The sequence below is a fragment of the Carex rostrata genome, chromosome 15, assembly GCF_964058835.1.
Source record: "Carex rostrata chromosome 15, lpCarRost1.2, whole genome shotgun sequence".
In the NCBI taxonomy this organism is placed as follows: domain Eukaryota; kingdom Viridiplantae; phylum Streptophyta; class Magnoliopsida; order Poales; family Cyperaceae; genus Carex; species Carex rostrata.
Genome location: NC_135932.1, coordinates 7,435,588 through 7,569,506, shown reverse-complemented (window position 1 = coordinate 7,569,506; position 133,919 = coordinate 7,435,588). Strand labels below are relative to the sequence as shown.

Below are 133,919 nucleotides of genomic sequence, written 5' to 3'. Positions count from 1 at the left end.
GGGAAAAATGAAAATAAACCTAGCTATGAAATTTTTCGAGTCGGACGGACGAAGGCTTAAGTGAAATGAAATCACCTGCCCCAGGAATTTCCTATCACTGTTTTGTAGCACCAGTCACTTTTTATTTTTGAACGGGGTCCACGGACAATGACTCTCGAAACAGAGAATTCGGTTCCAACTTAAGTGGAAACAGGCCACAAACCACAGTATTGTTAAATATAGAGTTCATTAACAATCAAGGCAGCACATCACTTATGACTTATCTGATAAATATGTAAAATATAGTGTTTAATATATACTTGATCATATTACAAGCATATAATCATATTGAATAGTATAAACGAGTGTCGATTTGCAAGAAATAAGATTTAAGATCTTGAGCAATTAAATCACAATTCTTCAAAAGGTCAGACAAAATCTGAAATCAAAGAGTTGTTGTTGAACCAAAGATCAAATTTTTACTTGACGAAAATTAAAAGTAAATAAAATAGATAAATTGGAGATGTAAATTCCTAGGATTTTGACACACTGTTGTTACTTCAATCCACTTTGATTCTTACTTTATTTGATATTGATTTTTAGTTATTGCATGAGGGCTTCTAATCCAAACATAGTGACTATTGACTACTGACTACTGCTAGCATTGCACAGCCACGCTACTAACCAAGACTTCCTATTAGGGCTTGACTCGATTAGTGCAAGGATCTGTCTGCGAATGTCGAGACTTCCATGTATACTCTTATTGATCCAATTAATGGTATCTCTGGCTAAGGTCTCCACCACTAATATAGTATTTTTATTCTCTCTTATCCCGATCTGATTAGCCTAATAGTGACTAACTTCTATGTGTAGCCATCACAGTGGCAATCTAGACTAATAAACAAAATCAAGTAAGATCGAACATAAAGCGCAAAAGCAATCGAACAACAAAAGACTAAAAAATGATCAAATAAAATTATAAAATATATATCAAAGCATGGTTCCTGCACTAAAACACAATCTTGGGGCAATAGTAACATGTTTCATTAATTAATTAAACATAAAGTTGAGAAAACGAGGTAAAACCTAAGTCAAAATCCTACATAATTTACTAACAAAATTAACTTGAGGCAATACCCTGGCCGTTCGACGAGCGAATACCGTTATTTACAACACTGCTTGTAATTAATATGATCGATTTCCCTTCCGATTTAAGGTGTAACGAATAGAAAAAAAATTGTTGTAATTATTTTAAAAAAAAATTGTTGTAATTATTTTAAAAAAAAATGACACAGATACTCTATCCTAGATCTTGTATAAAAGCGTGCCACTGTGTAAAAAATAAAATTGATTAGTCAAATAGGCACTATTGTTGGTTGTATGCAATCTTTTAATACTCTGTTTGACTAAATTTGCAAAACATACATTAATTGAATTTAACTATTTATATGAGTGAGTGAGTGTGCAGGTTCAAAGATCTAATTACAAGATCTATAATGAAGAATCAAAGATAGGTTCACGACTTTAATTACAAGATTTATAATGAATAACTAAGGTTCATAAAATGCTGAATTACAAGATTCAGTCGAAAAACCTAGAAGTCAACAAGACTTTACGAAGCTATAGAGTTGTAATAATCTAGTAGTTAAGTAAAGTATATTTGAGATATATTGATTTCTGAAGCATTCGTTTTGAATGGACTAAATTGTATGGAACAATTAAACTGAAACAAGTCAGAGAATTCCAGTTTGGTTTCGTCCAAAACGGATGACATCTAAATGGAACGCTTATCAAATTTTGTGAGATAATTTGTACTCACCATCTTGAACAGACATAAACGTTCAAAACAGTTAATATCAATTTAAATTAAATTGCGAAAACTTTAATTTCAATATTCGCACGCTCTGTTTCATTGAATTATTTATCTTTTTATTTCATTGAATTATGATGGCTGTCATCACTAAATCTTGTCCTGCCAAACAATATGTGTAATGCTTGATACTCTACTTAATATGACACGTCAAAAATAAAAATAAAAATATATTAGGCATATAAAATTTAGAGTGTTTTGAATATCAATTTACAATTCACTATTACAAATTTAAACGATTTAGCTTTATCACATTTGGATTTATACATGTTAATGAATTATAAATAGGTGTCAAATTTGACATAAAGAATTCTAAATAGCGTTTCTCACGTCATAGCGGGAAGCCTACAAAAGAAGCTATAGCCGAAATTTTTAAATATACCATCATGCCAAAAAAGATAAACCCAAACACCCCGGTTTTGAAAATTTTCGAATTTTGACATGACCGCATCGCCTAGATGCGGCCACTTTTCTGCGGGCCGCATCTAGGGGCAGCGGCCCATTGTTTTTTTTTTTTTTTTTTTTTTGCTTTTTTTTCATGTGACTTTGAACTGAAAACAGGGTGGCCGCATCGCCTAGAAGCGGTCCGAAATAAGGTGGCCGCTCCCTCGGGATGCGGCCGTGTCAAAATTCGAAATTTTTCAAAAAAATGGTGTTTGGGTTTATCTTTTTTTGAACCATGGTATATTTAAAAATTTCGGAAGCTATAGCGAATAGCGTTACTATAACGAAAGCTATGCCACATAACGTTTTTTTTTATTTTTATAAAAATTATATCATATATTTGTACTAAATATCAACATTATCTAAGTCTCATAGAACAATAAATAACATCAAATTGAGTAAAAAAATATTATATTTATATTGAACCAATACAAAGTCCAAATTACGACTCAAAATATCCATAGTAATACTAATATCATAAACTATCGGTCTTTTTCTATTCAAAATATATTTAGCATCATGACATAATCTATATTTTTTCTATTTAAATTTCAAAATAACCTAGACATTATGGCATAATTAACTATCTTAATCTATTCAAAATATTCAAATTACCATATAGTAATTATCATTTTGTTACTTCAAGAAATATCTTAATATATTCAATATGAGTCTTTATTTAAAGTCCATATAAATTGAAAAAAAAAACAGCTCATGTTGCATAGCGCATTGTAGCTTCTTTATTTGATTTTGTTTGATGGATCTCTCATTTAATAATTAATAGTTTAATATAAAGCTTAGTACGTCAATTGCAAAAAAAGAAAATCACGGTTAAAATCCAATCTGAGCCTTTATTTAAAGCCCATATAAATTGAAAAAAAAAAACTCATGTTGCATAGCGGGATCTATTTGCGCTACACGCTATACGCTATAGCGGACCGCTATTACCGCTATAGCGTATGTAGCTCAAATAACGTGTTTTGATGCCATAGCTTAGCGTTTAGGGCCCAAAAACGCTATAGCGCCGCTATAGTGTGCTATTTAGAACACCGTAAAGAACTATACAAGCAATATGCACTACATCTATAATTTATTTACAACTTTCACGAATTTATATATTGATTGTCACTGAATCTTGTCATTCTCAACAAAATAAATATTGCAATGGATTATAATTGGAGTGAATTATCCCTTCCAATAAAATGTTTTCAAAAATTAGACACTAAGCCGATTCCGGTCGCTGATAACCCGGTCGCTGAAAGCCTTGTCGCAGATACTCAACAGATGACGTCACCGGTCGCTGAATGATGTCATCCGGTCGCTGATTCTTTTTCTGCGACCAATTTGTTTTGTCGCTGTTGTTTTTTGCTGACGTCATGAAAATGTATCAGAGACCAAAATTTTCGGTCGCTGATACTTAAAACCGGTCGCTAATACCCTCTTGTCAGGTTTTTGGGATATTTTTTATTATTTAAATTTGCACCATTTAATAATTGATACTACACGTACCAAACATTCACATCGATCAAACAATAATATCAAATAATAGCTCGATTCGAATATAATATCAAATAATCATAATATACATAATAGCTCGATTCGAATTTAATATCAAATATCATACAACAATTCAATATTGACATACAACATGATATCATATAACATAAATAAAAAGTCATCGCATATATATACACATTGATATTTTTTTACAAAGTTACAAGCTTACAAACTGTAATGAGAGCAGACCTCATGATCCATGAGCATATCCATCAAAACAGTGATACCACGGGGTATTGAAAGAATGGCTTCTTGCAATCTATAGTTATTACCGGGAGGAAGATAAACAGAAAGAAAAAAAAAAAACATATGAGGTGCCTAAATTAAATTAAATAATGGAGATAAGAATCAAAAAGTCATATATTACCTTTTGGGTGAATTTGTAATAAGAGCAGTTAGAAGCTGAAGTGTATAATACCCGACATAGAAATCATCTTCTGACTGCACAATTATGCAACTTGTACGAATTAACAAAGCGTAACTAAACAGTAGAAATTAAATAAAATCAAGCAAATAAATTAAGTAAAATTGCACTTTGCAGGTACATTATTGGTAAGACAGTCCTTTACATAATAGTAAAAGAAACGGTCCTTTTAGGTGATAGTCCAAGAAAGGTGAAATTGAGAAGGCACCAGATTTTCTATGTGAAATGATGTCTAAAGGGCATGAGCCTCATACCAGTGAGCGAAGAACTCGACGATGGCATAGGAAGTGGGGGAGCTCTTGATTTAGAGCACAATTCAAATTCACACCAGAAATGGATTTAGAGCACAAAAAGACAACATATACACCTCTAAATAAACTGCTTCACTATTAGTTTGCTTGAAATTTGGGGTTCTGGCGCGAGCTAGGTATCTCTAAACTTGCTAGATACAAGTATATCTAAACTTAAGCTTAACTAAAATTTGTACAGTACCCAGTGTACCAGTAACCAGAATGCAGTGTACCAGTAACCAGTGTACCGGTAACCAGAATCCAGTGTACCAGTAACCAGAATGCACTGGTAGCTGCCAGCACTAGTGTCAGAACAGCAAATTGGTACAAGCAACAGAAAAAGGGGTTCAATTAAACAGTTCAAGCATCAATTCATTGTTCAATTCAACAGTGCAACCATCAATTTGGTTCACAGTCAAGAGAAAAAGGGGGTTCAATTCATTGTTAAATTTCACAAGGACGTCTCAAATTGGTACAAGCGATCAGCGTTCGCTTACAATAGATCAAGCAATTCACAGCGTATAAGAAAGAGTGGCTCAACCCACATACAACAACAAGCTCAACACAGAGCAAAGGAAACAAAAATTCCAGATTAGCTTTGGCTTACCCGGAAGAGCTCCAATGGGTCGCTGGATTAGGGCCAGCTGTCGGGCAGGTCAGAGATCGTCGCGGACTTGAGAGAAGAGGGAAGATGGCGGGTAAGAGAAGAGAGAAGAGGGATTAGGTTTGGTCGGAGAGAGTGGAGTTGAGAGCGGCGAGATGGTCTGGGCAGAGTTGAGGGCGGACGGGAAGCAGCTGCGCGCATAGAAGGAGGCTAGGGTTATTGTTCTGGCGCGGAGAGACGGCGCGCGTTATTATTTTTTTTTTAACAAAACTTTCAGCGACCGGCTACATCGCCGGTCGCTGATACGGTCGCTGAAAGTGCTGGTCGCCGCTGATTTTTCTTTTTTCCTTTTGTTTGAAAAAAAAATGACTATCAGAGACCGGCGTCAGCACCGGTCGCTAAAAAACTATTTTTCTTTAGTGAAATCATAAACATGTTATCTATATCTCAAATATATATTTAATCATGTATCAAGTTTTGTGTAATTTCAAAATCAGTCGGAGCTCAATCAAGTAATATGAAAAATTTGATGGTTCAGCCTTATCAATCAAATGATATTATATGCTTTTACTATGAAAAATAATTTTTCGGTTTTTGTACAGACATATGTCTATACAAAATACAATTTGATTTTTTTTTAATATATTTTATATTTATACTTATAATTTAGTAAATAAATCTGTAAAACATATTGTTTATTAAGTTGAGATAACTTTTAATTAAATTACAAAGTTATAACATATTTTAATTTTATAATTTTATCAAAAATATAACAAGAAAAATCATACGGTACCTAATAATTAGTATTTAACTTTTCAAAATCCTAATTGTCAATCCGAACCGTTCATCTTATTCTCCATATTAATATGTGTTTGGAGACCAAATTTTACATTTTTTGGAAATTTTTTACTATTTTTTTTAGATTTATTGAATATCGCTGTTTTTTATGGTTCAGATTTGTCTGAAAAACAACAATTTTCAATAAATCTAAAAAAATAGTAAAAAATTTCCAAAAAATGTAAAATTTGATCTCCAAACACATATTAATATGGAGAACAAGATGAACAGTTCGGATCGACCGTTTTGATTTTGAAAAGTCGAATATTGAGCCGTAGCACGGGAGGCCTCTATGCAACCCATAGCACCGTAGCCAAGTCCTTATTATAATATACCTTATTTATGGAAACACGATGTACTATAGAATTTTCGAACAAAAGATAGTAAATTTTTGAAATACTCATAAAAAAGTAAAATACTTCTTCTAAATGAAAAAAATTATATTGTATAAATTGGATTTAGAACATGGTGCTGGCACAACATTGATAAAGAGAGAATAATCAAATTAAGTGAATAGAAAATATGAAACTAATAATAGAATAAATGAAACATATCAAATTTTTCCTAATTTCAATAAATTTTAAATTTTTAGTTTTAATTAATAAATCTGTAAAATACTGTGTTATTAAGTTGAGGTTTTTTTTTATTTATTTAAAAAAAGTTGAAGACGGAGCCTTTATCTTTGTCATAAAAGTTTGTGCATAGTTACCAAATTATTTTTTTAAATAAAGATGAAAAACAAATTCCTTACCTAGTTACCTTTAAATATCTACAAAAAAACCCTCATCTCAATTTTGATTACCAAATTATTTTTTAAACAAAAATGAAAAACAAACTCCTTACCTTTAAATATCTACAAAAAAAAAAACCCTCATCTCAATTTTGAACCTACAACATTCCATACATAAACATTGTCTTTAATTACTACATCAAATGCTACTAGTTCTCATATTAAGCTGAAACTATTCCTTATTTATGTACAGTGATATAACTTTCGTTAATTCTCCATGAATTCAAGAAATAGAACTATAACAAATTTAATGATTGTGTCAAAATAACGCGAGAGTTCATATCTAATAATTAGTATTGTTCTACACTTCTACTAGATATACCTGAAGGTTATGGAAACAAGTACTATGAGACCCTTGAAATAAAGATAATTAACTTTCTAAAATATTTTTCTTGAAAAAAAGTAAATTTATTCCTCCTATATGGGAAAATTCATATTCTAGAAATAAGATCTACAATACAGCGTGACATGCTTTCTCTAACACAACATTTATAAAGAGAGAATAATCAAATTAAGTTTGAAAAAATCGAACTAATAATATAAAAATGAAACATGACAAAATTTTCCTTATTTACCAGTAAAAGAGAAAAAAAAAATATACAAAAAAGAGATAAGCAAAACAACATGAGAATTTCGATCAATGATAGAACAATTGAACAATGACCTAATTATATCTTGTTATCAAGATTCACACTACCATAATACTGTCACATCTAAATAAACAACAAATTTTGTATATTATCTCATAATCCCGAGTCATCTTACATAGTTTCATGACCAGATGCACTTTTCGATCATCCACCTCTATTAAGCTCAAACATTGGAATGCCCATACTGAAACATTGGAAATAACCTGACAAAAATTAAAAGATGTTAATAAACCAGTTTCTAACTTAGATTTGTCTTTAAAAAGCATTGAAACAATGTTATATCTTCTCTACATAGTGGTTGCGATAACAAAAGCAATTACTACTGCAATAAAAATGGAAGTAACTACTACTGCCAATTATCAACAAAAGAACCGTAGTTAAAATTCTCCTCTAGCGCCATATCAATCAAAAGAGAACGGGTAAGTTAAGTGAAGAGAAAAATGAAATTAAAAGTAGCAAAGAAGAATCACAGTTCAACATAGAAGAATTTCCCTCACCAGTATACAAGGGCATATCAGTCAATTTTCCTTACCAGTAAACATAGCAGAATTTCATAGTAGAATGATAGTTAAGAATTGATCTATTCATGGTTTAATAAGCTTGACTATGGCTTTTCAGATACCAGATTACATAGGGCCAGTATGGTTGTGTGAAAGTGTGAAAATTAGATGTATAGATGATCATTTGGATGTCAGAAAAAGAAAGGACAAGGAATGACATCTATTCTTCCTGATACAACCACAGTACAAGTGTCAGCATTAGTGAGAAACACCAAAAACATTGATAAAACAAAACAAATAGGGGAGAAACTTGATAATTTAGATTGATGTGGCATTACACTATCAGAAGGTACCGACAAGGGTTTGCTCTCTGTGTTGGGAGGTCTGCTGGTAGATAGGTGTTACTATTGTGCCATTCAGGCATTACTGATGTGGCATTACATCGTTGAAGGGTGCTCATGAGGGTGAATCATTTGTGTTGGGAGGTTTACTAGTTGGACTATATATATAGTTGGGCTATGATGCATTGCAATGTATATAGTCTTTTTTGTACATTGGATTATAAATTACTAGATTCAAAGTTCAAATAACCGATTCAAACTATTCATCTTATTCTTCATATTAATATGTGTTTGTTCACCAAATTTTACATTTTTTGGAAATTTTTTACTATTTTTTTAGATTTATTGAAAGTCGTTGTTTTCAGACAAATCTGGACCATAAAAAAATAGCGATTTTCAATAAATCTAAAAAAATAGTAAAAAATTTCCAAAAAATGTAAAATTTGGTCTCCAAATACATATTAATATGAAGAACAAGATTAACGATTTGGATCGGTTATTTGGACTTTAAATCCGGTGATTTATAGTCAAATGTACAAAAGAGGTTATACATTGCAATGCACCATAGCCCATCTCTCTCTCTCTCTCTCTCTCTCTCTCTATATATATATATATATATATAGAGTTAGGCTGGGGTGTTATGGATAGCATAGTGGCCTCTATGCTACGGCTCAATATTCGAGTTTTCAAAATCCAAACGGTCGATCCGAACCGTTCATCTTATTCTCCATATTAATATCTGCTTAGAGACCAAATTTTACATTTTTCTGAATTTTTTTACTATTTATTAAGTATTTTACAAAATTGTTGATCCAACGGTGGCTGCACAAAACAGTAAAACCGTTGGATTAGCGATTTTCAAAGTGGCTTAATAAATAGTAAAAAAATTCATAAAATTATAAAATTTGGTCTCCAAACAGATATTAATATGGAGAATAAGATGAACGGTTCCGATCGACCGTTTGGATTTTGAAAACTCAAATATTGAGCCGTAGCATAGAGACCACTATGCTATCCATAGCACCCCAGCCTAACTCATATATATATATATATATATATATATATATATATATATATATATATATATATATATGAGTACGGCTATCATGCTTTGCAAATTAAAGTGGGTATTTTAATTTGCGCTCATATCTCTAGTTTCAGAGTTCAAAATGTCGATCAAAACCGTTCAAGTTGATATCCATATTAAATTGTGCTTGGAGACCAAATTTTATATTTTTTGGAATTTTTTTTACAAAAATAGAATTTTTTTAAAATCACTGTTTTTGATGGTCCAAAATTTTCTGAAAAAACACTGATTTTGAAATTTTTTTCAAAAAATAGTAAACATTTTAAAAAAAATATAAAATTTGATCTCCAAGCACAATTTAATATGGATATCAACTTGAACGGTTCGGATCGACGTTTTGAACTTTGAAACTAGAGATATGAGCGCAAATTAAAACATCCACTTTAATTTACAAAGAATGGTAGCCTTATTTATATAATATATATATATATATAGAGTTAGGCTGGGGTGCTATGGATAGCATAGTGGCCTCCCGTGCTACGGCTCAATATTCAAGTTTTCAAAATCCAAACGGTCGATCCGAACCGTTCATCTTATTCTCCATATTAATATCTGCTTGGAGACCAAATTTTATAATTTTCTGAATTTTTTTACTATTTATTAAGCCACTTTGAAAATCGCTAATCCAACGGTTTTACTGTTTTGTGCAGCCACCGTTGGATCAACAATTTTGTAAAATACTTAATAAATAGTAAAAAAATTCAGAAAAATGTAAAATTTGGTCTCCAAGCAGATATTAATATGGAGAATAAGATGAACGGTTCGGATCGACCGTTTGGATTTTGAAAGATCGAATATTGAGCCGTAGCATAGAGGCCTCTATGCTATCCATAGCACCCCAGCCTAACTCTATATATATATATATATATATATAGAGTTAGGCTGGGGTGCTATGGATAGCATAGTGGCCTCTATGCTACGGCTCAATATTCGATATATATATATATATATATATATAGAGTTAGGCTGGGGTGCTATGGATAGCATAGAGGCCTCTATGCTACGGCTCAATATTCGATCTTTCAAAATCCAAACGGTCGATCCGAACCGTTCATCTTATTCTCCATATTAATATCTGCTTGGAGACCAAATTTTACATTTTTCTGAATTTTTTTACTATTTATTAAGTATTTTACAAAATTGTTGATCCAACGGTGGCTGCACAAAACAGTATAACCGTTGGATTAGCGATTTTCAAAGTGGCTTAATAAATAGTAAAAAAATTCAGAAAATTATAAAATTTGGTCTCCAAGCAGATATTAATATGGAGAATAAGATGAACGGTTCGGATCGACCGTTTGGATTTTAAAAACTCGAATATTGAGCCGTAGCATAGAGGCCATTATGCTATCCATAGCACCCCAGCCCAACTCTCTCTATATATATATATATATATGAGGAGGGTTCAAATGCCTCCATTTTTGTGCCTCCATCATGCCTCTATTTTTTAAAACTTTAATAACTCAAAATTTAAATCTTAATAGTCAAAATAAAACTGTTACATGTGATCTATGTTATTTTCTCTATGTGCTCATAAAAAATTATCACATTTTAATTTTGTTTTTATGTGAATCAATAAGTTCAAAAATCAACGTCTAGAAATCATCCATATTAATGCATTTTTTACAAGCTCTTGATAACAATCAAAATAAAATTGAAATGTCATAATTTTTTACACGTGCATAAATAAAATGACGTAGATCATATCCAACGGTTTTATTTTGACTTTTAAGTTTTAAATTTTGAGTTATTAAAGTTTTAAAAAATGGAGGCATGGTGGAGGCACAAAAAATGGAGGCATTTGAACCCTCCTATATATATATATATATATATAGTAAAGCTAGGGCGTGATGTGCTCACCAAGAGAGTTTGGTGAGCACAACTCCAAAGTTCATCGGATCGACTTCAAATGTCAAATCTAAATCGTTGAAATCCATATGCTTCATGAGTCATGCATGTGCATGCAAAATTTTGAAAGTTTTGAGTTTATTTGCTACACGGTCAAGCGGTCAAAGAAATAATAAAAATTGACTATATAAAACAACTAATAAATTAACTTAATAAAATGTTCACTTCTTTGACCGCTTAACTGTGTAGCAAATGAACTCGAAACTTTCAAAATTTTGCATGCACATGCATCACTCATGAAGCACATGGATTTCAACAGTTTGGATTCGACGTTTGAAGTCGATCCGATGAACTTTTGGAGTTGTGCTCACCAAACTCTCTTGATGAGCACATCACACCCTAGCTTTACTCATATATATATATATATATATATATATATATGAGGAGGGTTCAAATGCACCCAAATTTTTGTGCACCCAAATGCACCCTATTCTTTTTCTCCGTTTTTAAAGTCCGAATAGTTAATCCGAACCGTTAGATGCGATTTATATATTAAGATGTGGTTGGACACCAAATTTTATATTTTTTGGAATTTTTTACTATTTATTAAGCCACTTTGAAAATCGCTGATCCAATGGTCAAGAAAATGTAAAATCAACGATTTTCAAAATGGCTTAATAAATAGTAAAAAAATTCCAAAAAATATAAAATTTGGTCTCCAACCACATTTTAATATATAGATCGCATCTAACGGTTCAGATTGACTATTCGGACTTTCAAAACGGAGAAAAAGAATTTGAAAGATAGGGTGCATTTGGGTGCACAAAAAGTTGGGTGCATTTGAACCCTCCTCTATATATATATATATATATATATATATATATATATATATGCTGTGGCTAATTTGCTGCCGGCAGCATTTTAGCCGGAAGTGCTGTCGGGTTTTTTTTATTTTGTGATGTCCAAACAACAAATCCAAACCGTTAGATGTTTAATCTATACTATAATCTACTTGGAGACCAAATTTTACATTTTTTGGAATTTTTTTACTATTTATTAAGCTGGTTTGAAAACCGCTGATTTCAATGCTGCAGAAATTTACTGAAAACATCGGTTTTCAAACTAGCTTAATAAATAGTAAAAAAATTCCAAAAAATGTAAAATTTGGTCTCCAAGTAGATTATAATATAGATTAAACATATAACGGTTTGGATTTGTTGTTTGGACATCACAAAATAAAAAAAAACCCGGCAGCACCTCCGGCTAAAATGCTGCCGGCAGCAAATTAGCCGGACCCTATATATATATATATATATATATATGGGTAAGGCTAAGGTGCTATGGGTTGCATAAAGACCTACGGTGCTACGGCTCAATATTCAAGTTTTCAAAATTCAAACGGTCGATCCGAACCGTTCATCTTGTTCTCCATATTAATATGTGTTTGGAGACCAAATTTTACATTTTTTTGGAAATTTTTTACTATTTTTTTAAATAGGTAGAATATCAAATATTTGAATGGTGCATAATATTTTAGATCAAGTGATTTTCTACCTATCTAAAAAAATAGTAAAAAAATTAAAAAAATATAAATTTTGGTCTCCAAATACATATTAACATGGAGAACAAGATGAACGGTTCGAATCAACCGTTTGGATTTTGAAAACTCAAATATTAAGCCGTAGCACCGTAGGTCTCTATGCAACCAATAGCACTATAGCCACGTGGTGGACAGTGACTATTATTATATATATATATAATAAACGAGTGGTAATCGACTGCCACGTGGCGGACAGTGGCTCTTTGTAGAGATATGGGTTTGAAAAATAGTCATGATATTTATTTTGTTGACCATTTGACTCATGTGTAGGTGACTAGGGTGTTAGTACTTCGAGTCCGGATGTTTTGCGGCGTCCTTATGTGTGTCGCTTCAAAATGTCTATGTTAAACAAAAAGCCGTTGTTCATGTCTTCATGTGAGGTCTACCCTTTGATAATATATAGAAGGATGAGATGTTTAGACTAAACAGTTTAGTTACATATTAAACAAAGAGGCATAATTACAGATAGGTATGAGAGACAGGTGGTAGATCCTTTCGGGAGGTAATAGAAGAGCTACCTCATTTTGTTTCTTTGTAAATGAATATTAAAAAAAATATAAACAAATATTATTGGACAATGAAGTCGGCAGATGCAACACGTACTCAAATTGTAGACGGACGGAGTGAATGAACTAAGCTAGGCTTGCTCATGTGAATAGCATGTACCACATTATCACCTTTAATTCTTTAAAGCAGCTCATGCTATAGTTAATTACCCCAGTAGCACCAACAGCCAAACTTTAACCGATTTAAATTCAAATAATTCGTGAATTTTACAAAAAAAATTTCAAATTTTCAAATTTTTCCCAAAACATTTTTTTTTGCTCTCTTGTTAGACTGAGATATCTGATCTGAATAATTTCTAATCATTCCCAAATTATACCCGAATTATTCTCGAATCACGAACTTTCAACCTCGCCGAACCGAACTTGAATAATTTATTTGTCACTATAATACCGAGTACCGACATTCGTATATCAATACAAATTGAATTCAGAATGATAATGTCCTAACACATGTGCTAAATGTTTACGCCGAGCTTACGGGGTTGCAGATTAATCGAAGTAAAAGCACATTCGTCCCGATTGCGATACCAGCAGGCATGATACACGTATTACAGTCCATCATTGCATCTGAGCCGTCACAGCTACCGATTAGGAACTTAGGATTACCCCTATCGGTAAGGAAACCGAGGAAAATTGACTACCAACCAATGCTACAGACAGTACAACGGAGAATAGAGGGATGGACATCCAACTTTCTATCCTACAATGGCAGAATCACGCTAGTCAAAGCAGTATTATCAGCTATGTCGCTACACTACATGCAGGCATTGAAAATTCCTGTAGGGGTAATTAGAGACGGAGACAAAATGAGGATGAATTTTGTATGAAAAGTGAATGACACGTGTAGAGGGGTTAATTGCCTTGTTAAGTGGGAATGAGTATGTGCCTTAAAGGTCAACGGAGGCCTGGGTATCATCGATTTGAGATGTCAGAATGATGCCCTGAAATGTGGATATTTATCTATTAAAAGTATATTAATTTGCAAATTTCTTGGTGCGGTTGTTATCTAGGGGACCCTCATCCAAATTTTTCTAAGCAAATAATTAATTGTTAACACTTAACATCAATCAAGGCTCACAATAAACAAAATCAATACATGATCTGATGACTTTGCTCAGGGCAATTTTGTAACGTTACCCTCCACCCCCTCCAAAATTCTCAGCCTATATAAACCCTTGGCATATTGCATCATTTCCCACAGCAACTAATCTACTCATCATCTCCTATATATAACAGCATTCAGTTAATCAAGTAGCAGTTAATCACAGATTTAGATATCAATGGCCCAAGAGGAGCAGAAACACCACCACTTGTTCCACCACAAGGAAGATGAGGGTCCCGTTGATTATGAAAAGGAGGAGAAGCAGCACAAGCACAAGGAGGAGATCGGCGGGCTCACTACCGTTGCTCCTGGTGCATATGCCCTGGTATATTTAGCTACATATACAGCATGCTATTATCTTGAGTAGTTAATTAACTTTGTTGGTAAATTACTATATATAGATAAATTGATCAATAACTAGATGATTAACGGGAAATATATTAAGTACATACCTCTTAGGCATAGTACTGTTGTGGAAAAATGTATCATAATATTATAATATCAGTACAGTTTACAACCTAAATTATTGTTCTTTGATCATTTGTACAAATTTGTTTCATTAATTTTGCATATTTTTAGTTAATGATAGACACTGTCCTCAAATTTATGTTGCATTTTATTATTTTTTTATTCATATAGCGCTTCATTCAGACGTCTAAATGACCCCGCAAAAAAAGCTTATCCTAATTTAATATTTTTTTTTTTATGTGAGAAAATTATCCTCAATTATTAAGTGAATTATCTTGTTGAACTAATTAACCTCAAATTAATTGTGTTGACCAGCATGAGAAGCAACAGGCCAAGAAGGACCCAGAGAACGCACACAGCCACAAGACCAAGGAGGAGATTGCAGCTGTTGGGGCACTCGGCGGTGCGGGATTTGCATTCCACGAGCACGACGAGAAGAAGGATGCCAAGCACCACCAGTGATTGACATCATATATACTTAATCAAGCATGAGACTCGTGCATCTGTCTTCAATTATTTTTCATTGTGTACTTGATTTCCCTTTGATGTTTAAAATAAGTGTATTGTGTCGCACTGTCTATGCTGGTTAATTTGGTAAGGGTTTAGTATTTGATTTATGCAGTTCTGCCCTTTTCATGTACTCTTTGCTGAGAATATTGCTTTGTAACTGGCCCTTTTATATATCCGAGTCAAATCAATGTTATTTATTGTGTGCTGTTGTGTTACTTTTCACAATGTTCAAGCTTCAAAAAGATATATATTTGTAGTCGTACGCATCAGCGGGTGACAAATTGTAGATTTTAAGGATGGATATGTTTAGATTTTCACAACACAAACTTTGATGCGGTACGAAACCATTCAAATTCAAGCTAGAGATTCATCTTTATCGTAACATGTAAATTTATGTTCCTGTATCTGTAGCTGGTCATTGATCAGAAGTTCAGAACACTTGAACAGCATGAAAATTTTATAAGAAAAGAAAGAAAGAAAGAAAAAAAGAAAAAAAAAACATCCTGTGGAAATTTATTCTATTAAATAATAAATTGATCCCAGTGCAAACAATACGAGGCTAACATAAGGCCCATTTTTCTGTTCAACGCTTTCAGCAAAGCCCATAGCTCAATCTAAATAAATCTAAGTCTGCTTCAAGCCAATCTACACAAGATCATGAGATAATTAGAAGTTACATACCCTCTCTTTCTCCTTTGAAAAATCCAAGAGCACCTTGCAAATCATTAAAGCCAATGAATGCATAAATTCACCTCTATAATAATCACCATATATAGAACCTAATTAAGTTTAAAAGAAAGGGCAGATAATATTTATATACTTTATCTAGACAGCTGAATTGACAAAACTCCACAATCATACCAAATTAAATTTCTGGTCCTTGGCCAAATAAATTGATAGAAGAACCGGTCCCTGAACCACCTTGCGATACCCGGCCACCATTGTTTGTCGCTGCCGCCTCCTTGTTGTACCCATCCGGCTAACCATGCACTGGCAACCAGCCATGTCACTCTCCACCTCCTCTCCTCCACATACCTGTCATTATATATAATACACATCTCTCTCATTACTAAGAAACAAATTTTCTAAGAAAAAAAAGGAATAAAAACAAAATAGACTTTCTACTGCTAGTTATTAGACTATGAATACTTTTTGTTATTGTAGTGATAGTTTTTTAGTGCATTTTTTGCAACCATTAAATTGCGTGCCATTCAAAGGAAAACAAGAAAATAAAAACAATGGATAAATTAATTAATAGAAGGAAATTGAACAATTTAATATATTTTGAAATTGTAAGAGTTGCATGATACGATAAATGCAACTAGTTGCCAAAATTCAGTAACAATTCAATCATTCTTGGAGATATAATGCCAGAATGATAGACAAAAAAGAATACAATCTACTACAAATGCAACTAGTTGCCAAAATTCAGTAACAGAAGCACTATTATTTTAATGTTTAAAATTAAAATGAAATGGTACCATTGAACCAAAACGGTATGTCGTCAAAGCATCAAATCCGCAAGGATCTGAATCTACCACGCCATACACAGGCAAATGCAGATGCTCACCAAGATGCCGCAAAAACCTATGGTATTGGCAACATTAAATTACGCAAATATCTATTATATTGCAAAGAAATCGAACTTATCTTAATTGAAATATCCATTATATTGGGGTAAATTGCATCGGAGGTCACTAAACTTTGCTTTTTGTTACGAATTGGTCACTCAAGTTTAATTTGTTCCTCAGTAGCCACTGAACTTTGTATTAGTTTCAATTAAATCACTTTGTCATATTTTCCATCTAAAAAATTGATGTGGCATCCACCTCATCACGAATGATAACTTGTGTAATTTCTTTTGGAGACATGAAATATTTCCAAAAAATTACTTCTCTTGTCTCCCTTCCTTTCTTTTTTCTTTCTGCCTCTACGTCTCTTCTCCCCTCTCCTGGACTCCAGGTCAAAAAAAAAAAAAAATCACGCTCTTCTCTTTCTCCCAGCAACCCTTTCTTCTCTCACACCAAGAGACAAAAAATTATCATAACTATGATTTTGGATCAAACCCTTTTCATATCCAGGCTGACAAACACAAGTTCCAGTAACACAGATATTTAATGGCCTTTGTAATAAGTGAGGCTATGACACTTTGCAATGCACAACTTTCTGAAATTTTAGTCTTTTGATCTTTTGTGCATATATTAGTCTTTTGGTCCTTCATCTTTTCAATTTTCAAGAAACGAAAAGGAGAGGGTAGGTAGATAATCTACTATTATTTTTTTAATTTTATCTTTTGGTGCTCTTTTTAGTTTTGAATAAAGAGAAGAAAGAGACAGAGTTGCTGGGAGAAAGAGAAAAAGAAAAAAACGTGAAATTTTTTTTTTGACTTGGAGTCCGCGTAGAGAAAGAGGGGAGAAGAGAAGTAGAGTCACACGGAAAAAAAGAAGGGAAAGAAGGGAGGTAAGTGGAGGGAATGTTTCATGTCTCCAAAAGAAATTACATAAGTTATCATTCATGATGAGGTGGACGCCACGTCAATTTTTTTGATGAAAAATGTGATAAAGTGACTTAATCGAAACTAATACAAAATTCAGTGGCTACTGAGAAACAAATCAAACTTGAGTGACCAATTCGTAACAAAGAGCAAAGTTTAGTGACCTCCGATGCAATTTACCCATTATATTGCATAAAACATCCAAAGTGCATATATTAAAAGCACCTTAGGCTGTTGAATCTTGCCACAACGGTTGGGTTTCATTATGATGGTTATCCAACAGCATGTATTGAGACATAATTGCCATGATCTGATCTGAATCCACAATGCAAAGAAAACAAGAAAAAGAGAGGGATCAATGCACTATCTTTTGTCTTTCTTCTTTTAAGAAATTTTTTATTGTGAAAGATCCAATATATCCTTGTCCCTGCAAAAGGGGAAACTAAAACCATGAAAAATTAACCATACCTGAAACGCAGAAACATTTGATTTGCAAATGGACTGAAAAATAGCACTAACAGTACATAAATCACCTATCCAGTGATATGGATGGAATTACTGAAATGATGTTATTATCTTCTCTAAATGGTGATTGCGATAATAAAATCAACTACTAATGCAATTAAAATGGAAGTAATTACTACTGCCAATTACCAGTAGAAGAATCATGGTTAAAGAGAGAAGGGGAAATAACTTTGAAAAAAGGTAAATTTACCAGATAGTTTTCAACTTCGGCTCAGCGTGGTACCAAGAGGGAATTGATCGTTCTCCTCCACCTTGCTTCTGAGCTTGGTACCAAGAGGGAATTGAGCGTGGTCTCCGAGCTTCGCAAGCACAGCCGAAGGACCCAATGAAGCCCCAACCGGGTTTGCGTAATTAACAGGGAAAAAGAGGGAGGGCGATGCAAAATCGCACCAGGAAGAGAGAGTGAGAGGGAAGGGAGACACCGATCTAGGTTACGCGGTTTCGATTTGGATTGGGGGCGACGGGGTCGATTTGGATTTGGGTGCCGGTTTCGATTTGAGTCTAGGCTTGGCGAGTGAGAGAGAGGAAGAAAGGGGGGCGTGAAATGAAAACTTTGGAGGGAAAAATGAAAATAAACCTAGGTATGAAATTTTTCGAGTCGGACGGACGAAGGCTTAAGTGGAATGAAATCACCTGCCGGTGCAGGAATTTCCTACCCCTCAGTCTCTGCTGTGTAGTGCCAGTCACTTTTAATTTTTGAACTGGGGGTCCACTGACAATGACTCTGGGGACAGAGGATTCGATTCCGGCTTAAGTGGAAACAGGCCACAAACCACAGTATTGTTAAATATAGAATTCATTAACAATCAAGGCAGCACATCACTTATGACTTATCTGATAAATATGTAAAATATAGTGTTTAATATATGCTTGATCATATTACAAGCGTATAATAATATTGAATAGTATAAACGAGTGTCGATTTGCAAGAAATAAGATTTAAGATCTTGAGCAATTAAATCACAATTCTTCAAAAGGCCAGACAAAATCTGAAATCAAAGAGTTGTTGTTGAACCAGAGATCGAATTTTTACTTGACGAAAATTAAAAGTAAATAGAATAGATAAATTGGAGATGTAAAATCCTAGGGTTTTGACACACTGTTGTTACTTCAATCCACTTCGACTCTTATTTTATTTGATGTTGGTTTTTAGTTATTGTATGAGGGCTTCTAATCCAAACATAGTGACTACTGCTAGCATTGCACAGCCACGCTACTAACCAAGACTTCCTGTTAGGACTTGACTTGATTAGTGCAAGGATCTGTCTGCGAATGTCGAGACTTTCATGTATACTCTTGTTGATCCAATTAATGGTATCTCTGGCTAAGGTCTCCACCACTAATATAGTATTTTTATTCTCCCTTATCTTGATCTGATTAGCCTAATAGTGACTAACTTCCATGTGTAGCCCTCACAGTGGCAGTCTAGACTAATAAACAAAATCAAGTAAGATCGAACATAAAGCGCAAAAGCAATCGAACAACAAAAGACTAAACAATGATCAAATAAAATATATATCAAAGCATGGTTCCTGCACTAAAACACAATCTTGGGGCAATAGTAACATGTTTCATTAATTAATTAAAAATAAAGTTGAGAAAACGAGGTAAAACCTAAGTCAAAATCCTATGTAATTTACTAACAAAATTAACTTGAGGCAGTACCCTGTCCGTTCGACGAGCGAATACCGTTATTTACAACACTGCTTGTAATTAATAGGATCGATTTCCCTTCCGATTTAAGGTGTAACGGATAGAAAAAAAATTGTTGTAAATATTTTAAAAAAAATGACACAGATACTCTATCCTAGATCTTGTATAAAAGCGTGCCACTGTGTAAAAAATAAAATTGATTAGTCAAATAGGCACTATTGTTGGTTGTATGCAATCTTCTAATACTTTGTTTGACTAAATTTACAAAACATACATTAATTGAATTTAACTATTTATATGAGTGAGTAAGTGTGCAGGTTCAAAGTTCTAATTACAAGATCTATAATGAAGAACCAAAGATAGGTTCAGGACTTTAATTACAAGATTTATAATGAATAACTAAGGTTCATGAAATGCTGAATTACAAGATTCATTCGAAAAACCTAAAAGTCAACAAGACTTTACGAAGCTATAGAGTTGTAATAATCTAATAGTTAAGTAAAGTATATTTTTGAGATATGTTGATTTCTGGAGCATCCGTTTTGAATGGACTAAATTGTATGGAACAATTAAACTGAAACAAGTCAGAGAATTCCAGTTTGGTTTCGTCCAAAACGGATGACATCTAAATGGAACGCTTATCAAATTTTGTGAGATAATTTGTACTTACCATCTTGAACAGACATAAACGTTCAGAACAGTTAATATCAATTTAAATTAAATTGCGAAAACTTTAATTTCAATATTCGCAAGCTCTGTTTCATTGAATTATTTATCTTTTTATTTCATTGAATTATGATGGCTGTCATCACTAAATCTTGTCCTGCCAAACAATATGTTTAATGCCTGATATTCTACTTAATATGACACGTCAAAAATAAAAATAAAAATATATTAGGCATATAAATTTTAGAGTGTTTTGAATATCAATTTACAATTCACTATTAAAAATTTAAACGATTTAGCTTTATCACGTTTGGATTTATACAGTGATTAGTAAAAAAACTACTTGAGCTGTAACAGTGATGACAATGAACCATGTACAGGGCATATACCATTTTTTTCTTAGATAATTAACATATTGGTCTCAATTACATCAATTAATTATTGACATCCTATACAAATTTGAAAACCTGTCTTCACAATTCATACAGATAACCCCTACGATATGTTGGTAGCGATATATAAGGCTAAGAAAAATGCTAACCTCATAAGGGGAAACCACCTGCTCTGGCCCATGCACACGAATTCCACTCTTGGATATGGATGGATGAGTCAATAGCAATCTCAAGTAAAGGGGAACATCATCGCCAGAGGAAGAGGAGAATTGGTCAAAATCGACTTCCTCAATATGGAGGTTCTCCATTTTTATCGAACTAAAGGACCAATTAAATTATTACCTTCTGGTAGTTGCAAAAGTCCTTAAATATCATGTAGACTATTAGTCCAAACCATATTCCAATAAAACCCCCATATGAACAAAGAAATATTAGGCAAGGGATGCTGGCAATAAATAACTGGAAGAAAAAAAATATATATATAATTTATCCCATAAGTGAGGAACTTATAATTTCAAATGGAGTTATTCTCAAAAGAGTCACCATAGAATATGCATACTATCAGTAATCATACGCCACAAAATTGATTCCATCAAATACAAAAGCCAAGGAGTTATCATTTGCATATATCCGCAACAAACTGAGACACATGAGAGACGTTCAACTATTTTCTTAATTAAGAAAGAAAATGACATTTTTTTAGTTGAAACAAGTCTTCAAAAATACCAGAATGCCCTTGTGGATCACACTTAGGAAGCTTTTATTTTTTGTGAAAATTACTGACCCAAGCTCCATTGCAATCCCAAGAACACTGTTAGTATCATTCCCAGTATGATACTTAGTTGCACGTTGAATTTCAATTAGATATCAATTTGATATTATCCCAAATCTGACCAACAACGAAAAAAAAAAATCCAATTCTGATGGTTACCAGTACTAAGAAAAATAACCAATTTTCATAAAATTAGTATGTACTAAACTGATTGAATGAGAACAAAGAGAGCTACTTTGCTAACTTGCTTCATCAATTAGACGTAACAATAGTCAATCACGTCAAATATGTGGTGCGCAACACATCTCTATATACACCGTATACTAAAATTGGACGACGATAATGGGGAATAAGAAGAGAGTACCTGGTTACTTGCGTGAACAACCGCACCGGCTGGATTGGAAGCTCGCTTCGGTCATATCGTCGGACCCCTTCCACCTTCCTTTTTCCTCTTCATAGCTATGATTGGAAGTGTGGAAGTGGCGAGTCGGAACACAGAAAAGGAGGATGAAGGGCTGTCGCTGGACATAAATTGGCCCCGCCTTTACCAAATAAACTCCTGCTGAATCTCACCGATTTCACGATGCTTGAGGCAACGAGCAATCGCGAGCGCAACGAGAGGCGGAGTGGTAACGTCACTGATTGGTTGTATCTCACAGGGGACGGTTGGAAGAAAGGGTTAACGGAGAGCATATAAATACGTATTTTACCCTTCCGAAAAAATTTCCGTTAAATTTTAACGACAAGTTTTGGTCTTACAAAATATCTGAATATCATGACTAGATAGGGAAGAGGGGGCTGTCCGATGGCCATCGGATCACTTTTGTGTTCGATGGGTTCTCTCACCGTCAGATCTACTTTAGAATTTGTATACGGATTTTAAAGCAGACGCGAAATTGAGAGCGCGAATTCTAAAGTAGATCCGACAGTGAAGAGAATCCATCGAACACAAAAGTGGTCCGATGGGCGTCGGACACCCCCCTCTCCCACTAGATAGACGGTCCAAATTTTTTTTGGTTCATTCCAGAATTTATACGAGTAAGCCTACCATATTTTACAAATTAATGTAAGTGTTTTAATTTGTGTTCATATCTCTAGTTTCAAAGTTCAAAACGTCAACCCGAATCGTTCAAGTTGATATCTATATTAAATTGTACTTGGAGACTAAATTTTATATTTTTTTAAATTATTTACGTTTTTTTTTTTTAAATTTCAAAATCATTGTTTTTAAAAAAATTCTGGACCATCAAAAACCGTTGTTCATGTGAGGTCAACCTTTGATAATATATAAAAGGATGAGATGTCTAGTTACATATTAAACAAAGAGACATAATTACAGATAGGTATGGGAGACAGGTGGTAGATCCTTTTGGGAGGTAATAGAAGAGCTACCTCATTTTGAGACAGGTGGTATGAGAGACCGGTGGTAAATGAATATAAAATATAAACAAATTAATATGGATTGGACAATGAAGTCGGCAGATGCAACACATACTCAAATGGTAGACGGACGGAGTGAATGAACTAAGCTAGGCTTTAGGGGTGTCAATGGCACCCTTTTACCCGTTTATATGATCCGTATCGTATCCGAAAATATGAGTAAAGGTAAGATTTTTTTCCCGTTAGCTAATCGGGTACGGGTAAGGGTAAGGGTAATGATTTTTTTTTCCATTATCTTATCCGTTTTCATATAAGATAATTTTTAAAAATAAAATTATATATATAGATATATATTTGTACGAAGATAATACATGATATAATAAAATTTTGTATTTTATTAAATTTTCATAATACAAATTAGTTGTATTCATTATTTTTTTTCTTACTTTGAAAAATATTTTATTGAAATCACAAATTGAAATGTTAATGACACTTTTTTATCCGTTTATCTGATCCATATCGTATTCGAAAAGACAGGTAAGGATAAAGATTTTTTTTCGTTATCATAACGGATATAGATATGAAAATATCTCCACCCGACCCTATCGTACCCGTTGACACCCCTACTAGGCTTGCTGATGTGAATATGTTGTACCACATTATCACCTTTAATTCTTTAAAGCAGCTCACGCTAGTTAATTACCCCAGTAGCACCAACATTTCTCAAATCGTATGATATATGTGCTTATAGTGATAAGATTCGCCAATTATATTCAAATTATACTCGAATAATTTTTTTTTAATTATTCAGTTAGCCAAACTTTGACCGAATTAAACCTGAATAATTCATGAATTTTAAGATTTTTTTTCGAATTTTCCGAATATTTTCCAGAACATTTTTTTTGCTCTCTTGCTGGACTAAGATCTCTGATTTGGATAATTTCTAATAATTTCCAAATTATACTCGAATTATTCCCGAATCACAAACTTTCGACCTCGCCGAACCGAACCCGAATAATTCATTTGTCACTATAATACCGAGTACCGACATTCGTATTTCAATACAAATTGAATTCAGAATGATAATGTCCTAACGCATGTGCTAAATGTTTACGCCGAGCTTACAGGGTTGCAGATTAATTGAAGTAAAAGCACATTCGTCCCGATTGCAATACCGGCAGGCATGATACACGTATTAAAGTTCATCATTGCATCTGAGCTGTCACAACTACTGATTAGGTACTTAGGATTACCCCTATCGGTAAGGAAACTGAGGAAAATTGACTACCAACCAATGCTACATGCAGTACAACAGAGAATAGAGGGATGGACATCCGACTTTCTATCCTACGGCAGCAGAATCACGCTAGTGAAAGCGGCATTATCAGCTATGCCGCTACACTACATGCAGGCATTCAAAATTCCTGTAGGGATAATTAGACACAGAAAAAATGAGGAGGAATTTTCTATGGAAAGGGAATGACACGTGTAGAGGGATTAACTGCCTTGTTAAGTGGAAATGAGTATATATGTGCCTTAAAGGTCGAAAATAATCCAACGGGACTATGGCCGCAAACGATAAAAGCGCTGCACAGACTGACATTGGTATCTCAAATGGATGCCTTGGGGCAGAAAGCCTCCTTTTTGTCAAAGAATTGACGACTTTGGCTATTTTCTAACATCATCATTGCGAATATCTGTCGGAGTCAGAGAATGGAGATGGACACCATCTGGGGTTTTTTCCTGTGCATCGGCATACAAAGAAATGCACCATAGCGGGATTATATCATGGAGTAACAATAAAATTTGGAAGTTGAAGGTACCAATGAAGATCAAGATATTTATATGGCAAATGTTGGATGATAAACTTCTAACTCAACAGGTATTGTTGTACAGAGGGTGTTTGGTCCCCACGGATTGTTACCTTTGCTCTGGAATTTCGGTGGAGACCAGGGACCACATCATGTGGGACTGCGTCTATGCGGCAAATTTTTGGAGGGGCTTGATGGCACAGTACAAAATCTCCATTAGGGGCGCGGTGGACATAATCTCAACCTGGATTAATGGAAGGAAACAACATGCACAAGGTTCGCACTGGAACCTAATCTGGGCAGCAGGAGTATGGCTTCTCTTGAGGGAGAGGAATAGGAGACTATTCTTGGCGAAAAGGAAAGCGGTGCATCGGCTTATCACCGATACGGCACTAGAGATAGAAAAATGGCGAATAAACATTTAATATAGAACTAGGGAATCTTGACAAGTGGTTGAGATGAGAATGTAACTCCTTTGTATAGAAAGCGGAGTTTCTAATTAGTATTTGTATATGTAAAAATTGTATAAAACTTTTTTATCAATAAATATATCTGTTGTCGGCACATCAAAAAAAATGTGGATATTTATCTATTTAAAGTATCTTAATTTGCAACTTTCTTAGTGCGGTTGTTATCTAGGGGACCCTCATCAAAAATTTTCTAAGCAAATAATTAATTGTTAACACTTAACATCAATCAAAATCAATACATGATCTGATGACTTTGCTCAGGGCAATTTTGTAACTTTACCCTCCACCCCCTCCAAAATTCTCAGCCTATATAAACCCTTGGCATATTAAATCATTTCCCACAGCAACTAATCTACTCATCATCTCCTATATATAACAGCATTCAGTTAATCAAGTAGCAGTTAATCACAGATTTAGATATCAATGGCCCAAGAGGAGGAGAAACACCACCACTTGTTCCACCACAAGAAGGAAGAGGAGGGTCCCGTTGATTATGAAAAGGAGGAGAAGCACCACAAGCACAAGGAGGAGATCGGCGGGGTCACTACCGTTGTTCCTGGTGCATATGCCCTGGTATATTTAGCTACATATACATCATGCTATTATCTTGAGTAGTTAACTTTGTTGGTAAATTACTATATATAGATAAATTGATCAATAACTAGATGATTAAAGGGAAATAAATTAAGTACATGCCTCTTAGGCATAGTACTGTTGTGGAAAAATGTATCATAATATTATAATATCAGTACAGTTTACAGCCTAAATTATTGCTCTTTGATCATTTGTACAAATTTGTTTCATTAATTTTGCGTATTTTTAGTTAATGATAGACACTGTCCTCAAATTTATTTTGCATTTTATTATTTTTTTATTCATATAGCGCGATCATTCAGACGTCTAAATGACCCCACAAAATAAAGCTTATCCTAATTTAACTTTTGTTTTTTTATGTGAGAAAATTGTCCTGAATTATTAAGTGAATTATGTTGTTGAACTAATCAACCTCAAATTAATTGTGTTGACCAGCATGAGAAGCATCAGGCCAAGAAGGACCCAGAGAACGCACACAGCCACAGGACCAAGGAGGAAATTGCAGCTGTTGGGGCACTCGGCGGTGCTGGATTTGCATTCCACGAGCACCACGAGAAGAAGGATGCCAAGCACCACCAGTGATTGACATCATATATACTTAATCAAGCATGAGACTCGTGCATTGATTTCCCTTTGATGTTCAAAATAAGTGTATTGTGTCGCACTGTCTATGCTGGTTAATTTGTTAAGGGTACGTTTAATATTTGATTTATGCAGTTCTGACCTTTTCATGTACTCTTCGCTGAGAATATATATTGCTTTGTAACCGGCCCTTTTATATATCCGAGTCAAAACAATGTTAATTATTGTGTGCTGTTGTTAGGGGTGAAAACGGAGCCGGATTATCCGGCGGATATCCGCTCCGTATCCGGATATAATCCGAATCCGGATAATCTGGATTCGGATAATTCCCGGATACGGATTCGGATAATTTTCGGAAATCCATAAAAGATCCGGATACGGATACGGATTCGGATACGGAGTCCTAAACGGAGCGGATATCCGGATTATCCGGATTCGGATAGTTTGGCCAAAAACATATAAAAGAGGAATAAATATTTGCTATAGGTGGGATTTGAACCCATGTCCTCCCATCTCAATGCCTTAAGAATAAGCTTCAAACCACTACACCACAACATCTTTTGTTACCATACACTTATTTGATATATATATATTATATGAATAGATTATCTTTCATCTCTTATAAGTTCATTAATATTTATATTTAATGTTTTAATTAATATTTGTATTTTAGAAGTTCATATATCTTAATTATCTGACCATTATTCGTTTTATATCCGTATTCGAATCCGTATCCGTGGACTATCCGTTCCGTATCCGTATCCGTTTAAGGCGGATTTGGTTTTGAATTTTGATATCCGTTTACTATCCGTATCCGTATTCGTATCCACTCATTATCCGACGGATGCGGATATGGTATTAGCATTATCCGCTCCGTATCCGCTCCGTTTTCACCCCTAGCTGTTGTGTTACTTCTCGCAATGTTCAAACTTCAAGAAGATATATATTTGTCGTGGTACGCATCAGCGGGTGACAAATTGTAGATTTTAAGGATGGATATGTTTAGATTTTAAAAAACACAAACTTTGATGCGCGCGGTACGAAACCATTCAAATTCAAGCTAGAGATTCATCTTTATCGTAACATCTTTATCAAAACCATTTTTCAACAAAATAAAAAATATATATACATATAATAAAGAAGGGGTAATCGACTGCCACGTGGTGGACAGGTGGCTCTTTGTGGAGATATGGGTTTGAAAAATAATCATGATATTTATTTTGTTGACCATTTGACTCTTGTGTAGGTGACTGAATTTACATCCTCTGAGATATCTCATATGTTGCGTGACTTTCTGGAAAAGCTCAACTGTTCAAAAACGTTTCACACGAATCTTAAAGCTCAGATAATACTGGCCCTTGCGCTATCCCCGAATAGGCACCGGACACGTCGGTCACGCAAAATATGAAATATCTCAGAGGATACGCACTCCGTGACTTGGGTGTTACTGTGTTAGTACTTCGAATCCGGATACTCTGCGGCGTCCTTATGTGTGTCTCTTCAAAATGCATATGTTAAATAAAAAATCCGTTGTTCATGTGAGGTCTAACCTTTGATAATATATAAAAGGATGAGATGTCTAGTTACATATTAAACAAAGAGGCATAATTACAGATAGGTATGAGAGACAGGTGGTAGATCCTTTTGGAAGGTAATAGAAGAGCTACCTCATTTTGTTTCTTTGTAAATGAATATAAAAAAAATATAAACAAATATGGATTGGACAATGAAGTCGGCAGATGCAACACGTACTCTAATTGTAGACGGACGGAGTGAATGAATTTAGCTAGGCTTGCTGATGTGAATATGATGTACCACATTATCACCTTTAACTCTTTAAAGCAGCGACACGAAAGTTACCAGCTCAGCACCAACATTTCTCAAATCGTATTATATTTGTGCTCGTGGTTACAAGATTCGCGAATTATATTCGAATTATACTCGAATAATTTATTTTTATTTTTGTGATGTCGAACCGAACACCGAATTATTTAGTTAACTGAACTTTGACCGAATTAAACCCAAATAATTCGTGAATTTTACGAATGTTTTCTGAATTTTTTGAATTATTCGAGAATTTTTTTTCCGAATTTTCTGAATTATTCGAGAATTTTTTCCGAATTTTTTTTTAGGACTTTTTTTTAGGATTTTTTTTTTGCTCTTTTACTGGACTGAGATTTCTGGTTCGAATAATTCCTAATCATTCTCAAATTATACCTAAATTATTCCCGAATCACGAACTTTCGACCTCGCCAAACTGAACCCAAATAATTCATTTGTCACTGTAATACTGAGTACCGACATTCATATTTCAATACAAATTGAATTCAGAATGAGAATGTCCTATCATGTTCAAGCGATGTTACTTTATTGCGTTGGATGCTACTATTATTTTGCCGAAATTTTTAAATATACCATTATACCAAAAAAAATAAACCAAGCCACCACTTTCTCTCAAAATTTCGAATTTTGACATGGCCGCATTCCCAAAATGCGGCCACTTTTCTGCGGGCCGCATCTAGGGGATGCGGCCACCTTTTTTTTTTTTTTTTTTTTTTCTCTACTTCGTGTAGTTCAATTTGAATGGAAAAAAAAGGGGTGGCCGCATCCCCTAGATGCAGCCCGAAAAGAGGTGGCCACACCTTGGAGATGCGGCCATGTCAAAAATTGAAATTTTCAGAAGTTCTGGTTGTTTGGTTTATTTTTTTTGAAAGTATTGTATATTTAAAAATTTCAGATTATTTTGAGCTATATTTCTGGGGTGGTTGTGCTTGAATATGAGAGGGCACATTGTTTGTCTTTTGACTCGGTTTTGTTTCTATTTAAGTCTATATATCTACATTCTTATATTAAGCACGTAGATGTCTTCGTCTGTCAATAGCTATAATAAAAAATAAAATTTCAAATTAATATTAACCCTTCGATCAATTAGTCCACCTTTCTTTATTCAATGAATATTTTTTATGCTATTTATGTGTAGAAATATAAATTTATTTACACGTTATGCACACGATATAGTTAGAATTAAAATTAAAAATACATAAATTGAAAATGTTGCAATAAAAACTCATTGATGTCTTACTTTTTTTTGTTCTCATTTAATGTTTCCTTTTATTTCCCTGATCCTTTCTTCAATCACATCAAATAAGAAATATAATATGTATGTTAGAATTTGCCATGGTTAGTTTTGGGAGACTTTAATCTTTACAGGACTGTCGAAGACTCAACATGTGAAGTTCGCAATCTAGGCACGATGCTAGATTTTAACAATTTCATTGACTGTCTTGGGATGATTGATGTGCTGTTACAGGGATGGACATACACATGGACGAGTAAAATGCCACAACTGACTTTTTCAAAACTTGACAGAGTTCTCCTGTCGGGCCACTGGAATGACTACGGGGCATCCTACGACCTCACAGACCTACCGGCAACTGCCTTAGATCACGTACCTTTAATTCTCAGGATCAAACCACATTCTAACCCCCCTAAAAGGCTATTCAAATTTGAAACTGTTTGGCTTAAATACGAGGATATGAAGGGTGTGGTACAACGAGCATGGTCAACAATAACAACTCAGAATCCAGTAGTTCGGTTTCAGAAAAAAAAATCAAGATGGTGCAAAGAGAATTGCGAATATGGGCACAAGCAAAATTCACTAGAAGGGAGATGTATTTGACAAGATCAAAATAGGTGCTCCAGGTCCTAGATAGGGCTGAGGAAATCAGGGAATTAAACTTATATATTCGCGCTAGCGGTTGAGAAAGAGGAAAAATGGAAACAAAGGTCGGAATGCAGTTGGCTAAAATTATGCGACAAGAATACAAAATATTTTCATACGATGGCATATGTCAGGAAGAACATAAACTCCATGGAAACTCTTCAATCGGATAATGGCCAGGCAATTCCGTCTGCTCTAATGTCGGATTATTTAAGATCTCATTTCAAAGGAATCCTGGGAACGAAAATTCAACATCTGAGACCTTTCGATCTGTTAGGTAGGGTGGGACTCATAATGACGGACCAATTATAGTCGTTGGATAATATCATCGATGAAGCAGAGATTCTCAGGGCAATCTCTGGCATGCCTAGAGGAAAGGCAAGTGGTCCAGACGGCTTCTCGATTGAGTTCTATCAGGCCTTCTGGGCTTCGATTAAATTTGATATGATAGAGCTTATTAGGGAATTTGTAAAAAACAATGTTAATATCAGGTGCATCAACAAAACGGTAATTACCTTGATCCTGAAGAAACAAAACCCAGAACAAATCTCGAACTACAGACCGATAAGTGTTATTAACACGGTGACGAAGATCATCACCAAGATCATGGAAAGTATGTTAGAACCTCACCTCCATCTCCTAATCTCGAGCAGCCAAACAGCTTTAGTTCAAGGTAGATCTTTGATGGAATCTTTCCTCTCGTCAAGGGAATTCCTAAACTTTTGTTTCAAAATGAAGCTACTGTCCATACTATATAAGGTTGATTTTGAGAAGGCTTTCGATACAGTGGATTGGTGTTTTTTTATAAACCTCTTGGTGGAGAGAGGATTTCCTCCATGTTGGATATCTTCGGTTCTAAGTATACCTCGTGCATCCTCCTCAACAATCAGAGTCAATGGGTTGTACACAAGGTTTTTTACTCACAAAAGGGGCTTGCGGCAGGGAGACCCCCTCTCACCCATGATCTTCATCCTAGTTGCAGACTCCCTTAATAGATTTCTGCATGATGTGACGGAAATGATGCCGCAATACGTAAGGTTACGATTGAAAACGATTTAGTATGGGATGATACATTGATAATCTGCAAAGCATATCCCATTAAAAATCCTAACGCATGTGCTAAATGTTTACGCCGAGCTTATGGGGTTGCAGATTAATCGAAGTAAAAGCACATTCATCCCGATTGCGATACCGGCAGGCATGATACATGTATTACAGTCCATCATTGCATCTGAGCCATTACAACTACCGATTATGTACTTAGGATTACCCCTATTGGTAAGGAAACCGAGGAAAATTGAGTACCAACCAATGTTACAGGCAGTACAACGGAGAATAGAGGAATGTACATCCAACTTTCTATCCTACGGCGACAGAATCACGTTAGTCAAAGCGGTATTATCAGCTATGCCATTACACTACATGCAAACATTCCAAATTCCTGTAGGGGTAATTAGACACAGAGACAAAATGAGAAGGAATTTTCTATGGAAAGGGAATGACACATGTAGAGGGATTAACTGCCTTATTAAGTGGGAACGAGTATGTGAACAAGGCGTAAAGACGGTGTACATGAGATAAGGGGCAGCATAGGTGTTCTCCCTCCATCTCTCTTTATTGCTCTCCCTCTTTATGTACTTTGTTTCTTTTGTTGTTGAACCCACCATGAGCGGCTAAGCAACCCTATTCTATGGTGCAGACATGTAATCTAGAATTCTTATGAGTTTAATCTAGTTGTTCATTATATTATCTTTGCACTATGATCTGAATTCTTATTGAGATTTTATGCCTTGTATTCTTGTTTATTGTGTGCTTAAAGTGACATCGTATGAATGGAGTGTACAATCCATTCATACCTAATTGGGGTTAACCAATATCCGAATAATATAAGTTATCCTAGATACAAGTAGAATAGACTGACCGGTTGATCGCTCGTATTCGAACCACAGTTAAGGGACCTATTGCGAAGTGGTTTAGCAGACTAATGTTGCATTCCATCACTAATAGTGGGGTAATCTTAATTATTGCTATTACCAAAGGTTAGAGGAAGGACCAACCAAGTGAACTTGACCCTTTTGTAATATTAGTAATTAGGATTTATCATTAATCTACATGCAATTGTGCTAAGTACCCGACAGGTACTTACTCAGTTCCGTTTTTTTCAAGTACCACCCCAATAAATCGAAATTAAATAAATACCACTGGATTTCATAAATATAAGATTCTGCCACGTTCGCGAAATGAATTTGCGCACCGACCTGTTCCCGACAGACCCGTTCACAAAACTATTCTGCGAACCGACCCGTTCCCGATAATTTCTAATTTTTAAATTCTGTTTTTTAATTTCTGTTTTTAATTTCTGTTTTTTAATTTCTGTTTTTTAAATTCTGTTCTTTAATTTCTGTTTTTTAATTTCTGTTTTTTAATTTCTGTTTTCTAAATTATGTTTTTTAATTTCCGTTTTTTAGTTTCTGTTTTTTAAATTCTGTTTTTTAATTTCTGTTTTATTTTCTGTTTTTTAAATTCTGCTTTTTTATTTCTGTTTTTAATTTCTGTTTTTTAAATTCTGTTTTTAATTTCTGTTTTTTAAATTCTGTTTTTTTAATTCTGTTTTTTAATTTTTCTTTTTAATTTTTCTTTTTTAATTTCTGTTTTTTAAATTCTGTTTTTTAATTTCTGTTTTTAATTTCTGTTTTTTAAATTATGTTGTTTAATTTCTGTTTTTTAAATTTTGTTCTTTAATTTATGTTTTTAAAAAAAATAAATCTAATCAATTTAAAAATAAATCTAACATTTCCAAAAATAAATCTAACCTATTTAAAAATAAATCTAACATTTACAAAAATAAATCTAACTTATTCAAAATAAATCTAACATTTACAAAAATAAATCTAACCTATTTAAAAATAAATCTAACATTTACAAAAATAAATCTAAAAAACAGTAATAAAAAACATAAATTAAAAAACAGAATTTAAAAAACAGAATTTAAAAAAGAAAAATTAAAAAACAAAATTTAAAAAACAGAAATTAAAAACAGAATTTAAAAAACAGAAATTAAAAATGGAAATTAAAAAACATAATTTAAAAAACAGCACTTAAAAAACAGAAATTTAAAAAACAGAAATTAAAAACAGAAATTAAAAACAGAATTTAAAAAAACAGAATTAAAAAAACAGAAATTAAAAACAGAAATTAAAAAACTGAATTTAGAAAACTGAATTTAAAAAACTGAATTTAAAAAATAGAAATTAAAAACAAAAATTAAAAAAAAATTTAGAAAACAAAAATTAAAAACAGAATTTAAAAAACAGAAATTAAAAACAGAAATTAAAAAACAGAAATTAAAAAACAGAAATTAAAAACAGAAATAAAAAAACAGAATTTAAAAAACAGAAATTAAAAACAGAAATAAAAAAAAACAGAACTTAAAAAACAGAAATTAAAAAAAGAATTTAAAAAACAGAAATTAAAAAACAGAATTTAAAAAACAGAAATTAAAAACAAAAATTTAAAAACAGAAATTAAAAATAGAATTTAAAAAACAGAAATAAAAACAGAAATTAAAAAACATAATTTAAAAAAAAGAAATTAAAAAAGAGAATTTAAAAAACAAAAATTGAAAACAAAAATTAAAAAACAGAATTTAAAAAACAGAAATTAAAAACAGAAATTAAAAAACAGAATTTAAAAAACAGAATTTAAAAAACAGAAATTAAAAAAACAGATTTTAAAAAACAGAAATTTAAAAACAGAATTTAAAAAACAGAAATTAAAAACAAAAATTAAAAAACAGAATTTAAAAAACAGAAATTAAAAAACAGAATTTAAAAAATAGAATTTAAAAAACAGAAATTAAAAACAGAAATTAAAAAACAGAATTTAAAAAACAGAAATTAAAAACAGAAATTAAAAAACAGAATTAAAAAAACAGAAATTATCGGGAACGGGTCGGTGGGCATAACTATTTTGTGAACGGATCCGTCCGCAAATTCATTTTGAGAACGGGTCTCTGAAGCGGGTCAGTCGGGAACGGGTCAGTTCGCATAATAGTTTGTGAACGGGTTAGGGAACGGGTCAGTCGGGAACGGGTCGGTGCGCAAATTCATTTCGCGAACGTGGCAGAATCTTAGATTTATGAAATCCGGTGGTATTTATTTAATTCCGATTTATTGGGGTGGTACTTAAAAAAAAAGGGTACTCAGTTGGGGTGTTGTGAGACTGACCGGGGATCAACATTAAAATAGGATTAGCAACTCTCAAATCGCAAAGATACCATTACAGGATGTGTACGGTTCTGGCAAAACTGTGTGCGATTCCGACTGGAGTTGAAACTAGACTTTGTACGGTTTACCCAAACGTGTGCGGATGGTGATAGAGCCGCATGCTATTGAGTAACTTTGCAACTGATAGGTATTAGCAATAGCATGCAGATGGTGATAGAACCGTTTGCAATTGTTATGACAACCATAACCTAGATTAAACAAATTTGAATTATAGAATGTCTGATTCCCTAGAAGCCCATCTATTAAACATTTAATCTACTATTATTTCTTTGTTGTAATCCAACATTACAATTGAGAAACCTACAATCAAACAACCAAACACAATCAACCAATCTAAAGAAACTGATAACCTAGACCTTAGTTTGCATCTTAGATCTCTTAATACACCATTCCTGCGGATCGACACCCCAATCTATACTATACGGTAGATTCATATGCTTGTGAAAAACAGTAGAGTAGACATTAGGGTTATAAATATTATTAGCATTGATTTCCACCCTATCAGGCGGCAGGAGTATGGGCTCTCTGGAGGGAGAGGAATAGGAGGCTAATATTCTTGGCGAAAAGGAAAGCGGTGCATCGGCTTATTACTGATACGGCACTAGAGATAGAAAACTGACGAATAAACATTTAATATAGAACTAGTGAATCTTGACAAATGGTTGAGATGATAATTAGTAACTCCTTTATATAGGAGGCGGAGTTTCTAATTAATTAGTATTTGTATATGTAAAAATTATATAAAACTTTTTTATCAATATATCCGTTGTCGGCGCATAAAAAAAAATGTGGATATTTATCTATTTAAAGTATCTTAATTTGCAACTTTCTTAGTGTAGTTGTTATCTAGGGGACCCTCATCCAAATTTTCTAAGCAAATAATTGTTAACACTTAACATCAATCAAGGCTCACAATTATAACCCCACGCACTAAACAAAATCAATACATGATCTGATGACTTTGCTCAGGACAATTTTGTTACTTTACCTTCCACGTACCCCCTCCAAAATTCTCAGCCTATATAAACCCTTGGCATATTGCATCATTTCCCACAGCAACTAATCTAGTCATCATCTCCATAACAGCATTCAGTTAATTAAGTAGCAGTTAATCACAGATTTAGATATCAATGGCCGAAGAGCAGAAGCACCACCACTTGTTCCACCACAAGAAGGAAGAGGAGGGTCCCGTTGATTATGAAAAGAAGGAGAAGCACCACAAGCACAAGGAGGAGATCGGCGGGCTCACTGCCGTTGTTCCTGGTGGATATGCCCTGGTATATTTAGCTACATATACATCATGCTATTATCCTGAGTAGTTAACTTTGTTGGTAAATTACTAGATAAATTGATCAATAACTAGATGATTAAAGGGAAATAAATTAAGTACATACCTCTTAGGCATAGTACTGTTGTGGAAAAATGTATCATAATATTATAATATCAGTACAGTTTACAGCCTAAATTATTGCTCTTTGATCATTTGTACAAATTTGTTTCATTAATTTTGCGTATTTTTAGTTAATGATAGACACTGTCCTCAAATTTATTTTGCATTTTATTATTTTTTTATTCATATAGCGCGATCATTCAGACGTCTAAATGACCCCACAAAATAAAGCTTATCCTCAATTATTAAGTGAATTATCTTGTTGAACTAATCAACCTCAAATTAATTGTGTTTACCAGCATGAGAAGCATCAAGCCAAGAAGGACCCAGAGAACGCACACAACCACAAGACTAAGGAGGAGATTGCAGCTGTTGCGGCACTCGGCGGTGCTGGATTTGCATTCCACGAGCACCACAAGAAGAAGGATGCCAAGCATCACCAGTGATTGACATCATATATACTTAATCAAGCATGAGACTCGTGCATCTGTCTTCAATTATTTTCCATCGAGTGCACTTGATATTGATGTTCAAAATAAGTGTATTCTGTTGCACTTTCTATGCTGGTTAATTTGTTAAGGGTTTAGTATTTGATTTATGCAGTTCTGACCTTTTTATGTACTCTTTGCTGAGAATATTGCTTTGTAACTGGCCGTTTTAACCGAGTCAAATAAATGTTATTTATTGTGTGCTGTTATTTTACTTCTCGCAATGTTCAAGCTTCAAGAAGATATATATTTGTAGTCGTACACATCAGCGGGTGACAAATTGTAGATTTTAAGGATGGATATGTTTAGATTTTCACAACACAAACTTTGATGCGCGCGGTACGAAACCATTCAAATTCAAGCAAGGGATTCATCTTTATCGAAACCATATCTCAACAAAATAAAATATATATATACATATAATAAAGGAGGGGTAATCGACTGCCACGTGGTGGACACGTGGCTCTTTGTGGAGATATGCATATGGGTTTGAAAAATAGTCATGATATTTATTTTGTTGACCATAGAGGTGCTATCGGGTCGGGTCGGGTCCGGGTACTATTATATTTGGACCCGGACCCTAAAAGTGTTCGGGTCCAAATTTCAATCCATATACTTATTTGTTTCAAATCGGGTCGGGTCCGGATCCGGATACCTATCTACCCGTAGATATTTCGGGTCCAGTCTTTCGGTTCCGGGTAGATAGATACCCGTAACTTGTTTGTGGATTATCGGGTCCGGTTCGGGTACGGGGCGGTTCCGGATCCAGAGCGGGTATAGATCACAACTCCAAAGTATTCGAGAAATTATTTACATTTAAATATAATTATAATTTCTTAAACATCTCATATAATAAATCATTACAATATAAATTAAAAACTACTGCAAAATAAAAATTATACTATTAATCATGTTTATAAATAATAAAATATATCATGCTACATAGCAAAATAAAAATAATAACTCTAAATTATTAGTTGGTTGTTGGTTGTTGGTTGTTTGGAGTACTCATGGTGTAACAAAAAAATATTGAATTCAGTTTTTTGTTAATAGTTTTTGAATTCAGGAGGATGGAGGAGATATAATTTTTAGAAAGTAAAATATTAGAGATGATAATTTCCTTTTCTATAATTCAAAAAAATTTATGAATTGAATGTAATAGAAGAAAAAAGGTATAAAATAAGCTAGTTATATATGGAAGAATAAATTTGACAATCATGTGCCATGTGTCTCATGTGTATAATATAGAACAAAAATTAAAGGGCTAGTTAAGGATGTAATTAAAGGGTAGTTTAAAACAGTAACATAAATTTGGTTAAGTTTTATCAAATTATAGCTCAGCTGAAATATATTATCTAACACAAAAACTTGATGCAGAGTTATTAATATATATTTTATCGGGTATTTATACGGGTATCGGGTCGGGTCCGGTTATGGATCGGATAATTAAATGATACCCATATCCTACCCATTACAGTATCGGTTCCGGTTCGGATCCGGGTCGGATATTAAATTATTAATTTTGTACCCATACTCATAATTTAATCGGTTATATTTTTTAAACCATACCCTATCCAAATTAATCGGATCCGGGTCGGTTCCGGGTCGGATCCAGTTCGGTTCCGGATCGGATCCGGGTAATCGGGTAAAAGTAGCACCTCTAGTTGACCATTTGACTCTTGTGTAGGTGACTGAATTTACATCCTCTGAGATATCTGATATGTTGCGTGACTTTCTGGAAAAGCTCAACTGTTCAAAAACGTTCTGCACGAATCTTAAAGCTCAGATAATACTGGGCCCTGCGCTATCCCCGAATAGACACCGGACACGTCGGTCACACAAAATATGAAATATCTCAGAGGATACGGATACTCTGCGGCGTCCTTATGTGTGTCTCTTCAAAATGCATATGTTAAATAAAAAAACCGTTATTCATGTGAGGTCTACCTCATTTTAAACAAAGGACGAGATGTCTACTTACATATTAAACAAAGAGGCATAATTACAGATAGGTATAAGAGACAGGTGGTAGATCCTTTCGGAGGTAATAGAAGAGCTCATTTTGTTTCTTTGTAAATGAACATAAAAAAATATAAACAAATATGGATTGGACAATGAAGTCGGCAGATGTAACACGTACTCAAATTATAGACGGACGGAGTGAATGAACTTGGGTAGGCTTGCTGATGTGAATATGATACGACATTATGACCTTTAACTCTTTAAAGCAGCGACAGGAAAGTTACCGGCTCATCTCGATTTTTTAAAAAATACCCATTAAAAAAATTAATTTAATAAAAATAACCAGATCTGAACTGAAGTTTTAAAAATATTCAAACCGCGGATTTTTTCCGCGACTCAGAATTTTTATTCCAGGCCGCGGAAAAAATTCGCGCTCCGAAATTTTATTTTTTATTTTTTTTATTTTTTATTCCGGGCGCGGATATTTTCCGCGGCCCAGATTTTTAAATTTTTTTTTTTTTTTTTTAGAGTTTGGAGAAAGAAAATATTGTTTTTTAGACCCAACTTTGCACCTCTGGTTAACATATCAAAACACCTTCAAAAATCATGAAAATTTACCGACATGCATTCTTGACTTAATAGAATAAGACTAAAGTTTCATACAAAATGTCAAAACAGATCGTGAGATATCGGTTCTCAAAAATTGCTCGAACTACTGAAGGAGTGCTTCTGAGCCCAACTTTGCACCTCTGATTAACATAGCAAAACACCTTCAAAAATCATGAAAATTTACCGACATGCATTCTTAACTTCATAAAACAAGACTGTAAAGTTTCATACAAAATGTCAAAACATATCGTGAGATATCGGCTCTCAAAAATTGCCCGAACTGCTGAAGGAGTGCTTCTGAGCCCAATTTTGCACCTCTGATTAACATACCAAAACACCTTCAAAAATCATGAAAATTTACTGACATGCATTTTTGACTTTATAAAATAATACTGTGAAGTTTCATACAAAATCTCAAAACAGATCGTGAGATATCGGCTCTCAAAAATTGCCCGAACTGCTGAACTTGTTTTTTTGGCCCAACTTGGCACCTCTGGTTAACATACCAAAAAACCTTCAAAAATCATGATAATTTACTGACATGTATTCTTGACTTCATAGAATAAGACTGTGATGTTTCATACAAAATCTCAAAACAGATCGTGAGATATCAGCTCTCAAAAATTGCCTGAACTACTGAAGGAGTGCTTCATTAATGGTTAAAGCCATTATTTGCATTATTTTAGATTCGAATCTAAAAAGTTCACGAATCAATTTCGAACAAACTATATATACCCAGTTTGAGTTTGAATAAGATTCAAAACGAATTGGTTTGATTTGTTTCATAACAAACTAATTTCAAATTGAATTAATTACAAACTTTTTTTGAATCAAACTCAAATCAAATCACGAACTACGAACTTTTTGTGCCGCCTTACATGAGAGCAAAGAGAACGGAACACGAGATATTTCTTTATTTAGAATGACTGAATGACGATAGAAAGGTAACTAAATTGTCATGATTTTTGAAGGTTTTTTTATATGTTAACCAGAGGTGCAAAGTTGGGCTCAGAAGCACTCCTTCAGCAGTTCGGGCAATTTTTGAGAGCCGATATCTCACGATCTGTTTTCAGATTTTGTATGAAACTTCACAGTCTTGTTTTATGAAGTTAAGAATGCATGTGGGTAAATTTGCATGATTTTTGAAGGTGTTTTGATATGTTAATCAGAGGTGAAAATTTGGGCTCAGAAGCACTCCTTCAGCAGTTCGAGCAATTTTTGAAAACCGATATCTCATGATCTGTTTTGAGATTTTGTATGAAACTTTACAATCTTATTCTATGAAGTCAAGAATGCATGTCGGTAAATTTTCATGATTTTTGAAGGTGTTTTGATATGTTAACCAGAGGTGCAAAGTTGGGCCTAAAAAACAATATTTTCTTTCTCCAAACTTTCAAAAAAAAAATATATATATATATGAGGAGGGTTCAAATGCACCCAAATTTTTGTGCACCCAAATGCACTCTATTTTTCAAATCATTTTTCTCCGTTTTCAAAGTCCGAATAGTCAATCCGAACCGTTAGATGTGATCTATATATTAAGATGTGCTTGGAGACCAAATTTTACATTTTTTGATTTTTTTTTTACTATTTATTAAGCCACTTTAAAAAATCGCTGATCCAATGGTCCAGAAAATGTAAAATCAGCGATTTTCAAAATGGCTTCATAAATAGTAAAAAAATTCCAAAAAATGTGAAATTTGGTCTCCAAGCACATCTTAATATATAGATCGCATCTAACGGTTCGGATTGACTATTCGGACTTTGAAAACGGAGAAAAATGATTTGAAAAATAGAGTGCATTTGGGTGCACAAAAATTTGGGTGCATTTGAACCCTCCTCTATATATATATATAGAGAGAGAGAGAGAGTACGGCTAACGCGCTTCCTCTAGCATATGGGCCGAAATGCTTCTGGTGAAAAGTTGAAATTTCAAAATCCAAAAAGTCGATCTGAACCGTTCATCTTCTTCTCCATATTAATATCTGCTTGGAGACCAAATTTTACATTTTTCTGAAATTTTTTACTATTTATTAAGCCATTTTGAAAATCACTGATCCAACGGTGGCTTACCAAACAGTAAAAATCAGAATCTACCGTTAGATCAGCGATTTTCAAAATGGCTTAATAAATAGTAAAAAATTTCAGAAAAATGTAAAATTTGGTCTCCAAGCAGATATTAATATGGAGAAGAAGATGAACGGTTCAGATCGACTTTTTGGATTTTGAAATTTCAACTTTTCACCAAAAGCATTTCGGCCCATATGCTAGAGGAAGCGCGTTAGCCGTACTCTATATATATATATATATATATATATATATATATATATATAGGCTGTGGCTAACGTTTAGATTTGACGTTTGAAGTCGATCCGATGAACTTTGGAGTTGTGCTCACCAAACTCTCTTGGTGAGCACATCACACCCTAGCTTTACTATATATATATATATATATAGAGTTAGGCTGGGGTGCTATGGATAACATAGCGGCCTCTATGCTACGGCTCAATATTCGAGTTTTCAAAATCCAAACGGTCGATCCGAACCGTTCATCTTATTCTCCATATTAATATCTGCTTGGAGACCAAATTTTACATTTTTCTGAATTTTTTTACTATTTATTAAGTATTTTATAAAATTGTTGATCCAACGGTGGCTGCACAAAACAGTAAAACCGTTGGATTAGCGATTTTCAAAGTGGCTTAATAAATAGTAAAAAAATTCAGAAAATTATAAAATTTGGTCTCCAAGCAGATATTAATATGGAGAATAAGATGAACAGTTCGGATCGACTGTTTGGATTTTCAAAACTCGAATATTGAGCCGTAGCATAGAGGCCACTATGCTATCCATAGCACGCCAGCCTAACTCTATATATATATATATATATATTTAAAAATTCGGGCCGCGGAAAATATCCGCGCCCGGAATAAAAAATTAAAAAATAAAAATAAAAATAATTTTTTCGGAGCGCGAATTTTTTCCGCGGTCCGGAATAAAAATTCTGGGTCGCGGAAAAAATCCGCGGTTTGAGTATTTTTAAAATTTCAGTTCAGATCTGGTTATTTTTATTAAATTAATTTTTTTAAAGGGTATTTTTAAAAAAATCGGGGCTCATCCAAGTAGCACCAACATTTCTCAAATCGTATTATATTTGTGCTCATAGTTATAAGAATTGCGAATTATATTTGAATTATACTTGAATAATTTATTTTTATTTTTGTGATGTTGAATCAAACACCGAATTATTCAGTTAGCTGAACTTTGACCAAACTAAACCCGAATAATTCGTGAATTTTACGAATTTTTTGCGAATTTTCCGAATTATTCAAGAATTTTTCCCAAATTTTTCTCAAGATATTTTTTTTTTTGCTCTCTTGCTGGACTAAGATCTCTGGTCCGGATAATTCCTAATCATTCTCAAATTATACCTGAATTATTCCCGAATCACGAACTTTCGACCTCGCCGAACTGAACCCAAATAATTCATTTGTCACTGTAATACTGAGTACCAACATTCATATTTCAATACAAATTGAATTCAGAATGAGAATGTCCTATCATGTTCAAGCGATGTTACTTTATTGCGTTGGATGCTACTATTATTTTGAGCTATATTTCTGGGGTGGTTGTGCTTGAATATGAGAGGGCACATTGTCTGTCTTTTGACTCGGTTTTGTTTCTATTTAAGTCTACATATCTACATTCTTATATTAAGCACGTAGATGTCTTCGTCCGTCACTTGCTATAATAAAAAATAAAATTTCAAATTAATATTAACCCTTCGATCAATTAGTCCACCTTTCTTTATTCAATGAATATTTTTTATGCTATTTATGTGTAGAAATATAAATTTATTTACACGTTATGCACACAATATAGTTAGAATTAAATTTTAAAAATACATAAATTGAAAATGTTGCAATAAAAACTTATTAATGTCTTACTTTTTTTTGTTCTCATTTAATGTTTCCTTTTATTTCCCTGATCCTTTCTTCAATCACATCAAATAAGATATATAATATGTATGTTAGAATTTGCCATGGTTAGTTTTGGGAGACTTTAGCTTTACAGGACTGTCGAAGACTCAACAGGTGAAGTTCGCAATCTTGGCACGATGCTAGATTTTAACAATTTCAGGTGAAGGCCTAGGTGAAGTTCGCAATCTTGGCACGATGCTGTTACAGGGACGGACATACACATGGACGAGTAAAATGCCATAACCTAGGCCTTATAAGTTTGCACCTTAGATCTCTTAATGCATCATCCCTGCGGATCGACACTCCAATCTATGCTATACGGTAGATTCATACGCTTGTGAATCGACAGTAGAGTAGACATTAGGGTTATAAATATTATTAGCATTGATTTCCATCCAATCAGGCGGCAGGAGTATGGGCTCTCTGGAGGGAGAGGAATAGGAGGCTAATATTCTCGGCGAAAAGGAAAGCGGTGCATCAGCTTATTACTGATACGGCACTAGAGATAGAAAACTGACGAATAAACATTTAATATAGAACTAGTGAGTCTTGACAAATGGTTGAGATGATAATTAGTAACTCCTTTAAATACACTAGTGGAAAAACATGAATCAGGATCGGCCTATCTGGATCGGTTATATGAAACAATCGATACTAATACCTATCTGGATCGGTTTTCTGAACAAAACTGATCCTAAAAACTAATTAGATCAGATTTTTTAGTCAACCGATCCTAATTTGTGAACTATCAGGATCAGTTTTTTATAAAATCCGATCTTGATACTATCAGGATCAGTTGTTCTAAACAACTGATCCTAATAGTTCACTATTAGGATTAGTTGTTTATAAAAACCGATCCTGATACTTTCAGGATCTGTTCTTAGAAAAAAACCAATCCTAATAGTTGAATCAGGATCAGTTCTTAGAAAAAACCGATCCTAATAGTTCAACATCAGTTGTTTAGAAAAACCGATCCTGATACTATTAGGATCATTTGTTTAGAAAAACCGATCCTGATACTATTAGGATCAGTTGTTCTAAACAATTGATCATAATAGTTCAACTATTAGGATCGGTTGTTTAAAATAACCGATCCTAATTTAAAAAAAAAAACTTTTAGGATCAGTTTTAAAAAAAAACCGATCCTAAATTTTTTTTTTTTTTTTTTAGAATTAGGATCTGAAAAAAGAAAAAAAAATTTAGGATTAGTTATTACAAAAAAAACCGATCCTAAAAGTTTTTTTATTTTTAGAATTAGGATCGGTTATTTTAAACAACCGATCCTAATAGTAGTAATTTAGATCGGTTGTTTAAAATAACCGATCCTGATGTTTTATTAAAACTAAAAAAAAAAAATTTATTTATTTGACCAGCTTCCATATATTTTGCTGGCCAGCATCCAATTTTTTTTTTTTTGCACAGTAAGAAGCAATAATCAAATATCATATACACATCCTAAATTAAATATCATACACATCTTAAATTATTACAAAAAATTCATGTTCATGCAAAGTTAACTAAACTAAAGCTTTAGAAACAATCAAAATGTGAACTCTCTATCAACAAAAATTAAGTTTTTAATAAATTATCTTATTAAATATAAGCTACAAAAATTTGTAACATCAAATAAGTATATAAAAAGTCAGATATTTATTTATTTTTTATATTTTTAATCCAATAAAGAAATAATAAAATTAATTAGAAGAATTATTTTTGAGTATCTGGGTTGGTTATTACATAAAGAACCGATTCAGATGTTATTTTTCTTTCAAATTTTCTTTTCATGTTATAAAAGTAAATTACATATAAAAATTTATTTTGTAAATTGTTTTAATATGTTATTCTAATAAAATTCTTAAACAATATTACTTCCTAAAAATTATTTTGTAAATTATATTATCTTAAAATTTATTTTAACATTTTTTATAAATTATTTTAATAAATAACCTTATAATTATCTAATAAATTATTTTATAAAATTTATCTTATAAATTAGAACATAAAAAAGGTAATATATTATACTAGAAATTAACTTATAACTTATAAGGTAAATTAGAACATAAAGAAGGTAATATATTATGTTGTTCATTCTTATTTTAATTTGTAGTGATGCATTTGGTTGATAATAGTGTTATGTGGTTGAGTTGGCAATCTTTTCTTTTGTTGTAATATACTATTTTTGTTGTTTTAATGAAGTTAATTTATCAGTAAAACAATGCATATATTCTCGATAGAAAATTCTCCGTAACAAATATAATCCATAACAAATATGGATAACATAGAGGGCTACGGTGCTACGGTTCAATATTCGAGTTTTCAAAATCCTAACGGTCGATCCGAACCTTTCATCTTGTTCTTCATATTAATATGTGTTTGGAGATCAAATTTTATATTTTTTGAAATTTTTTTACTATTTTTTAGCTAATTAGAAAATCACTTGATCTAAACAATTCTGCACCATTCAGATATTTGATTTTCTACCTATCTAAAAAAATAGTAAAAAATTTCCAAAAAATATAAAATTTGATCTCCAAACACATATTAATATGAAGAACAAGATAAACGGTTTGGATCGACCGTTAGGATTTTAAAAACTTGAATATTGAGCCGTAGCACCGTAGCCCTCTATGTTATCCATAGCACCCAAGCCTTACTCAAAATTAAGACACTAATATTATGACTGGAAACACAACATGCATGTGAAATAGAAAATATAAATTGTAACGTGAAAAAAATAAGGATGAGTAGACGGTTTTAATTTTAAGAAATTTATAAAATTTCAGATTTATTTATAAATTTATAAAAATATTTTCAAACTGATACTTGATTTATTTATAACACTTATTAAATTTATAAATTAAGTTATTAGGATCGGTTGTATACGAGAACTGATCCAGATAACTATCAGGATCGGTTCTTAGTACTGATCCTGATAACTACTATTAGGATCGGTTCTTATCGGTTCTTAGTGTACAACCGATCCTGATAGTTGATTCTAGGTTTTTATTTTTTCCCGCCATGTCTTATCAAGATCGGTTCTTAGTGTACAACCGATCCTGATAGTTGATTCTAGGTTTTTATTTTTTCCCGCCTTGTCTTATCAGGATCGGTTCTTAGTGGACAACCAATTCTGATAGTTGATTCTAGGTTTTTATTTTTCCCCGCCTTGTCCCTTTTTCTCCTTGCGTCCCTCCATTCAAAATACACTAAGTTCTCTCATCTCCTTGTCTCCTCTATCCACTCGGCTCTCGGTCTCCCCCTCCGTCTTGCCCTCTCCTCTAAGTCCGATCGGCTCAAAGAAGAAGAGTTCTCGGTGCTCAACGCAAGTGTGTTCGGCGCAATAAACCCACTCAGTCGCTCAATGCAAGTGTGCTCGGTGCTCCTTGCCTTTGTTGTCCAGATCCGAATAGGATTTTGCTAGTTTAGGTATTTCAAATTATTTTTTGGATTTATGTGACATTTCGTTTTGGAATAAAATTACATGAGATGGGTTTTGGAATAAAATTATATGAGATGGGTTTTGGAATAAAATTATATGACATTTATCAAATCAATTCGTTAGATTTATCAAATCAAAGCCCGATTGTGTGAATAAATGGATATGATATATGTTCTTCGGTAAAAAATTTCAAACTTGTTATATAGTGCCCACAACAACCTGCCGGCTGGGAATGTGTATATTATGTCATGTTGCTCATGCAAGACATAATAAACGAACACATCGATGCTTTTCCGAACTTAAGGGTATATATGCATTTATATATTTTTCAAAAGTAATTAACCATTGTTGCTTCAAATATAATAAAGTACACAATTAATTGTGCATGATCTTCTATCTTTTAAAAAATGCAGGATATTCCCGCTAAACATACTGTACAATGTTTGGGCGACTTTCGGAAAATGTGGGTTCAAATTTTCCTAAATGAAGAAAGCCGAGAAGAAGTACAACAATTTAGGATTTGATGTGTAAACTTAATTTGCATGAACATGAATTTTTTGTAATAATTTAGGATTTGCGTATGATATTTAATTTAGGATGTGTATGTGATTTGTATGCATATATATTTCAATATTTGTATGTGATTTGTATCAATAGCATATTGGGTCAGCATATATATATGGAAGCTGGCCAAATAAATAAAATTTTATTTTTTAGATTCAACCAAACATCAGGATCGGTTCTATTTAAAAATCTAATCTAGAAAACTAATTTAAATAAAAAAAATTATATTTTGACATATCAAGATCGGTTTTAAATAAAAAACAAAAACCGATCCAGATGCTAACTATCAGGATCGGTCATACATCAAAATCGATCTTGATAGTTAAGTATCTGGATCGGTTTTGATATGTACAACCGATCTTGATATTTTTTTTGGAAATTTTTATATTTTTATATTTTGACATATCAAGATCGGTTTTAAATAAAAAACCAAAACCGATCCAGATGCTAAACTATCAGGATCGGTTATACATCAAAACCGATCTTGATAGTTAAGTATCTGGATCGGTTTTGTTATGTACAACCGATCTTGATATGTCAAAATATAAAAATATAAAAATTTCAAAAAATATATCAAGATCGGTTGTACAAACAAAACCGATCCAGATACTTAACTATCAAGATCGGTTTTGATGTATAACCGATCCTGATAGTTTAGCATCTGGATCAGTTTTAATGAAATCCAATACTAATTGTATTTTAAAATGGGTATTAAAAAATGGGGAAAAAACTATTAGGATCGGTTCTCAGATATAACTGATCTAGATAAGTGCTTATTAAGATCGGTTGGTTAAAAAATTAAAAACCGATCCTGATAGTATTAGTATCGCCTTCATCAGGATCGGTTATATTCCGATACTAATAGGCGTATATAACCAATCCTGATTCCTCATTTTCCACTAGTTATAGGAGGGGGAGTTTCTAATTAGTATTTGTATATGTAAAAATTGTATAAAACTTTTTTATGAATATATCTATTGTCGGCACATAAAAAAAAATGTGGATATTTATCTATTTAAAGTATCTTAATTTGCAACTTTCTTGATGCAGTTGTTATCCAGGGGACCCTCATCCAAATTTTTCTAAGCAAATAATTGTCAACACTTAACATCAATCAAGGCTCACAATTATAACCCCACGCACTAAACAAAATCAATACATGATCTGTTGACTTTGCTCAGGGCAATTTTGTTACTTTACCTTCCACGTACCCCCTCCAAAATTCTCAGCCTATATAAACCCTTGGCATATTGCATCATTAATTTCCCACAGCAACTAATCTAGTCATCATCTCCTATAACAACATTCAGTTAATTAAGTAGCAGTTAATCACAGATTTAGATATCAATGGCCGAAGAGGAGCAGAAGCACCACCACTTGTTCCACCAGAAGAAGGAAGAGGAGGGTCCCGTTGATTATGAAAAGAAGGAGAAGCACCACAAGCACGTGGAGCAGATCAGCGGGCTCACTACCCTTGCTCCCGGTGCATATGCCCTGGTATATTTAGCTACATATACATCATGCTATTATCCTGAGTAGTTAACTTTGTTGGTAAATTACTAGATAAATCGATCAATAACTAGATGATTAAAGGGAAATAAATTAAGTACATACCTCTTAGGCATAGTACTGTTGTGGAAAAATGTATCATAATATTATAATATCAGTACAGTTTACAGCCTAAATTATTGCCCTTTGATCATTTGTACAAATTTGTTTCATTAATTTTGCGTATTTTTAGTTAATGATAGACACTGTCCTCAAATTTATTTTGCCGATTTTTTTATTTATATCCAAAAAATAAATTAAATTTTAAAAAATAACCAAACCGGTCATAAATTTTGAAAACTACCCAAATCGGTTAACCGTTAAATTTTGAAAATAACCCATAAATTTTCAAAATTTATGACCGGTTCGGTTATTTTTTAAAATTTAATTTATTTTTTGGATATAAATAAAAAAATCGGTTTATTTTGCATTTTATTATTTTTTTTATTCATATAGCGCTTCATTCAGACGTCTAAATGACCCCCACAATAAAAAGGTTATCCTAATTTAATTTTTGTTTTTTTATGTGAGAAAATTATCCTCAATTATTAATTGTGTTGACCAGTATGAGAAGCATCAGGCCAAGAAGGACCCAGAGAACGCACACAGCCACAGGACCAAGGAGGATATTGCAGCTGCTGCGGCACTCGGCGGTGCTGTATTTGCATTCCACGAGCACCACAAGAAGAAGGATGCCAAGCACCACCAGTGATTGACATCATATATACTTAATCAAGCATGAGACTCGTGCATCTGTCTTCAATTATTTTTCATTATGGAGTTCAGGGTTTAGGGTTTAAGGATGAGACTCGTACGCATCAGCGGGTGACAAATTGTAGATTTTAAGGATGGATATGTTTAGATTTTCACAACACAAACTTTGATGCGGTACGAAACCATTCAAATTCAAGCTAGAGATTCATCTTTATCGTAACATGTAAATTTGTGTTCCTATATCTGTAGCTGGTCATTGATCAGAAGTTCAGAACACTTGAACAGCATGAAAATTTTATAAGAAAAGAAAGAAAGAAAGAAAGAAAAAAAGAAAAAGAAAAACATCCTGTGGAAATTTATTCTATTAAGTAATAAATTGATCCCACTGCAAACAATATGAGGCTAACATAAGGAGAACAACGATTTTCAATAAATTTCAAAAAATAGTAAAAAAAAATTTCAAAAAATGTAAAATTGTCTCCAAAGACATATTAATATGGAGAACAAGATTAACGGTTTGGATCGGTTATTTAGACTTTGAATCTGGTGATTTATAGTCCAATGTACAAAAATGTCTATGCATTATAATGTATGGTAGCCTGAGAATATTGTCTTGCCAGAAACCCAGCAATAACTTTGATAATAATTTTACCTTGCCTGGCCAAAAACACAAAAATCATATAGTAGGATCGGAGGTTTAAATAAAAAGAAATTATATATTTGATAATAATTTTAGTTTGCTATAAGATATAATAAGAAGCAGTGCCACATACCAGGATGAAGGCCTGAGAATATTGCCTTGCCAGAAACCCAGCAATAACTAAAATAGTATTAAACAATGGAAAGTTACAAGTCAGTTATTTTGAGTACCGATATCTATATCATCTGACCGATTAAAATGAAATATGAATATAATATACCTGCTTGGCCAAGAATGAAAATGAAATTCGATTTGCTTTTCCTCCAAACCATCATACTAAAAAAACCAAGGGCAACTGTACCAAATCCTGGTATGACACCTAAGACCATACTGACAGGGCTTCTGAATACAATATACCCTATAAGCCCCATGATAAAAAGCAATCCACCTACAAAAAGGTACAAGAGATAAAGTTACAAATAAGCATATTGATAAACTAATTTAGACAATGTGAAACAATCAATTTTATCTTTTGATACATCTCCAAAGAAAAGAGAACATACCATACGGGATGCCTAAGCAAAAGTCATGCACTTTTGCGTAATTTTTGTTAGTACCAGCCTCATTCAAATTCGAACTTGAAATTCTAGACTTTGCTGCTGAATTTGATCCGAATTCGGGAGGAATTCCACCATTCTTCTTTACGCACAGAAGAACCAGCAGCCTCTGGATATGAAAAACGAAAGGAGCAGTGAGAACTTTTCCAAACATTACATACTGTTACAAAAACAAGACCCTAAACCCTGTACACGAATCAGAAAAATCCTGTAACCTTTGATAAACTAATTTAGACATGTGAAACAATCAATTTTATCTTTTGATACATCTCCATAGAAAAGAGAACATACCATAAGGGATGCCTAAGCAAAAGTCATGCACTTTTGCGTATTTTTTGTTAGTACCAGCCTCATTCAAATTCGAACTTGAAATTCTAGACTTTGCTGCTGAATTTGATCCGAATTCGGGATGAATTGCACCATTCTTCTTTACGCAGAGAGGAACCAGCAGCCTCTGGATATGAAAAACGAAAGCAGCAGTGAGAACTTTTCCAAACATTACATACTGTTACAAAAACAAGACCATAAACCCTGTACACGAATCAGAAAAATCCTGTAACCTTTGAAATTTGTAAGATGAGAAATAACGGATCGAAAAATATTCACCTAGTGAAAACCGCACCTTAACGAAACGAAGTTGGGGTTACTAAATGGAGGATGCTGCCACAGAGAAACCCTAGAAGGACTAAGATCAGGGGCGGATCCACTGTAGCACAGGGGGGGTCAGCTGCCCCCCGCTGGATTTTCAAAAATAGTGCTAAAAATCTGCTTTTCGGACCTCTGCCCCTCCCTGGAATTCAAATTGCCCCCCCATAGCCCATTCTGGAATTCTAATAGACGGAACGGAGCCCATATAAACTCTAAGCGAAACAAATTAGCATAGCCCAAATAGGCGCGGATCCCAAATAGCGAAAATTAGTTGAACCAAAATTCCCTATAAATGTTGAATTGTTGATTTTTTTCAAGTAATTTTGGATTTTTATTATATTGATTGGTATTTTTTTTTGTTATGTTGAATTGTACCCGATAAGCTATTGGATTTGAACCCGATAAGCTATTTGCATCCGATTATTGCCCCACCCTGACAAAAATCCTGCGTCCGCCCCTGACTAAGATGGTGCATTCGAGGTGCAATTGAAGGAACAAGGCTCTTTCCCTTGGTCGGAACCACGGAACCGTAAAATTGCGACGAAGCCATGGAATGGTTCGTTCGTTTCGGAAGATCTTGTCCGAATTGAATAAAAAAAAAGAGAAAAATTTTTTTTACGGAGATTTTAATCTGATCCGTCTGATCCGAAATGAACGGATCAGATTAAAAACTCTGCACGAAACGACTCCGCAGAGAATACGCTTCCGGGCTGAAACGGGGGCGAAGGGTCTGGAGTGTGGATCCTAGATGTCATACGGTCCGTTCTTGCTGATTCGGATACTTCTTTCAGTTTGGGTAAAAACGGATCGTATTTGAATTGGGCTGGGTTGACAACTTGACATAAATCTGGTCCAGGCCCAGGATGCAGTTGCAGTTGCATTTTCAGTTATGCACTATTAAAACAGATAATTTTTGTTTTGTTTCGGAAAGTAGACATATAGACACGAGTGAAAAAAAAAATCGTACTTCATTATTCGATTTGAGTTTAATTTAATTCAAAATTAGTTTATTCTGAAACAAATTAAATTAGTTCGATTTGAATTATATTCAATCAAATTCAAACCAAATATAATTCGTTCAAAATTGATTCGCGAACTATTTAAATTCGAATCACAAATAATGCAACTAATAGATACAACTATTAATTTTTAATAATCCATGCTTATATCACAGCTCAAAATTGTTAATATAATGATAACTTATAATAGAAAAATGTTTCAGCAACGTAACAAATTAACAATAGAATAAGTTCTATTTGATTAGATTCATATCTTGATTTTAGTCAATCTAGCAGCGTAAAAGGTAAGGAAATCTTGAACTGGTCCATAATCCATTAGTGTAAATTCGTAAAAGGTAAAAGAAAATCATATAAATTTTATTCTGTGAGAAGAAAATTAATGTATAAATTACCGGTATAATAAGAGCTGCCAAAATACATATGTTAAACAAAAAGATGTTGTTCATGTGAGCCAGGTCTACCCTTTGATAATATATAAAAGGATGAAATATCTAGTTACATATTAAACAAAGACTCAAAGAGGCATAATTACAGAAAGGTATGAGAGACAGGTGGTAGATCCTTTTATGCGACTTTTAGGAGGTAATAGAAGAGCTTCGAATATAAAAAAATAAAAACAAATATGGATTGGACGATGAAGTCGGCAGATGCAACACGTACTCAAATTGTAGACGGACGGAGTGAATGAACTTAGCTAGGCTCGCTGATGTGAACTTAGCTAGGCGAAAATAAATCTGCTGTAATTCTTTGGGAATTACAGGACCCTGTAATCTCAATCCGAACCGTTATTCTTTTTCGAGATTTGTGCATGAAAACTTACTTTTTTTCGAGATCTGTGCAGAAAATATTTGAACGGTAATCCCTTCCGGAATTACAGCCGATTCGGATTCTAGCTAGGCTCGGCAGATACAGCAGCTGTACCACATTATTACCTTTATAATTCTTTAAAGCAGCGACAGGAAACCTACCAGCTCACGCTAGTTAATTACCCCAGTAGCACCAACATTTCTCAAATCGTATTATATTTGTACTCATAGTCACAAGATTTGTGAATTATATTCGAATTATACTCGAATAATTTGGTTTTTTTTTTGGTGATGTCGAACTGAACGCTGAATTATTCAGTTGGCTGAACTTTGACCGAATTAAACCCGAATAATTCGTGAATTTTACGAATTTTTTTTCAAATTTTCCAAATTATTCGCGAATTTTTCCCTAATTTTTTCCATACCATTTTTTTTTTGATATTTTTTTTGCTTTCTTGCTGGACTGAGATCTCTAGTCCTGATAATTCCTAATCATTCCCAAATTATACCCGAATTATTCTCGAATCACAAACTTTCGATCTCACCAAACCGAACCCAAATAATTCATTTGTCACTATAATACCGAGTACCAACATTCGTATTTCAATACAAATTGAATTCAAAATGATAATGTCCTATCATGTTCAAGCGATGTTACTTTATTGCGTTGGATGCTAGTATTATTTTGAGCTATATTTCTGGGGTGGTTGTGCTAGTTGTGCTTGAGTATGAGAGGGCACATCGTCTATCTTTTGACTCGGTTTTGACTCTATTTAAGTCTGCAGATCTATATTCTTATATTAAGCACGTAGATGTCTTCATCTGTCAATAGCTATAAAAAAAATCAAATTAATATTAACCATTCGATCAATTAGTCCACCTTTCTTTATTCAATGAATATTTTTTATGCTATTTATGTGTAGAAATATAAATTTATTTACACGTTATGCACACGATATAGTTAGAATTAAAATTAAAAAGACATAAATTGAAAATGTTGCAATAAAAACTTATTGAAAATTTATTTACAGTCGTTAGATAATATCATTGATGAAGCAGATATTCTCAGGGTAATCTCTGGCATGGCATGCCTAAAGGAAAGGCAAGTGGTCCAGAGACGGCTTCCCGATTGAGTTCTATCAGGCCTTCTAGGATATGATTAAATTTGATCTGATAGAGCTTATTAGAGAATTCGTAAAAAACAATGTTAACATCAGGTGCATCAACAAAGCGGCAATTACCATGATCCTGAAGAAACAAAACCCATAACGAATCTCAGACTACAAACCGATAAGTGTTATTAACACGGTGACGAAGATCATCACCAAGATCATGGCAAATAGGTTACAACCTCACCTCTAGCTCCTAATCTCGAACAACCAAACAACTTTCATTCAAGGTAGATCTTTGATGGAATCTTTGCTCTCGGCAAGGGAATTCCTAAACTTTTGTTTCAAAAAGAAGCTACCGTCCATACTATATAAGGTTGATTTTGAGAAGGCTTTCAATACGGTAGATTGGTGTTTTCTTATAAAACTCTTGGTGGAGAGAGGTTTCTCTCCAAGCTGGATATCTTTGGTTCTAAGCTATGTTGCATGGATACGGGTACGGGTATCGTATCGGATACGACACGGGTACGGTGATACGACAATTCTCAAAAATCAAGGACACGACACACCTATTATATTATATAATTAATTTAATAATACTTGTATTATATAATTAAATATCAAAAGTTCTAAATATACATTAAACATAAACACTAGTAAATTATAACATCAAAGGTAAAGTATTCCAGTGGTTAGTGACTTTGACGGTTTCAGCAGCAACCCGAGTTCGAATCCTCCTCTTCGCAAGAAAAAATCAATTTTTGACGCGGTTCATAGCAGGCTGGGTGCACCAGGAGCAGCAACCTAGCTAGGTGGACCACAGCAGGCGCGGTACACAGGGAGCAGCTATGGACCAGGCCGTGTCAGATCGGTGTCTAGGCCGTATCCAGACGAGTCAAAGCGTGTCGGAGACCGTATCAAAGGATTAAGGATACGCCACGTAAGATGACGCGCCAGTGGCGTGTCTGATACGTATCGTGGCCGTGTCGGTGTTGGATACGTGTCAGACACGGGTACGATGGATTTCTAGGAGTGTCAGGGTAACATAGGTTCTAAGTATACTATGTACATCCTCCTCAACAATCAGAGTCAATGGGTCGTACACGAGGTTTTTTACTCACAAAAGGGGCTTGCGGCAAGGAGACCCCCTCTCACCCATGCTCTTCATCCTAGTTGCGAACTCCCTCAATAGATTTCTGCACAATGTGACAGAAATCATGCCAATACATAAGGTTACGACTGGAAATGATTTAGTATGCGGATGATACATTGATAATCTGCGAAGCACATCCCATTTCATTAAAAATCCCAACGCATGTCCTAGATGTTTACGCCGAGCTTATGGGGTTGCAGATTAATCGAAGTAATAACACATTCGTCCCGATTGCGATACTAGTAGACATGATATATGATATCTCCATATTATGTCTAATTTACAGCCCTAATTTGCACTAAAACCTGTGTTTTAAAGTCTATAAATGTGGACTTTTTACTTGTATTTCGAAGAAATGTGGTACTGCTATGTTTTGTTTGGTATTTTGCAGGAAAAAGGGGCGAAAAACTGGATCTGACAATTTTTCATATACGGGCCGTATGATATTCCCTACGGGCCGTACAGGATCTGCCCAACCACACAGAAGGTTCCACAACAGAGGCACGAAGTCTCCAAGACAAAGCACAGGCATACGGCCCGTACGACGCTAAATTGGAAAATCCAGCTGGAATCTGAAATCAGCTTAATTTAAGGAGGCCGAAAAGGAAGCCTCTGCAGACGCGATATGGGGCATTAAATGAGAGAATTACACACCAAAAAAAGGGGGATTCACCACTGGAACTTGGACAACCTTTCTTGGAGCAAAAGACAAGAGGAGGAGGAGAGGAAGAGAAGTGAAAAACGCGAGTTTGCAACGGATCTTCGGATTTTCCACTGTTTTGTCATGAACTCTTTTATTTCTTGTTATTTGTGTTATCTTATGAACATGAGTAGCTAATTTACTTTGTTTCTAGGGCTAAGATATAGTTTCTAGTTTGGCTTTGTTTGCATGCTACTTGGATTTTGTGTTGAATGCTTTGTTTTTACCTTGTTGAGTAGTATTTTGATTGCTTTATTTGTGCTTGCTTGAATTGATTAGTCATCCCGTTAGATGAATGCGCACATCTAAGTGTTAGGAGCCAAGTCTATGACATTTAATCCAACCGAATAAAGTATATGAAGTAGGGTGAAACCAAGGAGTACCCGAAAGGTGAAACTTTCCTTGAGGCGAAAGTCCTTGGATACTTTTAGTAAACCAACAAGTAACTTGGATAAATTAGGCCAAAATGCGAAAGTTGAGGTTTAACGCATCTAAGAGGGAAGTATTTGAGTCCGGTAATCGGGTACTAGGCCAAAATGCAAAAGTTGAGGTTAGGTATCTAGATCTGGTCGATAGAAACCCTAAACATTAGCATCAACGCAGAAAACAGTAGCTGCAGCATTAACTCGAGGTCCCCTACGGGCCGTACGGGAATCCGTACGGGCCGTATGCCTCGGGGCTGAACAGAAATGAAATCTGAACCCTGGAAACACATTTTTATTAATTGAAAACAACTTTAATTCTCTTTATTGCCTTTTAAACTTGTCATAAATCATTAGAATTGTTAGGACCAAATCAAACCAATTTCTCTCACTTCTAGAACCTCAAGTGATTTTAAGACGAGTCCGGTCATTTTCTTCCGTCCCTGTGGATCGATACCTGAGCATACTCATCGATAGGATAGTGCACTTGCTATCTGATTTGACAGAGTATAACAAAGATTTAAAAGGTATAGCTTGCTATACCGAAACTTTGTAGCATATATTCTGTGCGAACAATATACGTATTACAGTCCATCATTGCATCTGAGACATAAGAAAACTGAGGAAAATTGACTACTAACCAATGCTACATGCAGTACAACGGAGAATAGAGGGATGGACATCCAACTTTCTATCATACGGCAGCAGAATCACACTAGTCAAAGCAGTATTATCAGTTATGCCGCTACACTACATGGAGGCATTCAAAATTCATGTATGGGAATGACACATGTAAAGGGATTAACTGCCTTATTAATTGGGAACGAGTATGTGCCTTAAAGGACAATGGAGGCTTGGGTATCATTGATTTGAGATGTCAGAATGATGCCCTGCTTACTAAGTGGTTGTGGGTGATTGAAAATAATCTAACAATACTATGGCCACAAACGATAAAAGCACTGCACGGACTGACATTGGTATCTCAAATGGATGCCTTGGGGCATGAAGCCTCCTTCTTTGTCAAAGAATTGACGACTTTGCACTATTTTCTAACATCATCAGTGTGAATATATGCGGGAGTCAGAGAAAGGAGATGGACACCGTCTGGGGTTTTTTCCTGTGCATCGGCATACAAAGCAATGCACCATAGCAGGATTATATCATGGAGTAACAATAAAATTTGGAAGTTGAAGGTCCCAATGAAGGTCAAGATATTTATCTGGCTAATGTTGGATGATAAACTTCTAACTCAACAGGTATTGTTGTACAGAGGGTGTTCGGTCCCCACGGGTTGTCACATTTGCTCTGGAATTTCGGTGAAGAACAGGGACCACATTATGTGGGACTGCGTCTATGCGGCAAATTTTTGGAGTGGCTTGATGGCGGAGTACAACATCCATTATGGGCTAGGTGGACATAATCTCCACCTGGATTAATGGAAGGAAACAACATGCACAAGGATTGCACTGGGACCTAATTTGGGCGGCAGGAGTATGAGCTCTCGAGAGGGAGAGGAATAGGAGGCTATTCTCGGCGAAAAGGAAAGCGGTGCATCAGTTTATCACCGATACGGCACTAGAGATAGAAAACTGGCGAATAAACATTTAATATAGAACTAGTGAATCTTGACAAGTGGTTGAGATGAGAATTAATAACTCCTTTGTATAGGAGGCGGAGTTTCTAATTAGTATCTGTATATGTAAAATTTGTATAAAACTTTTTTATCAATATATCTGTTGTTGGCAATTGTCGACAACCATAAAAAAAAAGTGGATATTTATCTATTTAAAGTATCTTAATTTGCAACTTTCTTTGTGCGGTTGTTATCTAGGGACCCTCATCGATCCAAACTTTTCTAAGCATATAATTGTTAACACTTAACATCAATCAAGGCTCACAATAACACCACACACTAAACAAAATCAATACATGATCTGATGACTTTGCTAAGGGCAATTTTGTAACTTTACCCTCCACCCCCTCCAAAATTCTCAGCCTATATAAACCCTTGGCATATTGCATAATTTCCACAGCAACTAATCTACTCATCATCTCCTATAACAGCATTCAGTTAATTAAGTAGCAGTTATCACAGATTTAGATAACAATGGCCGAAGAGGAGCAGAAGCACAACCACTTGTTCCACCAAAAGAAGGAAGAGGAAGGTCCCGTTGATTATGAAAAGAAGGAGAAGCACCACAAGCACGTGGAGCAGATCAGCGGGCTCACTACCCTTGCTCCTGGTGCATATGCCCTGGTATATATAGCTACATATACATCATGCTATTATCCTGAGTAGTTAACTTTGTTGGTAAATTACTAGATAAATTGATCAATAACTAGATGATTAAAGGGAAATAAATTAAGTGCATACCTCTTAGGCATAGTACGGCCATTTTTATTAATAACCAAAAAAAAAAAAGTTTTTTTACAAAAGTAACCCCAAAATCTGAGTTTTTCCAAATATAACCAAACCGCCAGGCATGCTGGCGGTCCACTTCTATAGCGGACCGCCAGGGACACGGGCGGTCCGCTTTTTTTTTTTTTTTTTTTTAGAGATCTGATTTTTTTCTTAATATTTTCATTTGTGAAGTTTTAGTTTTGCTTGGAGTATTTGCCAAAAAATAAAACACTTGAGTGATGTCGTAACTCTTTATAACTTTCAATTGATTTGTCAGTTGGATATCACAAATCTAAAAATAACACTAATTAAGGACTTGGCTTTGATTCAAAAAATTTCAAGCTCTGACAGCTTGTTGATCTTCTTCTCTATATTTATGGTACTAAAACAATAGTTTAGAGATACTAAAATATGTTCAAACCTCAAATTAGATCTCTGTCCATGCACAAAGCACCCTAGACTGACCTCTGGTATGGTACCAAGTCCAAACTCAGCAGCCAAGCACTAGGCAAAAGCTGCTGGTATAGTGCAATGCACTAAAAACATTAAATTTGACCTCTGTTCATAAATCAGCAAGTCTGGACTGATACAGGGACCAAACTGAAAAAGTTATTACACATAATTGAAAAATACACAGAATGTAGAGCATTAAAAAATACACATAATTGATACAAATTTCAATTTATTTGGATTTTTCTACAATTAGACAACATGACTTATAAATATATCAAATGTTTTATTTTTTGGCAAATATGATGCAATATGGTCCTGCGCATGCTTCACGAAAAGGGGCGTAACTTTTGATCCGTCCGTCGGATCGGGCTGAAATTTTGACAGGAACTCCACAGCCCAAAACCGGATCAGAAACAATTCGTTTCACCCATTTTCGGGCTCAGATTCGCGATCCGAGTCTTTCTTCATGGACTTTTGGACCTTTCTTTATAATTTTAGAGTTTTTAGGGTCTTTTATGTTTTTTTTTATGTATTTTCTGTTTTTAGGGTTTGTATTTAAACAGACGTCATGTCTTTTGGCAGAAGTTAGTTCTTGATGTATTAGTTTTATTAAAGAATTGAGAATCTGTGTGATCTCAGAACCAAATCTATCTTTCCATTACTTTTTTTCCAATTTCTTGATCGTTCATGCATCAGCAAATACCCGAAGAAAAAAAAACTAAAACAAATGAAAATATTAAGAAAAAATCAGATCTCTAAAAAAAAAAAAAAAAAAAAAAAAAAAAAAAAAAAAAAAAAAAAAAAAAAAAAAAAATCGGACCGCCCAGAACGCTGGCGGTCGGGTCCCTAGCAGACCACCCGTGTGCCTGGCGGTCCACTATAGAAGTGGACCGCCAGCATGCCTGGCGGTTTGGTTATATTTGGAAAAACTCAGATTTTGGAGTTACTTTTGTAAAAAACTTTTTTTTTTGGGTTATTAATAAAAATGGCCGGGCATAGTACTGTTGTGGAAAAATATATCATAATATTATAATATCAGTACAGTTTACAGCCTAAATTATTGCTCTTTGATCATTTGTACAAATTTGTTTCATTAATTTTGCGTATTTTTAGTTAATGATAGACACTGTCCTCAAATTTATTTTGCATTTATTCATATAGCGCTTCATTCAGACGTCTCAATGACCCCCACAAAAAAAAAAAGCTTATCCTAATTTAATTTTTGTTTTTTATGTGAGAAAATTATCCTCAATTATTAAGTGAATTATCTTGTACATTGAATGAATCAACCTCAGATTAAATGTGTTGACCAGTATGAGAAGCAACAGGCCAAGAAGGACCCAGAGAACGCACACAGCCACAGGACCAAGGAGGAGATTGCAGCTGTTGCGGCAGTCGGCGGTGCTGGATTTGCATTCCACGAGCACCACAAGAAGAAGGATGCCAAGAACCACCAGTGATTGACATCATATATACTTAATCAAGCATGAGACTCGTGCATCTGTCTTCAATTATTTTTCATTGAGTGCACTTGAATTGTGTGTCGCACTGTCTATGCTGGTTAATTTGGTAAGGGTTTAGTATTCGATTTATGCAGTTCTGCCCTTTTCATGTACTCTTTGCTGAGAATATTGCTTTGTAACTGGCCCTTTTATCCGAGTCAAATCAATGTTATTTATTGTGCTGTTGTGTTACTTCTCGCAATGTTCAAGCTTCAAGAAGATACACATTTGTCGTCGTACGCATCAGCGGGTGACAAATTGTAGATTTTAAGGATGGATATGTTTAGATTTTCACAACACAAACTTTGATGCGGTACGAAACCATTCAAATTCAAGCTAGAGATTCATCTTTATCGTAACATGTAAATTTATGTTCCTATATCTGTAGCTGGTCATTGATCAGAAGTAGTTCAGAACACTTGAACAGCATGAAAATTTTATAAGAAAAGAAAGAAAGAAAGAAAAAAAGAAAAAGAAAACATCCCGTGGAAATTTATTCTATTAAATAATAAATTGATCCCAGTGCAAACAATATGAGGCTAACATAAGGCCCATTTTTCTGTTCAACGCTTTCAGCAAAGCCTATAGACCAATCCAAATAAATCTAAGTCTGATTCAAGCCGATCTACACAAGATCATGAGATAATTAAGTCTAATTTACTAAACATTTAAATTTCACTCTTATAATATGTTTCCGTTGCAATGAACGGACATGATCCTAGTAATCTGAGTTTGTATATCTTTTCAAAAGAATAGATATTTTTGAAAGTTAAATTAATAAAATAAGTTCAGAACTTAAAGCCCAGCTTAGAAATTATTAAAACAAATCAAGTATTTCCTATGAAATCAAGATCCTTGCTCCTTTGTCTAAAGCCTAATTACCAACATCAACAAAATGAAAGAACCCTACATATATAAAATTGCAAATGGAGAACTAATGATGGTAAAATACCTATTCTAGTAAAATTGCACAAACCCTACATAGTTTGTAGTCTGAGCTATGTTAATAGTTCTGTATCTCACCTAATGAAACCAAAATAATTAATTTACATGTAGAGATTTAAATTCTGTGTGGATACACTACACAACCTTGGATTTGTTTCCTGGTGGAGCATTTCCTCCAGATAACACCACATAGGCATAGAAGCACACCATTGCAGAACTGCTCTCAAGATTCAATAATAGATAAATGTTAAAAGTAACAAACCAGAGTAGAAGTACATAAAAATTACATCCCATATGAAACTTAGCGATTCAGGGTTATGACAGTTTAGCTATAGAGGCCTCAATAATTCCATCTATCAGTAATCAGTAATACCAAACAAATGTATAAAGTAATTAGTACCTGAGAAAAGCATAAAACCCCCAGGGAAGGATTTTCTGTGTCTGTACCAAGACAAAAAGAAATAGAAAAAAAAAGAAAAATTATATAGGAGGATCGGAGGTTTAAATAAAAAGAAATTATATATTTGATAATAATTTTACTTTGCTATAACAGATAATAAGCAGGAGTGCCACAAACCAGGATGAAGGCCTGAGAATACTGCCTTGCCAGAAACCCAGCAATAACTAAAATAGTATTAAACAATGGAAAGTTACAAGTCAGTTATTTTGAGTACCGATAACTATGTCAGCTGACTGATTAAAATGAAATATGAATATAATATACCTGCTTGGCCAAGAATGAAAATGAAATTCGATTTGCTTTTCCTCCAAACCATCATACTAAAAAAACCAAGGGCAACTGTACCAAATCCTGGTATGACACCTAAGACCAAACTGACGGGGCTTCTGAATACAATATACCCTATAAGCCCCATGATAAAAAGCAATCCACCTACAAAAATGTACAAGAGATAAATTTACAAATAAGCATATTGATAAACTAATTTAGACAGTGTGAGTTAATTAACTATTACAAACAATCGATTTTATCTTTTGATACATCTTCATTGCTTGTGTAATAGAAGAGAGCACGATTTTATCTTTTGATACATCTTCATTGCTTGTGTAATAGAAAAGAGCACATACCATAAGGGATGCCTAAGCAAAAGTCGTGCACTTTTGCGTATTTTTTGTTAGTACCAGCCTCATTCAAATTTGAACTTGAAATTCTAGACTTTGCTGCTGAATTTGATCCGAATTCGGGAGGGATCGCAACGTTCTTCTTTACGCACAAAGGAACCAGCAGCCTCTGGATATGAAAAACGAAAGGAGAAGTGAGAACTTTTCCGAACATTACATACTGTTACAAAAACAAGACCCTAAACCCTAAACCCTGTACACGAATCAGAAAACTCCCGTAACCTTTGAAATTCGTAAGTTGAGAAATAACGGATCGAAAAATATTCACCTAGTGAAAACCGCACCTTGAACGAAACGAAGTTGGGGTTACTAAATCGACGATGCTGCCACAGAGAAACCTTAGGAGGACTAAGATGGTGCATTCGAGGTGCAATTGAAAGAACAAGGCTCTTTCCCTTGGTCGAAACCACGGAACCGTAAAATTGCGACGAAGCCATGGAATCAGACGCAATTTAGGGAAGGGCTGTAATGGGGGAGAAGGGTCTGGAGTGTGGGTCCTAGTCGTCATAAATTAGTTCTTGCTGATTCCATATACTTCTTTTCAGTATGGGTAAAAACGGATCGTATTGGAATTGGGCTGGGTTGACAACTTGACATAAATCCGGCCCAGGAACAGGCCCATCATGTAGTTGCATTTGCAGTTATGCACTATTAGCCCTATTAAAGATAAAACAGAGAATTTTTTGTTTTGTTTTGTTTTGGAAAGTAGACCTGTAAAAGCTCATGGGTCGTGATTCGATTGATTTTGATTGGAATTTTTTTTTTGCAATTAACTTGTTTGATAAGTTCGTTCTGAAACAAATTCAACAAGTTTGATTCAAACCTTATTCAAATTCAAACTCAAATTAGGTATAGTTTGTTTGAAATTGGTTCACAAACTATTTAGGTTCAAATCTCAAATTAACATGTACCGTTCAAATTAGAGCAACGCCAGTGACTCATTGCAAAATTAAGGTTTCATTTCAAATAAGTACAAATGGGTAATTGATATGATAAGATAAGATCCAATGCAATGCTTAGTTTAAGCTATCCAATTTTTTTTTTTTTTTGAAACACTGATAGCTAGAAGCTATCAGTTTTGAGTACATCGATTAAGCTATCCAATTTAAAAAAAAAATTAAGGGCAGTAGAGATGTCAAAAAAAGCTCGTAGTTTGTGATTCGATTGATATCGATTAAAAAAAAATTGCAATTAACTCGTTGATTAAAGTTCGTTTGAAAACAAATCAAACTAGTTTGGTTCGAATCTTATTCAAACTCAAACTAGAATAAGTTTGATTTAGTTTGATTCGTTTGCAGCCCTAACCTGTAGAGCTGATTTGTTGAATAGGAACCTTTTCTTTCTTTATTTTTTTCAGAACAATCCTGCCAAGTGTTTAGTTTGAGTCAATACATACATTTTCAAAATAGCGTTTGCTATCATTTTTTTTGTGTGGAAACTAGGCCAAAATGTCTACTACATAATTTTATTATACAATAAAAATATTTCAAGTTACAAGGTAGGCGGAACAAATTAGAGAAGAGGATGAATAGGAGCACCAAAGACTATAATAAAAGAAAACCTTATAAATATTTCTGTATCATAATATCATTGCAAAGAGGAGTAAAGAAAACGGACTAAATTAGCTAGATATAGTGGTGTCAATGGGTATGATACGGGTCGGGTGGAGACATTTTCATATCCGTATCCGTTATTATAACGAAAAAAAATCTTTATTCTTACTCGTTTTTTCGAATATGGTAAGGGTCGGGTAAACGGATAACGAAATACTATTGACATTTCAATTTATGCTTCCGATAAAATATCTTTCAAAACAAAAAAAAATAATGAATACAACTAATTTGTATAATGAAAATTTAATAAATACAAAATTTTATTGTATCATGTATCATCTTCATACAAATATATATCTATATCTATAATTTTATTTTTAAATATTATCTTATACGAAAACGGATAAGATAACGGAAAAAGCCGTTACCCGTACCCGGTAAGATAACGGGTCGGATAAACGGATAAAAGGGTGCCATTGACACCCCTAGCTATATAGATAGATACTTAATTAATAAAATAATTAGAAATAACCCAAGTGGAACAACCTCATTAAATACAAAGTGCCCCATCAGAGATTGAAATATTGAATCCCTCACTGAGTTGACTTTAGAATAAATCCATGTTAAATGCTATCAGCTGTCACCTTTTGACTCTTTCTTCCTTCAATCCAGTCACTGTTCGTCGTACTGTACCTGACTATCTGCAGTGCCTGTACCTATAATGTCTCTTCATTACTTCAACCCCAGTATATATACAGACCAGACCCGAAGCTTTGTCATGTAAGCTACTCTAAGCACTGAACAAGTGTTTTGTTTAGTCTTGTCTTCCTCCAAAAATAAAATTATATCAGAGAGAAGGAAGAAGCATAATGAGACCTCCTAGTTACTCTAATGATGTTGTAAACAAGGGTACCTGGACACCAGAAGAGGATATAATTCTAGCTTCTTACATCCAAGAGCATGGTCCTGGAAATTGGAATGATGTTCCAGCTAATACTGGTATATATATATATGATTGGTTTATCTAATTTATTGTATTGTTGGATGGTTCTTGAAAGAATTCTCAGATTTTAAACTGTGTTTTTACTTAATTACCAGGTTTAAAGAGGGGCAGCAAGAGCTGTAGGCTGCGGTGGGCGAACTACCTCAGGCCCGGGATCAAGAGAGGCGACTTCACACCGCAAGAGGAAAAGTTGATAGTGGATCTTCATGCTCTTCTGGGCAACAGGTTATAACTAATTAATTGCTCTCACAAGCTTATTCAACAATGTTATTCAAGAATTATGTGGCTCTAGACAAAGTTGATTTTTCAATATTTGTCCCTTTAAATTATAAAATAATTCACTTGAATTATTAGTAGATTGAAGACAACAGGAAGGTACCAATTAGAAACTTCTCTCTATTCAATTATAAGAGGAGAAGGGTTAAAATACCTCGTGTCTTTCGTGACTCATCATGTCTTCCATTCTTTATTTTTGTTTTTTAAATTTAAATAGTTGATCTGAATCATTCAACATCATCACTATATTAAAATATATTCGGAGATGGAATTTTATAATTTTAGAGATTTTTTAGTATTTACTTATATAGGTTCAAAATCACTGTTTTTGAACCATAAAAAAAGTGATTTTATATATGCCTATCTAAAATAATAATTAAATTTTTCCAAAAAATATAATATCTAGTCTCCAAGCATATTTTAATATGCATATAAAGTTGAGCAGTTCAGATTGACTACTAGAATCTTGAAAACGAAGATAAAAAAATATGAAACACGATAAGGCATTTAGACCCTCTCCTCTTATAAGAAAATAATGATAAGGGCAATTAGTTTATAAAATTTATATGGATGCAGGTGGGCTGCTATAGCTTCTTATCTCCCGGAGCGAACTGACAACGATATCAAGAACTATTGGAACACTCATCTCAAGAAAAAGGTCGTCGGTCGTAAAACCAATCTAATGAACGACAAATTCATGTCAAAAGGACTGTGGGAGAAGACGCTACAAACTGACATGAACTTAGCCAGGAAAGCGCTTTCTGAGGCCTTATCTACTGGCAAACCGAGCATTAACGGTTCTCCTTCAGAATCCAGTTCTTCTAACAAATATGATAATAACTCGGGATTTACTTATGGTGAATCGTCAAGCGAGGTGAATTGTACGAAGACTGGGTCTGAAGCACAGATGCAGCTCTCCTGGTTAGAGTCATGGTTATTAGATGATACTGAGAATGAAGAAGAAGCAGGTGCATTTGAAATCTCAGTAGATGAATTTCTTTGATTTTGGAAGAGTCTTTGTCAAGAGCTAGATGCATGTGTATTGTGATTTAATTACCAGCCTAAAATTTAGGTGTATGTACAAAGCTGTATTTATTGTTGGCGACTGAGACATTTGGTAGTTCTGGTGTTAGTATCATTCAAAAAAGTATTATATTATGTGAGGCTGTGAGCAATATGGATAATGGAAGTAATATAAATTTTATAGTCAGATAAGCTAGCTGTTCTGTTTGTCATATTCCGCAACTAGTTAAAGTGCTTTCAACTCATGAGGATCTGTGCATGCTCTTCTCCAATTGATGAATTGATTAGTCCGTATTTCCTCATGAAGTACTTGATATATTGGTCGGTCATATCACATGAGGAGTTGAACCGACCGTTTGTGTATTAATTAGGTAGCTGGGGGTGGGGTTAATTGCGTATGTAGTACTGCAGTGCTAATGAAAGTGTTTTTCTCCTCCTCTTCCTCAGCCGCCAGATCGCTCTTGACACTGACGATAATATGCGACTACGTAAGAAAATAACGAATCGGATTCATTAGCTAATCGGGTATTAGATAAAAGATAATGCTCTACTTTTTTAATTTTCAATGCTCTGATTTCTAATTTTTAATACTCTAACTTCTAATTCTAATTATCAACTAAAATTCAAAAAATTTATCATAATTTTAATTCTGAATTTAACATTAATTATAAATCAAAAATTAAGAGAGAGACAAATAAAATTTTAAAGAAAAACAAAGTTGAATCGAACCTATAAATTTATATAAAACTTCAAATTCAGAAAGAGACAGTTGAACTCCTTTGTACTAGGCTGAATCCGCCTCTGACCACGTGGAATTCAGATCTAATGAAGTAACTCAATTTTTAGGTTTTAGATCAGAACTATCTGATTCAAATCCATAACAATCCATTCTGAAGTAGAACGCACACATGTCGAGCGACGGATTTAAATCCTGAAACAATCTCAAGCTACAGATTTGAATCAAATAGTTCCGATCCAAAATCCAATAATTGAATTACTTTAGAGGGTGGCCGGACCCGACCACGCGCGCGCGGGACAATTAATAATGGGACTTAGTTTGACCTGTGCTGCAAGTTAGAGAGTGATCGTAGACACTAGATTCTAGAAGCATCTTATCTTTCTTCTTTTTTTTGTGAGGGTATAAGCCAGCTGTAGGCAACTCTTGATACAAGTGAACGGGTCTGAAACCGGACCTGTCTGTTTCTTCGGGACCACAGAATTAATTACTTGTAACAAATTGATTCAGGATAAGCTAAAGGGGAGAAGGTCATAAAAGAGTTTAATTTTTTACATTTCCTTCTACTTATCTTGATTTTTTTAATTATTTTTTCTTATAGAGATATTATACTCCAACATACTCTTCAACATTTTTTTTTATTTCTTCTTAACGGTAAGAAGAAAATTAATTATAGTCAAATCATATTAGAAAAAAAAATTATAGCGCGTTATAGCGACATTATAGCGCTATTATAGTATTTTTCAACTATAAAAGTTACGAGACTATTGGCACTATAGCAGCGCTACATGGATGTAGTGCCATTTTCTTAGTCGTTCTGCTACGAGCCTACGACACAATAAACACTATTTAGAAAAACCATAACGAGTAAGGCTAACGTGTGCTATGCTCGCTAAAAGAGTTTGATCAATTGATTTTAAACTAAACAATAAACATAGATGGAGCATCTTTAATAATAACTAATCATTCTTTTTAATTACATATATATATATATATATATAATTAAATAAGAAAGAGAAGTTGGAAGAATTGATTGGTAAATTTGATATATTCACGAGCTGTAGAAATAAGAAATTTATAACAAATTGAAGAGTATTTAAGAAATTAAGACTTTTTGTAAATAGAAAAGTAGCACATTGAAAACTGCAAACTGTTGCAACCGAAATTTTTATTTCTAATATTTGCTAAAAAAAAAATAAACCAAAAAACTCTCTTTTCTGGACAATTTTATTTCTATCACGGCCGCACTATGCTGATCCGGCTCCAAATGCAAAGTCTGCATTATGCTAATGTGGTCTCAGATTAAAATCCGCACTGGTAGCTAGAAAGCCCTATTTTTTCAAGTTTTTTCTCAAATAGTTATTCAATATTTTAATAGGAAAAAAAACAAAAACAAAATGTGAGTCGGGATGTTTGAATATGGCGGAAACAAACAAAAGTTGAGTTGAATGTTTGAATTAAATGTCAAATATTATAATATTTTAATAGGAAACAAACAAAGTTGATTTGATTGATTGAATTGAATGTTAAATTTTATAATTTTTTATAATCTTTTTGGTTGAAGTTTCAATTCAGCTTTTGAATTGAATGTTTGAAAGCACAATTTCTAAAGAACAAATTTCAAAGTTTTAAAAAGGTTGAAAAGAAAATTGATAGTGCCACAGAATGCTAATGCGGACTCCAATTTGAGGCCGCCTCATTGATATAATGCAGCTGTGGCTGTGGTAGAAATGAAATTTTTCGAGAAACGAGAGTTTTTTAGTTTATTTTTTTTTAAATAATAAAAATAAAAATTTCGGCTGTTGCAATAAATCTACTTATTGTGTGATACAGTAACTGTGCTATTGGCGTGTTAGCAGTCCAGGCCTGTGTGGAAAAAAAAAAATTGTCTTGGCCCAATTCTTGTTCTACCTGTTCTTTTCCATTTGTTTGGTAATTGGTTCATGAATTCTTAGAAAATTCATTTGCTAATTACCTTTTTATTTTTAATTTTTGTAACTTTAGTTTGTAGACTAAACGAGTTATGTATCGAGCATATATTATACTTTTAGAAAATGCTTCCTTGTTCCTGGAAGAATTAATATTTGTGTTGATACTTCTACGATCCACATGCAAAGTGTTGGCGATACATGCAAATTTTGGATAACAATACGATGATTTAAGCTAATTATAGTGTGTTCATAAAAAAATCTAAATCAATGGCTTAGAAAACATGGACATACTGCAGGAAAAGAAAAGAAAATTATTTGCTAGGAGCAATGCAGGAGATAGCGCATGCAGGAATAAAATTCTGTTCCTATATTCCATTAATAGCTTCTTCTTCTACATTTCTCAGTGACACATTTGTTGGAAAACCTTAATTAGGTGGAAAGCCATGGCGATCAAAGAAAACCCAGGAGACCAAAAGACAAGAACCTCCCTCCTCCTAGTAATCTCGAGCGGTCTCTGTTTAATATTCTATCTCTTAGGCGCATGGCATAGGAGTGGCCCGGGAAAGGGGGACAGCATTGCAATTGCAATTGCAGAGAAAGCTGATTGCACCACAGACCTTCCAGATCTGAATGTTGAGACACACCATGACATGTCAGCATCGATTGATGAATCTGAGACGAGGAATTTTGAGCCGTGTGCAGACAATTTTACCGATTATACCCCTTGCCAAGACCAGAGGAGAGCCATGACCTTCCCGAGGGGGAACATGGTTTACAGAGAGAGGCATTGCCCTCCTGATGAAGAGAAAATATATTGCCTCATTCCGGCACCCAAGGGGTACGTGGCGCCATTTCAATGGCCAAAGAGCCGAGATTATGCGGCTTATGTTAATGTGCCATATAAGAGCTTGACAGTTGAGAAGGCGATTCAAAACTGGGTCCAGTTTCAGGGAAATGTGTTTAGGTTTCCTGGTGGTGGGACCCAATTTCCTAAAGGCGCCGACAATTACATCGACCAGCTTTCATCTGTTGTTCCAATTTCTGATGGGACTGTCAGAACTGTCCTTGACACAGGTTGTGGGGTATGTGAAGCACTTGCACTTATTTTCTTACCAGTAAAACTATGGACAAGAATAATTAAAAAAAAAACGGTCAATAGTGGTAAAACCATATCCATATTCCTTTTTTCATTTTCTAGATACAGATATGGATTAGATCGGATATTTATTAAGAAATATTAAAGTTCGTAATATTTATCTAATTATAATGGTGAATAATATAAATTTTTCATAATATATATATTAAAATATATGGTATGTATCTACTATTCAGATATGGATAATTGAAACGTAAAACTATATCAGTATCCTTATCCACACAGATATTCGGATACCACATCTAACTTTTTGAATACGGATCAAATACGAATCAGATATTATCTATACTGTTTTCACCCCTAGCATGCAGTCATTTGTGTTTCTATGCAAATTGTTTGTTGTCAACCAATTATGTTATAATGAAAAACTTTTCAGGCCTTTTCATGCCATTTAAACACTGCGTGTAGGTTGCTAGCTTAGGTGCATATCTGCTCGGAAGGAATGTTCTGACAATGTCATTTGCACCGAGAGACTCTCATGAGGCACAGGTCCAGTTTGCACTTGAAAGAGGCGTTCCGGCTGTTATAGGTGTGCTTGGATCCATAAAACTTCCATACCCATCTAGGGCTTTCGACATGGCTCACTGTTCGAGGTGCCTGATTCCTTGGGGTGAAAATGGTATTCTGCTTTAAAAGATATTGTTAATGCAATAGATTGCTCAGCCTTAAAAAAAAAAAAAACACTTGGTCTATTCCAGGACTAGAAAATTACATGAAATCAAGCACAAAAGTTTTATTGAAATAAATAAACATGAAGGTAAGAACATAGCAAGACTGCTAATTTTCTGCTCAAACTGTGCAGGTGGCATGTACTTGATGGAAGTCGATAGAGTTCTTAGACCGGGAGGCTATTGGGTGCTGTCAGGCCCCCCTATAAACTGGAGAACAAACTACGAGGCATGGGAACGTACAAAGGAAGACCTCGGGGAGGAACAAAGAAAGATTGAAGAAACTGCAAAGCTCCTTTGCTGGGAGAAGGTGACTGAGATTGCAGAGATAGGCATTTGGAGAAAGAGAATTAATGCCGATTCTTGCTCTCTTAGGAAAGACCAATCACGTGTCTCTATGTGCAGCTCTACCGATTCCGATGATGTGTGGTAGGAAATTGAATTATTATTACTATGTAATCTTCTTTTAGATACTTCTTTTTGCAAATTACACAGCAACTGTACTTGCAAGGCAAATAAATTAATAGAATTTCTCTAATCTCTGGTAAACTTAGGTACAAGGAAATGGAGCCATGCATTACAAGGTACCCTGAGATTAACAGCCCTGACGAGGTGGCAGGAGGCGAGCTATTGCAATTTCCAAAGAGGCTCAACTCTGTTCCTCCAAGGATAGCGAGCGGCTCTATCTCAGGTTTCACAGCTGAATCGTTCCAACAGTATAATAAGTTGTGGCAGAAGCATGTTTCAGAGTACAAGAGAGTCAATAAGTTGCTAGATAGCGGGAGATACCGCAACATAATGGATATGAATTCTGGTTTGGGTGGATTTGCAGCAACGATTGAGTCTCCTAAGTTGTGGGTTATGAATGTGGTGCCAACTATATCTGATAGATCTACGCTGGGCGTTATCTATGAGCGAGGATTGATAGGGATTTATCATGACTGGTATATATGTTTCTCGTTTTTTTTTCCGTTATTTAAAATTCTTTTGAACAGTTGTGGATATGACATATATTATTTTATTTTGCTTTTTAGGTGTGAAGCGTTTTCCACTTATCCAAGAACATATGATCTTATCCATGCCGATGGTGTTTTTAGCTTGTATCAGAGCAAGTAAGCGATGACCATAAAATTAAAACTAATCTATTTAATAAATAATCAATAAAATACAAGGTACAAATTTATGTATAACATAGAACGGGAGAGGTACATTCTGGTACCGTACCAGTACTGTTGAATTTGGGAAGCTTTCCTGACCTTTGCTTTAGTGACGAAAACCATTTCCCTAACTAACATATGTGTTGTTGTATATATATTATTTGCTTTAATTTGCTGGTAATATTCCAACTTCCAATTAAAAATTATATATAAACATAACATATATAGGTGCAAGATGGAAGATATTCTGCTAGAGATGGATCGCATTCTGAGACCCGAAGGTGCGATTATTATCCGTGATAATTTTAATATATTGATAAAGGTGAATAAGATGGTGAACGGCATGAGATGGAAAACAAAGATGACAGATCACGAAGACGGGCCCCACATGTCAGAGAAGATACTTTACGCTGTTAAACAGTATTGGGTTGGCGGAAGTGAGAGTGCCTGATGATGAGTTTGTCAAAGAAAACTACTGAAGTAGATAGAAATTTGGAGCAAATTTTTTTAAACCTTTGGTTTTTTTATATATATAGCTTATAAGATAAATAGGTTTAGTAGATGATAATTCTTTGATTAGAACCCTAGAAGCAAAGTTCTTATGTTTAAGTAGAATGTTTTTTTTGTTTGTGTTACGTAATGCCCAGATTTAACCCTTTTTAGTGTCATTCCTAATTAATTGTATTTAAATCTTCTCAATCATTCTGCTGTTCCCATTTCATTGTTTTTTTTTACAGCGCAGATGTTTGGAATAATTGAATTATGAAGGCTAGGTTTTAATTATGGCTGCATGTACCATATTGACAAATGAATTATTCGGGTTCGGTTCGGCAAGATAAGAAATTTGTGATTTGGAAATAATTCGGATATAATTCGGAAATAATTCGGAATTATCCGGATCAGAGATCTCAATCCTGAAACAGAGCAAAAAAAAAAATGTTATGGAAAAATTTCGGAAAAAATTGGCGAATAATTTGTAAAATTAGGAAAAAGTTCGTAAAATTTGTGAATTATTCAAGTTTAATTCGCGTATCTTGTGACTATGGCATATACCAGAAATGAAATTTTGAACGGTATACACCTTGGCAACTATTCTATTTTTCACAATAACTGGTTTTCATATAAGTTGCATTTCGTTCTCATCATATATCCATATTTTTTTAGAAAATTTGCGAATTTTAAATTATATTAAGAAAACAATTTACAAAGTTGCCTCGGATTGATCTAATGGTAGGAAATGATTTGGTCGTAGAAAATAATAACTTGATGATTATCAAAACTTATAGATTATATTTATGTGTCTCAAACAATCCAACTAAAAATAGGGTGTCTATTTAGGGATTAAAACAGAATGGTGGATAATATCTGATCTATGTTTGAAAAATAAAATATGGATATCTGTATTCAAATATTCGGGTGGATACGGATATGGATATGGTTTTAAGTTTTAATTAACTAAATAGATATACACCATATAGTTTAATATATATTATGAAAAAATTATCTTATATCATCATAATTAGATAAATATTATGAACTTTAATATTTTTTAATAAATAATTAATTCAATCGGTATTCATACCTGTATCTATCTAATATCTGATCTGTATTTGTATCCGAAAAATAAAAACAGATATGGATATAGTTTTATCACTATACGGTCCGTATCTGATCCGTTTTCACCCCTATGCCTATTACTTTTCGAAATATTTTTTTTTCTTAACTTGCATCGGTACTTTTGTATTAATTGTGCGGGACAAAATTAGATTATAGCCAAACCTCTCAATATATTTTATCAAAATTATTGATCTGCTCTATTTCATGTTGGTCAAGCTTTGCTGTAGCCCCACTCTCCAGTCTCCACAGGGACTGTACCTAATTGACACTTCAAGGTGTTTTGTTCATGGGTTCTTTAAGAACCCTGTGAGGCTGTGAGCCTGTGACTGAAGGTGAACATGCTAACATATTTCAGTATACGGGTGGCAGAGCTCACAAGCTGAACCTGAAGCGCCTTACTCTTATTGGGCCAACGCGCTCTTGGACCAGATAGCCTTAATTATTTCTGGGCCTTGGAGTGCTTCTGGTATCTATAGCGCGTATTAACCTTGGCCCAATACAGAGAGAACATTGGCCCAATACAGAGAGGAGAGGCCGAACGCCGGCTATAGACGACCGGAGCAGTAACCGACCTCCTGTTTTCTCGCTTCGTCCAATTCTCTGTCACGCAGGAACGGGTGCAGTTTCTTCTCCCTCTCTAACTCAAACCCGGTGTCGCCTTTGCCCCACAACTGCTCTTAATCTTTCTCAAATTTTGATATTGCTAGACAATCGATCAATTTGGTGCGTTCTTAGTTTACATCGAAGTTGTTTTTTACCAGCTTGAAGCTGAAGCATGGCATCTTTGGGGAACCTGAAATCTGCAATTTGGGACAAGCAAGAGAAGAAGCTGTAATATTTCTATCTATATATATCCAGCTTTTGTTTTTGTTTTGGATTTGCTGACGGAATTTTGAAAATTAATTTGGTTTTTGTGTTAATTTAGGCAGTATCAATCTCAGGTAAGGGGGCTCAATGCTTATGATCGACACAAGAAGTTCATGAGTGATTATGGTATCTATCTTCCTTTCCATCTTACTGTGCAATAAACAAACTATGCTTCCTATTTTGAGAATGATGTGTGTGTCCTTCTTTTCTCACAGTTCAGTTCTATGGACATGATAAGAATGAGCATAGTACCATTCAAATTAAAACTGATCAAGATGCTCTTAGAGAAGGCTACAGGTACAAAATACTTTTTTTTTTGTGGACTTCTATTAACTTTTACTTTAATAACTCTTCTATTGTTATAAACTATAACCCACCATATTGGTAATTCGGTGCTAGAAAAATACCAAATTGATTGGTAAGTGGTACATAAAATAGAAACTTGCCAATTGATTAGGAATTTGGTATGTCGACTAGAAAATAACTAGCAAGTTTTGGGACTAATCTCAGTTCTGTAAAAGATTGGCCTTGGAAAAATAGATGTTGATGTTAAATTTGAATACAAATTGAGTGTGAAGGAAATGAATGAAATCCCGATCTGATATCAAGTAGTAACTAATACTTATTTGCTAGTGTCCTCAAGGGCTAGTGCCTTAATTCCAACTTATGTAGCCTTTTCGAAACTAGGAAGTTTCCACCTTCCTGTTAGGTACTGTTTGTAAAACTCATCTTCTAGGATTAGATATTAGTTCCTGTGACTGAGATAATACTTGCCTGTCATTTGATTCCTGAACAAATGATTTAGTTGACAATTGAGCAGAAGATCATACAAAAAATATCCTTGTTTCCCTAAACAAAATTGGTTTCAGGAGAGTTGAATTTCAAAAACTATGCTACCTTATCCTGTTGCAAATCCACTTGATACATTTTGTTTTGCTGCTCCTATAGTTTCCTTTTCCCAGCTTTCAAGATCTATCTTCTATAGTTTCCTTTTCCTTTTCCTTTTGTAAGGTTCATTTTATCTGAAGATGATGATCTGGGTTCTGCATGGGTGAAGAGGCTGGTGAAGCGTTACCATGACAAACTATATAAAGAGTATCCTTTATTAGGAAATCATGGCATTGTTTAATATTAAAATATCTTTGAATATGTTTTTGTTCTGTGCAGATTTGATAATATTTCTTTGGAATTTTAAATAAATGCGGACTTTGGTCATGTTGCATTAGTTATATCAGCCAAATGTACTTGGTTTGTAGGATCTTTAGACCTTAACTCATTAAAAGATATTGTATTGCTGACATGTCAGCCTACAAAAGTGGCAAGGTCTACAATAGTTCAAACTATAAATTTGTTCATGAATGTTGAAGCATGATTTTGTATTAAATGCTTATGATTCTTGTGCTGCACAGATTGGCCTAAGGTGGAGAACAGAAAAGGAAGTAACATCCGGCAAAGGTATTAACTTAGTTATTTATATTTGTTTGAAAGTCGAAAGCTATTTATTTTCTTCAGCTTTTGTAGGTCTTACTTTTTGTGCATGCATGACAATTTAGGACTATAATTATAAGCTGATTTGTATGATTTTGTTACAACCGTATCTATAATGCTTTCTTCTGTGGGGTTTGGATCTTTAGTCACAAGGAAAAAATTGTAAAAAGTTCATGTATAACAGGACAGTTCATTTGTGGCAACAAGAAGTGTGATGAAAGGGATGGTTTAGGCAGCTATGAGGTACATTTCCTTCGTGATTTATATTGCCATTGTTTGTTTTCCCAAACTAACTAGAAAATGGAACATAAACTAATCAAATTATAATGAGCAGAACCCAAAAACAAACATCATTGTGCTGAAAAAGTAAAAGGCTAAAATTTTCAGAATTAGTTCTTTCTATAACCATTTTAGTGTGATTAATAATAAATTCAAACATCTGATGTTATTTTCATCACCGATGAAGGTCAATTTTTCATATGTGGAAGCTGGAGAACATAAACAGGCACTTGTGAAATTGGTGGCTTGCCTTAGGTATCATTCTTCCCATATTCTCTCAAGTTATATGTTTGCATTTGTGCAATATCATTTTGCAGCAGGCATTAATTTTTATAATTATGATTCTCAAATATCTCATTCCATACTCTTCTTCTAGCGGTTGATATACTTTGTTGTAGTTTTCTTATTTATTGGACTTACTAATTTATTGTTTTTGTTACTGGTTTTGTGGGATTGTATCTTGAAGATGTGCAGAAAAGCTTGCTTACAAAAGGCAAAAGGAGAAGCAGAAGGAAGAACATAGCAGAAAGAGAGAGAGGTGCATAAAATTTCTTCACGTATTCTGCCTTCCTCTTTCTAGTTGTAAAAATACTAATTTTTTTATTTGAGTCATCTTTGTTCTTTCAATCTAGGGAACAAGAAGAGTACAACGATAGACCTGATGATGAGCCTGCAAAGAGTGATCATAGAAGGACAAAAGGTTGCTACTTTTTTTTCTATTTCTTTCTAGTTAAAACCAAATATGTGGTATGTTAGGTGTGAAATAAAATGGTCGATCTTCAAATTTTCTCTTGGTAATTGATCATGTATTTGGTATTTAGAAGGCAAGCAAATGCATTTGGAACTTATGCTTGGCTGAAACACTCCACAAATTATTTTAGTTCTTCTTTAGCATCATCCCCAGGGACGGAACCAGGATGGGGGGTGCTAATACATATAAAAGAAACAAATTAGTAAGAAAACTAGATTAAGTCTCCCCAAATTCCATTTCTTCTACCGTATCTAGGTACTTGATAATAAAATTTTGAAAAGTTGGGGTGGCTTAGCACCCCCTAGCTAAGCCTATGTCCCTCCCCTGATCATCCCCATGACATTTTTTTGTTCTTTTCTATACTTAGAGCCTAATAATTCGAATATTGCAGCTCGAAAGGGTGCAAGTAGCGACAGTGATGAAGAGGAAAACTTCAATGAGTTCCTTGAAGGAATGTTTCCATGATATTGAACTTCTAAGCTGTTGTAATATATATTTATAATCTTAGAAATTAGTTCACTGTTACTGTCTCTGTCTAAAGTTAATGTATCATTTTCTGCACCATGGCATCATTTATTTTGCATGTTGCTTTCTCTGATGTCCACCATGATGCAAAACTGCTTGCTATTAATCATTATCTTGTTTTGTTTTCCCTTTGCTAAAAGCCTTTCTTGTTAGATTATCGGGTGAGTACTTCATTTTCTTCTGTTTACAGGATACAATTTTTCATCTTGTTGTTAGACCTCTCTTGTTAGGTTAAGGTTATTAGATGTGTTAGTATACTCTTTCATGAGTTGACCCATAATTCCTCATAATTTTTGTTTAAATCATTTAAGATTATTTGAGTTGGGAATATGAATTCAGAGATTCAAATTGCTCTTTTGGAAAAACTTACTTGCTGTACCGAGTGGTTTCTTGCTTTAGTAGTGAATTTGGCATCTTGGCTATTCACACCATACTCTATTTTACTGACGATGGAACCATTTCCATGCATCGAGGGAGTAGCAGCATAAGCCTCTCTGATCATATTTAAAATCTTGAAGCCAGTCAAAAAATAGAAGCAGGTCAACTGACATCCAATGCAATGTCCATGCACATAATATAAGTTCAGATTTAATCCCCGTGTAATTCTTCATAGGAAATAAGTACAATTTTTTTTTTAAAGCGACTGAAATTCTGAATAAAAATTCTATCAAGTAGCTAACAGAAAGTGGAACACTAAAAAAAGCAGCATCACATCTATAGGTCAAACAAGCAAAAATTCAGCAGTTCAGGATTCCTGAATAGTAAAAAAAGAAAAAAAAAAAACTCCTGAATATCCAAAAAGGTTGTATTTGCACGGCTTGTACAGAAAAATCATCACAAAAATCAACACAGGAAAATCTACAATACAATAAAATCTCCTACAATAAAGATATTATACAACCTTTTGCCCTCATCTCCCAGTGGTGCTCTTCCTGAGAAAGCATCAAGTGAGGTTATCCAATCCATCCTGGACCGAGGCCATACATACCCAAGTTTTGCTCAGATGGATACCCATGCATATGATCTTGATCGTGTTGTTGTTCATGCTGATGTAAACTACGGTCATTCCCTTCTAAGACTTTCTCTCCAAGATCTTCTGATGACTCCTTTGTTACCTTTCTGATTGTTTTTGGTAATGAGGCTACAAACTCAACAATCCTTTCTGTTATCTCCTTGACATTATCTTCCTGAGAGAACAAGCAATGCAAATCTAATAAATTTTCAATTTCTAGAGATCAATATAAAGGACTACTGTACGGGTACATAATTTGATTGATCCAGAGACTACCATTCAGTTTGGATAGGGCAACACATGTTCATTTTACTGAAGTTTAGGTTCAAAATCCATATTAAAACCTCAAGACTCCCTATGCATGATAAAATCACAAGTAGAACTAATCATAGAAAAAAATTATTACGAAACTAGATAGATCATGTTGTATCAATGCTAGGTTCCAACGAAGAATAGTGAATACCAACATGAGAACAACTGCTACAGACCTAACTCTAACTTCAAAATAGCATTTTATTCACAAGACAGGATGATAAATTAGATTAATACAAATGTAGAATCGACTGTGGGGCTTTTAATCTTTAGAAATCACATTGCGAGTACATTGTCAGAGAGTAACTAAACGAAAAATGATATTGGACATTGGACACTGAGTGATACCTGTTTACACTAGTCTTAAATATTTTAGAACATAATTCACAGCAGCAACTATAGCATTTGCAGAACCAAATTACAAGTGGACAATCTATTTTGTGGAAGAAACTACAATTCGGCTCACAATCAGGTATACGGCATAAGACATGATACCAATGTTTATGAAGGCCCAAAAATAAATAAATATAGATAGATACCTGTGGCCACCGCCCACCCAAATGATAAGAAAATTTTCCCTCTGGAACCGCAAAAGCAGCTCGCCTACCTTCTTCTATCCACCTATCAGACCAGTTGTTAGACCATAGCAATTGAAAAGGCATCTCCTTCACCCCATCCAATTCCTTCCACTCTCTCAAATCAAAGCTGTAATTCAACGCCTTAGCCATGCCAACAACCCCCCTGCTCCCATCCTTCTTCAGTAGAAGAAGTCTCTGGGACTCGACTGCTGGCATGTCAATAGACCTAGAGCAACAAAGCCTCATCAATTTGGAAAACATAGAAGGAGACTTGAGTATTAACCGTCCTGCTACTGGTATGCCAAGAGCCCAATAAGGAAATGCTGGAAGCCCAGCCGACGAGTCAAGAAGCGTTACACTTCTAACCAAAGACGGGTATGAAGCCACAAAATTAGCCCCTGATGCCAACATGGAATCATGGATAACCAAATGCACTGGCCCCAAGTTCATCTCTCTAATAACCTCCTTGATCACATGGCCAATTTCAGCCGGTCCATATGGTGAAAAGTTCTCCTTAGCTTTGATCTCCTCGTATGGCGCATGGCCGGTTTCGACCATCTGATCAAAAGCCCAGAATATACCTTTCTGTCTAATCTGATTAAACACATCCTCAAAGCCGCCAGGAACCCGGGGTATCTCAGAGAAACCTGAGCCGGGTGGGTCAAGAGCCACAGTTCGAAGTCCACGAGAGCGCAATGCTGTCAAGACATGGCGAAATGAGAAGGAATTACAGGCCAGGCCCGGGAGAAAGAGCACGGTTTCGCTGAATTCAGCTGGACTGGAATCAATGGCGAATACACGAAAGGGGAGGTGGAGGGAGGGGTGGATCTTAATGAGTTTGCCTTGGGAGAAATGTAGGCGGAGGTCGGGAGGGAGGGAGATAAACCACGAGTGCTGATCGCGTTGGGAGAACAAAGGAGAGAGGAGGAGGGAGAGGAGGCCGACGGAGATGGTGAGGTAGGTCCAGAAGGCCAGGACTCCGACCGGGCGGCGTCGGGGATTGCTGCCGCTGGGTCGGTCTGGAGGAAGAACTGGTGGTTCTCTTGACTCAGGCTTGGGCTTGGGTTGGGCTTTTCCTTTAGACGGGGAGTTGCTGGGAGAGTGATCCGCCATTGCCAAAGCTTGTGGGGAGCTCGAAGCAGGGGAGACAATAGCGAGTGGAAAAGGAATGGTTTGCCAGTGAGGTGGGGTGCTGGAATTCACATCCCCTCAGGTTACCGAATTGAATCGGACGATCCAAAATTGTTTTTTTTAACTTTGCACGAATCTTAAAGCACACATAATACTCCCCCTACATTATCCCGAACACACACCGGCTTAGAGTAAATCTGGACCGTCTGTTTAAATTGTGTTGAGTCAGGTACCTGGGAGGATACGGATCCGGCGTGCTGTACAAAAGTTGGCAGTCATCTCTCATGTCCCTCGAAGTAAAGAGAAGTGAGGCTTTTCATTCAATGTGACCCCTGAACTTTTTTTAAATTAATTGACAAGTACTTAAAATTCAGTCGTACGCTCGTACTAAATTCGTCCTTACTCCTTGTGAACTATATAAGACTATAAGTTATCCCAAAATCAGAAAAAGAAGGATAAATAATTGTGAATAGGATTCGAATTTCTTAAGTGTGACATTAAAAGTCATTTGTGTAGATAATTAAATAATTGTTCATGATTAAATATAAAAGAAATTCTGGAGGAAAACGGCCGAAATTTTTTAAGTTAATATTTCAAAATTCGCACCTTACCATACAAATTGCGAATTTTGAAATATTGAGGTGGTAAATATTGCTAGTTTGAAACTCGATATGACAACCAGCTTATTTGGGACATGATATACAATGACTTCACCTTGTTACCTTCAATTGGTTGTAGTTTAATTCCTACAACATTCTTTAATTTGTTCCTAGTAAAAATGTAGGTTAAATATTGTACATAATTCTACAAAAAAAGGACAGAAAAATTGTTCAATGAAAATGAACAATATTCATTCACATCCAAGAGTAAGCTACCTTGTGAAAGGAATGATCACAAGATCAAGCAATAGTAGAGTATAATTTTAAGGATGAATATAATGACATGGCATGGGCCAGGAATATTGGTTCTTCTCTTTGTAGAAACATACCAGAAATCCTCTCTTCGTCAGAAGCTCGAATGAAGTTTCTTTAGGTTAGAATCTCCAATGAAGTAGCGTAAAGCCGTCTTCAAAACCGTAAAAGGCCAATTGCGCGCACTTAAAGAACAACAGGCAAGATCTTTGTCATAAGCCATGTGTAGACCACAGCTAGAATGCCACCAACTGGAATAGTGACCACCCAGGAGGCGACAATCTCCCGAACCGTCTCTGATCTAACTCTATTCAATCCTCTTGCAAATCCAACCCCCATTACTGCGCCGACAAGCGTATGTGTTGCGGAAATGGGAAGCCCAAGCTTGGATGCAATAAGAACTACTGACGCTGCTGCAAATTCAGCTGCAAACCCTCTGGTTGGTGTCAATTCTGTAATTTTCTTGCCAATTGTTGCTATCACTCTGTAGCCCCACATTGTGAGGCCGGCGACAATTCCAAAACCGCCCCAAGCAAGAACTTCCAATGGAATTACTATCTCAGCTCCACTAAGACCACCCTGAAGAATCGCTAATGCAGCTGCTAGTGGGCCTATGGCATTGGACACGTCGTTACCTCCATGAGCAAATGACATGAAACAAGCAGATAACACCTGCATGTAGCCAAAAACCCCATAAACTATCTCCAACTGAGCCCCTTTAGGACCAGCTATATCAGAGAGAAAACCGACATTCTGCACAAGAGGTTGGTCAGTTGGAGTTGGTTTGTTTGCCTCTGAAGATAATAGATGACCGAGTTGCCTTGTGATGACATTACTAACAATCAGTGCTCCTATTGCGCCGCAAGCTAATGCTTGTAAGAGTGCTATTAGGAAGATTTTGCTTAGAGGAAGAGCAGCAAATGAGATCCCGGCGACTCCCAAAAAGACAGCAATGGGTGCTGCAGTTGCTGCTGCCTGCCCTGGATTCGGGGCACAATACACAAACTGCATGAAAGTTGCTTATCAGCATGCAGGAAAAACAATATTATGTCATAGTTTAAATACAGAATAATGATATACTTGAGCTGGTATCAAATGTTCTGGACTGGAGGGTCAATAATTTACCAGAGTTAAAAACCATTAAAGACATGATCACTACTACTAAAAGCAAAATAGGCCATGGTAATATGCAGATTCCTTCATTTAATCCTAAAAATAGACAATAATATTAACTAAAAAGAAGAAGAAAATTTGCTAACTTTATCAGTGGCAAATTTTCATCTAGTTTATCAGTCTGGCATATCTGTATCAGTACTAACAATTTTTATTTTTTTTGACATAGTGTTGATCAAGTAGTGCAATCCTTTGGTTTCTTGCCAAATATTATTTTCTAAGGCCATAATTTGGATTTAAAATTTGTTAGTTTCACATGTAACCGAGAGTTTACCCGCCGTATGCATTTATACACAACGAATGAAGCTGCTGCACCAATAACAGGAGAAATGACCCATGATGAAGAAACTCTTGCTAATGAGATCCAAAAAACTGCACCAACTCCACCATATACTAGCCCAAATCCTACCATTGCACCCACAATACAATGTGTGGTGGAGACTGGCCAGCCAAAGAAAGAAGCAACCTATATTATCAGTAGAATTAAGAATAAGATTTGACTATAATTCACAGTTAAACAAAAAGTTGATCGAAATGGGTGGAATGTTTGTAATTTTAAAGATGAGCTAACTAGTTAATTACAGACCCAGTTCTTTAAAAAAAGGATTGAAAAGGGTGGAAGATCAATGAAGTAAGCCTAGGAAAAATGGTTCAAATTCAGAACTCTATGAGCTAAATTTTTCCAAGAAATGAACTGAACTTAAAAAGGGACCATAATTTATTGCGAATGTCAAACATTTGAAACTTAATTCAGCATTGATATCACAAAATTTACTAATTTATATAGTATGCAAGTTCCTTTTCTAATTAATGCTTGTGATATTTACAAATGATTTTAGAAACTGGAAGTATGTTTTCTTTACTAACATGTCCCTAAGCTTTTGCTTACAGATGTTTTAAGGATCGGTAAACTACATTTTTATAATGAAATTTGGCGCAGCGCAGCACATGAAAATTGAATTCGGTTCAAAGTTTATGATGAATTTCAATAGTTACACCAGATTCAGAAAATGCACCAGGAAGGGGCAATCAATAATGTGCTTTTTGTAAGATGAGAAAAGGAAGATGTTGCAATGTGTCTACCTGTAACCATGTACCAGCAGCAGCTAGAGAAGAAAGCAAACCAGTGAATAGGAGAGACTCCTTCCCTTGAAAAACAGATGCCACAAGGATGCCTTTTTGCATGGTGTTGGTAACATGTGTTCCCATGAGAAATGCTCCAGAGAACTCGAGCACAGCCGCTGTCAGAACGGCTTGTCGCAGAGTCAGAGCCCCTGAACCCACCGACGTCCCCATTGCATTAGCCACGTCATTTGCACCGATATTCCACGCCATGTAAAATCCCGACAAGAGCGTCAGATACGAAAGCATCTTCATCTTCATCCCCACTGTCTGGCTAACCGATTTCATCGCAAGAGGAAATGCGAGTGCAGCGAAGACTATCATTGCAGTGATGGAAAATGCAGTCCTTGAGGAAATATGAAAGGCGTCTGCCATGCTTGACAACTCTGATTCTGAACCCGGGGACTCTGTATCTGTATCTGTCGCCTCCTCGGATGCCCCAATGTTGGTAGATTCATCGCCAGCGCTTGCATAAGAGGACAAACTAGCAGAAGGAATGTGATGCTGGCACAACAAGGTATCGATTTTGCAAGACAGTGATGGTAGCTCCTCTCTGGGATAACAGGTTTTCAGAAAAGAAGTACCCGGTTTTAGACGTGTGACGCTGTTTCGAAGGAGGAGACTAGAAATTCCTCCTCTCACTCTATTACAATGGGTCATGGAGAAGTAAGGAGAGAAAGGTGCCATGGTAGAGAAAGCAAGGGATGAAAAAGGAATGTAATGAAAGTACTAGGAAAGAGGGGAAAAGAAGAGAAAGAGAGTAGGTGCGGCCATTGGAGGTGGGAAAAAAATGTGGGCATGTTGAGAAAGGGAGAGATGATGAAGAAAGGGTTTTGGCGTTGCGTGGTGAGGATAAGTCCCAGCTGCATTCAATGAGTGGTAACGGTTAATCTGGAAAGATTCCCTCCTAATCCACAGACTGAAATTAATTTCGTTAATATCTGAATTTAGAGTGGAAAGCCGTGCCGTGACTAACACATCATAATTTTGGTCTTGTGCCGTACTGTGCTATGACTAAATGAACAGTGACATGTGCCGTGCCGTGACCAAAATATTGAGAGGTGGTCATGGCATGCGAGTCACGTCGTGACTCGAGTACCGTGTTCAAACATAACTAATTATGTTTTTTATGTTTAACTATTTTTTTCATAATTTAAGTTAATTTATTCAAGATTCACTATTTAATTAAGACGTAACTGTTCTAATTATATGTGACTCGTGTGATTATGTGACGTGACGTGCCGTGTCAAATTTTTCAAAAGCTAATCACGGCACGCGATATGCAAATCACAGCACAGAACAATCACACGTGTCATGACGTTCCATACCGTAACCGTACCGTTCTATGACGGAGCGGCTCTCGTGCCATTTTTCCAACTCTATCTAAATTGATTCTTTTTCTCTATCCGCTTATAGTTGTCTTGGCCCAATATCAATCAGGTCCCCATCCATTGTTTGTGATGCACAGTATTTTGCTTTCTTCCTATTTCCTTCTTCTCTCACTCAAATCTGTTGTCGCTTTTTCCCCATCGCACTGCATTAATCGCCGCTGCCCACTAGCCGAGCACTTCAAGAGCAATTAAGTATTGGTTTCTGCTCTTAATCTTTCTCAAATTTCGATATTTCTAAGATAATCCGTCAATTTAGTGCATTCTAATTAGTTTACAGCGAAGCTACTTTTACAAACTTCAAGCTAAAGCATGGCATCATTGGAGAATTTTTTTTTTTTTTTTTTTTTTTTTTTACTAATTCATGCAAAAACATGCATGCCACCAAGGCACCTACGTTACTTAACACACAAAATACATTTAGTTGAAATCGGCAATTTGGGATGAGGACGAGATGCAGCTGTAATATCTCTATCTATTTTCCGGTTTTGTGTTTGTGCTTTTAGATTGTTAACATCATTTTGATAAATAGTTAATTTGCCATTTATGTTATTATAGGCAGTATAAATAGTTTGCCTGATCTGGCTGATTTTTTTATTAATAGGAAAATAAATAAAAAATCGATAAAATTTTGTAAGATTTCGAAATATAAAAATAATGTTATAGTTTATAATATCCAAAGCACTGTAACTAAATATTATAAACTATAACATTCAATTAATTCGATCGCTAATAAAAAAACATTATAACTGAACATTATAATTTATAATATTTAGTTACAGTATTTTTGTTTTTGACTTCGGTTCTTCCTCTTGAGCAGAATTCAGAATTTTCCTTTGAGCTAGAAGAGTGACTGAAGGTTGAAGCAAATACTATTACCAAAAATCCTTAAATTGGTGAATTTCTTGTAGGTTTTAAACAAAAAAACAAAAAACCAAAAAAAAAATAATAATAATGTAGTTGAAGTGTTGAGCGTTATAAACTATACAATATATAGTTACAATGTTTTTTTTTAAAAAAAATTAGCAACCATTTGTTAAAGAATTGGAATCAACTGAAATCTCAGCTCCGATTTCAAGAACCTGAAATTGGAGCTGGGATTGTAGCAGATTTGGACTCTTTGTTATATCATATTTGGTTGTGGAGTAAGAGATAGAGTAAACTCCTTACTTTATATTTAAAGAGTCAAACGAGAAGTAAAATAGAGTAAGATGGAGTAAGAGGTGAGTTAATTCAGAGCAGTGTTTTAAAAATGTGGCCGAATAGGCCACATATGTGATTGCATATGCTTATGCAGTGATCTTCCGCATATAGAATCTCATGCGGTTTTGAATATACGGGCACATATATGGTCTATGCGAACTTGAAAAAAAATCTAAAAATTATTTTGCGATAAAGAATATTAGAATTTATAACATTTATAATAAGGTAAAGAGCACAAACCACTAGACTAAACAAGTCTTTAAATATAAATTAGTTTTATTTTATCTATATTTCTTTAACAGAGCATAGTAAAACCGCATATATATTTCCGCATACAAATCCGCATATGCGGCCACATGTCATATATGCAATATGCAGTGCCCTTCCATATGCATGAATAATACCGCATTTGAAAACATTGATTCAGAGTAAGTTACTCCACATCTTTAAGTAGATTAACTTACTTCACACTTACTCCACCTGTAGGGCCCACTATCATAGTTGGGTTCATTTTGCAATATCTTACTCCTTTATATGGATTAATTCCATTCATGACATAAACTACCGCCTACGGGCTTTTCCTCAAAAAAAAAAAAAGACAGAGACTACCAAACAAAATGTAAAATATGAAGAGTAAAGTGAAGCAAACAATTTAATTTTCATGAACTTTACTCCACAACCAAATATAACGTTATAATATGAGATTAATTGAACTTTATGGTTTATAACGTCCATATATAGTGCCTAGACATTATAAACCATAGCGTTTTATTTTTATTTTTTGAGATCTCGATTTTATTTCTTTTCTTTTAATAAAAAATCGGCCAATCAGCACAACAAGTGCATGAATTGATAATGTTACGTCACCTCTCTTTTCGATGAGAATTTTGTGTGGAAAATATCAAAAAAGAGAGAAACATAAAAAAGGGAAAAAGTATTTATATATTTTTTTATGCACAGAAAGATTGATAGAATATTTATAAATAAATCTATTATTATTCTCGAGAAATAATAGAAATTTGTTATTCTGATCTCAAATATTGGTTTTTGTTGAGATTTGTAAATGAAAAACTTATTTTTTGTTTAAATTCATGCATAAAAAATTTAAACAGTTAAGATCTGAATAACAAATTCCTGTTATTCTCTTTGAATAACAGAAGATGTATTTCCAGAATATTTACCAAATCAAAATTTTTTTTTTTTTTTGCTTGACACAGTTTTCGACGAGACTCTTTACAGTTAAACTATGAAACTTTCGAAGCGTAAAAATTTTGAACAATTATATTACTCCCCCCATTCCATCCCCCACTCTCTCTCTCTCTCCAAATTAGTTTTTATCGCATTTCAATCTCATTCATATTTCTAATGATCTATGATGAATTTTGCGAATCTAAAACCACGAACGTCTTCTATATAATTTTATCTTTCAAATGAGATCCATAATGACATACTTGCAAATATTTTTTACATATAACAGTTACTGACATATGAAAGTATTAATATCAAGTATTATAAATATTTATACTGGCATATAAAAGTATTAATATCATGTATTATAAGTATTTATACTGACATATGAAAGTATTACTATCAAGTATTATAAGTATTTATTTCTCATTGTGCAAGTATTTATAACTATACTTACAAATATTTTTTACATATGACAGTTACTGACATATGAAAGTATTAATATCAAGTATTATAAGTATTTATACTGACATATGAAAGTATTAATATCATGTATTATAAGTATTTATACTGACATATGAAAGTATTAATATCAAGTATTATAAGTATTATATGCAAAAACATATTTTCAAGTATAGGTATAAATACTTGCACGATAATGGATAAATACTTCTGTAACGACTTGTCCGAAAGTATGTCATCATGGATCTCATTTGAAAGAGAAAATTACGTAGAAAACATTCGTGGTTTTAGATTCGCAAAATTTCTCATAGATCGTGAGAAATGTGGACGAGATTGAAATGAGATAAAAAAATTCACCTCTAAAAACGTGCATGGTCCCCCATGTGATTTGAGATTCCCCCCACCCTCCATGAAAAAAACGTGCATGGTCCCCTAAATACTTTCGTGCTTAGGGATAAATATTTTTGTTCTTAGGGATAAATACTTTTGTACGTAAGTATTAATATCTTATGAAAAAAATGACAGCTGGAGTTTTTTGGTATTTTGTGCAGGGTTAATTGCGGAGTGGGAGGTGCGGGGTTAATTATCAGCTTCCAAAAATTTTACTGTTGAAATTTTGCTTGACACAGATTTGAAGATAAAATTTTGACTGGGCAGCATCAAATTTTCTTTTGAATTAGTAGAATTTTTACTTATTTAAAGTTTAAATCAGTAAAAATTTACCGATTAGTCCATGTACTGATTGGTATGAAAAAATCATGAGACCTTCTACTTGTTTATTCATGCTAGAATTTTTTTTTTTTTAAATTATTGAAAAAGATAGGTCTCATTTAAATTTGATCTGCAAGTACATTTTAAGATATTCATCATGTTAAACAGTTTGAATCGATTGTTTGAACTTTGAAAATATAAAGTGTAATCCGGTGTCACAAAAAAAAAGTGTAATTAGATCCCTCCTCTCTCTATATATATATATAGAGAGAGAGAGAGAGAGTAAAACTAGGGTGTTCTTAAGTTCACCAAGCCTCTTGAAATTAATTTTGCGAGTAAAACTAGAGTGATGCGTCTACATGTCAAAAAACTAGAGTAAACCCACTTACCTTACGAGTGATGCATCTACATGTAAAAAATTTAATTTTAAAATTAATTTTGCATAGAGTCAAGTAATCAAAAAAAGTTAAAAAAAATGAATGCATTAAAATTAATTTATTAACTTTCTAATTTTGACCGCTTGACTTTATAGTAAATTAATTTAAATGTTTAAAATTTTCACATTTAGACGCATCACTCGTAAGGTAGGCGAGTTTCAACGGTTCAAATTCTTCGTTTGAGACTAATTCGATGGACTCTGCTTTGATCAGATCACACTATTTGCATACTAAAATCATGTTAATTTTGTGCAAGGCCATCCATATGAATTGTAGGTAAATGCCATAATAATTAAAAATAATAGTAAATTCGATCACAAGCTTAGATTTATAGTCTAGCTGAAAAATGTACTTATAAATTTATAGTGAGCTATTAGAGAAAATCAATAAACAAAATATAATCAATTATGCACATAAGGATTTTAATCTATAGGGTCAATTTTAACATACATATAGCAATTTTATCTTTAATATTATAAGCTATAAGCTATAGTACATCCACCTCTGATTATTGTATTATGACAATAAATTTTGTGAGCAATTAATATTGTTGAAATTAAGATATCTACAGAGACAAGAAGAAATTAATTAAGGAGCACAAATATATAAATATAATAAATTACCATGGTTAATAGCAGCAGAGTTGGTTTTAGTGGAGAAAGAGAGGAAGCAGTCAGCTACTTACGGAGTCGATAGAGGGGTGGCCAAAGAAGAAGGCCTTGCCGACTCGAGAGAAGACTATGATACAGATCTCAGCACCGCAGAGCGTAGACAATTCACTCGCCTTCTTGAACAACCCGTTACGCCTCTTCGAGAAACACACCTGCCTAGCCTCCTCATTCTTAATTTTCTTTATCTCTATCTTTTACCTCCCCATGCTAATCCTCTTCGTCATTTTGATTTTTAATTTCTCTCTTTTTCTTTTCACTAGGCTACTTGGTAGTCTCTATCAAGCATTTCAAAAAAAATTATTCAGTTCCTGTTGCTACACCACGCTGTACGACCCATGCAACAAATTTGACTCCGAAACACTTTAATTTCATGAAGACTTATAAATCACTGCTACTGAAAATCCGATTAGCTAAAGAATCAAATCAGTTATTTGTTACCTTATAGAAATGCATGAAGAAACCAATCGATGATTAGGTGCCTTCTTTCTAATATAAAGAAATTTTAGTACAGTTGATCCAATTTCTATGTTATTTTTAAATAATTTTTATAAATAATGACAAAGTTAATTGCTAGTTTAGAGTATACTCAAGTAAAAATGACAAATTTTTGTCTTTTTTTTTTCAAAAATTGAACTAATCGAACCGATTAAGAACCGAACCGAACCGAACAAACTGAAGTAAATTTTGGTTTGTTCGGTTCGGTTCGGTTCCATTATAAACGAAAATTACACATGCTCATATATAAGTTGTTCAATTCCATATAAAATATGTATATGTTTTAAAATATTTAAACTAAAATGAAAGAAAGGAAGCAATAATTGAAACAAATAAAATGTAAACCATACTTAAACCAATATAATTCGGTCAATTCGGTTTAGTCGATTTTGAAATGATCCATTTAAACTGAAATAATTCAAAAATTCAATCGAAACGATCCATTTAAACTGAAAAACCGAATCATTTAAACTCAAATTTATTAATTCAGTTCAAAACCGAACAAACCGAACCATTTGAACACCCCTAATTAACTATATTAGGTTTGTTCTATTGGAAGGCAATTCTATGTCATGCTAGAGTCATTTTTCTTCATTACTTTATTTTACGAAAATAGGAAAGGAATGAATAACGTGTGATTACTTTGTAATTGCGATTTCATAGTTAATGATTATTGCATTGCTCATGATAAAAATAGATTTTTTCTATCTCATTCTCTTCTTCTGAATTAGCGCCAACTATTTCTATTATTGCAGTTTGCATTTTTATTTTTATTTTCTTTGTGCTTTCACGTTTCTCATAATTAGGGGTGGATATATCGTGTAAGAATGGGGTCAATTGACCCCATTTTTTTCAAAATTTTTTATCTACAACTTATTTTCTATATAATTCATAGTAAAATGTTATAATTAGTGTAAAATGGCCTCCATTTGCAACAAGAAATTTTATATGATTGACTTTTCACGTTTGATCTCCATAACTTGAAAGTCTGGCTCCGCTCCTGCTCATAATCAGATTCAAACAACATATATATGTCAAAAGTTATCTTGCTTATTTTCACGAACAATGCATCCCATGTCTCGCCTTGTACAAGATAACACACTTAAAAACGAATGAAAATATTAACTTATCGTAACTAAATTAATTTGTTTTAATGATTTAATCTTTTTAAATGAACTTCAAATACATATAAATATTAGAGGAATACATCCCTCTTTGAGATTCATAGTTTGAATTTCAAAATTTTAAAAATTATTGTAAACATCGAATTCCAATTCTACTTGTTTTTTCATACTAGAATTATTTCTTTTAAATTATTGTAAAAGATAGGTCTCATGATTAATTTCTTTATTTAGAAAAGATAGAAGGCATGCATATAAACACGCAACATATCTAAGAGTAGAATTATTAATCGTTCAAAATGAATAAACTATATTGCTTAGAAATTAAAATTAATTCGAACTATGTGAATAATTATTAGTAAGGAAACAAAAGTACTTAGAATTATTTAAAAGAACGAACACAAAATAAATTAAAGAGTCTCCAATACGAATTAATAATATTTATATATAATATATGAATATATGTTTGTTAATTTTTGTTGTCATATAATTTTGTGCAAATTATACGAAAAATATCACAATTTTTTTACACGGTGTGCCCCTCTTGGAATAGAAAAAAAAAGAGTTCTATATAAAGTTAGAGAAGGAGGAGGAGGGAGGGTTTTGAATTATATTTCATTCATTGTAAACTTGATTATTCATATATTACAATTGCTGTGTATTTATAGTAATGAGAATGAAAAACCCTAATTACAATTTCACTGTTTCACTATTGTAACTTAATTAGCCAAGTAAGGTTAAATTCATTCTTGTTGATAAGCATGATTCTCTAGAAGTGACTTGATGTCCATTTTGGCTTGTACTGGATGTATCCATTTGTAGCTTTACATTCGACAATATGGATTTGACATTTAGATTTTAATTTTTATAACCCAATGGGATGAAAAATTGTGACAACTCTTGATATAAAAAACCACCGTAATTCAACCTCGAACAGTTAGACAGTACTTATCTAAGTGATAATTATTAATTTGTTGAATTAATTTAGTTGTGTAATTCTACATGATTCATCAATATTAATTGTGCAAATATGTACTATAGAAATGCATTTATAACATGCTGCATGCGTCCATAGTTTTTTTTTTTTTTTTTTTTTGTGTGAAATTCTTGATAGATGCTGTCAAGTTGTATCAATTGATTTCAAATTTTTGATCAGATCCAACCTCAATGTACGCAACGAAATTGCCAAAGTTAATTTCCCGCCGTGGCAGACTTCTCTAGTTCTCTTGCAAAACTCTGTTTTTATAATAATATAAGATAACGCAATATCTATTTAATTATAAAAACTTGACACTATTAAAAATTCTGTTCATGAGTATTATCTTAATAAATTATCTCACATTTATCATTTTCCTTTTAATATTTAAAATAGTTGTAACTAATATTTGCTAAGGTTTAAAGAAAAATTATGGGTTCAAAATCTAAATAAGAAAAATTATTTTTTGAAATAAAAAGATATAGAATTTAGAGGCTTGATCTTCATTTTTTTTTTTAAAACTATATTTTATAGGGTTTAGGATTTAGAGTTTATGAAAATATTTGATATGAAAAATTGCACGAAGCACCTGGATTATGTTATTTTAAAAGAAAAATGATAATGCATGATTTTTTTGAAGGTGCTTCACTCTTCTAATTATTTATTGGGAAGGATTATGTTATTTATAAATTTCCATGTGATGCATAATTTGTTGTATAAACCGAAAAGGGATTTTCATAAGCACCAACTTTCACTTACATTGGTGGTATTTAATTTATTAATTACAAAATGGACCCTGATAATTGTAACATACAAAAATAATTCAAAATCTACATCAATTTTTAGAAAAAAAAATCCAAATAACATTAAATTAAATTAACAGGTGTGTTACAGTCTTTCCACCTAAAATTAATTTTGTCCTCGAAATTCAATTCAATTAGAAAATATCAAATAAAATTGAATAGTTTAGAGATAAATTAAAAAAAAAATATTCATCACAGGAAAAATTCAATTAATCAAATTAGTTTAGATAAATGTATTTAAATATGATTATATTTAAATTAAATGATCAAGTCATATCAGACAAATCATCAGATGATATTCAAATCAAATTGAAATGGAATATCGATACAAAAGAAATGAGGATTCAAACACAGTCTGAAGAACAAATACTCTAATTTCATTTTTTCATGCCCCAACCTCCAGTCGGACGCACGAGAACAAAACAAGATCTTAACATCTGTCCAATAGTCCGTCAACCTACACTGCAAAACAAAATAAAGGAGGGTTATTTCATGCTCCATCGTACCTCACATTATTTATTTTCGTTTTCAAAGCTCAAACAATACAATATGAACCAATCAATATAATCTCCGCATTAGAATGTAATTGAAAACCAAATTTTATATATTTTTTGAATTTTTGTAACTATTTATTTAAATAGATTAAAATCATTGTTTCTCATAATATAATCCCAAAATAACATCATATTTGAATATATAGTAGGGGAGTATGGTTGGTTTATCAGACTCTAAATTGAAAAGAAGAATTTTTTATCGGTAGAAAATATTGAGAGAGAAGAAAGAGAAACAAAATGAGTATCTTAATTGTTTCATATACTTAATGATCGGTAATTTTTTTACTGATTTAAATTTTGAATAAGTAAAAATTCTACTGATTCAAAAAAAAAAAAAAAAAAAAATCGATGCTGACCAGTCAAAATTTTATCTTCAAATCTGTGTCAAGCAAAATTTCAACAGGAAAAATTTTACGCTTCGAAAGTTTCATAGTTTAACTTGTGAAGTGTCTCGTTGAAAACTGTGTCAAGCAAAAAAAAAAAAGAAGAAGAAAAAAAATCTACTGATTTGGTAAATATTTGGATGGAGACCTGATTGATATTGGGCCAAGACAACTATAAATGGATATAGACAAAAAGAATCAATCCAGATATTAACGAAATTAATTTCATTCTGTGGATTCATTTGGCAGCCACTGCCAAATTTTCAACAAAAAAAAAAAAAAATCATTGTGTGGATTAGGAGGTAACCGTTACCACTCATTTGAATGCAGCTGGGACTTATCCTCACCACGCAGCGCCAAAACCCTTTTCTTCATCATCTCTCCCTTTCTCACCATGCCCACATTTTTCTTCCACCTCCAATGGCCGCACCTACTCTCTTTCTCTTCTTTTCCCCTCTTTTCTAGTCCTTTTATTACATTCCTTTGCCACTTCCAATGGCGAACCTCCATCTAACAGGCCTCACTCCCTTCCTCCACAAATCCAGAGCAACTAGAAGACCCTATTTCTCCCCTCAATATAAACCCTTCAAATCCTTCTCCTCCGCCATCGCCATTAAATCGCCTCCTCCAATGGCCCACAACCAGAACCACCAAATTCAGATCCTTTGCAAACAAGGAAACCTCTCACGTGCACTCAAGGTCCTCCCTCTTGAACCTAAGCCGACGCAACGCACATTCGAATCGCTCATTCTCGTTTGTTGCCAGTTGAACAATCCCTCTTATGGCTCGGTGATTCATCGGTGTATAATAGATTCGGGTTATGACACAGACCCATTTTTATCTACCAGGCTAATTGATATGTACAATCGGTTTGGTTTGCTCTCTGTCGCCTGGCAGGTGTTTGATAATACTCCCACTAAGACTATATTTGTATGGAATGCGATGCTAAAGGCGCTACTAGCTGATGACCAGGCAGAGGAAGCACTGTTACTTTTCATTGAAATGAATTGGACAGGTGTAGAGCTCGACAGTTTTAGTTACTCGTATGCTCTCAAATCTTGTATTGCGTGTTCAGCTGATTCTTCAAGTGCCCCAAACCGGGTCAAACAGATCCACTGTGATGTGGTTAGGAGACGATATGATTCTCACATCAATGTGGCAACAACCTTGCTGGATTGCTATGCAAAACTTGGGCTCACATCCTATGCTGAGCAATTGTTTGACGAAATGCCTGTTAAAAATTTGGTGACATGGAGTGCCATGATTAGCTGCTATGTAAGGAATGAACGACCGTATGATGCATTGAACCTCTTTCGTGAGATGATGGTGAGTGGAGACATGAACCTCGCTCCCAATGCGGTTACTATTGTCTCCGTTTTACTAGCTTGTGCGGGTCTAGCAGCACTCAGTCAAGGAAAAATATTACATGGTTATATTTTGCGAAGGGGGCTTGAATCAGTTCTCTCTGTTAACAATGCTCTAGTATCCATGTATATAAAAGCTGGCAGTATTGTTTTGGGACGCCGTATGTTTGATTACGTAAATTCTTGTAAAAGAGATGTCGTTTCGTGGAACTCATTGATCTCTGGTTATGGAATGTATGGCTTATATCACGAAGCCATTCAGGTGTTCGATGAAATGCTGCAGTCAGGAGTTACACCAAGTGTTGTCTCCTTTGTTAGTGTTTTGGGAGCTTGTAGCCATTGTGGGTTAGTAGACGAAGGAAAGAGGATTTTTCATTTGATGACTGAGAAATATAATGTGGTACCAAATGTAGACCATTACTCATGCATGGTGGACTTGCTTGGTCGTGCTGGCCTGTTGGATGAAGCTGTGAAAATAATAGAGGAGATGCCTGTGGAGCCTAGTCAGCAGGTGTGGGGCTCTCTCTTGGGTGTATGTAGAAAATTTGGCCATGTAGAGTATGCTGAGTTGGCATGCTTTCATCTTTTTGACCATGAACCTAAGAACTCTGGGAATTATGTGCTTTTAGCAGATGTATACACAAAAGCACAGATGCCAAAAGAAGTTGCTCGAGTCAAGAAGCTTCTAGAAGAACAATCATTGCCTAAACTTGCTGGTTGTAGCTGGATTGAGGTTTTCAACAAAGTCCATTTGTTTGTAACCGTAGATGAAATGAATCCACAAACACAAGAAATCCATGCATTACTTGTAGAGCTTGTGACCGCCATGAAAAGACATGGTTATGTACCAAATACCAAAGTGGTACTTTATGATCTTGAGCAGGAGGAGAAGGAGAGGTTGTTGTTAAGGCATAGCGAGAAATCAGCACTTGCATTTGGGTTAATTAATGGGAAAAAGGGCGAGGTTATTAGAATAGCCAAAAATCTAAGGTTATGCGAGGATTGCCACTTTTTTACAAAATTGATTTCCAAGTTTGCGAAAAGAGAGATACTTGTCAGAGATGTTAATCGGTTTCATCACTTCAGTGATGGTGTCTGCTCATGTATGGATTATTGGTAAACACACAAAAGGAGAGTTACGTAAAGATCTCTGATTTCATGCATACTTACAGAGACAAATCTAGCTTAAACATTACAATTTCATCAGGACTTTACAATTTAACAGACACAATGCCTCTGGTATCATCCCGTTTGTTCATAGCTGCTTCCTCAGGGATATACTTGTCATCCTCATATTTCATTTATTTTTGTTTTTTGCTAAATTTTGTCGAAATTACTACGTAGACTAGAGAACAAACAATTAAGAACTGTCGCTAAATTTTGCACAAGATCAAGGGAAAGAAATCATGTACATGCACATATGATTTTGGAAATATGTTCATTACCTGATTTTATGGGTTCAGGATATTTAACTTTCTCTTTCGTTTATACAATGGTAAATTTCGCAGCAACGGAGGTTAAAAGAAAGCTTGCCCCTGTTGCTTTTAGATTCAGCTTTTGCTACCTTGCTATACACCGTATGCATTTTTCCTTATTTATATAGATGAGCGCGATGGTGGTTTTAACAAGGCCATTGTCAATGGTGTAGAGGAGCTGAATTTACATGAATTGAAGGCATATGAAAATGCGCTTGTAAAGCTGAGCGGCTCGATCGCATGTATGATTAATTAAATTATACTAAATTTTTGCTTGCTTCTGTGTGTTGCTTTCTTCAATTATTATCTTTATTTTTTTTTAAAGCCTGGCAGTGGCATGTTTCCTTCAATCAATTATCAATTTTGGAAATGTAAGATAGACAAATTTGATACTACATGTCTTAGCTAGGGTTATTAGGCTAACTGTTTGTGATTGGTGTTCATGTTTATTTCTTAGAATAATATTATTTCCAAGTATTTGCTAAAGTGCGTCTGTCCTATTATAGGCCATCCAATATTTATTAAAATTAATTTATTACCGAATTAATTATGTCTTAATGGACTTTTGTTAAGAGGCTGTCCTCCTGCTTGTTGTTTAAATGGTAAAAACAGTTTTTATTAAAAAAAGGGCCCATTTCAACAGTTTTTATTTACAAAATTACTTGTGAATTTCCGGTATGGTTGTCCTTTAATTTCTAACCTGAATTAGGAGAACAAAAATGTTAATATATTTTTCCTCAAATAAAGAAATATGAAACACGTGCTAAATTTATGACCACTGCCTAATTGAATAGATTAACAGGTGAAATATTTCGAGGTTCACAGATTAGGTATCCTAAACTGAATTTCATCATTTTTTTTTTTCCAATTTTCAAAAACTAAAATTCCAGAGTTGCAAACGGTTTGAACAAAATTTTTCTTCTTGCTCTCCTTTTCTAGTGCAGGTATATTGAGTTCAAATAAAATATTGCAAAACATTACAAAGTACTATGACTGTACCTTATCTTTACCGGAATAACAGGAGTACCAAGGGTAATCAACTCGAGAATAACAAATGGAAGAACAACGTAAAAAGACGATCGAAGAGGACATTGACCCTTGGCAAATCTGAAAGAGGAATTAACATTTTAACCTTCTCAGATCTGTGTGTCCTGACAGTCTTTGAGAAAAACTTAAGAATGAGGAAGTCGAGCATAAACATGTAGAAATGCTCAGCAATTGTTTGGAGGAATTATATATATTTCTAGTTGTTTTAGGATTTAGAGTAGATGGTCTGCATTCAATTTGATGGTGTAAGATTTGTAGTGTGGCTAGCTAATGACACGTGGCGAATTAATATACACGTAATACAACTGTCTGGCTCTCCATCTCCTACCACCTAATTAAACACAAAAAGGAAGTTGATTTCACATGTACCCTTAAATTACCATTTATGTTATAGGGAGTAATATTTAATTTATACATACCCCTCAAATTACCATAATTTATTCATGACGGAGGTATATATGGAGAATTTCATAATGTAAATTCACAACTCACCTCAGTCTCAGATTGCATACCCGCAATGACCAGATCTAGCTTGAGCATGTACAATTGCATCCAGTTGCTTATTTTTTCCCCTTCAAGTCCTCCAACATCAAGACAAGTTAATTCCTCGAGTCCATTAGTGTTTTCAGTATAATCTAAAAACCAATGTCACCTCAAACAATGGCGACTCACGTATGGCATAAAATGATCGACATCAGTGGAATCAACAGTGGAACCCTCCAATTGAAGCTGAGATGCAAAATACTCTCCCAGAACCTATGTAGTTACAATGAGGTTTTTTGTAAGTGTGGTAACAATAGGAGTTGTGCGGTATAGACAAGACAAAGGTGTTTGTTGCTCTTGGTAGCCAAAGCCATCGTAGTATTAATAGATCAATTACCACTGCATATACATATTGAGTACAGAGAACTCTCGGTGAAATATCTATTTTTCTCCCAGTTCTATCCTAGAATTGATGGACAGCTCTAGAAAGAATCTCATTCTGCAAGAAAATAAAGAGATGTGTTACAGAAGATGAAAATAGAATTGAAGATATTAAGAAAAGTTTAAATTATTTAGAAAATCAATTTCTCACAATTCAGGTAAAAATATTTGCAAATTCACTTTTATTATCTTTTCAAGTCATGTAGGACATGCATATAAATTTTTTCCTAAATTAACCATATAAATGCTCTATTTTCCTCTTTGATCAATTAGCTAAAGAAAAAAAAAACAAAAAAACAATGAGAGAGAAATGATAAAGAAAACTAGAAGAAATAAAAAGGAAATTTTGTAATCCATTCGATTAAATTTTGATCTTACGTCGCGTGGATTGTTCCAAATAGCTATTGCAATTTAATCTATCTTTTTTCTTTTGATTTGTTCGAATAATAACTATTGTACTTTATCTAGATATTGGATTATGAGGGTTTATTTAATGGAATATTGGGTCTAGAAATCAAAATATATTTCTGAGATTTAACTGAGTATTGTGATATCTAAAAATCTAGATTTAACGGTTAAATTAATATGAATACGTAATGTTATATTTTGTGTGGATTTATTTTGTTCTTTTTTATTGCTTCTATACTGACCAGTTATAGGGAAGTATGTCATTAAATGACTGGATACATAACTTTGTAGCTGATTTTTTTTTTTTTTTTTTTTTTTTTTTTTAAAGTTTGTGACGTAGGTTGACGAGTTGTGGATGCTAGGATCTCATTCTGTCGTTGCGTGACCCTACCATGGTCCGAGCGTGACAATACTATAAATTAATATCTCTATTTTTAAGTCCAAATAATTGATCTAAATTATCAACATAATATATAATCTAGGATAAATTTCGCTGGAGGTCACTACATTTGTCACGAATTGGTTACTCAAGTTTGATTTGTCTTATAGTCATTTAACTTTGTCATTTATCCAAATCAAGTTACTCTATACTTTTTCATCCAAAATCTTAACGGAATATTCTCATTTTATTCAAAATATTAATGGTATATATTAATTACATCCAAAATACTAACATAATGAGCATATTCCGTCCAAAATACTAATGGAATGAGCATATTCCGTTAGTATTTTGGACGGAAAAGTATAGAGTGACTTGATTGGAACAAATGACAAAGTTGAGTGACTAAAAATGAACAAATCAAATTTGAGCGACCAATTCATGACAAATAATAAAATTTAGTGATCTCTAGCGAAATTTACCATATAATATAAAATGTATTTGGTGATCAAATTTTATATATTTTTCATAATTTTTTTTTCAAATAGATATAAAATTACTTGATCTAAAGAGAAAAGTAGTAATTAATTTTCTACTTATACTCGTAACATGTGATGAAATTTGTAAAGAGTGAATATGTAAACTTAATTTCTTGATTAATAAAATTTGAAGTGGGCATCGACCTACTTAAACTTAAAAAATTTGTCAGACATGATAATCCCATGAAGTAATATATAAAAAATCTTAAAAAGAAAAAGATCAAGGGAAGAAAAGATGAACTAGGTCCGAAGGGAATTCCATTTACGGGAGTATAATTTTTTTTCTGTAGTTGAGGCGTATATTTGCTTAAACTTATATGGAAACAATAAATCGTGGTACAATTAATAATAAAAGAGGAGGTATTCACTTGCATCCTTTTTTGATGACACTAGATTACACTTACATTTACAAAGTTTTCAAAATTCAAACAATTGATCCAAAATGTTCAACATAATGGATATATTAAAATGTTCTTCCAGATCAAATTTACATTTTTTTGAACTTTTTTGCTATTTATTAAGTATTTTACACAAACGTTGTTTTCAGACCATTAAATTTTTGTACCCATCTTAATAAATAGTAAAAAAAATTCAAAAAAAAATAGAAATTTGATCGACAGGCACATTTTAATATATTCCGCTTTAATATGTCCATCATGTTGAACGGTTTGAATCGACTATTTAGACTTTAAAAATATAAATTGTAATCCGATGTCACTAAAAAAATGTGTAAGTGGATCCCTTCTCTTGATAAAAATGCAGTTAAATTCATGTTTGAACACAGGGACATCGAAGATGAGAAGATACACGGTTAATTTATATTCACAATTAATCATGATTCCATAAATATTATTATTATTAACAAGAGCAAAGCTAGGGTGTGATGTGTTCACCAAGAGAGTTTGGTGAGCACAACTCCAAAAGTATATTGGATCGATGTTAAATACTGAATTCAAACCATTGAAATCCATTAACTTCATGAGTGATGCATATACATGCAAAATTTTCAATGTTTCGAGTTTATTTGCTACAAGGTCAAGCGGTCAAAAAAATAATAAAAATCGAATATATAAAACAACTTATAAATTAACTTATAAAATGTTAATTTCTTTGACCGCTTGACTGTGTAGCAAATAAACTCTAAACTTTCAAAATTTTGCATGTACATGCATCACTTATGAAGTACGTGGATTTTAACGGTTTGGATTCGGCATTTGAAATTGATCTGATAAACTTTTAGAGTTGTGTTCACCAAACTCTTTTGGTGAGCACATCACACCCTAGCTTTACTCTTATTGAGCAACAATGTCATTATAATTTTTTTATTGCAAACTAAAGAACCTACGTTACATCAAATTTCCCAACATACTAAAATGTTTATGGAGTTCTGTTTACAAAACAGATATATGAGTTGAAGAAAAAAAAAATATAAATTAAATATGATTTGTTAAATATAATGCAACATCAAATATTATCCATATAACTTTAATAGATAATAATACAATGTAATCATTGCATATATAGATTCCACAGAAATTTTGATAGAAAGAAAGAAGAGGTTATCGGACAAAAGGAGTCCGCATGTCTGCATTAACTAAAAAAAAAATATTTTTTGAGTTAATGCATTTCGGCCGTTTGATTTTAAACGGAGTCAATCCAACCATAGCTTATAATTCAGATATTAATGTAGATCTAGTCCACACGGATTCTTTAGATCTTAAAGAAGATTGGACGGTCCAGATACATTAACTCAAATGATTCTTTTTTGAGTTAACGCGGAGGATACGAATTCGGGCAAGAGGAGTCGGTTCAATATCGGATCGGAAACTCTCGGAAGACTCCGATTATTTGCATTAATCACACAACCAATTTTATTCGTCCTATCAAATCAAACGAATTCATGATACGACTCCTTCCTTCCGATCCGTATCTTCCCAGGTACCTGACTCAACGCAATTGAAACGAACGGTTCAGATTGTCTCAGTCGGTGCCTATTCAGGATGGCGCGGGGGCAGTTACGGCAGTAGCATTATTTTTGCTTTGAGATTCGTGCTAAGTTAAAATAACAATGATAGACCGTCCGTTTCAATTGTACTCAACCAGGTAACCCGAGGGGATGTGAATTCCCTTCCGACGGGACTCTGTTACAACTTACGAAGCCACTACCTCACTCCTCGCCCGTGCCACCTCCGCTTGAAGCTTTTTTCGTTGTTTCGACTTCTCTCCTCTTCAGCAACCGATCAACAATGGCGTTAAAAAGGAAGGCAAGCAGCCAGCCCCAGTATTCCAACGATGTCGATTTCCGCTGCCCCACCCACGACGCGTGGCACATCGTGAAGCTCGCTAAGGTTGAGGGAGTCCTCCGCGTGATTTACGTAAACTTCTTCGATGAATTGTACTATAGCGATCAATTTGAGAGCCTGGACGAGATTGAGGAGCTGCTCGGCAGGATTCGCCTCCCGGCAAAACCGCTTCAGGATTCGCAATGCGGACAAGTTTACGAAGGAATGGTGGTGCTTGCCTCTCACGAGTTCCCGACTGGCAAGCTCTTGTTCCACGATGCAACGGTGGATTCTGTAAGTTGGTTTTAGCATTTAACAAACAATTTATTTAGTTTCAATAAGGTCATGTACGTAACAGGGGCGAAAAGAAATTTCATAATATACCTATCTCACTATGTTTTTGGAGAAAAATTATAGAAAAAATACTTATAATTTACAAAAAAAAAAATATAAAAAATATATATGGCTTATACTTTCTGGCTCCACTTGTTGATGCTCTAGCATGTTTAGGTAGTAACTTGTGCTATTTCCAGGAAATTGTAAATAGAAAATAGAAAAGGTTCTTAAATATGTGAGATAATAATTAGTTGGATATAGAAATTTTTAACAGAGTTGCTATTAATTGCTTGTTTGCTACTTCTGTACTTGGGAAAAAAGGGAAAAACAAGATGTGAATTGGCTAAGCTTACTCCTCAGTGGCACATCATATTGACAATTGAACACCATTAAATCTAATTCTCACAAGTTTTGTTAAGCTTGATTGTAAGAGAATAGAAGGATTCCAAACGTGTGATTGCCATAAATTATAAAATTGCAATCATGCTAGCTAGTATCCCATCTTTCTCACTGACATCCATTTGCCCCTTTAAGCTTCTCACTTAGATGTGGTTAACGAAATTAAAAAGTTAAAAGATTTTTTTCTTCCTTTTCTGGTTAACCTGTTTTACCCTCTGTAAAGAAATGGCTATTTCACTGGTGCAGTTTACTGTAATTATTTAATTTTGAACAAAAGTTAATTATGTACTTCTCTAGTAAGTGAACATATAAAAAATCAAATACTGGTTTCTCTTCTTAGGTTTCATTGTTTTGTTCCAGGACTAATTCTTGTAATTTGATTCAGGGTTGTGTCTGTCATTCTTTTCATTAAATAAAGTTAATATTTGGGCTAAAAACTTTGAAGAATACAACTTCATAAGAAAATGAGTTCTGTTATATCAGAGTCAATGTGGAACACGATTTAAGGAGCCTTTTATCATCTTCTGTACATACCATCTAATTTTCATTGCATTGAATCATGTATTCTCTGTTTATTTTTCTTTCCAAGTCTAGCTTGTAATCATTAGTTAGAAATAAAGCCAAAATGTAGCAAATTGTTAATTTGGTTGGCCATAGGAGTTACTTCCTGTCATTTTCAGAAATAAAAAATATTAGATCTGCTCATCGGCAAGAAAACTTGCACCAAATGTGAACTCTGGTGTTGCAAACCTTTAATGCGATAATAAACAATAACACACTGCTTATTTGGTCTTTGAATATAACTTCATTACTCATTGAATGCGATCTCTTAGTGCTTTGTTATACTTCTTAAATCTTAATTCAAAGAAAACTCTGGTTTCTCAAACCTTGCATGCGATGATGAATGATACAAATGCTGTTTATTTGGTAGTTGAATTAAGTATATTACTCATCAAATACGGTCTCTTGGTGCTTTTTTAAACGCCAGGTTTCCCGGTCAGAACACAGGGCCAATGATGGTACAGAAGAGAAAGAATGCACTTGCAAATTCAGTCTGAAATGGAAACATGGTCCCAGGATGGGGAAGAATGACACTGTGGGAATTGAAGATGTATGCCTCATCGAGGAATTGCCGGTAGACGACCCGGTTCTGGAGGACTTTATTGACAGTGCACGAAAGTCTCTGGAGGAGCGCATGGGAAATTTAGTGAATCAAGGTGGGAGTTCTGGTGCAAATCCTACTAACTTTCCAAAGCTGATTGATGTTGACCATTCTGATGATGGCTCACCACATCATCAGGTACTTGCATTACAATTTCATTTGAAACTTGATTTTGATACGGTCCCCAGTATGGACAGGACGCTGTTTGAATTTTCAGTGAAATACGAGACCTTTATAAGTCATATATAAATGCTTATTTGCTTCCATGTAACAACGTCAAACAGTTGTGCTAGGGAAACTTAGGAGATTTTACCACAGTATGTGTTCAATAACTCTGTATGAATTTGTTTGGAAAGACAAAGTGCAAATACGAAAAGGTAAAAAATCTAGAAAAAACACACTTCACATCGATTATCAAAACAGAGGAAATATTGAAGGGTTATCTTTATCATATCGGAAAAGAGGTCTAACTTTGCTCATTTAATCAAAGGAGGGCTTGACCCTTTCTGCCTCTATCTATGCATATCTATTTGTTTCCTGGTAACATTGATCCAACTGTTTGTACCACCTTATAGGTTAAGAAAAACTGATAGTAATATATCAAAAGTAAGCAAGGAACATTTTTTCAGTACAAAAATAGAACAACAAAAAGAAATAATTCAAACAAAACAAATTAATTCAGCTATAAAGAACCTTTGCTAACGAGATATAGATATGTTACAATGCAAAGCCATTAGTAGCTCTATATGTATAATCCCACATGATGAAAGGATTTCAAGAAATAATTAGAAAGAACAAAATGAAGACAATAATATGTGTCTAAGCTGCAAAATAAATATATGCTGAAAATAATAGGCTGTGAATCTTTAGGATTGACTTGGTGCAATTTCATATTTTTTTTGTCCCTTTGCTCTCTTTCACTGCAAAGAGCTTCACAAAGCACCAATTATTCAAAAAGATAAAAATGAGAAATTACTGAAATTGAAGATCATTGCAGTTGATAGGAAATAATCCTACCAAAGGAAAGAACTAGAACTATCAAATTCGATACATTTGGGTGTTCATTCTCCTTTTAAAGATGTTCCTCTTGACAATTATTTTTCCTTTCCTCTTCCAACCACCAAAAGCTCCAATATATATAACAATCAATCTTAGTAAGCATACAAAGGATTAAAATAATAAACATATTTTATTGACTATTTAAAGGTAACAAACTTTGGAACCTAAATTTTTCGGGGATTTTTCAGTAGTTGTAGGGTAGTAAGCTATTGTGATTCTGCTCTCTTTACCACTAAGTAGGAGACAATAAGAACAATTCAATGTCTCAATTTATAATGACAATGAAGACAGCAAAGATGGATATGATTGGGAGCCGGCTGGTTAGAGCTTCATTTTTTTTTTTTTAATTTCAGAGAAACGAGATACTTCTTGTTTTTCTTAGATGGTACAAGCGCCGCATAGGTACGAATGAGTGTAAGATGTGAGCTATTAGAGTTTGTATATTGAGCGGTTGGGATTTTGTGTGCTATAGCCTATGATTAGCCGCTGCCGTCTGATCAAGAGGGTAATTTGGAGATAACAAAATGGAAACCCCTGCTATAAAAGGTTATTGCCCTAAATCATTCTCACTTTGTTATGCATTCCTCTTGAAATCTTCAATTCGTTCCACTTTCTGTGATTGTCCGATCTAGCTATGGTGATGTCTATGACAAGCAGCAGCGCGTCTACCAATACTATCTCCTGCATTATTTCCGGCCTGATAAATCTCCTCTCTTTTATTAACTCTAATTATTTCATCTTTCTTGCTTTCTCCTCTTTTGTTTGAGTTCCTGCTCCTTCAACCCTTCCATTGCCCCTCTTTTGTTACTCAGCAAAACGGGCCAGGTTTAGTTTACAACTGTGATGGGGCTTTATTTTGGAGATATTTTCATGAAAGCACGTATAAATTCTTTTAACAATACTTGCTATTTATGTAAACAGAAATAGAAAACCAATAACCTAGTATTCCTTCCCTATTCCTGTTATAAATGATATCTGCTTGTTATAATTGTTGATTATAAATTCTTGTTGCTTTAAACCCAAAATATTTTGTTGCTTTTTGTAAAGGTTGAAAAATATCTTAATTAGATGCAACAAATATTTGCTATTTTTTATCTAGGAATGCTTCCAAATATGTCATTGGAAAAACAATAACGTAAGTATTCCTCCTCTATTCCTGTCATAAAGGATGACAATTTATATTACAATTGATGGTTGTAAATTCTGTTTTTTAAACCCAAATTTTTTTTGTTGATTTTAATGTACACTAGAAAATATCTTCGTTAAATGCAACAAAAAGATGCAAACATCTTTTGATTTGCATTGAAATAGATGATCTCCTTAAAATAAAACAATCCCAATAACTACGTTTATGAAAGAAAATACTTGTTATTCGCATGATATCATTACAAATAATGTAATTATTCATGTATAATTTAAAGAGGCTTGGGCGCTATGGATAGCATAGAGGGCTACGGTGCTACGGCTCAATATTTGAGTTTTCAAAATTCTAACGGTCGATCTGAACTGTTCATCTTGTTCTCCATATTAATATGTGTTTGGAGACCAAATTTTACATTTTTTGAAATTTTTTACTATTTTTTTAGTTAGGTAAAAAATCACTTAATCTAAAAAATTCTACACTATTTAGATATTTAATTTTCTACCTATCTAAAAAAATAGTAAAATTTTTAAAAAAATATAAAATTTGGTCTCCAAACACATATTAATACGGAGAACAAGATGAACGGTTTGGATCGACTATTAAGATTTTGAAAACTCGAATATTGAGCCGTAGCATCGTAGTCCTCTATGCTATCCATAGCACCCAAACCTTACTCTAATTTAAAATACCTTCACGTATAGTATAGTATGGCACTATGGCTTTAAATTGACTTTATGTTGATTCCAGGTTGATGATGACATTGGGCAGACCAAAGATAGAACTGGGACTCTAGGAGAGGAGAAGGATGTGTTGGAGGAACAATGTTGTTGGGCAGAGGCTGAGGTGGCGAGGCTGAAGGCAGAACATGCACGTGCAGCATCCGCCTGGGAGAAGGAGAAGTCTAAGTTCGAGGGGTATGTCGAGCATTTGGAGGGAGTTCTTGCTGAGGAGTTGTACTTCCAAAAAGAAATAAAACGCTACGAAGGTTTGCTTCAGGAACGCGATGCTCAATTGCAGATTTTCAGAGCTCAGATGCAAGTTGTAAAGGCAGAGAGGGAACAAGCTATTTTAGCGTTGTATGAGGTTGAGGCAAAGTTGAAGAGGAAAAGGTTCAAGGTTGACAAGTCTGCAGCTGAATGGAAGATTCCTGAGCACCTCACTTTGCCTCCTTCAGAGACCGTGCTGAGTACAATAAGAAACAGCCAGGAATTTGCTCCCTTCCGCCGCCAGATTGAGAAGGAAATACGTGAACATGTAATTAATGAACAACACAATGCAAGATCACCACTCAAGTAACAACGAAGAAGGTACAGTTTATATAGTCTTATTAGGACCGTGGGGGCATTAAGTACTGGTAATCTTTCTGGCAAACCAACCAAAAGTTTGTTGTTACCATTGAAGAGTTGTAACTGTTATGGGCACCAGAATGTCTTATCACAACCAGTCCATTAAGGTCCCATAACTAATAGCCAGATCATTAATGCCACATGAAGAAGAACAGCTTAATTACTCAATGAACATACTAAAATGTATCTACAATACTTGGATAAATTGTCAATGATACAAGCATTTCAAATTGATTCATCCTTTTACCCTATTAAATTTACTCTACATCAAATTTTTGCTGCATCTTTATCAGTCATTGTTTCCTTTACAGGAAATATGAGGAAGGCCAACAAGATGCACAATCTCTTAAAAGATGATTTCAATCCTATTGAATGATTTTGTAAGCAGGTAGGTAGCTTTAGCAGATTGCATACTTGATGATAACATGTATGAACAAATCTTATCTATGAGCATGTTGTTCTGGCCTCTTGGATCTGATAGTATGTTGTTCCGGCCTCTTGATGATAACATGATTTTTTTTTTTTTGGCAAAGGTCTCTGTTTTAATGGCATCCAGGCTTTTTTATTTTCTTTTCTTTTTGATTGGCAGTGGCCTCTGTCTAGAATGGCGTTTAGGCTGGATGTCATACAAGAATCCATATCCCCTTGAGGTAACAGAATATTTATGTTTGGATCATGGAAGTCTGATAGGAAGCCAGGCCAATCCAGATAGAATGCACGGAGCCACTTTAATAGTCGTGCGGATTTTGATTGGATAGTACAGATCCAAATAGAAATATCTGTTACCTTAGATGATACAAATTTACCAACAGCGTGGATGACTTTTCAATTTTAGAAATCCCACAAAATCTATTCCCATTTTTTATTTTATTTTTATTTGTTTACCATTAATAAAAATTAGTCTAATGTATAAGTATTAGTCTCATTTATAAAAGATGACCAAAATGTTTCTCATCGTTTATAGTATTTCTCAACTTCTACAGCGTTATCTATTAATATTTTTAAGATGAATATAATAGTTTAGAAAAATTGAAAACTTAAAATAGCATCTACGAAAACATCAATTATCTAATTTTTAAGTTATTTATTTTCAACACGCTTCTATTATATTTTTAAGTTATTTATTTTCATCTACGAAAGCATCTACGAAAAATTGAAAACTTAAAATAGCACTTTATATGCTATAATTTAGTCTTATATAATACTGTATATATGAAAATTCATGCTTTTAGTATTCTAAGAGCATTGTAATTAGTCAACACGCTTTGATGAACACATCCCATTTTTTATAAAAATATTTTAGTGACTCTTGTCTTGGATATTTTTAAGTAATCGGATTTTGTCTAAGAAGTTTTGGACAAATTTTGTTCAAAGTCGAGTCTAAAACGTTCAATTTGCGTTGAAATTTGTGCAAATAAATTTAAACATTTGTGTAAATTTAAACTGTCTAAGCGAATTTTGATCTGAATTAGACGGTTTAAGCTTGACTTTAGATGAATTTTTTTGACAAAATCCCACCTATTTTCCAACAAACACCGATTGTCAAATGTTTCCCCTTAATTGGTCGCAGTACAACGATTTTTTTTCCCATATCATTTAAGCAAATATTCGCATCAACTTCATATTAAAATTATCATCTCAAGGAATTCACACGGACCGAGCTCTTTTCTTCCCTTGATTTTCCCTTTCTCACGAATTATTATAAATTAGTTCTGATTTTCATGTCTAAGAAACTATTTTAAGCAAGTAGGTCGATGCCCCACTTCAAATTTAACGAAACAAATAAAATAAGTTTACAATATGAAAATTGATAATAAAAAAAAATATACAAGAAAGAAATGACAATGCAAGCTACATATCCAATAGCACATATTTTGATAAAATTAAGTATTTTTATTATGGATCTCATTTGAAAAGAGAAATTAAGTAGAAAACGTTAATATTTTAGATTCACAAAATTCGTTACAGATTGTTGATAAAATGAAAGAGAATGATCGGAGAAGAAAAACATAATAGATGTTCTTTAATTTTGAAACAAATTGAAAGTTAAACTAGTTGCAGCTCTCAGGAGACCACTTGGGGATGAAGGGTTAGGGACCAAACCTTTTTCTCTTTATTTAGTGCTTGGACAGTTATAAATTTTTGGAAAGTTACATATTGTTAATACAAATTCAATGAATAAAGATTTATCAAAGATATACTTATTCAATGAACATTAATGTTTTTCGCATCTTTTTTAATTAAAAGAAACATAAAAATTTGACAAAACCCCACCTATTTTCCAACAAACATTGATTGTCAAATGTTTTCCCCTAATATGTGAGCAGATTTGATAATTTATAATTAAGTTTGGATATTAATAAAAATGTCGGTTTAATAAGTGAGAGAAATAGAGATGGAGAAAATTGATTTTTTTTAAAAGGAAAATTTCTAGGGATGTTAAAATAGTCAAAATTAATTTTTTTTTTGTTTTTAAAAATTCAACTGGATCAATCGAATAACAACCGAGCTATTTAAATCAAATTAAATTTTAGTTTGTTTAGTTGAACCAACATACATTAGTAATATAATAGAAATAAATATCATGATAAAATTACACACATTGTTCAATTTCATACAAAATATGTAGATATTCTAAATATCCAAATCAAAATAAAAAGAAGCGATGATTGAACCAAACAAAATATATAGAGTGAGTCTATGGTACTATGCATATTACGATTTGGCACCGTGCTACGGCTCTATATTCGAGTTTTCAAATCCTAATGGTCGATCCGAACCGTTCATCTTGTTCTCCATATTAATATGTGTTTGGAGACCAAATTTTACATTTTTTGAAATTTTTTTACTATTTTTTAGATATTTAGAAAATCACTTGATCTGAAAATTCTGGACCATCCAAAAACAGTGATTTTCAATAAATCTAAAAAAAATAGTAAAAAAATTTCAAAAAATGTAAAATTTGGTCTCCAAACACATATTAATATGGAGAACAAGATGAACGGTTCGGATCGACCATTAGGATTTGAAAACTCGAATATAGAGCCGTAACACGGTGCCAAATCGTAATATGCATAGTACCATAGACTCACTCAAATAAATATCATATTTGAACCATTATAATTTGGTTAGTTCGGTTTAGTCTGTTTTGAAAAATATAATTATGATATTAAATGAAATGAAATGATGTCATAACGAAAATGAATATGAAATTTAGGTAGCAAATTATAAATATATTAAAATAAATAAATTGGCAGTCGGAAAAATAAAAATATGTGCCGAATAGTCTATTCGACACACTAAAAAAAACTTGGCCGAAAATGCCTATTCAGCATAGAGTTATTACAGCAAAGTCACACTGTTTTCGAACAAAAATATGTGAAAACTTTTGAGATCAAATTGACATCTCGGCACATAAATCTGTGCCGAACAAACATCTCGGTACTTAGTTTTTCTAGAAATCAAATCACTCAAATTTGTTTGATAAATTTTTATTTTTTATTTATGGTTTATAAAAAAAAAACCCCTCTCTCGGGACAAGTATCCGGAAATACCGCAAAAGATTCCCCCACTTTACGGTTTGAGATTTATTTTCAGCCGCTTTGAGATCAGAGGGCATTATTATTGGACTTTAAAATTCGTGCCAAATTAAAAAGAACAGTATGGATCCACTAATTGTAAAATATTTGCTTTACATGGAGATGTGAATTCCCGAGTCCGCATTATCTGCATTAACTCAGAAGAGTTAATTCCACCACAATTTATAATTCAGATTTTCTTTAATATTAATATAGGTTTAGTCTGCACGTATCTTAAAGCGGATCCGACGGTCCATATTAAAATTCTTTTTTGAGTTAATGCAGATGATACAAATTCCAAATTCACATCCCCTCAGGTTACTGACTGAGTACAATTGAATCGGACGGTCTGAAATTGAAATTTTTAACTTGGCACGAATTTCAAAGCACAAATAATAATTGCCCCCACCGCCATCCCAGCACCCACCAGATGAAACTAAATCTGGGCCGTCGATTTCAATTGTGTTGAGTCAGGTACCTGGGAGGATACGGATCGACGAATTCCCCCCCGCCCGCCCCTCAAATCATCCGAAAAGAGTGGTCGATTACAAAATTGTCAAAAATCAAAACAGTGATCAGTACATCCGAAAACACTTCGCCTACTGATCAATTGTTCCGTAACACCGTAACCATGGCCATAAAGAGAAAGGCAACCAGTGAGCTGCAGCGCACGAAGGGTCTCGACTTCCGTTGCCCTGACCCCGACGACGACGCGTGGTACGGCGTCAGGCTCCTGAAAGTCAGGGAGGGGATACTCCGTGTCATGTACCTCGAGTTCCACGAAGAGTTCGACAAATGGTACCTCAGTGACCAGTTCGAGAGCCTCGCACAGATCGACGAGCTGCTCGGAAGGTTTCGCCGCCCGGCTGAACAGTTGCAGGATTCACAGTGTGGCGAGGTCACACAAGAAATGGTAGTGCTCGCTTGTGACACTTTCGGGGATGGCGAAATCTTGTTCTACGACGCTCGAGTGGATTCTGTAAGTTAGCTTTTGTTTAAAGAGTTCAATCGATTTCTTTATATTGAAGGCCCTGGTCAAGTGGTCATAGGCTTTTTGGATCATCACTAGTGTCAATTTTTTTTTTGTTGTCTTTTTGAAAAATGTGAAAATGATGAGGTTCTTATTTGTGATTAGTTGGATTTGGGGATTTTGATAGAATTGTTATTTGTGTTTGGGGAAATACAGGAGTTGCTACTCTGTACCGTATTAGGTTGACCATTAATTAAAGAAAGGATTCAAATGCCTCCATTTTTTGTGCTTTCAACATGTTTCTATTTTTAAAAATTTTAATAACTCAAAATTCAAAATTTAGAGCTTAAAAGTCAAAATAAAACCGTTAGATGTGATCTATGTTTTTTTCACTATGTGCTCATAAAAAATTATCATATTTCAATTTTGTTTTTATGTGAATCAATAAGTTGAAATATCAATGTCTAAAAATTATCCACATTAGTATGTCATTTACATGCTCTTGATGACAACTAAAACAAAATTGAAATGTTATAAATTTTTACACATGCATAAATAAAATGATGTAGATCAATATCCAACTGTTTAATTTTGACTTTTAAGTTTTAAATTTTGAGTTTAATAAGTTTTTAAAAATGGAGGCATGACGGAGGCAAAAAAAATGGAAGCATTTGAACTCTCCTCTTAATTAAATTGTCTAACTTTCTCACTGACATCCATGTGAAGGCTACAACTTTTAAAGAATATTAGTTTTGTTATCGCAGAGTTGTATGTACCATCTAATTTCCATTAAAAGTTTGGTTACATCTCATTTGCATCAGACTTTTATAGTTCCTGTTCATGTATCCTTTTCGTTCCGTGTCAGCTTTTAATAATCAGTTTTGAATAAGGCACAACATGAAGTAGAACTAATGCTCATCCAAAAATAGTATCTTGTAAATTTGGTTGGCCAGAAATAGAAGCTGCTTTATATCATTTTCAGAAAAGAATATATATGGTTACATCTGCAGCTAGGCAAGAGAACTTACACCCAAATATAAGAACTCTTATACCTGTCTTAGTTCAATGTAGAAAACCAAAAGAGATTATAAAATTATAACAGAAAATTAAGATACCATAAGCAATGCTGAACAGTAGTGTTGCCTATTTTATCTCTGAATTTAGTAGATAGACTAATCAAATGCGGTCTGTATGTGCTTCTTTGTTGAAATTCAGGTTTCCAGGTCACAGCACAAGTCAAATGGTGATTCAGAAGAGCAAGTGTGCAATTGTCAATTCCGTGTGACATGGACGCATGGTCCTGAGATAGGGAAGCATGCCACTGTGCGAGCTGAAAATATCTGCCTTATCCAGAAATCACCGATAGATGACCCAGTATTGGAGGACTTCATTGATAATGCAAGAAAATCTCTAAAGGAGCGGACAGAAAACTTGGATAGCCAAGGTCGGAATTCTGGCTTAAATCCTGCTGCTTCTTCCCATGGGGCTTCTCCAGATCCTGCTAGTGAGCTGGAACTGATAGATGTGAGCTCTTCTGATGGCTCCCATCACCATGAGGTACTTATATGACATTTACATTTAGAATTTGCTTGGCTTGATGTGCGGTATGGGTGCATTTAGGTTCACAGTGTGTTGCAGCTTCAACATTTATTTTACTTTGCTATGAGATGAGCTAAGCCGATTTTTTTAACCATAACATAAAAAATAATAATAATATAGACCTATACCATCATTTCTTTCTTATTTCCAAAAGTACCGCAACTGCTAAAATTTAGCAGTCAGAGTGAAATTAGTCAACATACCAGAATTGGATTTTCTTGAAATTATTTAATATGAAGCTTGAAATCATGAGTCTTTTAGAGAATCAAGAAATATCTGGATGCTGCACAAGATAATGCCAACAGCGAAATCCAGAAACATTGTCATCCACATGAAATATTAAAAATCAATAGAAACATTGAAATCCTCAAAACAAAAATGAGGGAGGGTCACAGATTGAGGAAGACCCTCCAAATAATATAGCAGGTGAACTACAAATTCTGACCGCTGAATAGTTTAGCAGGTCTGCATCAACGGTTGTGGTATTTCTGAAAATATGCGGGAATGCCATGGATAAAAAAATAATTTCTAGCAACCCTGGTTATAGCTTTAGATGGAAGGTCATGGACGTAACAGGGGCTGTGCCCCATGAGAATTGAGGAAGGCACCTGCTCTCTAGTGAAAAGAAACTTCATAATATATCCATCTCACTATACTTTTTGAGAAAAAAAATAAAAAAATATACTTATCATTTATAAGAATTGTAAAAGTATGGTTTATACTTTCTGGCTCCGCCCGTGGACGCTCTAGCCTTTTTAGGTACTTGCTGGTGCTTATTTCTATGAAAATGTAAAATAGAGAAGGTTCTTAATTATATGATATAAGTTGGATTTGGAATTTTAATCAGAGTTGCTATTAATTGGTTGCTTGCTACTTCTGTAATTGAGGACTACAACAACATAAGCAAATGAGTTTTGTTATATCAGACTCGATATGGAACACTATTTAAGGAGCATTTTATCTTGATCTATTGTACATACCTTCTAAGTTTCATTACATTGAATCATGTAGTCTCTGTTTATTATTCTAACTCTAGCTTGTAATCATTAGTTAGAATAAAGCCCAAATGTTACTATATTGTTAATTTTGTTGGCCTTCTTAGGAGTTACTTTCTGTCATTTAAAAAAGGAAAAATGTTACATCTGCACATAGGCAAGAAAACTTGCACAAATGTAAAATCTGGTGCCGCAAAACTTGCATGCGATAATAAACAATAACACACTGCTTATTTGGTCTTTGAATTAACTTCATTACTCATCAAATGCAGTCTTTTAGTGCTTTGTTATACTTCTTAATTCTTAATTCGAAGAAAACTCTGGTTCCGCAAACCTTACATGTGATGATGAACGATACAAATGCTGCTTATTTGGTATTTGAATAAGTATATTACTCTTTAAATACAGTGTCTTAGTACTTTTTTGAACTCTGTGGGAACTGAAGATATCTGCCTCATCCAGGAATTGCTGGTAGAGGACCCGAGTCTGGAGGACTTTATTGACAGTGAACGAAAGTCTCTGGAGGACCGCATGGGAAATTTAGTGAATCAAGGTGGGAGTTGTCACGAGGCCTCTCTGTGTCCTACTAAATTGCGAGAGCTGATAGATGTTGACCATTCTGATGGCTCACCACAACATCAGGTGCTTGCATTATTTTAAACTTTCTTTTGGTATGGTTGCCAGCATGCATTTTTCCTTTCCTCTTCCAACTGCCAAAAGCTTCAATATATATAACAATCAATCTTAGATATTTTTTAGTAGTTGTAACAAACTTTGGAACCTAAATTTTTCTTTGATATTTTTTAGTAGTTGTAGGGTTGTAAGTATTGTGATTCTGCTCTCTTTACCACCTAAGTAAGAGACAATAAGCACAGTTCAATGTCTGAATTTTCAATGACAAGGAAGACAGCAAAGATGGATATGATTGTGAGCCGGCTGGTTAGAGCTTCATTTTTTTTTTTTTCATTTGAGAGAGACGAGATACTTCTTGTTTTTCTTAGATGGTACAAGCGCCGCACAGGTATGAATGAGTGTAAGATGTGAGCTATTAGGGTTTTTGTATATTGAGCGGTTGGGATTTTGTGCGCTATAGCCTATGATTAGCCGCTGCCGTCTGATCAAGAGGGTAGTTTGGAGATAACAAAATGGAAACCCCTGCTATAAAAGGTTATTCCCTAAATAATTCTCACTTTGTTATGCACTCCTCTTGAATTCTTAAATTCGTTCCACTTTCTGTGATAATCCAATCTAGCTATGGTGATGTCTACGACAAGCAGCAGCGCTTCTACCAATACTATCTCCTGTATTATTTCCGGCCTGGTAAATTTCCTCTCTTCTATTAACTCTGATAATTTCCTCTTTCTTGCTTTCCCCTCTTTTGTTTCAGTTCCTGCTCCTTCAACCCTGCAATTGTCCCTCTGGACTCCTGAGAACCATCGCTGTCTATTTTGTCCCTATGCAAAACGGGCCAGGGTTATATTTACAACTCTGATGGGGCTTTATTTTGGGGATATTTGAATGAGAGCACGTATAACTTCTTTTTAACCTAAATGTTCCACCAAACTCGATACACAAAAGGAAAGGGAAGCAAAAAGATAAATGTCAAGAGGTAGGATAGAGCAAGTGCAGCTACCTATTCTCTGCAAAATGGTTCCTTCTTTATTCCTGTTATAAATGATGTCAATTTATATATGCTTGTTATATTGTTGATTGTAAATTCTTGTTGCTTAAACCCAAAATATTTTGCTGCTTTTCATATAGGCTGGAAAATATCTTCATTAAATGCAACAAAAGATTCAAACATCGTTTGATTGGCATTGAAATTGCGGGTCTCCTAAAAATAAAACAATCCCAATATTTGCTTATTTTTTTTTTATCTAGGAATGCTTTCGTATCATTGGACAAACAATAACCTAAGTATTCCTTTTCTATTCCTGTCATAAATGATGCCATTTTATATGCTTGTTACAATTGATGATTGTAAATTCTGTTTTTTAAACCCAATTTTTTTTTGTTGATTTCAATAACAACAACAACAAACAACAACAACAACCAAGCCTTTAGTCCCAAACAAGTTAGGGTAGGCTAGAAATGAAATTAGTCATAAAACCTAGGTAGATAGTAATAAAAATAAAAATAATAACAATAGTAGTAATACTAATACTAATTATAATACTAACAATATTATGCCTCCACTAAAAATCGTAGGGGTCGAAATCCTAAGCCCTACGTCTTGGACCCTGAATCAAAAGCCTTGAGACATAAAGCCTATAACATTAATCCAAAACCCTGATTCCTAGGTCATGGTTCTAGTACATGGATCGCTAACTTTCACGCGTTCCTATCCAAAGCGAACTCTTTGGATACATTCCATTCCTTCAAGTCTCTTTTTATTGCTTCCTCCCATGTTAATCTAGACTGACCTTTGTCTCTCTCTGTGCTTTTGAAACGACTTATAATTCTATTACGCACTGGTATTTCGGAAGGCCTCCATTGGAGATGCTCAAACCATCTCAAATGGTGTTGGACAAGCTTCTTTTCAATCAGTGCTATCCCAAGCCTGTCACGTGTATCATCATTTTTAATTTGGTCCCTTCTTGTATGACCACTGATCCACCGCAACGTACGCATCTCTGCTACACTTGCTTCTGGACGTGTTGCCTTTTAGTAGTCTAACATTATGCACCATACAACATCGTAGGTATGATCGTCGTCCTATAGAATTTGCCTTTTAGCTTTTGTGAGATTTTTCTATCACATAGGATGCCAGATGCTTGTCGCCATTTCACTCACCCCACTTTTATCATATGGCTAACATTTTCATCAATATCATTATCACTCTATAGCATCGACTCCAAATATTGGAAGGTGTCCTTCATGGGCACTACTTATTGGGTCAAGGTGACATCTCCATTCTCTGACCTGACACCCCTGAGCTCTCACCTCATATACTCATTTTTAGTCTTACTAAGCCTAAAACCCTTTGATTCTAAAGTCTGTCTCCACAACTCTAGTTTTCTATCAACCCCTATTTTACTTTCTTCAATTAGCACCACATCATCAGCAAAGAGCATACACCAAGGAATCTCTCCTTATATGTCCCTCGTGACTTCATCCACCACTAGAGCAAAAATGTAGGGGCTCAAGTATGACCCTTAATGTAATCCTATCTTAAGAGAAAAGTCTCTAGTTTCACTGTCACATGTTTTAACACTGGTCATCGTACATATCCTTAATTGGGGTAACGTACTTTGTTAGAACTTTCTTATTTTCAAGAACTCACCACATGACCTTTTTCGGTACCTTGTTAAACGCTTTCTCCAAGTCAATAAGTATCATGTGTAGATCCTTCTTATGCTCCCTATATCCCTCCATAAGGTGTCTTCTCAAGAAAATCTCCTCCGTGGTCTTCGTGTTAAACGCTTTCTCCAAGTCAATAAGTATCATGTGTAGATCCTTCTTATGCTCCCTATATCCCTCCATAAGGTGTCTTCTCAAGAAAATCTCCTCCGTGGTCTTCGTAAAATTAAACAATCCCAATAACTATGTTTATGAAAGAAAATACCTATTATTCACATGATATCATTACAAATTCTGTAATTATTCATGTATAATTTAGAATACCTTCATATACAGTATAGCATGGCTTTAAATTGACTATTATGGTGATTATAGGTTGATGATGTCATTGGGCAGACTGGAGATAGCATTGGGAGTCTAGGAGTGGAGAAGGATGCATTGGAGGACCGATGTTCCCAGGCAGAGGCTGAGGTGGCGAGGTTGAAGGCGAAGATTGCAGATATGGAAGAACAAGCACGTGCAGCATCTGTCTGGGAGAAGGAGAAATCTGAGTTGGAGAGGAAGGTTGAGCATTTGGAGGAAGTTCTTGCCGAGGAGTTGTACTTCCAAAAAGAAACGGAACGCTACAAAGGTTTGCTTCAGGAGGAACAAGCACGTGCAGAAGCTGAGGTGGCGAGGCTGAAGGCAGAACAGGCACATGCAGCATCCTCCTGGGAGAAGGTGAAGTCTGAGCTGGAGAGGAAGGTCGAGCATTTGGAGGAAGTTCTTGCTGGGGAGTTGTATTTCCAAAAAGAAAATGAACGCATTGAAGGTTTGCTTCAGCAACGCAATGCTCAATTGCAGATTTTCAAAGCTCAGTTGCAAGTTGCAAAGGCAGAGAGGGAACAGGCTATATTAGCATTGTATGAGATTGAGGCAAAGTTGAAGGGGGAAAGGTACAAGGTTTGCATGTCTGCATCGGAATGGAAGATTCCTGAGCACCTCACTTTGTCTCCTTCAGAGACTGTGCTGAGTACAATAAGAAACAGCCCAGCTTTTGCTCCCTTCCGCCGCCAGATTGGGAAGGAAATCCGTGAACACCTAATGAGTCAACAAAACCCAAGATCATCACTCAAGTAACAATAAAAAAAGGTGCAGTTTATATAGTCCCATTAGGACCATAGTGACATAAGTACTGCTAATCTATCTGGCAAACTAACCAAAAGTTTGTTGGTCCCATAACTGTTATGGGTACCAGAATGTCTTATCACGATCAATCCGTTAAGGTCCCATAACTAGTAGCCAGATCGTCATAAATTCTCAATGGTATAAACATTTCAAATTAATTCATTTTTTTACCCTATGAAATTCATTCTACATCAAATTTTTGGTGCATCTTGAATAACTCATTATTTTGAGTTGTTTATACTTGGTATAAATAGGTGCATCTCCTTTGCAGGAAATATAATTATGTGAAACCAAGTCAAGAGTGCTTTGTACCTGCTCCGTCGGATAAGAGGAGGCCAACAAGATGCACAATCTCTTAAAAGATGATTTCAACCGTGTTGAATGATTTTGTAAGCAGGTAGCTTTAGTGGGTTGCATTCTTGATGATATCATTTATGAACATATCTGATCTGTTAGCATGTTGTTCTGGCCTCTTGGATCTGATAGTATGTTGTTCTATATTTTATTTTTGTTGTAGAACAATACAAGTTTGTTGATAGTTGTTTGGATAAAAGTTACATTATAGTAGAGACTAGAGAGATTATTTTGAATCAAAACTAGCACTAGCCATGAATACAAGTTAAATTTGAAATTAAATCTCCAGAAAAATAACAAACAATTTTTAATTTGCTAATCAGAAATACAAAGAAAAGGTTTTCTAAGTACATGGCAAGCCTACAAATCTGAAGGGGCATTTTGTTCTTCTTCAAAGAACTGTTAATTGTGTTACTTCCAGTAGTTGTGAAGCATAACATGTCCCGTTCGCTCCGAGACTAGACAGGAAGAACTTATTCTGTACAGGTCAATGGCTGTACAAGGGTGTTGTACCCGACACTCCGAGACTATTCCCCTAAGAGAAGCATTACGCATGGTACAGCAGTTGTACCTTTTACACGGATTGTTCTTCCTTGCATATCTGTACTCGGACCAGTGTTGTAAATAACGGTATGCGGTTGTTGAATAGACAGGGTACCAACAAGCTATTAATCGATATGCAGCCAAATAATCGGAATTATATAGATAATTTAACATTTTTATTAAAATTATTTATATATATCATAATTTATTTAACTCATTAAATTTATTAAATTAACTTAATTTAACTTAGTTTCACTATTATAACATGACACTATATTTATTTTTTTCTTAATGCATAAACACTTTATATGTGTAAGTAACACATTTATTTAATAAAAAAAATAAACCTTTTCAAATATTAATAACATATTATTCGAAAGAAATGAAACATTCAAACATAAAATCACTAAATTTAATTTACGACAACAACTTAGTTTCATAAATAAATATGTCATACTAATTAAAAAAATTACATCAGTAATTAGTAAGAAAAATATATGGTATATAAATAACAGAATAATTAATCAATTTCAAAGTAAGTAAGAAAAAAAAATATTGAATGTATATTTAAGCACAAATAAACTACAATACATGAATTATAAAACTTATTATCACACGCTATCACGGAAAAAAAAGTCAATGTGAAAAATAAATATTCACTGGAATAAATTAGAATAAACAAAATAGACATGAATAAACGGGAATAAACGGACAATTAAACAGTAAAACGACCGATTAATCGGAAAAAACGGCCGATTAATCGTTTTCATCTGCAAACAAGCATATATTCGTAACAATTTAGTCGCCGTTAACGATAAAACGACTGTTAATACCGTTTTTACAACACTGGCTCGGACCCATGCCCCGGTCCCGCTGCAGTTTGACTGGACGGCTTTATCTGAATCTCTTGAATCCTGGGATTGTTTTAAACTCAACTGGAGTTCCATTGCCTAGACAAGCCTCGAATCCACAACATAGTGGCTGACCTTTTGGTTAAGCAGGGTACGTTACAGGGGTGGGATCTTACTACTGCTATCTTGTAATGGTTTATCTTTTCCCCAAACATTCATTGTATCAGACCTACGGGTTTTAAATGACAAAAAAAAAAAAAAAAAAAAAAAAAAAACTTGTCCCATTCATGACGACTCGATGATGGTAGCCGGTAGGGATGTTGTTCGCCGAAGCTAGTCAAAAGGGAGATGTGGTGGCGTGGTGCGCGGTCACAGCTTACAATGTTCCAATTTGTTGATTAAGTTATCAGGCCTGAGGAGTATACCAAGGGAAATGAGCCATAAGAAAATAAGAACAGATTCTCTCAAGCATCTTAGCGCACCAGGGCTAGGCGTCTATAGAAGAGTAGTGTGGCTATGGTCCATTATCCATATCAGTCGAGGCAGATTAAATGGGGATCAGATGGGAGAATTATGGTGCAGTGTCCCCCGTGCAAAGCCAAAGGAGCAAGCGCACTCTTTGCAAGATTGCTGTGTATAAAAATTAGCACTCAAATTATATTGATGTTGTCAGAAAATTGTTAAGCTCCCTAAAATGTTTCAAGATTGTCAAACAATAGCCGTTGGGTTATGTGCAATAGATTTGGGAGAGGGATTGCAGTGGCATAGGCCCCTATGATGGAAGAACAGAGGAATTAGTATCCTCTGCATTAACTCAAAATGAATCTTTTGGGTTAATGTATCTGAACCGTCCGATCATTTTTTTTTTTTTTGAGAAACTCTTATCGAAGTAATAATTATAATAACATAAGCACTGGAGTTCTCCATTTCACAACAACTTGAGACAATTACATCAAGAATGATTCTTTTATTCCTGCCAATTCAGAGAATTACCAGTATCCGTTGCTTTGTTTTATTAACAGCTCATTAGGTTGTTTTAACTTCTAGTACAGCACTGAATGTAATCTTCTCTTTCAATTAATACAAAATACAGAGACTCAAAATAATATTCTCTTTAAATTAATACAAAATACAGAGACTCAAATATACTTTCTCTCTTCTTCTTACCACTACCGAATTACAAATGAATATAAATCAGTAAGTAATTATAAATGAGTGAGTCTATGGTACTATGCATATTACGATTTGGCACCGTGCTACGGCTCTATATTTGAGTTTTCAAATCTTAACGGTCGATCCGAACCGTTCATCTTGTTCTCCATATTAATATGTGTTTGGAGACCAAATTTTACATTTTTTGAAAAAATTTTACTATTTTTTTAGATTTATTGAAAATCACTGTTTTTGGATGGTCCAGAATTTTCAGATCAAGTGATTTTCTAAATATCTAAAAAAATAGTAAAAAATTTTCAAAAAATGTAAAATTTGGTCTCCAAACACATATTAATATGGAGAACAAGATGAACGGTTCGGATCGACCGTTAGGATTTGAAAACTCGAATATAGAGCCGTAGCACGGTAACAACCCGTGATATGCATAGTACCATAGACTCACTCATTATAAATTACATTACTAAAAAATAAAGCACTAGATTTCAACAAATACTAGTTGGTTGAGATTAAATAGAAGTACCACAGTCAAAAGATGCTACTGCGGTCAGGGGTGGACTCAGGGTTTTCGTCAGGGGGCAAAAAAATATCCAACCGGGTTTAAATAACTAATCATATTTAAATCCATTAACTAATTAGGTACTCGATAAAAAAAATAAACATTACTTTAACTTATACTTTTCAATACTCTGATTTGTAATTTCTTATTCTCTAACCTATAATTTCAATTCTAAATTTACCTGAATTACAATTCAAACATTTAGAGGGAGGAAATTTTTTTTTCAAAAAGAAGTAAAGTCGATCGGAACATCTCGATCTTCACTAAAACTCAAAATTCAGGAGGAGCAGGAACACTCTAGGTTCGCCCCTGACTGCGATAATATACTTTTTGGATTTTTTTTTTTTTTTGTTGATATTATAGTCTTCTGTTATAGCAAGCGAGTCAGAATCAGATTTTTTTTTTTTTTTTTATGAAAACCTGTGAGTAATCAAATTTATTATTGACTCGATGTAGACATCATACATGGGGTTGATTAGAAGTCCTAATTATAAAGACAATTATCCCTTCTTTAATTTTATTGGAAATCAAATTGTTTAAACTTTCTCTTTTGACTTTTATCTTGTAATGATTTGTAATGATCTTAAGAGATGAACGTGTATGTTGTAAATTTTTTGTAGCATATGAGTCCATTGAGAGTAAAGGCTAATTTTGAAAGAAAAAAAACCTAAGAAATCCCAATCTGTGTTGCAAAAAACGTTCATTTAGACTGATTAATTAGCGATTAGTCGTTGGTGGTAATCAAATCGTCACAGATTTTCTCAATTAATCGACCGATTATTGTCGATTATTTCTGATTAATCTCTTAATGGTACTATGTCCGTCCAATAACCGCATACCGTTATTTACATCACTGATTCTCAAGTTGGATAATCAGCATGAAACATCCATACAATTATGTTGAATTATCCAGTGGAACTAGCATGTATTCTTCTGGATAATTCAATAGAAATGATATATTTTGAAATCTTTTAAATATGACGTTAGTTCTTTAATCTGTATTATTTTTATTATTATGAAATATGAATACAAATTCCAGACACACGCTTCTAGGCTCCTCCTTTTTCTTTGACCTCCAAAAGCTACTTTCGATCTTTCATATATCGATGGAATACAAATTAAGAGTTAAGACTTCGCTTGAGAATTGCTTGAGAATCAGCATAAATAGCTCGCCGTGCATTTTGGTCATTTTTCTTTTCCCAAAAGTTCATACTTATAAATAAATGAGATTAATACATAAAAGAGTTATGATTACAAAGTTTGGAAATTAATTTATCGCAACAAAAAATTTAGGGTCTTCTATAAACCGATATTTTATACGGCATTTAAAATTTTTTTATGATATTATTTCTGAAAAATGTCAATATTTTCCAGAAATAATGTCATAATTTTTTTTTAATTGCCAAAGTAAAAAACATCAGATATTTTTTTTCATCAAATAGGGTAATACTTTATTTTTTTTTATCTAATATTGAGTCGTCATTCCTATATTAATTTTTTTAGGTAGCACTAAAAAATAATAAATTAAAGATGTACCATACTTTTGGGCAAATCTCGTTTAGTATTATAACCGCTAAATAATTTAGCAGGTAAAAGTTATGAATTTATTCAACGGGTCTTTTGAATATCTAGCCTGCTGAATTATTCAGCAGTTCTTGAAATGGTTCAAAAAAATTGTTTTGGATTTCTCAATACTCCAAGGACAACAATAGAGATTCCAATGAAGTTTATTGCTTGACTAATACCTTAATTTCTCAATAGCCAAAATACCTTCGTTTCTCAATAGCCAAAGAATACTATATGAGAGATATATATATTTTTTAAATGACATGGCTGGCATTTCCATCATGAGCCAATGAGACCGGTGCTCTTTTGGATTGGAGAAATCAAAACGGTTGTTTTGAATAGGGTTGTAAAAAAACGGCCGTTTAGGTCACGATCAAATTAATTGTTACGGATTATTTTTATTAATTAACTTATTATTTGTAATTAATTGTTCAATGATATTCAATTCGTTCAACGAATATATACCATTATTTACAATACTACATACAATTATTTACAACACTGTTTTTGAACCATCTGATATAATCGAGAGAAAGAGACAAAGAATCTCCAAATCCGATTTTTCTTATTTAGGACATCAATAACGAAAAGAATAATTATATTTATCTCCACATTCCAGTCTCCCTTTGTTCCCACAGTTGTACTATGGTCCCCCACTAATTATATGATTTCTCTTTCTCAGTCTCTGCACTTGTCCTGCGTCAACCTTCTACACTTGTCATGCTTCAACCTTTATAAGTATAAATAAGAGATTAATACTTACAAAGTAAGATATTAAGACTTGCACAAGTTGATATGATGATTTTCTTTTTCTAGTTTCTCAATAGTCCCCGAGTCAACCTTTCTTTAATGAAGCAGTAGAGATATTGTATCCCCACATCAATCTTTCTATAACAAAAATAATCGATCTTATAGGTATAAATACTTCATTGTATAGATATCAATACTTACAAACTAAGATATTAATATTTTGATGTGTAACTTAATATGATCAAACGCTTGAAAATTAAACTTTGTACAATGTATATACATATATATAAATACTTCAGTGCATATTTATAAATATTTTCAATACTTGATATTAATATTTTCAAATGTCATTGAGCGTTATATGTGAATTTTTTTTAAGTATTACAGTTCTCCATATAGTTATGACAATATTAATATTTTTAAAAACGTGTATGGTCCTCGTGATTTCCCTCTCTCATTTAGTTTGAGTGATCCTCCATAGATATTTATAGTATGAGATAAATTGAAAAATTTAGTTGAGAGAATTATTTATGTTAAAATACAGTCGTACATAGATATAAATATATATAAATATATTTGTACATAGGTACAATTACATTCGTTTATAGATTGTGCGGAAATGATACGAATTATGTAAAAAAAAAATTGTGAAAAAACGGTTCCTGAGTTATGAAGTTATGTACGGATAACAGTGCGGGTCCGGAGATAAAAGTTGTGGGGACATTTATCAGCCTCCAAAAAAATGGGTCGCCGGCCCCCCCAAATCATCGGAAAACCGTGTTATAAAAGCAGAATCTCCTCACTCCCTTAAAAACACTTCCCTACTAGCCAATTGTTCCGTAACCATGGCCATAAAGAGAAAGGCAACCAGCCAGCTCCAGCGCACGAAGGGTCTCGACTTCCGTTGCCCCGACGACGACGCGTGGTACGGCGTCAGGCTCCTGAAAGTCATGGAAGGGATGCTCCGTGTCGTGTACCTCGAGTTCCCCGAAGAGTCCGACAATTGGTACCATAGTGACCAGTTCGAGAGCCTCGAACAGATCGACGAGCTGCTCGCAAGGTTTCGCCGCCCGGCTGAACAGTTGCAGGATTCACAGTGTGGCGAGGTCACTCTAGGAATGGTAGTGCTCGCTTGTGATACTTTCCAGAATGACGGAATCTTGTTCTACGACGCTCGAGTGGATTCTGTAAGTTAGCTTTTGTTTTAAAGAGTTAAATCGATTTCTTTTTATGGAAGGCCATGGTCGTAGGCTTTTCGGCAGGCGTAATTTTTTTTTTTTTTTTATCTTTTTGAAAAATGTGAAAGAGATGAGGTTCTTATTTGTGATTATTTGGATTTGGGGATTTTGATAGAAATGCTATTTGTGTTTGGGGAAATGCAAGAGTTGCTACTCTGTACCGTATTAGATTGACAATTAATTAAATTGTCTAACTTTTTCACTGACATCCATTTGAACTTTGAAGGCTACAACATTTAAGAATATTAGTTTTGTTATTGCAGAGTTGTATGTACCATTTAATTTGCATTAAAAGTTTGGTTACATCTAATTTGCATCAGACTTTTATAGTTTCTGTTCATCATTCCTTCTCCTTCCATGTCAGCTTGTAATAATCAGTTTTGAGTAAGGCACAACATTGAAGTAGAACAAATGGTCGTCAAAATAGTATCTTGTAAATTTGGTTGGCCAGAAATAGAAGTTGCTTACTATCATTTTCAGAAAAGAATACATATGGTTACATCTTCAGCTAGGTAAGAAAAATTACACCAAATATAAGAACTCTCATAAGTCATACCTGTCTTAGTTCAATGTAGAAATCCAAAAGAGAACTTAAAAAATTATACTAATAATTTAAGAAAATTGTACCATAAGCAATGCTGAAGAATAGTGCTGCCTATTTTATCTCTGAATTTTGTAGATGACTAATAAAATGTGGGCTGCATGCGCTTCTTTGTTGAACTTCAGGTTTCGAGGTCAGAGCACAAGTCAAATGGTGATTCAGAAGAACAAGTGTGCAATTGCCAATTCCATGTGACATGGAGGCATGGTCCTGAGATAGGGAAGCATGCCACTGTGAGAGCTGAAAATATCTGCCTTATCCAGGACTCACCGATAGATGACTCGGTATTGGAGGACTTCATTAATAATGCAAGAAAATCTCTGAAGGAGCGGAGTGGAAACTTGGATAGCCAAGGTCGGAACTCTGGCTTAAATCCTGCTGCTTCTTCCCATGGGGCTTCTCCACATCCTGCTAATGAGCCGGAACTGATAGATGTGAAGTCTTCTGATGGCTCACATCACCATGAGGTACTTCTATGATGTTCATATTTAGAATTCGCTTGGCTTGATGTGTGGTATTTGTGCATTTAGGTCCACAGTTTGTTGCAGCTTCAACTTTTATATTACTTTGTTATGAGGTGAGGAGCTGAGCAGATTTTTTTTATCCATAACATAAAAATACTAATAAATTAAACCTATACCATCATTTCTTGCTTATTTCCAAAAGAACCACAACCGCTGAATTATTCAGCAGTCTGCATGGGGGCAGACCCGCTAAACTGTTTAGCGGTCAGAGTGAAATTAGTTAGCTAACCAGAATTGGATTTTCATGAAATTATTTAATACGAGGCTTGTAATCATGTCTTTTTGAGAATCAAGAAATGTCTGGATGCTGCACAAGATAATGCCAACAGCAAAATCCAGAAACATTCTCACCCGAATATTAAAAATCAATAGAAACATTGAAATCCTCAAACTGAAGTCAAATGAGGGAGGGTAGCGGATTGAGGAGGGTGATCCGCCAAATAAATTAGCGGGTGAACTACAAATTCTGACTGCTGAATAATTTTGCGGGTCTGCATCAGTGGTTGTGTATTTGGTGCAATGTGAACAATCAAAGAAAAATGAAAAGAAAAGAAAGGCATTACATTATATCAAGTTTTTTCAGAATGTTTTTTCAGAATGTTTTTTCATAAATTATTGAAAAGGATGATATGCAACTTTCATCCTTGATCAAATTAAAACATGGTTTCTTGAAGACTTTCTGACTACCATGTGCAGGAAAATGGGCAATCTTATGAGGCTACCATGCCGCAGAATAAATCTGGAGGTATGAGTTCCTTCCTCTCTTTGTAAGGAAAACTGTAACCAAAAGATTGTTCTACCAGCTAGTGATGTTGAGTTGCACCGATGGCTCTGAACCTAATCAATATCTAGCTCAAGCTGCAAACTTGATTGAATATTGTCCAATGGAACTAAATCTATTTACTGCAATAAACACTTGATTCAGAGAGTGTTGGTAAATAGGGTTTTAATCCTTCTTGATTAAATATTAATGTCATTTCTCGTGTTTTTGATATTTTTGCAGGGGAGGCCTCAACAGAATTGGCATCTAAAGGGCTGACAACTGCACAAAAAGAGTGCGTCTTCTTTTGGGTAGACAATATGGACAAAGACATTAAACCACCTAAAATTGCCAAATTTCTACAGAGGGAGTTGTCTGTATCTTGTCAAGTCGTGCTGTTTCCTAATCTGTTCCTTGACAACACATGTAGTGGAGCCATCTATGTGCAGTCCAAGGAGCATGCTAGGCGGGTGTTGAAGCTCCTGAAAGACCCCAACAATATAATTGTATCCTTGAAAGGAAGGTACAAGAATTGTTTAAACACACTCAATATTACAAATTATTTCTTATTACACTTGGCAATTTATCCTTTTGGTTTTTTGGAGAAGCGCTAATATTTGTTGGTGTTTTACTGTTGATATGCAGACCTTGGGTGTATAATAAGAAGTGCTGTGGCATACTTAATTACCCAATGCCATGGCAGGAGGTTAGTTTTTTTTTTTTTGGTCCATAATTTGTATTTCTGTTCCAAAGCAGTGGTGGTCTATTTAATAAATTGGTCCTTAAAAATATCATTGCCTTTCTTTCTTATCTCATGATTCTCCATGAACCTTTTTTTTTTCTTGCCGTTATCATTAATATAATCATGTAAAGTGGCATATATATTTTGGTACTGTACTGATGAAGCAATGCAGGCCACTGTTGAAGTTTGATAAGAAAATTCAGTTTGTATTGCTTGATGGTACAGTGGCACCTGAAGTTTTATGATTCTTTCTGGTGTGCCAAAATTAAAATATATACTTTGATACCAATGCAGAGTCATACATACTGGTATGGGTACCAGATTTTCAAAATAGTAGCAGTGCTTTATGGTCAGATCATCAACGTCAAGATATGAAGAAATACATTAAGCATTGCACATCATTTATTAATTGAGTTTTGTATTGCAATTAGTGAATGAACTTGTATAAAATCTTTAATATGTAATACTGGTTATGGAACAAAAAAAAAATGGTAATGGTGCGAGCATTTTAATTGAAACCTTATCCCGGTGAATTCATTCTGCATGGTTTTGTTGTCTTTAGTTAGCCTATTATTGTTTATAGTTAAATTAGAATTTTCTCCTTTGCAGGTGAATCTAGAAACTGAAAACCAAGACGATGAGATCAGAGTGCTTCGTCCTGGATCTGAAGGATATGAGAAGGCCAGCAAGATGCATGAACGTTTCAAGGCACATTGTGACAGTATTGAAAGGCTCAAGCAAAGTCTTAGATATGAGTAGAAGTTATGCAATACCTTAGCAAATGGATCAAGGTCCCTATCTCATTCCCCCAAGTAAAACCTTCAGTGCTTGTATAGTTAGGTCTGGAAGGATTTCTAGGCAGGGAGCTTTATAACTTGTCGCTGTTAATTCATAATTCTGACTGATAAATTAGTTTTTTTTCTCTTTGTTTCTTAAAAAAGTTGGTTATTTAGTAAATATCATTTTCAAATCTGGCCTGGACATATGTAATGTTCTCTTAAATGCTTGTCTTCCTTCTTTCTTCTTCATGTGTTCTTATACGAGAGTGCGCATACTGTTTCTAGACTAAATACAAGCTTCTACATGGTTGATGGTGAACCAATTTAGAGGTCTTACACAGTTTCTCGAAGGCAAATCATTAAACTAAACTAAATGTGGGACGTTTAGTAAATTTTAGCATTTTTTTTTTTTTGAAAGAAAGATGAATATCAAACTTTCAAATTTCATATCTTTATTATTATAATTAAAGATTTTTCTCATCCAAATTTCGAACTCATTAAGTATTGTATATCATTTACAGTAGATTTAAATGATGTGCAATACCTAATGTATGAAGAAATACATCAAGTATTGCACATCATTTATATCACTGTAGCAGTGCTTTTTACAGTAGATGAAATTGAGTTGTGATGTTTAATTTAAAGATGTGAAGATGCGATTGTGGAGTGCAGTAGGTGGAATGGCCACTGAAAGTAAATTTAGGTCTAATTCAGCGGGTGGCATTTTAATTGGTTGGAAGCATTCCTATAAATTGGTCAACTCATGGGGAACTAGACACACATGTTCAGCTCTGTTGCAACAAATCAATACAGGTGCTTTGTTTTTGGTGTCTAATGTTTACGGTCCTTCCACGGATGACTTAAAACCGGCCTTCATAGATGAGCTTAGATGTTTGGCCACACTGGTTCATTGGCCGATAGATGAGCTTAGATGTTTGGCCACACTGGTTCATTGGCCGTGGATATTAGGAGGGGACTTTAACTTGGTACGATGGCTAATTGATAGATCCGGTAATCAAAGATGTTTCAGACTGATGGAGTTGTTCAATGATTTAATCTGAGACCTCCAGCTGGTAGATGTTCCATTGACCAATCGCCGCTTTACTTGGTGCAATAATAGGCCGGACCCAACTCATTCTAAGCTTGACAGAATGTTTATTTCACCAGATCTATCCTTGCAGTTTCAATTGGTCTCTTTAAAAGCATTAGAGATGTTAACTTCTGATCATGCCCCTTTATCACTCTCTTTCAACAATGAATCAACCCGTTGCAGACCGTACAAAATGGAGCTGTTCTGGCTTTCTAATCCAGCAGCCACGGAAATTATTTCAAACTCATGGAAGGATGTATCTGAGACTCATCCTCGGTGGGGGGTTCACAGATTTCGAATTTACTGTGAATTGGTGCACCAAAGGCTTCGGCACTGGCATTGCACTAATTTTTCGGAAATAGAGAAGAAGTTACTTTTCTGTAAGAATACGATTTTATTCTTTGACCAAATTGAAGAGAGAAGGCCATTGCAAGGGTATGAAAGGCATTTTAGCTTAATGGTACGTGAAAGAGCATATAGCCTTTCATGTATTATTGATCAAGATGGAAGCATAGGTCACATTGCAAGTGGTTAAAAGCTGGGGATAAAAACACACGGTATTTCCATGCTCTTGCATCAGCCGGTCATCGCAGGAATAGTCTCCTTTCTCAACCATCAGGGACAAACAATTACTGATGAAGATGCTATAAGGAATGCCTTCCGAATTCAGATGGAGAATTTACTTGGAACAGAAACTAATGTCATGCAATTCAACCCTCAGGTACTTTATCCTGAAAACCCGGATTTAGAGGCTCTTCAAGTACCTTTCTCACAACTGGAGATTGAAAAGGCAGTTAAACAGTTGGCAAAAAATAAATCATCCGGATGGAATTCCCAATGAATTCCTTCAAATGCACTGGAGCATTGTACGTGATGAGATATGTGGTATGATTCACTCTTTCTATGCACATGAACTTGATCTCTCTTCCATTAATCAAGCAAACATAATTATGATTGCTAAGAAGGATAATGCTACTCAAATTGGTGATTATCGGCCGATTAGCGTAATGAATGCTGTCCCCAAACTGATTTCAAAATTGATGGCCAACAGATTGAGGGGATTTCTGCCTCATCTCATATCCCCTAATCAAACGGCCTTTGTTCAGAGCCGGCAAATTATGGAGAATTTTAATTCAACAAGAGAAATCTTACACCATATCTCAAAGAGTGGGAATTCAGCTTGCTTTATCAAATTAGATTTTGCAAAAGCTTTTGATTCCGTGAATTGGGAATATCTCAGGAGAGTGTTGATCGCAAGAGGATTTCTGGTAAGATGGATAAGATGGATTGAGAATTTGCTTAGCACGGCTTCATCCAGAATTATTTTGAATTGAGGCGAATCTGATTTTTTCGGCCATAAAAAGGGTTTGAGATAGGGGGATCCGCTTTCCCCTATGCTGTTTGACATAGCAGTAGATGTCCTTGTTATAATTAGGGGCACCGCTAATTAACTCAAAAACTGAAAATAAATGCGATTGAAAGTAAATAGATGAGTTTAGAGAAATTTGACACGCGGGATGTTAACGGAGTTCGGCAAAACGAAGGCCTACTTCTCCGGGGCTTCGCAACCTCAAGTGGTGCGCCTTTTTATTACCCAATACGAAAGGATTACAACTTGTGAACCGGCGAGCCCTTACAACCAAGGAAAGTCACACGACCAACAAAAGATGAGCGCCGGCGAGCCCTTACAACCAAGGGAAGTCGCACAAACTACTTGAGATGAGCACCGGCGAGCCCTTACAACCAAGGGAAGTCACACGAGCTACTCGAGGTGAGAACGAAGTCTCAAAGTCTAGATGAATAAGAGAAACACTCAATAGATCACTCTAACCTAATCTAACTTGAGATTAGTGAAGTAGGTTTGAGGTTGTTTGAGAGATATTGAAGTTTTAAGCTCAATCAACAATGGTGGAACCAAGCTCACAGAAAATCGCCTCTTTTGCAATTAGGGACGGCTAGGTTAAAGTGGGGAAGAGACCCCACAGCTCCAGAAAGAGCAAATTGAGCTAAAACGTTACAACGTTTTCCCTTTGCAATTTTAGAGTTTCAAATTGTCTGAAAGCTCAGCTTAAACGATCCAAAACGTTACAACGTTTATAAAACGTTACATAACGTTTTGCTCTGTAAAATCTTGATCAAAAACATGAATTTTTGAAGCTCAAAATTAATTTAAACGTTACAACGTTTTGTGAAAAC

General features: G+C 34.3%; 16 protein-coding genes across 25 annotated transcripts; 12 read left to right on the top strand and 4 right to left on the bottom strand.

Annotated features, from left to right (window-relative positions):
• Positions 1–14,543: 14,543 nt before the first annotated feature.
• LOC144566226 (abscisic stress-ripening protein 2-like) lies at positions 14,544–15,673 on the top strand. The gene is made up of 2 exons (XM_078316183.1): positions 14,544–14,814; positions 15,273–15,673. The coding sequence occupies exons 1-2, from the start codon at positions 14,668–14,670 to the stop codon at positions 15,417–15,419; spliced, it is 294 nt and encodes a 97-aa protein (XP_078172309.1). The 5' UTR covers positions 14,544–14,667; the 3' UTR covers positions 15,420–15,673.
• A 295-nt stretch (positions 15,674–15,968) lies between these two features.
• Positions 15,969–63,443, bottom strand: LOC144566219 (uncharacterized). Of its 2 annotated transcripts, XM_078316176.1 has the most exons (6): positions 63,331–63,443; positions 51,056–51,218; positions 50,711–50,873; positions 50,428–50,595; positions 50,281–50,327; positions 15,969–16,502 (listed from the first exon to the last, which is right to left on the bottom strand). In XM_078316176.1, the coding sequence occupies exons 2-6, from the start codon at positions 51,056–51,058 to the stop codon at positions 16,323–16,325; spliced, it is 561 nt and encodes a 186-aa protein (XP_078172302.1). In that variant the 5' UTR covers positions 51,059–51,218; positions 63,331–63,443; the 3' UTR covers positions 15,969–16,322. The 2 variants fall into 2 exon arrangements, 1 of the variants encoding a protein (XP_078172302.1); XR_013515159.1 differs by lacking the exons at positions 50,281–50,327; positions 50,428–50,595; positions 50,711–50,873; positions 51,056–51,218; positions 63,331–63,443 and adding exons at positions 16,949–17,054; positions 18,187–18,276; positions 18,677–21,334 and having other exon boundaries at positions 16,364–16,502.
• LOC144566222 (abscisic stress-ripening protein 2-like) lies at positions 25,964–26,990 on the top strand. Its single transcript, XM_078316180.1, has 2 exons — positions 25,964–26,203; positions 26,660–26,990. The coding sequence occupies exons 1-2, from the start codon at positions 26,054–26,056 to the stop codon at positions 26,804–26,806; spliced, it is 297 nt and encodes a 98-aa protein (XP_078172306.1). The 5' UTR covers positions 25,964–26,053; the 3' UTR covers positions 26,807–26,990.
• On the top strand, positions 35,878–36,887 carry LOC144566223 (abscisic stress-ripening protein 2-like). The gene is made up of 2 exons (XM_078316181.1): positions 35,878–36,090; positions 36,503–36,887. Exons 1-2 carry the CDS (start codon positions 35,944–35,946, stop codon positions 36,647–36,649), a joined length of 294 nt encoding a protein of 97 aa, XP_078172307.1. The 5' UTR covers positions 35,878–35,943; the 3' UTR covers positions 36,650–36,887.
• Positions 48,502–49,709, top strand: LOC144566221 (abscisic stress-ripening protein 2-like). Its single transcript, XM_078316179.1, has 2 exons — positions 48,502–48,742; positions 49,359–49,709. The coding sequence occupies exons 1-2, from the start codon at positions 48,593–48,595 to the stop codon at positions 49,503–49,505; spliced, it is 297 nt and encodes a 98-aa protein (XP_078172305.1). The 5' UTR covers positions 48,502–48,592; the 3' UTR covers positions 49,506–49,709.
• LOC144566220 (abscisic stress-ripening protein 2-like) lies at positions 58,637–61,153 on the top strand. Of its 2 annotated transcripts, none has more exons than XM_078316177.1 (2): positions 58,637–58,878; positions 60,771–61,153. In XM_078316177.1, exons 1-2 carry the CDS (start codon positions 58,729–58,731, stop codon positions 60,933–60,935), a joined length of 315 nt encoding a protein of 104 aa, XP_078172303.1. In that variant the 5' UTR covers positions 58,637–58,728; the 3' UTR covers positions 60,936–61,153. The 2 variants fall into 2 exon arrangements, with proteins under 2 accessions (XP_078172303.1, XP_078172304.1); XM_078316178.1 differs by having other exon boundaries at positions 58,641–58,878; positions 60,789–61,153.
• LOC144566218 (protein FATTY ACID EXPORT 5-like) lies at positions 61,459–63,581 on the bottom strand. Its single transcript, XM_078316173.1, has 6 exons — positions 63,347–63,581; positions 63,009–63,171; positions 62,647–62,814; positions 62,500–62,546; positions 62,323–62,363; positions 61,459–62,139 (listed from the first exon to the last, which is right to left on the bottom strand). The coding sequence occupies exons 1-6, from the start codon at positions 63,497–63,499 to the stop codon at positions 62,058–62,060; spliced, it is 654 nt and encodes a 217-aa protein (XP_078172299.1). The 5' UTR covers positions 63,500–63,581; the 3' UTR covers positions 61,459–62,057.
• Positions 63,582–65,414: 1,833 nt separating this feature from the next.
• Positions 65,415–67,050, top strand: LOC144566526 (transcription factor MYB96-like). Its single transcript, XM_078316563.1, has 3 exons — positions 65,415–65,614; positions 65,714–65,843; positions 66,471–67,050. The coding sequence occupies exons 1-3, from the start codon at positions 65,485–65,487 to the stop codon at positions 66,895–66,897; spliced, it is 687 nt and encodes a 228-aa protein (XP_078172689.1). The 5' UTR covers positions 65,415–65,484; the 3' UTR covers positions 66,898–67,050.
• A 2,923-nt stretch (positions 67,051–69,973) lies between these two features.
• On the top strand, positions 69,974–73,200 carry LOC144566383 (putative methyltransferase PMT2). Its single transcript, XM_078316401.1, has 6 exons — positions 69,974–70,666; positions 71,149–71,359; positions 71,543–71,837; positions 71,963–72,352; positions 72,443–72,520; positions 72,794–73,200. Exons 1-6 carry the CDS (start codon positions 70,028–70,030, stop codon positions 73,014–73,016), a joined length of 1,836 nt encoding a protein of 611 aa, XP_078172527.1. The 5' UTR covers positions 69,974–70,027; the 3' UTR covers positions 73,017–73,200.
• Positions 73,201–74,872: 1,672 nt separating this feature from the next.
• LOC144566037 (folate-sensitive fragile site protein) lies at positions 74,873–78,231 on the top strand. 2 transcript variants are annotated; one of them, XM_078315892.1, is made up of 11 exons: positions 74,873–75,013; positions 75,108–75,175; positions 75,265–75,346; positions 76,061–76,144; positions 76,333–76,372; positions 76,459–76,504; positions 76,722–76,780; positions 77,004–77,071; positions 77,283–77,354; positions 77,449–77,516; positions 77,959–78,158. In XM_078315892.1, exons 1-11 carry the CDS (start codon positions 74,958–74,960, stop codon positions 78,030–78,032), a joined length of 717 nt encoding a protein of 238 aa, XP_078172018.1. In that variant the 5' UTR covers positions 74,873–74,957; the 3' UTR covers positions 78,033–78,158. The 2 variants fall into 2 exon arrangements, with proteins under 2 accessions (XP_078172018.1, XP_078172019.1); XM_078315893.1 differs by lacking the exon at positions 74,873–75,013 and having other exon boundaries at positions 75,117–75,175; positions 76,078–76,144; positions 77,959–78,231.
• Positions 78,232–78,887: 656 nt separating this feature from the next.
• On the bottom strand, positions 78,888–81,201 carry AXR4 (alpha/beta-Hydrolases superfamily protein). The gene is made up of 2 exons (XM_078315891.1): positions 79,956–81,201; positions 78,888–79,279 (listed from the first exon to the last, which is right to left on the bottom strand). The coding sequence occupies exons 1-2, from the start codon at positions 81,105–81,107 to the stop codon at positions 79,046–79,048; spliced, it is 1,386 nt and encodes a 461-aa protein (XP_078172017.1). The 5' UTR covers positions 81,108–81,201; the 3' UTR covers positions 78,888–79,045.
• A 622-nt stretch (positions 81,202–81,823) lies between these two features.
• Positions 81,824–85,212, bottom strand: PHT2;1 (phosphate transporter 2;1). The gene is made up of 3 exons (XM_078315890.1): positions 84,293–85,212; positions 83,484–83,675; positions 81,824–83,041 (listed from the first exon to the last, which is right to left on the bottom strand). The coding sequence occupies exons 1-3, from the start codon at positions 85,016–85,018 to the stop codon at positions 82,223–82,225; spliced, it is 1,737 nt and encodes a 578-aa protein (XP_078172016.1). The 5' UTR covers positions 85,019–85,212; the 3' UTR covers positions 81,824–82,222.
• A 9,907-nt stretch (positions 85,213–95,119) lies between these two features.
• CRR2 (Tetratricopeptide repeat (TPR)-like superfamily protein) lies at positions 95,120–97,935 on the top strand. Its single transcript, XM_078316641.1, has one exon. It carries the CDS (start codon positions 95,219–95,221, stop codon positions 97,205–97,207), a length of 1,989 nt encoding a protein of 662 aa, XP_078172767.1. The 5' UTR covers positions 95,120–95,218; the 3' UTR covers positions 97,208–97,935.
• A 5,080-nt stretch (positions 97,936–103,015) lies between these two features.
• Positions 103,016–109,108, top strand: LOC144566665 (uncharacterized). The gene is made up of 4 exons (XM_078316697.1): positions 103,016–103,435; positions 104,865–105,176; positions 107,989–108,548; positions 108,899–109,108. The coding sequence occupies exons 1-3, from the start codon at positions 103,106–103,108 to the stop codon at positions 108,535–108,537; spliced, it is 1,191 nt and encodes a 396-aa protein (XP_078172823.1). The 5' UTR covers positions 103,016–103,105; the 3' UTR covers positions 108,538–108,548; positions 108,899–109,108.
• A 3,650-nt stretch (positions 109,109–112,758) lies between these two features.
• On the top strand, positions 112,759–120,758 carry LOC144566872 (uncharacterized). Of its 3 annotated transcripts, XM_078316908.1 has the most exons (5): positions 112,759–113,144; positions 114,351–114,692; positions 116,192–116,371; positions 119,405–120,160; positions 120,468–120,758. In XM_078316908.1, the coding sequence occupies exons 1-4, from the start codon at positions 112,797–112,799 to the stop codon at positions 120,146–120,148; spliced, it is 1,614 nt and encodes a 537-aa protein (XP_078173034.1). In that variant the 5' UTR covers positions 112,759–112,796; the 3' UTR covers positions 120,149–120,160; positions 120,468–120,758. The 3 variants fall into 3 exon arrangements, with proteins under 3 accessions (XP_078173034.1, XP_078173036.1, XP_078173035.1); XM_078316910.1 differs by lacking the exon at positions 116,192–116,371 and having other exon boundaries at positions 119,426–120,160; XM_078316909.1 differs by lacking the exon at positions 116,192–116,371.
• A 5,965-nt stretch (positions 120,759–126,723) lies between these two features.
• Positions 126,724–130,831, top strand: LOC144566213 (uncharacterized). Of its 5 annotated transcripts, XM_078316164.1 has the most exons (7): positions 126,728–127,176; positions 127,954–128,295; positions 129,049–129,097; positions 129,356–129,407; positions 129,543–129,635; positions 129,758–129,818; positions 130,464–130,831. In XM_078316164.1, exons 1-7 carry the CDS (start codon positions 126,835–126,837, stop codon positions 130,611–130,613), a joined length of 1,089 nt encoding a protein of 362 aa, XP_078172290.1. In that variant the 5' UTR covers positions 126,728–126,834; the 3' UTR covers positions 130,614–130,831. The 5 variants fall into 5 exon arrangements, with proteins under 5 accessions (XP_078172294.1, XP_078172291.1, XP_078172293.1 ...); XM_078316168.1 differs by lacking the exon at positions 129,758–129,818 and having other exon boundaries at positions 126,724–127,176; XM_078316165.1 differs by having other exon boundaries at positions 126,726–127,176; positions 129,356–129,635; positions 129,721–129,818.
• The last annotated feature ends 3,088 nt before the right edge of the window (positions 130,832–133,919 follow it).

Coding starts and splice junctions, on each gene's coding strand:
- LOC144566226 (XM_078316183.1), top strand. CDS start 14,668: ATGGCCCAAGAGGAGCAGAAACACCACCACTTGTTCCACCACAAGGAA. Junction 14,815..15,272: donor CTCCTGGTGCATATGCCCTG/GTATATTTAGCT, acceptor TGTGTTGACCAG/CATGAGAAGCAACAGGCCAA.
- LOC144566222 (XM_078316180.1), top strand. CDS start 26,054: ATGGCCCAAGAGGAGGAGAAACACCACCACTTGTTCCACCACAAGAAG. Junction 26,204..26,659: donor TTCCTGGTGCATATGCCCTG/GTATATTTAGCT, acceptor TGTGTTGACCAG/CATGAGAAGCATCAGGCCAA.
- LOC144566223 (XM_078316181.1), top strand. CDS start 35,944: ATGGCCGAAGAGCAGAAGCACCACCACTTGTTCCACCACAAGAAGGAA. Junction 36,091..36,502: donor TTCCTGGTGGATATGCCCTG/GTATATTTAGCT, acceptor TGTGTTTACCAG/CATGAGAAGCATCAAGCCAA.
- LOC144566221 (XM_078316179.1), top strand. CDS start 48,593: ATGGCCGAAGAGGAGCAGAAGCACCACCACTTGTTCCACCAGAAGAAG. Junction 48,743..49,358: donor CTCCCGGTGCATATGCCCTG/GTATATTTAGCT, acceptor TGTGTTGACCAG/TATGAGAAGCATCAGGCCAA.
- LOC144566219 (XM_078316176.1), bottom strand. Junction 50,596..50,710: donor TTGCTTAGGCATCCCGTATG/GTATGTTCTCTT, acceptor ACCTTTTTGTAG/GTGGATTGCTTTTTATCATG. Junction 16,503..50,280: donor ATTCTCAGGCCTTCATCCTG/GTATGTGGCACT, acceptor ATATAATGACAG/GTATGTGGAGGAGAGGAGGT.
- LOC144566220 (XM_078316177.1), top strand. CDS start 58,729: ATGGCCGAAGAGGAGCAGAAGCACAACCACTTGTTCCACCAAAAGAAG. Junction 58,879..60,770: donor CTCCTGGTGCATATGCCCTG/GTATATATAGCT, acceptor AATCAACCTCAG/ATTAAATGTGTTGACCAGTA.
- LOC144566218 (XM_078316173.1), bottom strand. CDS start 63,499: ATGGCTTCGTCGCAATTTTACGGTTCCGTGGTTTCGACCAAGGGAAAG. Junction 62,547..62,646: donor TTTCATTCTTGGCCAAGCAG/GTATATTATATT, acceptor ATACTATTTTAG/TTATTGCTGGGTTTCTGGCA. Junction 62,364..62,499: donor ATTCTCAGGCCTTCATCCTG/GTTTGTGGCACT, acceptor GTCTTGGTACAG/ACACAGAAAATCCTTCCCTG.
- LOC144566526 (XM_078316563.1), top strand. CDS start 65,485: ATGAGACCTCCTAGTTACTCTAATGATGTTGTAAACAAGGGTACCTGG. Junction 65,615..65,713: donor TGATGTTCCAGCTAATACTG/GTATATATATAT, acceptor CTTAATTACCAG/GTTTAAAGAGGGGCAGCAAG. Junction 65,844..66,470: donor CATGCTCTTCTGGGCAACAG/GTTATAACTAAT, acceptor ATATGGATGCAG/GTGGGCTGCTATAGCTTCTT.
- LOC144566383 (XM_078316401.1), top strand. CDS start 70,028: ATGGCGATCAAAGAAAACCCAGGAGACCAAAAGACAAGAACCTCCCTC. Junction 71,838..71,962: donor ACCGATTCCGATGATGTGTG/GTAGGAAATTGA, acceptor TGGTAAACTTAG/GTACAAGGAAATGGAGCCAT. Junction 72,353..72,442: donor ATAGGGATTTATCATGACTG/GTATATATGTTT, acceptor TTTGCTTTTTAG/GTGTGAAGCGTTTTCCACTT.
- LOC144566037 (XM_078315892.1), top strand. CDS start 74,958: ATGGCATCTTTGGGGAACCTGAAATCTGCAATTTGGGACAAGCAAGAG. Junction 76,145..76,332: donor CATGACAAACTATATAAAGA/GTATCCTTTATT, acceptor ACTCATTAAAAG/ATATTGTATTGCTGACATGT. Junction 77,517..77,958: donor TGATCATAGAAGGACAAAAG/GTTGCTACTTTT, acceptor CGAATATTGCAG/CTCGAAAGGGTGCAAGTAGC.
- AXR4 (XM_078315891.1), bottom strand. CDS start 81,107: ATGGCGGATCACTCTCCCAGCAACTCCCCGTCTAAAGGAAAAGCCCAA. Junction 79,280..79,955: donor TGGGTGGGCGGTGGCCACAG/GTATCTATCTAT, acceptor TTGTTCTCTCAG/GAAGATAATGTCAAGGAGAT.
- CRR2 (XM_078316641.1), top strand. CDS start 95,219: ATGGCGAACCTCCATCTAACAGGCCTCACTCCCTTCCTCCACAAATCC.
- LOC144566665 (XM_078316697.1), top strand. CDS start 103,106: ATGGCGTTAAAAAGGAAGGCAAGCAGCCAGCCCCAGTATTCCAACGAT. Junction 103,436..104,864: donor ACGATGCAACGGTGGATTCT/GTAAGTTGGTTT, acceptor TTTAAACGCCAG/GTTTCCCGGTCAGAACACAG. Junction 105,177..107,988: donor ATGGCTCACCACATCATCAG/GTACTTGCATTA, acceptor TGTTGATTCCAG/GTTGATGATGACATTGGGCA.
- LOC144566872 (XM_078316908.1), top strand. CDS start 112,797: ATGGCCATAAAGAGAAAGGCAACCAGTGAGCTGCAGCGCACGAAGGGT. Junction 114,693..116,191: donor ATGGCTCCCATCACCATGAG/GTACTTATATGA, acceptor TGCCTCATCCAG/GAATTGCTGGTAGAGGACCC. Junction 116,372..119,404: donor ATGGCTCACCACAACATCAG/GTGCTTGCATTA, acceptor TGGTGATTATAG/GTTGATGATGTCATTGGGCA.
- LOC144566213 (XM_078316163.1), top strand. CDS start 126,835: ATGGCCATAAAGAGAAAGGCAACCAGCCAGCTCCAGCGCACGAAGGGT. Junction 128,296..129,048: donor ATGGCTCACATCACCATGAG/GTACTTCTATGA, acceptor TACCATGTGCAG/GAAAATGGGCAATCTTATGA. Junction 129,636..129,757: donor ATTGTATCCTTGAAAGGAAG/GTACAAGAATTG, acceptor GTTGATATGCAG/ACCTTGGGTGTATAATAAGA.